This window comes from Phalacrocorax aristotelis, chromosome 5 (genome assembly GCF_949628215.1).
Source record: "Phalacrocorax aristotelis chromosome 5, bGulAri2.1, whole genome shotgun sequence".
NCBI lineage: Eukaryota > Metazoa > Chordata > Aves > Suliformes > Phalacrocoracidae > Phalacrocorax > Phalacrocorax aristotelis.
The window spans coordinates 70,798,508-70,909,688 of NC_134280.1; the positions used below are offsets into that span (position 1 = coordinate 70,798,508).

Genomic DNA, 111,181 nt, shown 5'->3' on the forward strand with positions numbered 1-111,181 from the left:
CCGGCCGGCTTGCCTCTGTAGCTCCGGTTCTGACCCTACCCTACCCATAAGGTATTTAAAGTTGGGGCTCTTCAAGCCCCGATCACGCAGACGTAGGTGGAGGCGTCTGTGGCGGTGCCGAAACGCGGCCGTGCGGGAGGTCGCGGCAGCAGCGTGCGAAGCGTCCGACCGCAGCTCCTCTTTCCACGGCGGGGGGAAGGAATCTGCTCCCAGCACTTACTTGGATGATTTTGCAATGCTTTGACCACCTCATTTCTCATGTTTAAGGAGAGACGCTGCCAGGAAATATGATAATTATTTTGTTTTTCAATAGGGAAGCGGGATGCTGGGAAATGCGTTGTGTATTTACGGTCCCGCGTCCAAGCTCCTTCCCGCTCCCCACCCGCAGTGACAGCCACCTTTGCACGCAGGAAGGTGCTGTGCCGCTCCCTCCGCGGCCTCTGAGCCACCAGAACGCTGAAATATGCTCTCTATCAGCGAGCAAAAGACACTCAAGACTGGCTGTGGAACCGAGCCTTTTACTAGGAAGAAAAGCCATCAGTCCATCATTAATCTTGCCTTCAAAACAACCCGCTGCAGGTATGTAAGCAACCCAGCTCAGGGAGCCTACACAGACCCCAGCTCCTCTTCTGCTTTTCATAAACAACTTAATTATTAAAACCTGATCCAAAGAGGCCTTTACCTTCTACAGCACAGTCAGGCTGACATCAGGCTGGTAAATAAGCAGCTGATTTTTGTCACGGGGTACATTTGTAGTGATGGGACTGTCCAGAGACAGAGGACGAGTCTGCGTTATCTCACCTGCCTTCAGGGTCTTGAGCCCTTCTCAGATTTTTGCTTTCAAGAAAGCAAAAATTAAATACATCTTATGAAAAGAACTGAATCTCCGGCCACCGAAGTTACCGAGATCACGTTTTCGTGCCCGATACTGCCGAGGCTGCCTGTATGTGCGAAACCAGCAGCATGGCAGGTCTACAGCAAGCTGTGACTGTGTTCACCCTTATTTCCCCCTCTCCTTCCTCCCCAGCCTTAACCTAACTTTCCCTTCACAGTGAAACCACTTCCCCCAAGGTCAGCTTTCTCCGACTGTATGTCTGCTTTGCATACAATACTCAGATATCAGCCCAATCAACTTAGCAAACTAAAACAAGGCAGCAAGCCTGTTGCTTGCAACCCTCCCACTTCAGGTTGTCTCTCAGACCAAGCAGGGTCTGTGCAGGTCAGATTTAGCCAGGGAATTTCCAAGGAATTCCAAGTGTCATTGAACCAAGGAAATCTGGACTTAGCAGAAATAAGCCAGGGTGGGAGTCAGAATGACTGTCCCGTTCCTAGGAGGAAGCGATGTTGACATTTCTATTCCAATACTGAGTCAGAAGTTTCCCAGCACATGGGAGAGGTGGTCACAGCTCTGGTATGCTCTTTTTATTGGAAACCAACTACACAATGGGATTTGCCTGCTTCCAAATCCCTCTTTCTGAACAGGCTGCCCTGTCCCAAGCCGTAAGGTCAGTGCTGACCTCCTCTCTGGGACGTCCAAGCTGCTTACAACCATTTTCCCAACCGTGCTCCAAGCCACCACTCCCTCGATCACCAAGTTAACGCTCAAGTATTGCAAAAATGCCGCTTTTAAGTCATTCAGAAACTCCCGATGGCCCAAGAGTCAAGAGATTTGCCCTGAGCGACAGGGTACCTGCGCGTGCATCCCTGACTCGGTGCCGCAGCGTGACACACCTTTGGCCACGCCGAAGACCTGCCCGTGCCACAGGTCTCATCCTGCGCGAGCCCTTTTTCTGCTTCTGGGGTCCTCTTCCCTCCGGAGCCGCAGGCCGTGGGGCAGGGTGCCCCGGCAAATCGGAACTCCCCGTAAGGTGACCCAGTGCACCAGAGGATGCTACAGTTTCACCTTGAGGAGGAAATAAAAGGGAAGAGATTACAGAGAAGCCGGACGCTCTGCAGGCAGCCCGAATTCTGCACCCGGGGAAGACGAAGCGCGCTTGGTGGTGCTCAGGGCGCCTTCTGAGAGGGGGCTGCTTCCGCGCTCGCCGGCCACTGCCACGGCCTCCTCCCACGGTGGGGACATCAGGTCTGCGATGCGCTACTACGCAAGTCGTTTAACGCCGCCAGAACTACTCCTCCCTATGCCGTCAGGCAGCCTAAGCCTTGGGTCCCACTTCATTTATTCCTCTGCACAAAAACTCCCAGTCCGCGCCGCCCAGAAGCGGCACTGAACAGAGCCTGCAAGCCCCTTGGTTACGGATTTTGCGGTGGGGAAGCTGACGAGGGCCTGCAGGATGATGGAGGCTGAGCGCAGAACACTCGCACCGGCTCACACCTGATTATCCACCTTTATTTCAGAACGACTTCACTGGCAGTACATCGCTTGCCACAGAGCGTGGCTGTATGACTTGGGGTGCATTTAAAAACATAAGCAGTAGAGGTTGTATCGACATACAGAGATCTGCAACAGGTGTAACCCAGACAGTGACATAGAAACAACAACCTTGCACCTCACCTTCCCATAACTTCCTACGGCGTCTGGCACAGCCACCGGGCGTACAAGTACGATGTTATGTGCAAGACCCCCGCCGGGCTGCCGGGTTTCACCTATGTATGGATTGGCGTAAAAAGCAAGAGAGCAACACAGGCAGCTTTAAGCAGGGTCCCCTTCTCCTTATTTATAATGCTTTATTTCAGACAGAGCAGCACAGTGAGGAAAAACCTGCTCAATAGCTTCAGTTATTCTTTAGTATTGTAATTTAACCACAGGGAGGTAAGTTTTACAATTAGGACAAGAGTAGCTCCAGGAAAGCGTTCGCTGGCACCCTGGGCTAAGTCCAGAAGAACTCCTCTGGACAGGGGCAGGACAGAGAGCGTCTCTACCAAAACCGTGCCGGGCAAATGAATTTCTTGTCATCCAGGAATGTATACAGGGCAGGTGCCTGCAAGAGATTCACGTTGCACTCTGGGGTTAGTCGGCAAAGTAGGTGCAAATTTTAAAAAGGCTCGATTTCCATGTTGTCCGAAAGGCAGGGAAGCGCCCCCTCCCCTCGCAACCGGGAGGGACGGCTCCTGCTTCCCGGCGCAGCAGGGGCTGACGGGGACTGCACGTTTGCTGCTAAAGAAAGAAAATAAACCCCAAGGAACGTCGATCGGGAAGCGTTTTCGTTACACGGCCTTGCCTTATCTCCACATCAACCTGCAAGCTACGCTGTTAGAATTAAATCATGTCAGTTAGTCACATTCTTCTTATTCACAGAAAGCTGGGAAAAGGGAGCACCAAAAGGAAAAAGGTTCTTTTGATCCTTATGTCACAGATTCCTGGAGATCAGACTGAAAACAGCAAAATACAGCTTTTATCTGCACTTGAAAGGATCTGCGAGTTCTGCCACCGCCTTTCATCGCCATCGTCTTAGAGACACATTAATTGAGTTCCAGCATATACAACAGACCAGAAAAAAACCCGACTTGCTAGACACAAACCTCCACCCCAGCTCTCCAGGCAGGAGCCGTGCTGCCGGAGGAAATCGTTCCTGCCTGAAAACCAGAACAACAGACCTCTCAACTTCACATCCCCCAAGAAAGGGACAAGACCACACACACAAAGGAGACGTGGGAGCGAAACACCAGACCCTGCTCTTTTAAGCCAAAACTGGTCTTTTTTTTTTTTTTTTTTTTAACAAAACACAAAAGCGAAGCCATCACGTGCACAGGAAGATTAAAGCATTTATGGAAGGTCCGAAACAGAATAAATGAGAGTGGAAAGGTTGTACCCGTGTGAAATCGTCTGAGAACAAACACCAAATGAGACGTATTACTGTAATTTAATTACCACCCTTTCCTCCAGGGAAGCAGGTTGTTTTTACTCAAAGACAGAAAAGGTTCTGGTCGCAGCCCCACACGACTGCGCCAAACGCTTCCCCCCCACCCCCCAGAAGAAAACAACTTCAGCTTCTATCAGTAAGAAAAACAGTATTTTTGGCATCAGTTTCTGCGCAGGCTGTTTAGTCTGTAACCCAAAGCTGTGTTTTTACAGCACCCTTTTGTGAGGGCTTTTTAACAGAGGCCGCTTGTCCGGCGGGGTGCTGCTTTCCTCGTGCATCCCTCCCTTAAAGACTTCTCCAACATAAATGGGATGAAACACTCAAACCTAACCCAGCGCAGAATCCCAAGCAGCAGATGAAAGCAACAGCAAACTGGCTTTTTTTTTTTCCCCCCTCAAGGCTACAACCCTTTGTTGTTTTGAAAGACACCCCCAATTTAAAAAAAAAAAAAAATCAAAGGAGAATTTACATCTGTGGGAACAGAGAGTGAAAGTCACGGCCCGAAAATACATGATGCAAAGGCTCCGACAGTTTAGGGTTTGACAAGTTAACAGGTGAAGGCTTGAGGGAGCCACAGGTGAGTCTCCTGCTAGCGTAACTATTTCCTTCTCACACTCCTCCCATCACACCAGCACACAGAACAGCAACCATCACCGACGAACACCACTCTGGGACTTGCTGGCAGGGGAAGGCGACGCAAGTACATGCAACTATGGGACTGTTTTGAGAGCTGTTACCATTTCTCTCCAGAAAAAAACAACACTGCAAATCCTCTGTGAAAGAGCCACGTTGCTGATCGTTGTCTTTGGGGTACCGCTGTTGAGGATTTCCCAGCTGGGCTTAAGCAGCCAAGCAGAAAAGAGATGAAAAACTCGTGCAATTATTTAAAGGCTGCGTGCGTAGGGGAAAATGGTCATCCACTGGGAAATATTCAAAACCAGACAGATTCATAGTATGTAAAAAAGGCAGCTTCATCATTCCCCTGAAGAGCTGAAGGAGCAGCTCACATCAAGTATAAAACTGTCCCACGGTTACGGATCCAGCGCCCCCGCGCCGCGAGGGCAGCTCCGCACAACAAAACCACAGGGCTCACCTTTCGCCTGCCAGGATTCAGTTCTCCGTTTAAAAGTATTGATTTTTATTGTTTCAAGACAATAAAGCCAATTACACACTTGCCTGGATCTCATGAGATGAGTTCAGCACCAACATTTTAGAGAGTTTAATTTGGGGAAGAAATTGAAAAAACAAAGTTAAAAGCACTGAATCTATAAAATAGGAAGGTTTTAAGCTCGAGTTTTCTACACATTTCCCCTCCGGTGTCATTTTTCACAAAGTAAAAACCCCATCAGTTTCATACACATGTGCAAGGGACTAAAAAGGTGCTTCGGAAACGTTTTACTCTTGCACTTTACAGACACTCTACAACACGGCCAGACGTAACGAACGTTAAAAAATAAGCGCCCAGTTAGCTGCCAGCTGAAATCTGAAGGGCTGCCGGGAAAGCCTTGCTGAATGAAGGGCGTTTTGGCTTCACCGCCTGTGTCGGCGAGCAGCACAGGTTACTAGGTCTGTTTGGTACCCAGAGGGAGCGTCAGTCGCCGGCTTCGCCACCCCGCTGCCGCCCAAGGAGCCACAGAGTTACCGGGAAGCATCGCCTTTGCCGCAGAGCGCTCCTGCTCCTGTAACCAGCGTTTCACTGAGAAATAACTCCTTTCCAAACTAAACCATCGCACCTAAACCACAGCAGTGCGGTTTAGAGGGACGCAAGGCGTTTTTAACCTCACGTGAGCGAAGGAAGTCCTAAAGTTTAAAACGTTACTCCTCACTTCTCTCACAAAAGCAACGCCCCTCTAAAGGTTTGCCTTGGGAGGGAAATCTCGGCGGTCCCCTGGAATAACTCCCTGCAGTGCTGGTTCCCCCCAGGGAAAACCAGTAAGGTAGTTCAAGCATAGTCGGAAAGACCCGGCCAGAGTGTGCTTCGGGCACCACCATCAATTTTTTCACAGCAAGGAAGGGCGGGCCGACAACTCGCTTATTAAGTCCCTGTTGTTGTCTTTTTTATTTGTTATTAAGTCACAGTTTCAGCGCCTGTGTGAATGCACGGGCCGAGGGCCGCGAGAACACCCCGCCGGTACCAACCAGCGGCGCGCTGACCGCCCAGCAGCGCCTCGAAATACCACCTCACCTAAACGCCTAGGAAAGGCATGTAATCAGGTATTTCAACCAATTCAATCAATGCATATTATTAAGAAAAAGAGAAAACGGTTAATCTGAAAAAAAAAGTTTTGGCTGAAGCCTTCCTCAGGAATCAGCTGGGAGAGCTCACCGGCAAGCAGGCCCCAAGCTCCGGCTGTCAGGTAGAGTTTGTGATATAAAATATGTACGTGTATATACAAATAATTATATATTTTTATATCACAAAGTATATCTCTCACGTATATAACCACAAATATTTTTATATCACAAATCCTGCCCACACACCCGTTTTTGGGAATTTGGCATTTTTAAGGAGTTTTAAAAACCAAACATATGCAGTGCTCTAAGACAGAAAATAACACAGAATGTCGTATCTGATTAAATCCCACCAAGATCTTTTCCTGGATGCGCCGAGGAGACGGCTGCGTGCTTTTTCCTGTAAACTTGTGCCTTATCCACGCAGTGCAATCGAAGCTGTCAGGATCCCGAAACCCCTTTAACTGGAATTTTACTGTCTGTGTAGCATCACGTGGAATGTGGCTTTATGTATTTATTCTTCCCAGACAGCTTGCATCTCTTCGAGTTCTCTCTCGCTTTCTGCATCCTGGAAACGCAATAAGAACAGATAAATATACAGCCTAATTGAAACAATTAAGAAAGAGAATTTCCCTTTTCTTTTCCAGCCCCATACCAGGTTTTAAGCCTTACATTTTCCCTCCTAATGCCTTTTTCTCTCCCCTCCCCCGTACTCCCTGATGACGCCACTGTCTTTGAAGACTATTTAAGTTTTCCAAGTGTCAAAGAGAGTTTCTCTTAAATTTCCTTTTGAGAGACGAGACCTGACAACCAAAACAGCAGAATTCAAACCTCGGCTCCCTCACTGATTTCAAAGTTTGGATAAATGCCTTTGGTTTTCCTTCTCAACATGATGGAAGTTATTTGATTGATGATGAGAACTAACATTTGCAAAGACTTAACAAGCTACTTAAGCACTGGCTTCCTTACTCGACTCCCACTTTTAATTTCAGAACAGGAGAGAGAATTAACTGTTCATGACTTTTCTGCCTGTGGCTCTCCCGGTCTTTCCTGAAAACCTCTGTGCTTTTCTGATTAAACTCTTATGCCTCTGACACGTATTTCTTGTTCTTCTGGAAAAAAAATCCTCTTTATTTATCAGACAGAGACCATTCTAACTCCGTCTAGAGAGACTTCCAGCCAGCGTCCGGCGAGGATGTGCCTCACCAGGCAGAGTTAGGACGCTTCCTTCTGCAAGAAGGGAATAAATCCTGCTCCACGCCCTGGTTTCCCCAGATCTGGGGGCAGCCAGCGGCCAAGGGGTTTATGCAATACTGGGCAGTGCCCTGCAGGTGGTAGCACAGGCAAGCCAGCTCCCTGCCAGATGGTCTGCCAAGACCTCTCCCGTACTTCTGGTTTGAATCTCAGCACCCTATTTTTGCTACAGCCACCTAAAGACTACTTTTGGCCTTAAAAACAGAGTGGCATGAAAATGCCGTGTACTTCCATAACTCTGCCTTGTAAGTTTACCCCATCGGACTAAGGCTGGCGCTGTAAGAGCTGGAGGACCTTGCTTGCGTTGCTTTGCACTGTCGTGAAAAACGCAAAGCACAAGGGATCGGTATGAAAAGCTGATGCGTTCTTATTCAGTTTTTAACTGGCAGTAACTCGAGGGCACCTGCTGTACGGTTTCTGGTTAACAGAAAAAGTGAGAAGGAAAAGGAAAGTGCAAAAGAGCTGCCAGCTGGGGAGCGCTGCCAGACGGCGGTTTCTAGAACGCAGTACAGTCTGCTCTCCAAAACCCTGTAAAAGTAACAAAAAAGCTGAAATATCCTAGCTACTTCAAAAAAAAAAAATGCTGGGCTGCAGACACAAACATCTGAAGGGCACAGCGCAATCAGCTCCAGCCTTGGGGAGCTCAGGAGGGAGCTAACTCCACACCAAGAGAGTTACATGTTGGCTGCTCCCCTCCAAAGCTACGCAGGTCATCAGGGCGCTCCAGCCCTAGGACAGCCACTCAGCAAAAGTGGCCCCATCTGAATTGGGCTGGCCAGGCACAACAGCACCCAAACGAATAACCCTTCCCCAAAACTGGGGTTCTGGGAAGCGTAGTGCAGTCGCTCCGCAGCTCTGCGGATACCCCAGTTCGTGAGCTGCAGTGCTGAATACGTGCAGGGCATTCAAATGTGCCTAATACCTGACCCTGGAAGTAGCACGGTATTTGCATGGTGCTGTGCTGGCCTTAGCCCCCATCAGGCACTCTCAGCTTCTTAATATTTGTCATTATTTTGCTGAATTGCTTCAGGCATTCGGGTAGCAGGTCCCGGGAGAAGAGAGTCCACGCTAAGGAACAAAACCCTTTAAAACCAAGGCTTACAAGCTGGAACATCTTTTAGAAAACAGTTTTATCTCTGTAACCATTTTATCTCTGCTCATCATCAGCGTGTTCTTACTGAGACCGCTACCTCTTTTGTATTAGCTGGCAGCTCTGAAGCAAGATTCATCCAGAGAAGGGCTGCAGAGCTTTTCCCCAGGTCCCTGTAACACTGTGGAAAAAAAAAAAAAGACATGAGAGGAGTTAAAGGGGAAAGAAAAAGCAGCAAATGTAACTGAGCAACCATGAACCCTGACAACTGAGAGAGCAAGCTGTTTCCACCTCTTAACCATTTGCACTGTGTAGTTCCAGGCTCCTGACATTTCCTGCAGTATCCTTCATTCACACACCATTATAACCACCATCGGACTACGGAATACTGGATTTCCTCTTCTGTTTGTTTTTTCGTGGTTTTGGTGCATTGGGGTTTTTGTTCGTTTTGGGGAAGGAGATTGGTTTTTCAGTTGGAGATTTTAAGGTGTCCCTGTGATTTTCACCTTTTTTGAAGCCCTGTTTTTATTTCCACTTAGCCACTACTCCTCACACTGCTTTCACCACAAAACCTCCATACCGAGGGCCCACCAAGCCTCTACGCCAAGGACCCACCATCTTACGAAGCTAACATTCCCATGGCTGTTAAAAATGAGGTTGAGCAGCAAGCACTGTAACATCTAATATTTACAGGTCTCAGAATAGGTGTGAAATATCCTTCATCATGAACTCTTCTCCAACAGCAGAGAAAGAGCCATCCTTCCCTGTAATAGCAAGGTTTTTGGTGCCTAGAGAGTTACAGAGGCATTCGGGGACTATGAAACAAGCATGGTAAAAGGAACTGGTTGCTAAAAAAACCCCAAACCATCAGCAGTGCAGTTAATCATTGTTGTAATTGCCATAAAAAGCCAACATTCAGTTAGGATAAGGACAACGGTTGAACTCCTGCAGGGCTATTACTTCAAACCCCGAAATGCCACTGCACAGTATGTACATGTGTGTATTTTGTTGATTTTCCTGCACCGTGGGATAGTTCTGGAAGAGAACTACGTGTTCTGCTGCGAGCACTGTCAGACGTCTGCATCTGGTGAATTCACAATAGATGGAGTCACGGACATCCTCGACGCCTCTGAAAACCCTGTGTCCCTGCACATCAGTCAGAAATGTCTGAAGGTGACTACAAAACACAACCCTCGCTGAGGTTTGACCCATCAGAGCATCACCTCCTTCAAAATAATTAGGTACCAACTGCACTTTTTAAATTTTGGGATTAAGGATGTGATTCAGAGTGACAGAGACTGGAATTAGGGGGGAAAAAAACCCCAAGCCAAAATCAAACAGGTACAAGTAGTCCTATTAACCTCTATGTGAGTTTGTGTTTGCAGCCTATTTCTGAAGCTCGGTCTCATCTGCCAGACCCATGGTGAACGATTAGCCTAATAAAAACGTATCAGCCAAGGTAAGATTACACCCAGAGACACCCAAATTTTCACATCAGCTCTGAAAAAATCTATTCAGGGTAAGACTTGCAAGGATTTCCTGCTGCAACTTCACTGGAAGTTAAGTTCAACATCTTCCAATCTTTATACAAGACATTTAGAGGTGATTCTAAATTTCCACAAATGCTGGCTATATTTACAAGCCGAGAGAGACGCAATTAAGAGCACATTCATCACGGTACCGAAGCAGGCAGAAATGAAGGGCTGGCCGATTCATGAATGCGCAGCTGGTTTTACCGGACAGACTCGTGACTAAATAGGCACAGTGAGCTGCAATACGTCAAAGAAAACCCAGCTGATGTGAAGGTTACTACACCTCCCGCTGGGTTTTCCTCCTCTGCTATCACCTTCCTTTTCCTTTAATGAGATGATTATTGTGAAATAAACTCTGCACCTAGGTTCCAGTAATAACGTACTCCAGACTAAGCGGACCCTATGACTTGCATGCTGATCCTGGCCCTGATAAAATTCACATTCTTCAGGACATCACGAATTCAGGAATTTCACAGATAGTGACTACAGCAACTCTTTGCTACACCCGCTCTGGCCAATATTTCTAAAGCTATTTGGGCTTTAAATATTTTTTTAGACTCCATCTGGAGGTTGTAGGAATTAAGCAGCAATTTTAATGTTTAAGAGTTCAAAACAAATTATTCCCTCAATGCAAACAGGATGATCTTCAGAGCACCAGCTCCAGGCACTCATGGTGTGTTCAACCACCGCTCAAGGCTCCCACGTGTATTGGTAAAATAGAGGCACACTTTATATTTACTTTTCCCCATGATACTCTTCCAGTATATGCCACAGAAATCCATGGCGGTGGTGGGATTAAACCTCCAGCCTGGGCCTTACAAGTTCTCAGTGCCGCTTTATATAGAATTTGATCCGTTGAAAAACAAGAAGGATGCTCCACTGGATGACTCAAAGGCAAAATCCTCCCTGAATCTTAACGCCTCTGCACTAGATGATTCGGCCTTTTAGAAATGTTACCTTATAAAATGCTGCTTCTGCACAGAGTAATTTACACATGCACTTTACAGCAAAAGATAGTTTTTTAATACAAATATTTCTTATCCTAGAACCATACGACTGAACTAAAGCAAGCAACAAGTGACTGGTTACCTTGGCAATGTATACTCTTCCTGCTTTGGAAAATCCCGGGCTCAGTTCCTCAACCTACAAAGAACAGAGGGGAGGGTGCAACAGGGAAAAGCAGGCATTAGGATATGCAAAGGACACAGTCAACACCTGTATCAGGCTCACTGCATCTCTTAAAAAATTAAATTAAAAAAAATACAGATGACTAAACTCTACTTTAGTAAATACATAGATCAGTGTAAGAAGTTTTCATAGGCTTTCCTGGCTGGGTTAGTGAAGTCCTCAGGTTCTCATAAAGTGCCTGTGACTCAAACACCTTTCATACTCTCACCTAACGTGAGCGTCATGAAGGAACGGCGAGGTGGTGAAGTCAAGCGCTCGGAAGCTAAGGGAGACTCAGAACCAGCTTGACGAACCCCTCCTGCGCTTGTGCGTGCACTGTTTTTAACCTCCTTGCCTGGGCAGGCTCATCCACTTGCGCTCCTCCCGAATACGCTGGTGCCAAACCTCAGCAATCTTCCCCCAGGTTTTATCTTCTCCTTCCCAGCTACTAATTCCCAGTTTCCTCATCACCCACATTCCCCTGCCTTCTTCCACTCATCTCAGTTACAGTCACCACCCTCCAAGCACCTTTGATCCAGTACGTTCCGACCCCAAACCCTGGGCTTGACCCATACCCCACCTGCATTCGAACCCCACAGCGTGCTCTACCGAGGTGCCTGAGCACAGCACAGACAACATCCCTCCTCTTAACTCTGGTGTCTGGCCTTAGACCTAGTTCCGCTTGTGACTGACCCAGAGCTGCAGTTTGCCGGAAGATTTCCATCCCCCCGAGGGGTGGTGACCGCGGCTGAAAGCCGAAAGGGACTCTGCTGCACACATGGGAAGTGCGCTTGTTCAGGGGATAATTACCTTCCGGAGGGATGCTTTTGTGTCCTTTCAAAAATTCTCCCTGTATTTGACCAAAGCTAAACCTCAGAAAAACACGAGTCCCTGTTTCAAACCACAGCGCCGCTCTGACTTACCAACAAAAGTGGCAGGCTGTTTTTCTCTCTAATGAACAAGAAAAAATCCAGAACAAAACACTTTGCCTCAAACTTATCTCTGAAACGATTTAATGACTTTGGCTGAAAAGACTATTGCCTGGGGCAGATTCCTATCACAAACTTCCCCCTCAAACAACAACATTTTGGCAAAGTTTTAAGAAATTGAAATAAGTATCACGTTCCCTGACGCTTTGCAGAACTGCTGGCCTAATCTATGAGTTATAAAGTGCTAGGGCAATTTGTTTCCATAACACTTCATCAGAGGTGCTTAAGAGTAGTTCTCACAGGCACAGCCAAAGACAGTCCGTTCAACTCATTTGAGCTATAGGCTCAAAAACGCGACTCGGGCCCTGTCTTGAGTTCATTTTCATCAACAGGAGGACAAAACGCAGCCATTCGGAGGGCAGGATTCTGACAACGTAGGAAGTACTCCTAAGAATTTCTTTCTAGAAATACATACGCAACGTGTCCCTGAAATCTTAAAGTAGTTGCCTTCAAAAGTTTGAAATGGAGACATTTGACCAAATCAGACAGCCTTTTAATAAGACATTGTGAGAGAAATTAAAATGACAGCACGTATCTACACAAGCTTTCCCAGGGACGAGCTCAAACAGATCTTACAGACCCTAAAGAGTACGGGCCAAATCCATTTCGTATCACACAGTGAATCACTCCACCACACAGCTTTTAAAGGGAAAACCAAACCCCTTAAATACAATTCTGAACACTTCGGGTCTAGTTTTGACACCTTCAAAATCACGTTCTTCTCTCTGGCTGTTCTATAACAGAGGCTCCAAAATCTTTCCTTTCACCACCTTTTCTTCCGCGGGCTCTAGTCAATGGCGATGTATCATGGAGCACTTGGGGAGTGATGAGTTTAGGCAGAACACAAGTACTCCAATTCTGCACTTGTGACTGCATTTGTCAGGTTAGGGTTCCCTTGCTTATCAGATTTCATTACCCGTAAGAAGTTTTGCAGTGCGTCCTGTACAGTGGCTGTAGGCGGGGCTTCAAACAAAGCAGAAGCAGTCTTTTTTTCCAGCCATCCCAGGTGGGAAACCTGCAGAGACAGTAAGATGAAACTCAGACCCACTAGAGACAAAAGCATTCAGAAAAGGAATTATCCAGTTTCCCGTGGCTGGCTCGTGCACCTGGGAGGAAGCCAAAGCTCTTGGTAGTGTCGGCAGATTCTGGACAAGTATCCAAGTCCAGCTACAGAACTGACCCTGATTTGCTTCTCCTTGTCCTGAGGCAGCTTTTGCAGTTCCGCGCACCAGCTGCCACACGCATAACGCTGAAAGTAAGATTCATCTCTGCAACGGCGTATTACAGTCACGCAACAGCGCGGGTGGTCCCCAGTCCCAAACCACCCTATTGCAGCCACACCAGCTCCTGGCAGCTCCCACCGATGCAGCCGAGCAGATGCACACACGGAGCCCTCCCGCCTCCCGGCTTAAATCTTGTACGCATTCTCACCATAGACACCTCCCCTGAGAGAGGCAGGCTAAAGCCTTCCCACCAACAGATATTCGCATCTGGAGAAATAGGTAGCTGTTGTAATTGTTTCATGAGATCTCATTCTCCTGCTCCCAGCTCCTCTCTCTAGTAACAAACACCCTGAACTTACAGTGGGGGAAAGGACGCATAGGATGTAACTTCTGATAATATCTTTAATACTGTATAATTTTTATAACGCAGAATAGCAGAAGCACTAACATATTTCTACATACATCTGGTTTTGTTTCATGGCTTCAGCAGCTCTACGAGCAGTAAGGCTGAGTAGAAAGTCCATAACAGAATAAAGTGCCAGGGGCTTCCACTAGTCAAGCTCAGTGCTCCTCTAATCACCGGCGTCAGTTATCTCGGCTACAGCCTCTGCAATGTGACTTCGTGTTTGACAGCAGCAAAGCGCTTTCAAATTGTATAAACTGAGAAGTAGATGGTTACAGCAAACTCTTATTTCTTTTTATAGGCACTAAATCTGATTTATGGCATTTGACTCACAGCTTTTCCCCGTCAAGAACTATAAAGCAGCCGGCATGCTGCTTCTAATACCTCCAATACTTCGTGTAGCAAGAGCAGAGGAAACACATGCAAAACATTATACAAATATACTGTGTGCAGCAGCTCTTGCCAGCCCCGAAATGTCCTTGATCACATCCGTATGTGCTTAAAGGATTGGAAGTAGTTTGCTTTTACCGAGCAAAGCATGGGGAACAGTAAGCTACTTTGCAGCTAGTGCTTCTCCTCATCCACTCCTTGCCGCTCCACCTCCCATGCCGCCCACAGTGACTAAAAAACTAAGTCCAGAGCCCCGAACCTGCCTGAGCTCCAATTCAGAGCAGTTCAGAAGTAACACTACTAGCAAGCAGCTTCCCTCTGGGAAAGAGACAAAAACCAGGGGCCAAGCGAAAGGCAGAATACTGGCAATAAATAAATGAAACAGCAACAACCCCAGCAGCTCTTACTCTATTGCACAGAGGCACACCAAGTGCTTTCAAAGCCTTTTGTTGATTCGGGGACAAAAGTATTACAACAGCAAGAGCCAATGACATTGCCAATACAGAACCACACTCTTCGTGCTTTTAAAAGCTTTCGGTAACCTTCCTCTACCTTCTTGCGGCCTTTGATCGGTAGAACAGAGCGACATGCTGGAGGCGGGCTCAGCCAGGTCTGTCCCGAGCCCCAGCTCAGGGTTCCTGCAGTTCCCCCTTGCTACGAGCTTACACAAACTCTTACTAACAACCTGTACCATTTAAAATCTAGCACTTCGAGCGGTAACACCAGTATGAAGGCATACATTTCAGGCTTAACAGGAGGCAGGCAGGAGGGAGATGGACTGCCTAAGACTTCTTGATTAGTTATGGAAACCATCTTAGAAAGCCAAGAGATTCTGAATAGCACCATGTCCTGGCAGGCAACACTTCAATAGTGCTTTTAGAAAAGCATTAAGGTGCTACACGTGCAAGAACACGAGCTTTTACACCATATGAGGTTTCTGAATGCGATGTGTTTACAGCGTGCTACAGCGGCGCGGTTGTCTTGGCACTGTTTCAGGACTGAAATGAAGAGTTTCTAGACCCTGTGCAAGTGCAACTTTTAAGCTTCTTCATGCAACTAGGACATTTCCACACCCGCACTTTCTGATACGAGAGCCGTGCTCAGCAACTAAAGAGTGCCCTCAGTCCTTATGGCTGGTGGTTTGGATCCACCTATCTTTCATTCAAACAGGGAATTAAATTCCAAGGAGGAAGAAAACAGCAGTAAGTAGTAATAAACTGTTTTACCTGGTAACACCACCTGCCCAGAAGGTAGTAAGCCTTTGGATCCTCTGGTTTCAATTCAATCGCTTTATCAATGTGTTCCTATGGAAAACAATCACCAACACACGTTACATTTTTGTTATAAGCACATACAACATCCACAAGAGCAGATGAACAAACATGGAAAGAGGAAAGGAAAAAGTCCACAATTTAAGTGTCAGTGATCAATAAAATGACAGCTACAAAGAGATTCCAGATTTTCCTAAAATGGTTTCAGTGAACATGGAAAATCAGCATTTTATCAGCCTCAGAGACAAGAATTACTACACACAAAAAAATGAAGCTGCCCTTCATTTTATTCTACCACCTTTTCAGAGCTTTGACAGAACCAACTTACTGGTCCTGTCAGTAGCTGACGAGGTAATAATTATACACGGCCTGTTCTGTAGTAACTGTTCCAGGTGCATCCTCTTACCCTGTAACATCCTCGCTGTGGATGAAGGGCAAATAAAGGAATCTGAGGCCGAGTAAATCCTCTCTGAAAAATATCTGCTTTGCATTTATGGGCAGGCACAAGCCCACTCGCAGGCAGTTAGTGAAGAAGAGCTGGTGCTATACCTTATTACAACACGGCAGTTTCACGTTTCAAGTTCTCAGTCTCATCATATACATAACATTTATTTGCAAGATTTTTCTTCTTTTTTCTGAGATTATAGTGTGCAGAAGTGCAAAGCCAGACGAGTCACCCTCACCACACGTCGCTGGAATCTCCTTCCTCAGCCCAAACCGCCCGCTCATAGCTTCTCTTTGAGACCTATCGTTTCCCAAGTAACAGCTGGAGCCAGTTTTCCTCATTTACTCTACAGATGTAAATATTGCTCAGTACTTACGCAGAACCCAGCACGTCCTTTCTACTCACCTTAAAAATATATCCAGTTTGAATACGCTTCTGAATGCTCTCATGCTCCGATAGCTGCCCACAGAGAATAGCGTACCTACACAGAGGAGGCATCTGCATTAAATCAGTCAGTTTTAAATATGCATGTACGTTCTCTTGATATCTTCAGAAGCAAGATTTGTAAGTGCATTAAAACTTCACAACCTACTGGGGAAAACAAGCAATACTGCGCATCTTTTACAGGGAAGAGACATATGCAGCAAAAATTTAGCGCACAAGAAGGTATTAGCTTGAAGGGTGCCGGCAAGTCAACAGGAGAGGTTTGATGCGACACAAGAAATTCATTGCCCTGATGGCTGGAAAGCCTTCCTTCCATCTCAAACAAGAGCAGCACACTTTTACACCCCACATTTCTCCACTCAGCAATGAAACTGTGTCAAAACACAGAGCAATGAGGAGTAAAGGCTACTGCAGCGAGAGCCAGAACTATGAAAAGCTCTAATTAACTAAGGTGCGCAGCCATCTTCCACACGCAACACCCAAGCTATAGCACAGCGGTTGTCTACTTCCAGGGGAAATATTGTGAAAACCTACCTATATCCTGCAGCCCCACACGGCCACCAAACTTGGGAAACAGAATAACACGTTTTCAGTATTGCAAGTGCAAAGTCATTTAGTTTTATCTAGTAAGAGATAATAAATTTTGTCCCTGAGAAGCACAGTACCTGGCAAAATTAAGGCAAGTTAAGGAAGGTTAGTTACCCATGGATTTGCACCCTCCCATCTCACCTCTCCGCACCACAGCACTGCAAACCCGCTCCCTCCCTGCGTTGCTTCCCAAGAAACAATAAATCCTAGAGGTGTGCAAGGGCACTGCTGCTAAAGAGAACACAGCCCTGCTGATTCAGTCTTTGACCTCTGCCATCCCACTTCAGTGAGAGCTGTGGGAATGGAAGGGGCTTCCGCCCTCGCCTCCAAGTGTGGCTCAAAAAACATTAGGTGGAACAGATGGACAAGTGAATAACACAGGTCTTGTTCTTTCAAAAAATAGAGCTGAAAAGAAAGATCAAGCACACCTTCCTTGAGATTTCTTTTACTGCATCCACGCCCCCGTGCTGCTGGATGCTCTGCCTCGTCTCGCCACACGACATCCCAAAGCATCCCTGGTGATGGTTAACCACAACAGATGTTCATGCAGGCATCTGTCAGAAGACTTCTGAATCTCCAAGTACACTTTCTTCAGTGTCACGAAAAAGCCCACAAAACATTTCACACCCCGTTGCTCTTGCCTGAACTGAATCTTCGATGGGTAAGTTACAACACAAAGCAGTTGCGCTTCCCAAATATTTACAGTTTTGTCATTAAATCTCATCCCTTTAACACATTAATTTTCTGGTGAAAAACATCTGGTTCCGTTCTAAAATTCTTATTTTTCATGATAATGGAAAAGACTACCAGATCGATGGCTTAATTGGGTGAAGTCCTTTTGCCCCAGTTGAAAAAGTTCACGGCTGCACTGCCACAACCCGACACTCGCAGGCAACGAAGTGAGTGTTTTTACAATCTCGTCCTGTTTGTTTCACAACAAACATCAGCCTGTGCTAAATATCCCTAACCACAACATGGCTAGGGTTTAGAAATACAAGCCAATAAACGGCTTATTTTCTAAGATGACAAGATAAAATATTCCTATACAATAAATCATGTAGTCTCTAGCCCAGTCTAAGGCGCAGGAACTCGCCAGAATACAGCTCCTGTAACCATGTCGTGTAGGCTCCTGAATACGTGGGCAGGCATTAAATACACTTAGGTCAAGTTTAAGGCTTTGCGACAAAACAGGGAAACACCCTCCCTTTTTAAAATGGAAGCTAAACTGCTGCATAACCTCCCTTCATACCACCCCGCCCTTCCCCAAGGCAAGCCTAAGGAGCCCCTTCAAAGCAGCAATAAATGCGACGGGACGCTACGCTAGGTCAGTCTGATCCCTCCTCCGACAGCCATACAAATGTCAAGTGGTGCGATATACAGCTGTCACGAAACACAAATACCAGATACTTTTTAACAGCCTGGTGAAATGTTACATAAACTAAGCAGTAAATAGTAGTCCCATCTTTGTGTCACGAAATAAAAAAAAGATGTAAGAAATGCCTGGACTGGATTTTCCCTGCAGTCCCGGGAAAAGACGACTCTACCCGACTCAGCCCTTTGCACGAACCTTCCGTCTCAGCTCGTGCCTCGAGGGCCAGGGCCACCCGCCTGCTGGCGCCTTTCATGTGCAAGACACTGGTTCTGAGATTTGAGCCCCTGGAGCTCTTCAGATCCCGACTTCCCTTCCTCACGAGGCAGCGCCAACATGGTTTTTCTGCTTTTCCCTCTTCTGCTTGTTTAGCTTGGCTTGCGGGAGCTATTTACTCTAGCTTGTTTTGTGACATGCCTTGGGATGAACGTCACGAGGGGCACCACCAAGTTGCAGGAGGCTGCCTAGCAGTAATGGGATAGATTAAAAATGATGGGGGGGTGGGGGATAATCTTCTGTAAACAGTATGTGACCTCTGAAGCACTGCTCAGATCAATACCTCAGCAGTTACCGAAACCTTATATTATGATATCGCTTGACTAATTATTAACCAGAACTACTCATTAAGCTGCTGACACTGGTCAAACAGCAAGTTCCCATAGGAATCTCAGCTCAGGAAGGACTTCCTCATTTATTAGAAAATAAACTCTGTGGAAGCAGATACTACCCAATGAGAGACTGCCTGTTCTTCCAGCTTAAATCCCCGAGCTCAGAACACGCAGCTTTGAAGAAACTTCATTTTCGGTGCTGCACTCTGGCTGACTCCCATCAGAGCAGGATTTTTAGCCTCTGAACGCAAAATACAGACCTCCAGCTCCATGGCCAGGGTGGTTTGCCAACCCAAACACACCTCTTATCTCTTTTAACTGTTTCAAAGACTCGCTAGCCGGGTGTGTCGGTGCTCCTTTCTACATAATCAATAGATTAAAAGGAAACGGTGAGGCAAAAGGCAATAAAAGGAGAGGGGAAAGAAGTGGGGAGAAGCAGCTATTTTGCAGCCGACCAAGAAGAGTGAAATAGAGGGTGTTTTGTATTGCCAAAGACAAGTCAAACATGAAAACCTGACCACGGACAACAGCAGGAAGACGTGAAAGTTCTTTTATTGCCATTAAATTTGCTTCATAGGTATTTAACTAACTTTTCATCGCAACACCCAAATTAACGAGCTAGACCATATTCCTATTCCATCAGCATTAGCTGTGAACTGAATATATCAAGGCTAGCCTGTAAAAACTGTTCAGTGCCACACCAGCAGCATTGCCAGTAAATCAAGAGAGGTTTTATCACACAGACGAGGAGATAAAAATCCTTGTCAGAGCTCAACTTTCCGAGCCGGATAAAAGCTAGAAGAATGAAACCCTTTTTAATAAAGTACCTAATCTGGAAAAACAGAGCTCCAAAATATACATCTTGATAACCAATTTAGAAGTTTTGCCAATATTTTATGAGTATTACCAGGTTTTTTGCCTTCCTGGGCACTGAGTAGATACACATTAGTCTCTTGAGGAAGGGAAGGAGACACATAATCAGCAAAAAGCTTTGAAATATCAGAAGCCATCTGAGCTACAGGTGTTATGTGGAAAAAGGTGTCAAAAGAAATATTCGAGAAGGCAGCTCTTGGTTTTGCCTGGCATCCCTCCGACCAAGGTCACTGCACATCAAATCCGCACAGCTTGTTTCACCTGTCCATTATCGGGATGATGAGTTATTCTACCAGAAAGAAACCTGCAATACTTACTAAACCATTATTCTCCCTGGCACACCATTTGATGAAGCCTGAAAATGTTCTGTCACGTGAGAGCAGCTACGCTGGATCGGACCAGAGGCCACCCCGACCCACCATCCTATTGCTGGGGGCACTACTGGAAACAGCTTAAAGTCAGGAACGGCACGCAGCCATCGTTTAGGGGAAGCTGAGATAACAACCTGCTTCTATCAAGGCTTTGACGAGGAACCTGAAGTTCAGTTCACTTTCTTCCAAGTTGAAAAATCCCAGCCTATTTAATGGCGCCTTTAAGGCTTCTTTCACACCATTAATAAGTCTAAGCATCTTCTTGGTAACTTCTCTACCTCTTTATTCCAAAAAGAAACTGCCATGTAGATATACTATAGATGTGTACAGTGAATTACAACGCTTTCTTGGTTCTCGTCTTTCAACCCAGATTTAGCCTTTTGACTCCTGGGAGCGAACACTTTCAAGTAACCGCTTGATTAAGACACAATCTCTCATTTTAAAAGAGCATCACTGTACATGCACCATTAGGAACGCCTTTTACCTGTGCTTATTACATTTGCCATTTTTGCACAGTCATTTGATGCAACGACATCCTTCTGCAACCTTCTGAAGTCAGTTAAAACTGACTCACTGTTAAAACCAGCTCTCACGGCTCTATTTATGAACACGCTTACCAGTACACATCCTGGCACAGGCTCGGTAACCTCCCCCAGCTCAGAAAACTGAGCACAACCTCCCTCGTTTCCCATTTTTTAGCCCGTTATTAAGCCAACGCTGTTTACTCCTGAGAGGTTACCTTCATTCACAGATGTGCACGAGGGAGCTTGCCCAGGACTCCTGAAGCTCCGCGTCCGCAGCGGGCTAGCACCCCCCCCCACGCTGCGAGGCATCTCGCTGCAGGCGGTGCATTTTCTCATGCAGGTGGCATATCCTATTAGTCTCCAACTCATATTTAAAATAGCTTTCAGTGACGGGGCAGGCAGGGAAGCCGGATAAGTTGCTGGTTTCCTGGGTTCTCTCATTACCCTCTAAAAACCAGCATTATGTTTGCCACCTTTCACTGCTTTCGGTGATGCAAATTTATGCCATTAATTCTGTATCACATCTAACATTTCTCAATTTCTGGTAATCTGTTTTTGATACCACTGAAACATTTAGTAGTGATTTTCATTTAACTTGCTAGAGTTTCCTCCCTGTTCTACGTTCCTCTGCTGTACAGACATTTAAAGATGTCTCCTTGTAGTTCTGTCTCCTCTGCTGTTTAAAGGAAATTAAAAGTACCATGATTAAAGGCTTCTTTTATTTTTATTAATGAGGCACTTATTCGCCCTGAAGCTCTAAAACGCTGCCTTTAAACAAGCTTTGAATATCTGCAAGCACTTTACTCCTTTAGCTTTTCTTGCACTCAAGCTCCCTCACAGCCCTTTCATTCTCTTTTGAAGTTATCATTATTCCCCGAAATCTTTCTCATGCTCCTACAAGGACGTTCCATCTCAGGACTATGGTAACAACTATAAAGTGGCTTTGCTGTTCTAACACCTTGAACCAGACCCCATTCATTGTTCGATGCCAAATCAAGACTTGTTTCTCTGCTTTTAATGCTGTGGGACACTGTTATTGTCTTATCATATCATTTATGATGCTTATAAAAAAAAACGAACCCAACAAGAACAGTTGCTACGTTATGTTCCAACACGGCACCAAATCTTGGGGGAGAGCAAGAAGAGAAATCGCCGCCTTCCACTATTACGGACTCTGCCCTAACAGATATTCTGAGCTCTGCCATTTTCTCTCTGAGCCAACTAGCGTGATGCATTTTCTGTTTCAACACGGAATTTAAATTCACGGGGATTCTCTGTTACCTGTTGATATGTTTAACTTACTCATGTTTTTTTAATATGCAACACATCCCCCAGCACAACAATTCTGTGATAGAATTTGCATTCTGGTACTAAGACAAACATAGCAGGTATCTGGGTTTTATCACCTAAATGAGATTATTTCTTAGCCCTGTTCCTCACTATTTGTTATGAGTTTTTCTAGTTCTATCTTTTTAGTTAAAAAAAAGTTATATTTCAGGTATATCAAATAATCCAAAAACCCCACAGATTTTTGCTGCATAATCTGTTCTTGGAGAGGGAGGAATCATTCTTAGCCACAACCACTATGAACTTGTTTAAGTCTTATTTTCTTTCTTAAGAATTTTTACCTTGCTTATAGCAGCACTGCATATTGGTACGATGTACCCACAGCCACATACGCTATTCTCTCCCTCCAACCATCTTAGCAAATTTCCAACTTTCACAACAGCCAGTTGCTCTTAGCTCCACATTCTCCTGGATATTTACTATGGCGCTGTATCCCCATCAAGTAAAAATTCCCCCTCCAGGTTTTCAATTGGATGTATTAATTTTCACTTACTGCTCTAACACTGTAAATAATGGTGCCGTAAATTGCTATAGCTCTTGCATTTCACGCCAGACTCATCTATCAACGGCTACTTCAAGGAGACCTATGCATCCTTTATCTAGCTCAAGGGAGGAGGACCTCCCAGATTTAACTAGCACACACGATTCTCTGGAAATGCAATTGTTTTTTTGCTTTTTAATTACTATTCCTCTCTTCACCCCTGACATTTCCCAGATAGATTGATTTGGGAATACCGTGGAGGCAGATTTCTAGCTTTATATAAGTAAACAGAATAGGATTTGCACAGCTTGGGCTTGAGCCACATGTATTCCCTCAAGAAGAAAACAAAACCCAGCAACTAAGCAAACCACAGCAGCACAGGTCTCTGAGGATGCATCCTGCTAGGATGGGAGAACACAAAACTCAACCCAGAGGGAAGCCCACGGCCTATAGGAGAATCCACCACACTCCAGACAATGACAGCGTCAAGACTAATTACATGAAAACTGAAAATCACCGCCTCGTATGGAAATATGTAACATTTGCGGGGATTGTCTTACACATGTGCCTTGGAAACCAATGAGCCACTTAACAAACAGGCTTTCAGCTGTTCCCATTCACCCTGAAGCCATGCATCAGCAAGGAAAGCCAGCCTACAGAGATGTTTTGTTACCCGGCATGACCAACTGTAAATCCTAAAACACTTGAGATAGCGCTTTCAGTTCCTGGGACTGGTTACACATAACATTTAAACGACTAGTAATTCTTGGGGGACATTTGCAGTTGGCTCCAGTTAAGAAAATACTCCTTGTTTCCTTCTCTAGCTGTCACACTGGCCAGGTAAAACAAGACGGAGAACAGGATCAGTGCCAAGCCAGCAGGAGTTCATGTGCCCCTCTAAGCACCCAGGGACCTGCTAAACACAGGGAAACGAATCAGCCGAGTGCGGGGTGAGAAACTGGATCCAGAAACACCCCTCAGGTCCACAACTCCCCCTTCTTGCAAACAGGAGGTTTTTAAGAGACATATCTATTTGTTCTGCCTGCCTCCTGCTGCCAGAGAAAGACTCCGGAGCTATAGCAGAGGATGATGGCCGTAGCGGATGACAGCTCAAATCCTGCTTGAAGTAAAGGATCCTACTCAGTCTTGAACGTGGAAGTTAAGGAATTTCAGATTTCTTGCCCATTGGCAAATGTTGCACCCAGAAGCAACACGGCTGAACCTTACTGCATACACTGGGCTTCTTCCTGAGCCTGCACGTTTGACGCCTGCAGATTTCCCATTCCAGGAAAATAAGGAGGTATAAACTACAAAGACATAAGGGGACATAAAGTACCGACTGTAGAGACTCCACCTGCATGGAACAGTTCATAAAGTTAAAACGAACTACGACGAAATGTGATTTTAAAATGGAAAAAAGCTATAACAGAATACTGAAGCAATTTTTTGACTCTTATACACTGACAATTTTTCCCTTTGGCTAAAAGCTGCGAGATTAACTGAGGATAACTGTGGCAAAAGATGACAGATTTTGAACGAGACACTGACCTGCGGTCATTAGGACGTCACACTTCTGCAAAAGTAAAGGTGTTGGCACTGGCAAACAGGATGAAGACAAGAACGGCCTCACAAACCCCATTTATTTTCTCCCGAAGTGAAAATGGCAGGTGCACAGATAAGCACATAAGAGGGTAAGCACATAACACCACTTCCCCTGAACACTCTCCCAGCCTCCATCCGGTCAGGTATTGTCTGAATTTTCCTTTCCATGTCCACTTGCTTTCTGAAGCCACACAAGCTTTCAGTGGCCACCACGGCCTGGGGCAAAGCATTCTGCAGCCTAACCACGTGCAGGATAGAAAACGCTTCTTTTGGTTTGCGCCTGGTGCTCAGCAACTTCATCCGATGCCGTCTAGTTCTTGCTTTGGAAGGAAGTGGTCCCACTTCCCCTTCCCGCTCGATGTACAGCTAAGTCACATTCCTCTCAGTTACTTCTCTTCCAGCCTGACAAGTCTCAAACCTATTAACAAACTCCATTTACAAGAGCTGTTGCATGCTGTTGATCATCCCTCGTCACACCCCTCTGACGATGCTGCAGTTTTACGCTACCTTTTAGAGAAGGCAAGGCTAGATTTGCACAGGTTCTAGAGATGCATTCATCATATCCCCATTTCACACAAGTATAACTCCCCTGCTTCCAAGTGAAAAATTAGTCATCGCAGGCCACCCTAAGCTGTAGGTACAAAGATTTCCGAGACTAAATAGTCCACAGCTACTTACCTAAACAAGTTTTTCATCACTTGAACATGATACTAAGACTACTTAAGCACTTACTGGTTGCCACAGACCATCAGCTCTGGTGAAACAACTAATCGGACGGCTTTCTGCATGTTAAATCCCCTTGCTAGGTTTAAAACTACAAAATGCTGAGGAAGTGGACTAGTGTATGGCTTTTTTTTTTTTTAAGACACATACACACACACTCTTTCCTAAGCCACAAACTTGTTCGTGCCCATTGTTTTGTTTGGGTTTTGGGTTTGTTTGTTTTTTTCCCACTACTATAATTATTTCTCACATGTGTGAACTTTTTTCCTCAACACACCGTACCTAATCTAGAGGCCAGTACATTGATTGTAACTGCACGGCCACATCCAAGTATATCCACGTATAACCTAAGTGTACCTACTAGATAACGAGACATTTATTTTAGTTACATAAACTATGTAATGGAACTAAACATAAATGCACTCAGCAGAAAGCCAACAGGCTGCTCTATGGCATACAAAGAAGCAGAACGATTTAAGTGATTTACAAAGTCCTACAGTAGTATTTTGTTCATAGAGGAAGCGTGCGTGTAGGTACACACACGTGTACGTATAGTGGGAAAGGGGAAAAAAAACTCATTTCTTAAATTCCCACAGGCGGGCTCCAAACCTTTTACCTTTAAGTAGCTGTCCTCCATCGTGTGCTTGCACAACTCGGGGGGAAAAGTAACAGAATACCTAGTTCTAGCTGAAGCGATACGGCAACTGGGAGCAAAACTATGCTAAAGGCTCTCTGTAGGCTTCTCGTGACGGCTCTGGATGATGGCTTGGGAACGGCTTCAGCATTACTTGCACAACTGCAGGAGGCCTCATGTGAGCTTGACTCATTAGCCGAATCCACAAGAGCCATGGTTACAGCACTACGAACATTATCCCATTGCCAAGCCATAAAATTCCTGAACGCCGAGACATTTGTGTGAAGGTCTTCCCTACTTTATATGAAAACAACTTTAATTTTTTTCAAATTGAGACAATACTGTTTGGGATTTTATTATTTTTGTCCCTCATTGCACAGTCAGGGTAGATTATGGCTCGTGTCTGCCAAGTAACAAACTTCTCTGCTTTGCTCTAGTGGAACCAAGAGCACACAACCACCAAAGCAACTCGGGGTGACTCTCGTCCCTCTGCAAAAGCAGCCAAAGCCTGCTCCACAAGGAAAGCCTCACCCTTTCCAAGGGCCATCAGCTGCAAAGAGACTCTTATCTGACCAAGATACACTAAGATGAAAGCAAGAGCCCAACATACACAAATGAGTAATTCCTGTATCACCTTAAGGGCTTGAGGCAGAATATCACTTAAACCAGAATCACTCTCAGCTTGGAAGGCAGGGAAGTGCAACCCTCAGAGTGTCAGGATGAACTCAGACGATCACTCAGAACCACTTTCCACGATCAAAAAACACCCCCCAAAACAGCAAAACCTCAGCCTTATGGCATATGGGACGCAGAAGTTTCTAGCAACTTGAATTCCCAGGCTTGCCAGTAAGAGCGACAAGAACAGAATGTCAAAGTGATCTAAATTTCCTGCTTTTAGAGAAATGAAGGAGGACAAAAAAAAAAAGACAGACCGACGTATATTAAGTTTTAGGATCGCTAGCATCCTTCTTGTGAAACTCCTGTAAGCACACAAAGGAAACGTGGCACAGCTGTAGCCAGTGTAAAGCTGATCGGCCGTCACCGAAGGGTGCACAGGGGAGGTTCGTCACTGCAGGTCTGTCCAGTCTGTTTGAAAAGTACCCCTCAGGACGACCATGACTCTTTTGGAGTGAATAAATTACCCGAGTCCCCGTTACTCTAGTTTTCCCATGATTAACTGCTCTTTGAAAGTTATTGGGAACAAATGGACATTGAACGGAGTGGCAAAAAAATCCCCTGACAACAGTGAAGCTATTAAATAACTCCATTCGGTTGGGTAATATTGTAGAGATTAAATTTAAATAGGCTGCAGACTAGCATATGCTAGAAGATTCACCAGTTAATGGCGGGGTGGCTGCAGAGAATCAAATTTAAGGTTACAGTAGATCATAAGCAGCCCAAGGCAATAATACGATGCTGTACTAACAAGCCTCAGCCAAAGTACTGTGTAAAATTTGTGTAATAGATTAAAAAGAAAAAAAAGGATGAGCTGGATAGAGCCCACAAGACAATGGGAACAGGAGGCCTGCAGAGCACCATCACACTAAAAGGTTGTGACAAGTAGGTCTGCTTTCTTTCAAAACATTGGATGAATACAACAACTCTTGTATTCTCTTACAAATAGTCCCTCATGTTAAACTTCTTTTCCCATGTCTAGAGTGGATAGAAGTAAAAACAAAGCTTAGGCTGATATCAGGAAAAGCCATATAGTTCTATATATTATTTTATATATAGATATAATATCCATATAATTGAATACACTGCTTAATAAAACAGGAGAAAGGGGAGAGAAGGGGACAAGACAGGCCCCACCACTAAAGCTTTCCGGGCTCGGGGCAGTTTCGGTACACCAGGTGTGATGCACCACTGCAGGAAGATAAGCGAGATGACTTTCTGGAGGTCCCTCCCAAACCTGTGTCCTTTACTCCTTGAACACTAGAAACCAAACACCAATCTGGATCAGTGCTCTTTTTCATACTTAATTAACGCTCCTATGAATGTATTCAGGTTCCAAGGAGACCTGGCACGTTACGCTAAGTCAGCGTTAGCCAGTGAGGAGTACGCTCAGGCACATGGCTAACACCACGCTGTTGTTAGCGATTTAAGTCAAAATCCGAATGACTGCCACAGAAAAGAAAGGCTAAAATATCCCCTTCCCTACCTCCACCACAATCCTTCCTTCCTTGATCCTAAAGAAGTTAAAATCTTCATTAGCTACCCCAGCTGGGACACAAAATGTGTCTTCAATTTTGTTCAATTTCTGCGCTGGTTTTATCTTCTGAAGATCTCTAGCCTGCCTCGGGAGGTGGTAGGAGAGGGCCACATGCGTTCTCTTTGCAGAACAAAATGTATTCATCCCCAGTGAAGTCTGATGATACAAGTGGTATTTATTGGGTAGAACATACAATTTTTATGGAGTGACCTCATGCTTATTTAACCCTCTGGTTTTACTCAGAGAACTTGCTGTTCCAACTGTCCTCCCCACAGCTACCAGCAAAGAGCCCAGACGTACCAGGGCAAGACATTCAAACTATTAAAAAAAACAAGAAGACTGCAGGAACTACTAGTGCTTTAAAGGAAGGTGTCACCTGCATCAACGCTGATAGGAAGAGCTGCAAAATGAAGCCTTTCGTAGTACACGAGTTGTTTTGCACATTCGTAGCATTATCAACAGTGCTATGGGAGCCTTCTACTGACTTACTCTTACCATCTCTGTTCTCAGAACTTCTCTCTTTTTTATGCCTAACAAACAAAAAACAACACACAGACTGTAAATGTCAAGTTACTTCACTGTTTCCAAGAGGAGGAGGGAATATTGATCCCTGCGGAGATTTCTTTTGTCCCTGCACATACTTTTCAGTACTTTCTCTTCCTTGGCTCCTCTCTGGTGTTTCCACTCTCAGAGCCTCCCTGGCTCGGGACACGGGGATGTTCCAAGGCACCAACACCCCTGATGAAGCAAGGGACCCTCCTGAGTCAGGGGGATGCTATCAGGCGGCTCTAGCTGCATCCTATTTTTCCTCCTCCAAGTTCTGACATACCTTCTAATGCCTATTCCTATTTGCTATAGCTACTCCTGCCCCCAGTCCGTATTGCCCGTAACTTCCCTGCTTAATCCACCTGGGACACAGGAAACACTCAGCTCATAAATCCAGACATAGCTCAAAACTGGCCAGATCTGGGCAGTAATCCATGAAGAGTTAAATCCTGAAATACTGCCAGTTGTTAAAATTAAAGCTATCTCCAAGTCATATCTGAAATGCTGTCACTTCTCAAAAAGCTGGTATCTACCCACGGACAGCCAGATGTACCCACAGAATCTAAACGGGCTGGTGCGCAATTTGGTGGCTACCAAGTGTGCGAGACGCTCCACCAAAGCAACAGACTCTTTCGAAGACAGAGGACATTTTGGAGGCTCATCCAGCCCAGGAACGCATCCTCCTGCCTCTCTATAACATCTATATCATCTCCAAGAGGGCCCAAGCTTATTACTTCTTCTGCAATGACAGCTTTCACAGCAGTCAGCAAATAGCATTTCGTTTCCAATGCGCAATGCTCGAACAAAAGCCGGTAATACAGCACCTGCACAATTCTTCCCAGATGGACCTCAAATCCCTCGCTGCTCTGGTTGTACTTCCAGTGTTTCTTTTAACAACAGGAGTGGAAGCCAAGGCAAACACGCAGCTCACTATCCATTCCTGATCCCCAAAGCTGCTGTTACGTGCCTGCAGTTGCACCGCGAACAGCGCCGCCACACCGACACGGAGGGGTGATTCTTACACAGCCACAATTGTCCCTCTCGCTTCATTTGTGAGGATGTCACATATTCATGTCTAAGCAGCAAAACATACAGGGTTGTGCAACAACCGATGCCTCTTCCACCCATCCCTAAAAGCAAGCAAGAACAGACTTATAACCTTGCTCTGTCCTCCTATTCTTGAGCTGAAATCAGCTAAGGGAGTGATCTATTTAGTTGCACGTAATACCTGTTCAGAGATCTCTTACAATTAAAGCACAGAATGGCTTTGATGCCTGTATCAAAACTAAGAATCAGGTAACTGTAAGACAGGAGCATACAGGCATTAAGAATACGTGGTGTAGTACCAGCCTACAATACACAGACCTATTCTAAAGGTATGAAATACATCAAACGCCCAGCACAACTCCTCACTCGCTTCTGTATTCCTAAGCGGTGCCCACAAGGAACGCCCAGCCAGAGCTCAGTCCCACCGCACAAAGGCTGACTTGTCTGTGCATCCCGGAGCAAACCGCCGTGCTGTTCCGACCAGCTCTGCGGAGATGGCTCTCCTGGGACCAGCTGGCTTCCAAGAGCAAGCCACTACAATAACAGCTTTGTACCAAATCTAACGTCAAGACGACCCAAGAGATGCATGAAAGGACTCTCCTTCATATTTGGGCAGATCCCAGAGCTAGTCCAGACATATTCCCAGACACTTACTGCTTTCTCTATCATTCTTGAGAAACCACTTACTATCCTGCTGCCAAAGCCTTCAAACCAGCCAGCCACAAAACGCTCCAAAGCTGCAGCCAGTCACGCTCCACTCGGTGCTGCCTTCGCCAGCACTCACAAATCCCTTCGTATTAAAAGTTATTTTCTTTCTTTGTTGCTTTAAAATGCCAGTCATTACTGCAACAACTATGAGGCACTGAGAGAGGGGAAAAAAGAGTTTTACCTGCAACGATGATTGTATGTAAAGTTTCTTCCGCCTTGCTTGACAAGCATCACACCTTAAAGCCAATAAAACGGAATGATTTGTGCAACAGAAGAAAACACCGAATGAGCACCGAAAACCAGCACAACTGCATCCTAAGTAATCCATGAGCCTTAAGTGGCAATTGATAACACAGAAAATGACAGTCAATGTGAAAGCACACAGGAAAAAATGCAGCCCTAGCGATACCTACGCAGTCACAGGCTTCACACAGAAGAGACATTAAAAATCACCGGGAATATTTCTATTAAAATGCCTATTGAGTTTGCTGTGGAAAAGAGAGAGACAATGTTGACTCCTGTGTATGGAAATAAGAACAAAAAGAACGGTCAGCTTAGCGTTACACAAATCCATGCTGCTTCCACAACTTGTGTTCCACAGTGAATTCCTGTACTTTTGTCTGAAAAAAGACACGTTAGAAAGAAAATAATATGGGAAAGACAACACGGGTGGTAAGAGAAAACAAAATGATTCCCTATGAAGAGACATAATAAAAGATTGGGATTCTTCAGCAAGGGAAACAGATACTGAAGAGAGAAATACGACAGAATGGAACAGTCATTTACAAAGGAAGCGTGAACAACCATTCTCTGCTCACTTCCCCATAAACCAAGAGGTAGGGCATCAAATCAAACCCAAAGGAAGCTTTCAAACCTCCACTGGCAGTTTCAGAGTAAGCCGTTCGTTTCCGCACAGAGCACGTTTGGTTATGGGATCTGCGCCAGGGGACGGTATGGGAGGGGAAGGGCCCAAGTGGTTAAACAAGGTGACACAAACTCACACAGGCTGGCTCCTCCACGGCCACGAGCTCAGCCCTGCGCGCTCCCGGCCGGCGGCAGGGGCGCCACGCTGCAGGGAAGCGGTCGTTGCCTGCTGTCCTTGGGGTTTTTAATTCGTTTTTATTTTTGATTTTCCCCAAACATCGCTACCACAGACAGCACGGTGAACTAAACTAATTCTGAGCAACGTGCCCACTGCTCGAGTAAAGGGAAGATAACCTATAATGTCTTCTGGAACTATATATATATCCCACATTTTTCACATCTATATATGTATCTTTTCATGTATTAAGCATCATTTCATTAGCAGTAATTTTTTTCTCAGGGTAATATTAATTAGCATAAAGAGACTGCAATTACAACAGCTTGCAACCATCCCATGACCCACGCAGAGCTGGAAAGGGAATCGTTTCCTGTTCTATTCATGGCAGAAAATTATTTCTGTGGCTGATAAAGGTAGTTACATATTCCTTTCCAATAAATCCCATGCCTCCCACACGCTGCTTCGCTATTTCCTCCCTCCAGCTGCCCTTTCTGCAGCTGCTCTCTACAATTACAGGCAAGATGTAGATGTGCAGAAGCCTTACCCCTGTCTGGAAAAGAGACAGGTCTAATAGGACAAGAACTGTGCACTCTTTCACCAAAACTGCCGAGGGAGAGGTGGACACAGGCTGTGACAGAGGCACCGAGAGCTCAAAAGGCTTGAGATTTTCTACCAGAGACACACGTCTAAACATCACATTACAGCCACTGCTTCTGTGCACTATAAGCCCTGAAATAGAGCTAAGTTATCAACGTTAGACCCCAAATTAGAACCTTGCTTTGTAAAACGTCAAACAGCCAAGTATCAAAGTGGCTTACAAACTTCAAGACACAACCTGGTGACTAAAAACCCATTCCTTCAAGATGTTCAACCAGCAGTCAAAGCCAAACACCCCAATCTGCTACAGATTAGTCACACTGTCTGTCCCAGTACTCCGCCTTCATATCAAAGCTTTAACTGAGAATGGCAATTCATTACTGAGAGCTAAATTGCACAGTCGTTTCAAGACGATAAAGGCATTTATTTAGGTGCCAGTAGTCCAAACTGATCCTCTGAGTAAATTTACTCATCTCAGAACAGCACAGATCTTGTTTGCTAAAAAAATTCAGCATCCTGTTTTCCAAGTGATTTCCATTTTTTTAAAAAAATCTCATTTATTCTATCCTACATGTTGTCAGTCCTTCACAATAGCTGCTGATAAGCACTGTTCATCAAGGAATTCACCAGAATACCTTACCTCTACAAATATCTGTACCACTCTACAAACCCTTTGGGAGTCTGTTCCAAAAAGGAGAGCAATCCTTTCAACCCCGTACACGAGCTGCAACCAGCACCTGTCCACTGAGGCTGCTGAAGCCAGCAAGGTAGCCTCCCTCTCGCACACCTCCTTACTGAAACCCTAACCAGCCGCAGCATTGATACGAACAGAGAACACCTTCCTTGGCTAAACTGCGGATCATTCCGTCTTTTATCATGGAAAAAAATATCTTTGTTAAAAAAAAAAGCGCCATATGCTGCTGTCTCAATTCATTTCAAAGCCAGAATGCTTTGCAGAGCGACAAGCAGCATCCGTGAGCAGAATACAGCAGTGCCGGCCAGAAGACACTCTCCAAAAGGCTGTCTGATAAGAATGATGTTTCTCCTCACTCCAGAATTAAGATGAATATGAGAACACTGGCACAGTACTAAGCCCACGCTCCAGGCCTAGCTGACCGAGGCAAATATATCAACGCTGGACGCAAAGCAAGCATCTCTGCGCATTATCAAAATGTCAGTAACAGAAAACAATTAGCCCAAGAATGTTGGAGGAACACAAAGGAAAAACCTCTTTCATATTTAATATGTAGCTCTTAAGACTTTGCCCCCACAGCTGTGCAGCCGGCTGTGAGCTTGGCTTTGAAGGATATACACATTGCTCTATAGGGGCCTGAAAAGGGGCCAAAGGAAACAGAGGACGCAGGGAAGAACAGAGCGCCTCAACATATCGCGCGCCCGAACTCGGGAACTAGCTTTCTGCAAGTTATCTGCGTGAAACGTACTCTCTGGCACCCCACCCTCGCCCAGCAGAGCACAGGGCGCTCCAATACGTGTTTTCCCAGGGTGTGCGCCATCAAAAGCGATGCCAACGGAGTTTGGCTCCTTCCCGTGCCGAGACGCTGCAGCATCCCGCCCGGGCGCACACAGTGGCCCGAGAGCCAGCTGCTGCGCAAATTGTCTTCCACTTCCTGGAAGGGAAACTGCACACTTCCCAAGAAAGCCTCTAAACAAGCTTTCCTCCACTTCACCTTTTGCATGGCGAGAGATGCGCTCAAGCTACAGGCAGCCCAAAGAATACACAGTTTGATAAACTTAGCCTGGTGAACACCCAGCGGAGCTCATTGCACCTCCTTATCTCAAACTCACTTTGCCAGTAGCTTGCTTCTCCGAGCCTCACCTGGAAGGTCATCCTTTACTACCACCACCAAGGTCCATCAGCTCGTTAGGTGCGGGCTCACAAAAGCCTTGATGCAACCTGTTCTTAGCGCCCAAAAGAGTTCTTTATCCTATTTGGGAGCTTTTGCTCAAGAACTCTTCCAGCCATCTCGCCTCAGAGGGAAATTCATAATTAAATTGGCGTAAGCAAAGCAAAGTTTATTACTATACCAAACCTACCGCCCATCAAGCCATTACTTATGGCAATTAACCAAAGCTGTTAAAACGGCTTTTTGCGGAAGGTAACGTCAACATAGTACGCTCCAAGTAAGACCAAATAATTATGTTTTCATTTTTTAAATGCAGCTCAACTCACAACAATCTCCACATCCTTTTCCTATGCTTCTTAAAAGCAAGAAGTAAAAAGTTACATACCATTGATGGCACTCAGCACTTTGATTCCATTTCTGTAAGGCAATTTCTATCTCTTCTTTCCCTGCAAACAAGCGGGCAGAGGTAAGAAATCCATCCACTTTCTTAGTTTCTTCCTCTGAGGTCATTAGAGTGCAATAATAGAACAGCATAAAAGTCATACGTTTGTTAATGTTATAATACATTTGGCTTGACAATGTTTCATAAATAATCTCATACTCTTGCAGTGGTGCGGAACATCCAGGACCAAAGAGACCACACCAATTTATAGTACAGCAGCAAACTGCATTAACCTGCCAACACAGCTTCGCCTCACTTGGAAGTACAGTTATCTGCAATGGAAACATCTCTACACCATGTTAAGAAGAGCTCATTAAAGCTGTCAGTGGTTTTGTTCTGATGCATTTCACAGCCTCAGATCTAGGACCTGCCCCACTTGCCCCTCTCTCCTCCAAGAACAAAAAATTCAGTGCGTTAAAGCAAAAACTCATTTATCTTAATACCACACAGGATACGGATGATAGGTTTGATAAACAAATTTTACACCTTAACTAGCCCTTGGCCTACTTATACTATCTTTCAGAAAGCACAGATGTTAAAACCCCTACCACCACGACACTGCTAGCTTCTCACCTAAAAAACAGACTAGAAGGAGAAAAAAAATCCACCACACCATTTGCAAGCGTAGGGTTTATAAATCTGAAGCATAACGTCAGCTTTGACCAGCCTCCTTTGCCTCAAACACACAACTCCTTACCATCAGATGCGTACGACCTCTTCTCATCTGCGTCTTCTGTGATTTCGCACATGTCGCTATGCGCGCGGGCCAGGCGCCAAAGGAAGTCTGTCTGGTCCGCATACTGCAGTAGGAACATAAATGTTGCGTATCAAGACCCGTTCTGCCGTTGGCAAAGAGCATGAGAAAGAACCACCAAGCGGGGGCACGTACCAGGAGTCGCACAGACCTTTTTTGAAACCTTAGACGGCCCCAACCCTGCAAGAACTGAAGCAAAACCACAAAAGAGCAAACTGGATGGCCAAATTTATAATTAAGCTTACGACGTTACACCACTGCTATGGGTCTAATTGTTGCCGCCTTCCAGCAAGGAACCCCTCCACTTCAGAGGCCATTCTGGGGTCGGTTCTTCAGCAGCCTCCACTAGCCTCAAAACACTGGCAAAAAACCCAGCCCAAACCTCACCGCTTCAACAAAATTCAGAAGCTGCATTCTACTTTTTTCATGATTCAGTTCACATTCAAAGAGTTCCACATCCCGTCTTGTTCTTACATCCAGGACAGTACTGTAGCTACGCTGCTAAATTTGAAGTGGTTGTGTTCTGAAAAACTCAAACTTACTTTAAGAAAAAACAAAAAAAAAAGGTAAAAACTTAAAACACAACCACCTAACAGTCTGGTTTCTTTTGTGGTAGTATTGTGAATAAAAGAAAGTGGGAGAATCACCAGAAAGAAACATGCAAGAGAATTTCGGAAGCCAACGGGCCTGTCATTTCTTCCCAGTGAGAAGGAAAAAACAAAAAGCAAATCTACCTGAAATTAGAACTGATCAAGTTATCCATAATTTCTGTCCTTCCATTCCTCCTGGAAACACAGGAGCCAAAATAGGTTTTGCTGTTTAAAAGGCCGGTAACCCAAAACGCTGTCTTTGCTGGCGATGCAGTACTTCGGTAAACACAAAGAGAGGCCAACAGCGCGACTGCAGCAGGCGCAGGCACACCTGCACGGCTGCTGTAGGTCACAACAGCCCCAGGAAGACACGTTTCAGTGCTGGGTGCGCCCGCTGCCTGCGGCCAGAGGTGTAAGCTAGCTATCTGCGGCAGCTCGGGTTGAACCGTCACTGCCCTCGCTGTGCTCCCACACCACAAGGGCAGTGCCACTGCTCATCGAAGCAGGGGATCAATTCTCATCACCTGATATAAAGAGACACATTCTTTATGGTGGCAAAACACCTGCACCACCCAGATTTTTAATCTCATTAACTAATACACACCGAGTATTGCCTAAGCCTCTGTTCGAGCACGCAACCACCGCACACGTGCGCTGAGCAGCCCCCGGAAAGACCAAGCTTCCCCGAATATAGATTGGGCCATTGCATATGCGCCGAGGTAAACGTTCTCAAAACATCTGCCAAGGTTACTGCACACACACACGGTACTGTTAATTTACACATGTACCGTGTGTTCGCTATGGGAAAGTGATGACATGATGAGACACGGAATTCCAAGACAGAAAGCAACTGGGAACCGGCTGCTGCTGTGGCCCGAACAATTCTGGCCTTCAGCCCGCTCCCAAGCTGCTCCTGAGGAAGGGGACCACTGGAAGCTGGCCCAGTTGTTGTGTAGGGCCTGGTCCCTTCTAAGAGATGCAATTTCCTCTTTCCCAGCTATTTAGCTGGAAACAAATCACTGATGGAAAATACAAAAAGGCAACCTTTACCGCCAGTTTATTATTCAGCAGCAGCTGGAACCCCTCTCTCTTCTCCTGCTCATTTCCGTCGTGCAAGCGGTCAGCCTGCTGCAGTAGCTGACCCAGTCCTTCCTCTAGCGAGGAGTCCAAGATTAAATGCGTTTCATCCTCGTTGACGAGATCCAGAGAATCCCGTCGCACAGTTCTCACTGTTTCACAGCTCACTTCATCTTCCCCTTCTTCACTCTCTCTCTCGGACTCCCGGTCGTAATCAGACTCAGCGTTGGCTGTGGTGTACCTTCGAGGGGGAAAAACCCAAACCACAACACAGAATTAGTTTGAGGAGATGCTGCGCAGCCTATGATGGTTTTATATATATGGTACAGAAAACCCAGCTCTTCTTAACAGAGGAAGAAGAGTACCTTAGTTCATCCTGGAGAACACTGTGCGATGCAAGTGTCTCAAATGACACACCAATTATTATTACTCATGTAACATACACAACCTCAGAAAGCTAAAGAAGGCCCCCCCCAAAAGCGAAGTAGAACTCAGCCACAATCATCCACATCTCACTTGCTTCTCTTAGGCCTTCTAACTTCAGTGTGAGGGAATTAAAAAACTATGAGCAGAGCCAGGACAATTCAGTTAAATGTATGGATTGTAAAAGAGAATCTCAACAAGACGCTCATCCACGTGGAAAATACAACCTGAGGCTTTTAGCCTATTCCAGGAAATTTCAGGCACAATAACTGTTTTGGCAACATTCAGTACCTCCATCATCGTGTCTGAGCGCTGAATATGAAACAGCCTGTTCACACTGACGTGTGGAAGGTGCAGAACAGTAGGAGAGCGATCAAGACTATTTCACATGAGCAGGAAGTCCGGCAAGGAGACAGCAAACGAGCCACAAAAAGACCACGTGTACAAAAACCCAGGCAATAATTAGCTCCTACATTAGTCAAACGGACCAGGATAAAGTGCGGATCAAAGTTTCTGACAATGGCTAAAATTAATCTCCCCAAATCATAAACAGGCACCTAAGCTGGAAGTTTAAAACAGCATTATATGTTGACACCCCACCGCAATGGTATCAGTCTAGTTCCAGAACTAATTTATTTTTAGAGAGGACTCTGTTTGTCCCCCTCACATTTATCTGCAAGCTCTTGACTGAAGAACAACCGCAAGTCAGCCAGTAATTTAAGAATATGCACTTTTATATTTGGATTTTGTTGGTTTATCTGAATAGAAAGCTCTCTTCCTGAAGCAAGCTACTTCAAACCGTACAAACGCTTAATTCTAGGGGATGTCTGTAACTGTTACCCAGTTACACTGTGCCGAAGCCAAGCTTTACAAGTTGTGCTGGAGTTAAAAGTCATTGCAGTCAGTAACTACAGCTGTACTCCCTTTTGCCCTGGCTGAATTTCCCTCCGAGGGAGGGCCGAGCGCTCTGCGTGCGAAGCTGCCTTTGTCTTGAGACAAAGATACGGGACCAAAGTCTGTATCTGAAGAAAGCAGTTACAGTAATTGGGTCACACACAGATAACAAGACACGTTTGGCTATCGAGGCTTCAGTTTTCCAAGAACCATCAATAATGCTCAAGCATTTCCCTCTGGTAGAGAGTAAACAAATTCCCTCACTCACCACAGCCTCCAACTCTCACCCTTAAATTTTAAAAAGCACCGCTTTGTACCGGCACATTTTAGAACCAGCAATTACAGCCAGCCTTATCCCTGCAAAGCCAGGAAAGCAAGCACTACAAGACGTCATGCTGGAGATTACGTAGGCAGCACTAAATTAACGGATAACATAGCGACAGGGTGGTAGGTGACACTGGCACGGCTCCGTTTCAGACTGAGTTCAAAGCTTCATTTCTTGATATTTTCTTACAATTAATGACATGATTAGCTCTCTAGACCAACTCATTGTAGGTACTTAAACACAAACTCCTCAAATTCTCTCATCTCCCCTCCTAACCGACCACGCAGCACGGCTGTGGGCTACGCAGCTGTGATGCTGCCTCACCGCAGCATTCTGCTGGGAGCTGCAAAGATTGCGGTGCTTCAGGCGAAAAACACTTTCCACACTGAAGGCTCCTGAAGCACAATAAGGTCTTCAAAAACAGGCAGTGCTGGATGGCTCCTATACGCTTTTTTTAATTCACCACAAAAATGTGTTTTCTCCAAGACAGCTCATACAAGATGCCGCCCGTTGAAAAAGACAAGTAATACCACATATAACTTCATAAACTCAGAGTTTTCAGAAAGATTAAGGGATTTAGATGTTACCAGCCTGTTTTCTCGAGTTTACGATGATGGAAAGTTCTTAAATGCTTTAGTATGTTGAGGCCTCCGGCTAGCACGCATCCTGAGTGAAAATGAAAACACACTCTCTGGAACAAAAACGCACATGGAAAGAGGAGGCAGAGGAGCCCAGAAGACCAACGCAGCGCCAAAGCAATACGGAGAAATTAAACAGCCCGAGAGCTCTGGGCTCCTGAAAGCTCATGATTATTTTTGACAATTGTGTGTGAAATCCGAGAAGATGCTTGTGTCCGTGTGGTTTACAAAATAAAGCTGAAATGTGAGTTCTCCTTTCTGAGTTTCATTAAAGGAATACAACTGCCAGAAATTAATACAGAGCTGAAATCTATCTGTTGAGAAGTCTCATTCTTCCTCCCAGTGGCTGCTAAAAAGCTTAAATAGTCTTTTCCAAAATTCCCTTTTCCTACCCTGATTTTCTACTAGGAAATTCTTATATTTAGATCTCTAAAAGACAATACTGCATACTAAAGGCAGCTGGTCCTGAACAGACTAATATTATACCTATTTGTATAGGACAAACACCAGAGAGAGAAATTACATGCTGTTGGAAGTCTTTTAAAATCAGGTGAGAGCTGCTTATGCACTAATTCTCCGCACTGGTCATTAAACCTAATTACAGGTTTTACATAAAATGTAAGAATGTCTCCAACCACCACCGGGTTCCTAACAGAGTACAAGGGTCTGCAGTAAAACACATGCCTGTTGCACCCGTTCACTCGAGGTCCCCTAAGGAGGATGCCTTCTCTGAACCTCAGAGTTGTTGTCGGCCTCGGTCATGGCTTAAAATTTTCTGTTGACCAGATGGCAGTTAGGGCTGCTACCCGTTGAAAGAGACCGCCCTTTTCAGCATGCTTTACAAGATATATTGGCACCCCAACGACTCCACGCATCTGTTATTATCTAGATAGCAAGGTCTTGTCTTCAGAATCAACTGTATCGCTTTAAAACTTGTTATGCAGCCTCATTACCTATTACACCATCGCGAATCACCCCCTAATTTTGCTTTCATACAAACACCCACTTGAGAGGAAGGGAGCAGTTCTAGATCCCGAATGAGATCACATCAGCTCTTTCCTGGCTCACCAATTCCAGCTTCTAAAGACACAGTACCAAAGCGACATGGTTCTTTGGCAGGCACAAAGCCTGCTTCCCTGCAGATCCGCGGCCTTTGTTCTAGCCGGCCGCCACAGCAGTGGCTGTTTTGTCCCGTGACTACAAACCCGTGCTACCAAGCGTCAGCCTGCACCGGCTGACTGGCCTCTGAGCTGCCACCAAACAGCGTGTCACGTCCAAATCCCGCCTGCCTCGCTCCGTGCTCTCATCAACTTAGAATTGCAGGATCATTTAGGGTGGAAAAGGCCTTTAAGATCATCAAGTGCAAGCTTCTATCTTGTCCACACTGTGCTCTCCCTAGAAAGGTTGGACTAGATGATCCCTGAGGTCCCTTCCCACCTGGGAGTCTGTGACTCACTCTTTAAATTACGTTGCATTTCAACTCCCCTTGGAAAACGTATAGAGCCAACGCTGCATGTTTTAGACACGCTTACATACCTCAGAAGCTATAGAACTCATCTGATTAAAGCACAGGAGAGAAGCATTTCATCAGAAAGGCAGCAGTCACACGCACGCATGCGCTAGACCTCTTGTTGTCTATCTAATAAGGCAACACCTGCATCTATATTGTCATTTTTACTGATGTTCTTAAACTGCACAGTACTTTTCACCTGTCTTTAAACTTGAAGAACTTAAGCAACACAACTGATCAGTGTGACACACTGAGAAAAATCCGTAAGAAATACCCCAAAGACATTTTACTTAACTGGAATATGTTTACATTTTCTCAAGTTTTCCAGACATTCTAAAATATATTGTTGTATGGAAATTTTATTCATAAACTCTCTCACTCAAGTCCCAGGCTGGACTCCTACTTCCTTTCTTCCTGCAAGGTTCCCTACTCAAATTATTGCTTAAAGAAACCCAACTACCTCAGAACCTATGTATTTCTTTCTTCCCCTCCTTTCTCTAGAAGTCGGAATCACTGCATTTCTCTCACTGGCCCTGGCAGTAGCAGGCTTACTGGAACAAAAGCAGATAAAACCAGGATGACAGACACCTAGTGGGGAGAAAAATCCCTTCCTTTATGTTATAAAGTGCTCAGACGTAAGGAATTGGGCACCACAGCCCCGGTGCTCTCTTACCCTCCTTCACTTTCTCCATCGTCCGTATTGGCTGTTCCTGAGCTGGCTGTGAAATAGATTGAACTGGAGCCTGTGGAATCACTTCTTTCCCTGGGAAATGGAAACCGCCTCCGGCGAGTTACTTTCTGGGTTTCTTCCAGATGGGACCTTTGAGGAAGGCAGAAGGAGAAACAAATACACATTTGACAGTGAAATGCCTGCTACTTCACCTCCCCTCTCCTCTCTAGCACATCCTGTCCAATTCGCTCTGTATCCAGAGAATTCACAAGGTGACTTCTCGCTCTCACTAACAGACACCCCGCTACCACAGAGCGAGCACCACATCCTGCGAGCCCGACCACAGACTCGGTCCAGATTTCTGTGCAATCCACATACAAAAGGATAAACCTATCACACGCATTCCTCCGATTCCCTCAATAAGCAAACACAAAGGAATCCTGAAACATCTTGCGGAGTACAGGACCTTTTATTCTGTATCAAAAGTTACCTCCAGTTGGCAGGAATCAGAGAGAAAAGAGTAATAACAAGAGACAAACACTTAAGAACAAATAACCTTCCCAGTCTAGAATATGAAGGAAGCGTCACTACTTAGTAGTCCATACGGGAAAAACCCAACCCTGGCTAAACATACAATTTTCTTTACGTTAATCTCACTGAAGGTCAAGACATAATGCCAGCAGAAACTAGAGACACACTTCTTCCACTTTTGGATTTTAAATTTAACATAATCGTGGCCACACAGTAAATATGTACAACAGCAGGCAAGGACAGGGAGGGGCCGGCAGGGTCGATACCTGACTTCACTAACGATCTCTGCAGCTAAGTGCTGCAGGCTGTTTCGCAGCTCCTCCACTTCCTTTCTTAGCTCCGAAATGTTTCGTAACACGAAGTCAAGGCGCTCCAGCACGTCCAGCTGCTCGCCCTGAGTTAGGAGAGGTGTGTACATGGCCCCATCTCCCGCCTCTGCAGGAACCAGCACTCTGGGCACGACTGAAAGAAAACAAGAGGAGAAAACAGTCATCAGATGCAAATGGGAAAGGATTTCACATGGGACATCTCATCACAATTTTGTTTTCAGTGGGTGGAGGATACAAGGCTTGGTCTTGAGTGTTGCTGCCTGACCTGGCCTGAGGTTTTCCGTTCTGCAGCTGGTCTGCCGCTCCCTTCTCCGACACCAGCGTCCAGCCATTCTTAACAGATTTGCAATAGCAATTAGGGGAAATAAAGCTCTTTAACTACACGTCTGTAAAAAACCCCTTGTAAAGATTGTTTTAAAATGAGCAAAATCCATACTGAATATCACAAAGACTACTGTAGCTAAGGAAACTGCCGTTCTGAAGTCCTTAACTGCAAATTAATTTAATTCCTATTCTATACACTTCTTTATTAACATTGCACTGAAAGACTACGCTCGGCTTTTCTCCTGAATTGTGATTGCCCCGGGAGACCACCAGCCAGGAGAGCATCCGGCTTACAACATACCATGAGACAATGAACGAGGACAGCGGAAGCTGATTTTGGCCAAAAGAGACCTATTCTTTAAAAAAAACCAAACCACACCACAACCCCCCGCCCCCCCCCCAAGTGTTATTCAAGGAAAAAAATACCCTACAGAAACCCAAAGGGGAGAGAACATACTTTAAACAGCAGTTCAGTCATCCAAACACACCCTTGCCTTGGATTAACTCTCTACAACCTTTACCACTCTGTCTGACCCCGAAATCTTCTTGCAGGTACAGGGCGATCTGCCAGAATGCAAGAAGAGATGTAATCTGTGTTTTTTAAATATGTTTTCTTGAGAGCTCATACAATAAATTAACATACTACCAGTTAAGTCAATTATTTAGGGAAGAATACTCTTTTTCTATTAACAACAAAAAAAGAGAACCACTCAGAAAAGCAGCCAGATTTGCAGAAATGAAAGGCTTATCTTCCAGAGTACCCTGTCTGTGTAAACTCAGAGATAAAAATCTCAGTTCTCTTAAACAAAGACCCACTGCAATCTTCTCCCTACTCTTCCTTAGCTCCTCAGAAATCGCACCATCTCGAGAAGGGGCTGCACAGAACCACCACAGCACGCTGTTTTCTGGCACCTGCCCTGCTCCAGCAGCGTCGCTCCCGCAGGGCGGACACCCCGTGCTCCCCTGGCTCTGCCGGGACCTGCCGTGTCAGGGCAAAGCCCTGTGACACTGGACGCACCGATTCCTCCCGAGACACACGTTCCACAACCAGGGCCGGGCATTTACCGTGGCGGCGGGTACCAACCAGCCTGCCACAGCCGCCTGGGGAAGCCGCTCGGGTGCATTCGCTCTCCCGTTACCGCTGCGGGGCCCACACGGTACGTGCTGCAGGGGAATAGGAAGGCACAGGTACCTCACACCTGGTTCTGCAACACCTCTGATTAAAACGCTGCTCAGACTCCTCCCGCCCCAACACAGCGGCACAGACACGCCTTCCGAAACCCCAATGAAGTGTCAGGGTGATGCTTTATTCAAGGGAAAGTCCTTCCCCAGACGTAATTTCAGTTTTTAAACCTGGCCTACTGACCCACCCCCGCCACCGAAGGGAGGCAGCCGGTGCTTGCTCAGCCCTCGGTGCCGCCGGTCTCACGTTAAACCCCCAGCAATGGCTAGAGAGGAACACGCTTTTGCTTTCTGCCCCCGCAGTTCTGCACAGCCTCGGATAAAGAACAAAAAGCTCCGGTTTCCGAAGTAGCATCTTTAGAAGCTCGAGATTCCGACCCCACGGGAGGCGGGTGGCGAGCGGGTAAGCTTAAGGGCTTGGAGGTAGCTCTCAGAGGCGCGCCACGAAGGCAAGCCTCGAACCGGAGGCGCCCCAGGCTCTGCCGGCTGAAGGCAGGCTTTTTAAAGCCCGGGTTAAAGCGCGGCTCAGGAGCCCCGACCCGCGGGACGCCCCCAGCCCCGGAGGGAGGGAGGGAGGAAGGGAGGGAGGCCGGCGGGGGCCGCTCCCCGCCCGGCCGCGGGCCCTACCGGTGCTAGGCCGCGCCGCTGCCCGCCGCCGCCGCCGCCGCCACAGCAGGCCCAGGCCGGCGCCCGCCGCCGCGCCCAGCGCCAGCCCCAGCCCCAGCGCCAGCCCCAGCCGCCCGGGCCCGGGCCGCGCCATGGCCGCCCGCGGCCGGAGCCCTCGTGAGCCACCCGCCCGTACGTCTGTCCGTCCGGCGGCGCGCGGGGGTGACGTGAGGACAGAGGCGCCCTATGGCGCGCGGGTGCGTCATCGCCGCGCGCCGCAGGGCCGTGCCCCCGTGACGTCACGAAGCCGACCTCCTAATCACACCTGCCCTTGCGCCTTATTGCGCCTGCGCCGCCGCCCGCTGCCGCGGCTAATGACAGCTGCGCCTACCCCTACACCTAGACCTACACCTACACCTGCACCTGCACCTGCGCCTACCCCTACACCTACACCTACACCTACACCTGCACCTGCGCCTACCCCTACACCTACACCTACACCTGCACCTGCACCTGCGCCTACCCCTACACCTACACCTACACCTGCACCTGCACCTGCGCCTACCCCTACCCCTACACCTGCACCTGCACCTGCACCTGCGCCTACCCCTACACCTACACCTACACCTGCACCTGCACCTGCGCCTACCCCTACACCTACACCTACACCTGCACCTGCACCTGCGCCTACCCCTACCCCTACACCTGCACCTGCACCTGCACCTGCGCCTACCCCTACACCTACACCTACACCTGCACCTGCACCTGCGCCTACCCCTACACCTACACCTACACCTGCACCTGCACCTGCGCCTACCCCTACCCCTACACCTGCACCTGCACCTGCACCTGCGCCTACCCCTACACCTACACCTACACCTGCACCTGCACCTGCGCCTACCCCTACCCCTACACCTGCACCTGCACCTGCACCTGCGCCTACCCCTACACCTACACCTGCACCTGCACCTGCACCTGCGCCTACCCCTACACCTACACCTACACCTGCACCTGCACCTGCGCCTACCCCTACACCTACACCTACACCTGCACCTGCACCTGCGCCTACCCCTACACCTACACCTACACCTGCACCTGCACCTGCACCTGCACCTGCGCCTACCCCTACACCTACACCTACACCTGCACCTGCACCTGCGCCTACCCCTACACCTAGACCTACACCTGCACCTGCGCCTACCCCTACACCTACACCTACACCTACACCTGCACCTGCACCTGCGCCTACCCCTACCCCTACACCTGCACCTGCACCTGCACCTGCGCCTACCCCTACACCTACACCTACACCTGCACCTGCACCTGCGCCTACCCCTACACCTACACCTACACCTGCACCTGCACCTGCACCTGCACCTGCGCCTACCCCTACACCTACACCTACACCTGCACCTGCACCTGCGCCTACCCCTACACCTAGACCTACACCTGCACCTGCGCCTACCCCTACACCTAGACCTACACCTACACCTGCACCTGCGCCTACCCCTACACCTACACCTAGACCTACACCTATACATGCATGTGCACCCACACCTATGCCTACAGCTGCACCTATACCTATAACCTATGTCTACACCTGCATCTGCACCTATACCTATGCCTACAACTGCACCTACGCCTACACCTATGCCTGCACGTGCATCTATAATGCACCCACCACTGCACCTGCAGTTGCCCCTCCACCTGTACCTGCACCTACACCTACATGTATACCTTCACCTGGACCTAAATGCGCACCTACACCTGCACCCACCCCACGCTATCCCAGTCCCTACTGCTCCACATCCATCACCCCGACGCAACCACTAGCGCTGTGCCCTGGCCTCCCGAACCACCCCTGTGTCACCACCGCCCCACAAAACCACCACAGCACCCACCATGCCGGCACAGCGGCCAGCACAGCCGGCGCACCGCTGCGGCACCGCGGTTCCGCCTGGCGCTGAGACCGGGGGGCACTGGGCTTTAGTTCTGGTGGTAGCGGGAGAAACACCGCAACTGCCGCTGGCTCTTTACCCGCTGTCACCTTGTGAGCTGTCCCCGTCCTCTCCGACTGACGAGCAACAGCCATGGGGCCATGGCTGCAGTGACAAGCCCGTGACGTGGCCGTGGAGGGAGCAGGCTGAATTTCTTTGGGCGGTTATGATGTACAGCCCTACCACTGAGGGCAGCGCCAGCTCCTGCTCCTGCGGATATTAAAGATGGTATCTGAGCGACACCACAGCTGGCCCCGTCGTTGTTCTTCCCCGCTGCGCTTAATGAAAGTAATAAACCCAAGCTTTTTGAAAGAAATAATTTCCAGAAAGACAAGGTGCTTTCTTCTTCCTGTTTAACCCCTTTATAGCAGCAGCAAACAGCCGCGCTGGGTGGGTCTGAACCGCCGTCGGATTTGGTTATTATCCTCTTGCCCCCAAAGGCATCAGCCCCACAGACAGACCCCCAACCTGCGCCGGCGTCCTTGTTGTGGTTCAGCTGTTCTGTGAGGGCAGCGGGGATCGCTGCCGGGGTAACGTGGTGGTAACACCCCATCCCACTGCCTCATGAGAGGTTTTGCTGGGGTTGTAGGCAGGGGGTCAACCACAGACCGTGGATGAAATCGCTGGCTGGGGGAGGACGGGGCTGGTCAGCGGCTGTGGACAACAGCAATCCCGGTCTGAAATCCTTCACGCCCACCATCAGACCTCCGTGTGCAGCACTGGGGCGCGGTGGGGCTCTGGGTAAAATAAACACGTGGAGACTGATTTAAGCTATTTTCTTTTCTCTAAATGCGTTGCTTTTCCCCGAATAACCTTGTGGTCCGGTTTTACAAAGACACCTCAGGCCCATTTGCTCCGGTGGCTCCGCAGCAGCCGTGCCCGATGGGCTGCTGAGGCCAGCGTTGCCTAGCCTCACATCCGACGCAAGAACCAACCCTCCTCAAGAAGCAAAAAGGAGTTGGGGAGGTTTTTATCTTCAGCTCTGTGGGGGAAAGCCTTTATTTCTCCCATGTGGCATCAAAATGTGGTACGAAAATCACTGCTTCCTCATAAAAACGAGCCCACGGCTTCATGCCCCAGAGCAGGAGCAAAGCCCACAGCTTGCAAAGAGCTAACGCCGTGTATCGGCCACCTCTTCGGTGACTGGGGACACTCGAGAGCAAAGGCAACGGCTTCTGCACGTGTCGAGTTGCCGTCCAAGCTCTGGGAACAGCAACCCCTTTAATGTGGCGAGGGCTGCTCAGCCCCCGAGCAGAGTTGCTTGCAGGGGACTTGGCCCGTCCGCCAGCGAGCTCTGGGACTGGAAACGTGCCCCGAAGGACGGTGCCCGGCTCCGGGAGCAGCGATGGGGCCGTGGAAAGCGGGGAAGGTCCACACCTCCCTCTTGGCTGGCTGGGGCTTGACAGCTGCTGGGAGTAAGGGGCAAATGCACAAAAAGGAGGAGTTCAGGAAAGCCCAAAGCTCCCGAGTGATGTAGCAGGGGGGAAAACGGTTATTTTAGCGAGTGAACCATTCACAGGACTCGTCGTGGTGCCAGGGATGTAAAGAGCGCCAGTTCTTGGGTTGAGATTGTGGTATTTTAGGTGGAAATAGACCCTGTGTGAGGCGAAGAAGGCAGGAATGGCCAAATAACCAGCCCAAGCCTTTGGGGTTTGAATTTCTCCATTCCGCAGCAAATGCAGCGAACGTGTGGGGCAGTTCCGTCTCCAGGGCAATCCTCCAAACCCGTGGTCTGTAAGAAATTGCTTCTACCAGGATTATTGAAAGTAGAAATGCCACCTTCCGGAACAGCCAAAGGAAAACCAGTGATTCCTTTACCACCCTCTGCAGCGTATTAATTACTAGCTAAAAAGATGGATTAAACGTCTTTTATTACTGCGTCCCAGGTACGGAGCTTCTCAGCAGCAGCCTCAGCTAACAGACGGTACCATTTAATCACCTCTGTAATAGGCCCGCGCGGGGATTTCTCCCTGCGGTTGGCCGCAGCCGTCAGCGGTTGGCTCATCCTCCGCAGCGCCATTCACCTTCGAGAAGCAAACCCACAGCTCAGGTTCGGGGGGTGCTCGCCCGAAGGCGCTGCCCTCCGCCCAACCAGGAGTATTCTGGGCAGGAGATTCAACTGGGTGCTGCAGAAAGAAGAGGGCGTGAATTAAAAAGCCGCTGCTGTCAGAAGAGGGAAGATAAAGCTCTTTATATGGCCCCTGCCTCCCGTAAGCGTGGGTAACGGGATGGTGATTTCTGGCACAGCCAAATAACGTTTTGCTGTCTTTTATCTGAATTTCTGGGGGAGATTCAAAGCCGGCCGCTCCCACAAACCCCTGTTTCTCTCCGTGTCCGACGAGGGCCATGAGCAGACTGCCCGGAGCCAGTGCCAAAGGGTAATGAGATGCTTTTGGATGATGGATGGTACCGCTGAGATATATTGCACTGTATTTTATAGCTCGCTCTCACGCCACTGCAGGGCTGAGCGCCCTGGCTGCCTCCCAGATTTCAGTATCTCATCAGAAAATTCAATACTGAAATAGCTTTCATTTTCCTCTCTGATTTCCCGGCACTCCCCAGGAAAGAGCGGTGTAGGGGCCAGAGCGACCAGCGAGAGCGAGAGCTGGGCAGGCTGCCACGCGGTGAGCACCCTGGCTGCCTTTTGCTTTAATTCGTGGACAGACCGAAGGGTCTGGGTTTCATATCTGTACTATTTTCTGCAGCCAGGGGGAGGGTAACCACAGGCCCACGGTCGCAGTGAGACCGCCCGGCTGAGGTCCCTGGATTTTGGGACTCCTGTGGAAATCAAACACAACCCAGGTGAAATGCACAGGAGGCAGCGTTTCCTTTTCATTAGCTGGGCAACAGAGGCAATAACATGTTAATTTGTCACGCTAGAAGCCAAACGCAGGTTTACACTGGAAAATAAGAGTGATTCGGACTGTTCTGGCAGTGGGGATTTGGGTAAGGCCTCCTTAGAATGGAAATGGCCTAAATGAGCTGATGTTTAACCCGTGGCGTGAGGTGTCCCACATACAGCTCAAAATGAATATATTTGAATATTTGGGGCACATTTTAGGCAGCTGATAGCATCAACCGCTGTTGGTTATATTCTTTTATCATGCCAAACCCAACAAACACGTTAATAATAATGTTAATGATAAGGGTTAGACAGGTTTGGCTTTGTCGGAGTTTCCTTTACCCTAGCGAGCAGAAATGTTAATTTTCTCCCTCGCTCCCCATTGGAGTTAACCAGTAACTCGGGTCACGCAGGAGGGACGCAGCATAGCGCAGCCCAGGCTCTCTGGCCGGGAACAGCCGCCTTCCGCTTTCTCCTGCACTCATTTCTTTCTGAAGTTTATTAGCAAGATGAGGAATTTATTATGGCTCGTTAATAGTTTCGGGCGAGCTGCACGGAGAGGTCTCTGTTCAAGATTTGAGCCCAGGGAAATGTTATTTGCTATTTATGGAAATATGATTTGCTTTATACGTGGTTTTCAGACTGGTAGGGTGGGTGTGGAGGGGGCAATCACTCCATCGGCATCTACAGAGGACGCACCTCTGCCTGACCTGGTCTCAGGAAACGAGCTTCTCAAATTTGGAAGGGATTCAAACCCCCATGTTTCCACATACAAGCGCAAGAGCTGGTAGAAAAATGATTTTTTTTCCCAGTGTGCTGGTTATGCCAAACACCCTGCTTCGGGGGATTGCTCGGAAGGGACCCTTGGGCAGCACCTGGGATGCTCTGCAGGGTCCCGGCTCCGGGTCCATCACCTCCCAGGCCTCATTTCCCGGTCCTTTATCTCCCCGTCGTTCATTTCCCCATCCTTCGCCTCCCTGCCCATCGTTTCCCTGTTCACCGGCTCCTGGCCCTTCGTCTCCGTGTCTATCGTCTCCCTGTCTGTCTTCTCCTTGTTCAGCACCTCCCTGTCTGTTGTCTCCCTGTCCGTCACCTCCCGCCCGCCACCTCCCGTGGGATAACACTGTCCCCCGTGGGATGACGATGCCCCCCCTCGGCCCCACGGCGGGCGGGGCTGGGTGCCCCGTCGGGGCCGCCCCCCGGCTGCCGCTGAAACACCCCCCAAGTCCCTCGGAGCCTCCGGGGGCCCCCCCCTCCAGGGCCCGGGGCGGGCGGGACGCGGCTGCCGGGGGACGCGGGGGCGGGGCGGGGGCGGGCGGGGGCGGGCGGGGGCTGGGGGCCGCCCCCGGGCACGGCCCCCCCCCCCGAGCGGCGGCAGCGGGAGCGGAGACATGCCGTACCTGCTCATCAGCACCCAGATCCGCATGGTGAGTCCGCCCCGCCGCCCCCCGGCCCCCCGAGCCGGGCAGCGGGCGCTGCCGGGGGTGGGGGGCGCGGGCGGGGGGCGCAGCCGCCCCCAGGACGGGCCGGGACCGGCGGGGACAGCGGGACGCATCGGTTGCACCGGGCACCGCTGCCTCCGGCCGCCCTTGCTGCTGTCCCGGGCCGGGCTGCACCTGCTGGGGCGGGGGTGGGGAGGGTCTGGGGGCGATGCCCCGCAGATTTGGGGTCCCCCGGCACGGCCCTGCTGCAGCCGGCGCCCGATGCGAGGTGTCCGGCACGACCGTGCTGGCACAACCGCCCTCGCACCTCCCGGCCCCCCAACCCTTCGGCACTGCGCAGGCAGCAGGCGTCGGGGGCGAGGGGAGCCCCTTCCCCCCAGAACCCTCCCCTCGCGGACAGCGAGAGACAAAGCGAGGGAAACTTCTTGTAGGGTCCCAGGAATGTCAAAGAAACTCATCTCTAGCCACGCATCCTCGCCGTAGGTTTTCCCTCCTCCCCGAATAGCCGTTTCACGGTGGAAAACGCCGCCGGGGCCAAAGGGCAGGGCATTGCTGGCAGCGGGGCTCTTGCAGCAGCCCAGGCGGCAGCAGGGACCTCTGCCCGAGGCCTGGGCTGAGACCGCAGCCTGTTATTCTCCTATAAAGGCATAAAGGAAATGTTACTTCCTAACGATTGCAGCATCTGTGGTCCACGGAGCAGGCGCTGCTGACCTGCCGTCAGCCGGCACGTCCTGCCAGGGCTGCAAGAGCAGAGCAGTGTGTTTGCCTGGGCTTTTTTTTCCTTTTCCCAGCTCGAAGGGGAACTATGTGCCTGACAGGCAAACTGTGACGTTGTGGTTTTGCGATAGGAAGGGGGTAATGCTGGAGAAAGCAAACCAACGCGCTGGCAGGAGGTTGGTGAAAGGCGCTGCTGCCGTCGTTGAAGATGTCCCGTTACACGCCTTGAGCCAAGCGAGCAGCGAATCGAGGAGGACGCGTGGGGATGCTGCGGCACCCACGCACCTGTCTGCAGTGATATTTGGTGTTGTAGAAGTTGACTGAGTGATTATGGGCCGAGGTACAGAAAGCGCCGCGTGGCTGGGGTTCGTGGCCCTTTAGGGAAAGGCAGGAAGCAGGGCGGGCTGGATTATCGTAGCTCAGCACGATTCCCCCCCCGGAGACTTTGCAAACTCTGCTCTTTAGCAGGGCAAAGCAAACATTTCCAACCTGAAACGTGGCACTGAGCCGTGGCTGGAAACAGCCCGTCCTGCTCCAGCAGGGGGTGGTTGACTTTGCTGCTTTTCCCTGGCAGCAGCCGGGGCAGGGACAAGTTACCCCATCCCGTGGCACGTCTTCCCGGGGGTCACGGTGCTGGGCTGCGGCAGGGGGGCTGCACAGGGAGCAGCGAGCTGAGAAGGTGCTTCCTCTGCTCCAGTTTCTGTTCCCTCCAGCCCTCCGGGCGGCAGAGCATGCTGCACGCTTGCACAGCTCGCTGAAATGTTCGATCAGAGGCGCTGTGGAAATGTTTCTAGTTGGGATCTGATGGAGGCTCATGGTTTACGCACAGTTTGCCAGCACCAGTTTGTAGATAGATGCTGTCAGGGAGGGATTTCACCCTCCCCGCTTTCCCCCAACCAGCTATCTCAGCCCTCCCAGCCAAGCAGAGACTCCCTGCTTTCCCCGCTGTCAGACTGTCCGGCCGCTTCGTTGCTACGCTCACCGTGGGTCAAGGTGCGCAGTCTCCCATCCTGCGGCGCTCGCTCCCGGGACCGAGGGCTCCACACCGCAACGGCGGAGCACGCGGCCCACAAACCTCCACGTGCGGCCTCTGCTCGAGGCTCGGGGACCCTTGTCCTGGCCCGGGGCTTTGCTTTCTCTGGGGGGTGATAGAGAAGAGAGGGGTCAAAAAGGGTCTGGGTGATAGTTAATATATTTCTGAGATTATTTAGGGTTGAGCATCCCTTTGCATATTATAAAGTGTTGATAATAGTGTGATGTAGGGGCCAGTGGATGGGGGACGTCCCTCGGGAGAAGAGTTTCCACTTGCAAACTTTTCCTAAGTAGCGTAAGAGGAGGCTGGAAAGGAAACAATTGCTCCACCTATTCAAATCAGTTAAACTCGCTATTTTCAGGGATAGTACGAGGGTGCAGGGGTAGGTTTTGGAGCATGGGGCATCTCCGCATCCCGATCAGTGCAGAGCGAGGTGGGTGGGTTGTGGGGCCCACGACGGGGGTGTATGTGGTGTCTCTCCCTGTCACCAGCCTCGTAGCTACGGGCGGTGTTCAAGGCTGTGTTTTCTGGCTCTTCCAGCCTCGGTGTGGTGGGGCACTGGGTGCTGCCCCCCCCCGGCTGCTCCCTGGCTGTGCTGGGGGTGGGTTGGGAGGGGGTGACCGTTGCGGATGTCACGTCGGCGCTGTCATTGTCTGCCGTGCCCTGGAAAACCTCCAGCCCAGGAATATCTCATAAAATAACGCTTTTGGAGCAGCGTGCAGCAATGTCCCCGTCCCCCCATATGACGTGTGGGAAGTCTACCTGATGGCTCCGGTGGTGAGATGACTCACGTCTCCGACTGCCTCCCCTCAGCTCCTCTGGTCTCCTGTCGCTTCCAAGGGAGCGTGACTGCCCCTCGTCATCCCATGGGCGCTCATCTGCTCCAACCACTCCGCGGCACCTCCCACCCCAATCTCCTCACCCTTCCCGGCTAGTGGAGCCATTCCCAAAGCTGTCTTCTACCAGTCCCTGACCAGCTGGGGATGCTCATTTCACGGTGAAACACACAGATTTGCTGGTTTTGCACGACGAGGCTGTGAGCAGCACCTCGTTGCTGTCCTACAGACTTCCCAGTGGCGGATCCCGGAGGACCAGAGCCACCGTGAGCTCAGCCAGCAGGTGGCCCTCCAGGAGCAAAGCCACCGAGGTCCTCTGCTGGGACCGGCCGGTGGCTGACAATAATTCCCTTGCCAGTAAAGCTCCTCCTGGAGCTGCCCCGGGGAGCGGGGAGGGGGTCGGCCGCGCTGCCGCTCACAGCTCACCGCTCTGCTGCCTTTCCCTGCAGGAGGTTGGCCCCACCATGGTGGGGGACGAGCATTCGGATCCCAGCCTGATGAGCTACCTGGGGGCCACGAAGAGGAACATGCTGGGGAACCACTTGTAAGTCCTCCTCTGCGACGTTTCAGGCCCTCCCTCCCCCCTCCGTGTTTTCCTGAGGAAACTGGGAACGAGTTCACTCCTTGTATCTCCATGGCACCTTCCAGCTGCACACTTAATCCTGGGACTAGTTTGATGCTGGAAGGGCACACACATGTCCTTGCCCCTGCCTGTTAATGCTCACCTAAGGAAATGCTGCCTGATATTTCAGTTAGTTCTTTCTTTTTTCCCTTGCTCTGACCCCATTTTAGCACCTCACCCACCTCCTCCCCCCTCCTTACCCTTTATACGCTTGGGATGCTCTGGCTGTTACCCGACACATGCCCTGGCTGAAACAAAACAGGCACAGTGAGCATTTGAACCTTTCTGCATAACTTTCTCTGCCTTTATCCCACCCTTATTCCTTAAACACAAACCTCCTGTGTCTTGTTATCATTCCCAGCCCTGAGATGCTCAGAAGCAGCTGGCTCCAGCCCCTCCTCTCACAGCCTTGCTCTGACTGTGGCCTTTTTTAGTGCCAAGCTTCCCAACACGCTCAGCCGCAGCCTGTCCCGTCCCGTCCCGTCCCGCTCTCTAGTGCAGTTTGAGGTTTCTCCCTGTCACCGAGCATCCGAGCCAGCCTCTCGCAACAGCTCCTGAAGCTTTTCCTTGGGCTGCTGAGCCCCAGGGTTGGAGCTGCTTCCCTGACCCCAACCCATTAGCCTGCGTGTTCCCAAACTGTATATATTTGGCGCTTCTCCACATCCCCGTCTCTCTCTGCCCACACCGAGTTTGACACCAGCCTTCATCAAAGTGGAGACGTTACCAGCATGTTCTTTACATCTTGGCCCACTTCTTTTTCCTTTTTTTTCCCCACTTGATATCTCACATCTTGTTTTGTTCCAGGGGGGAAAAAAAAACCCCAAACCCCACAAAGCAAAACAAAGCCCCAAATGGGAATTGAAACAACAGAGAGGAGCGGTTAGGTTTCTGCCGAAGCTTGCCCACTCGCGCCATGGCGCAGAGGAGGAGTAGGAGGAGAACCAGGCGTGAAACAGAAGGGGCCTCTCGGTCCCAGTATGTTCTCAAACTTCCATCGTCGGAGCTGGGAAAACCCACCCACGCGGTACCAGCCTGGCAAACGTCAAGGTCTGGGTCCTCAACTCCTGCAGCGTTAAAAACCTGAACAGGGTGGGAGACTGTGAAGAAAGGGATGAAAAAAACCCCACTGAAAGCCCCCTGTTAAAGAGAAACCCTTCCAAAGGCAGACTCAGGCCACTGCCAGCTCCCCCCGCCTGCGGGAAGGCTCATCTCAGGCCTCCCGTCACTCATCTCCCCGCCGAACCGCGCCGGGTGGGTTTGCCGGGCTGAGCCGTCCCCACGCTGCTATTCCCAAGGCTGTGGGTGGCCGGGAGATTGGCAGCAGCGTCAGCTTCATGCTGCTGCCTGCCGAGCGAGCGCGGGAGCGGGCGGGAGTTATGCAATGAGGGAAGGGAGACCCGGGTGGGGGGGGCGGAAAAGAGGAGGCTTCGAGAAGGAAGCAGCGCTGCTGGCTCCTGAGAGATGGGGCAAGGATCCCTGGGATTCGGGTGGAAAAGGAAGGCAAAGAGAGATAAAACGCCTCCGTGGTGGCAGCCGGGGAGGAGATGCGGCGTTATAAGGAACCAGGGTCCCACGCTTTGCTTGTTTGGGAGAAAGGACCCGAGCTGTCTGTGCAATCTCACTGGTGGATTCACCACCCTTCTTCCCTCCCTGTGGCCTGGAACATTTCGAGCTCCCTCTTGCCCCACCTTCGGTATGGCTTGTGCTCCGCTGCATCCCCGCGGCGCGTCTTCCCCATTTGTGCTTGAGCAACAGGGGGTGGAGAAAACAACCTGGCTGGAATGTGGCTGCTGACACCCCCGAGAGGCACGGCAGCATGCCAGCGGGGTGAGCCCTGGGCGCCGCTCTGCCGAAAACCCCAGCCAGGGACGAGCGCTCCGGCGCTTGCACCGCGGCCGAGCAGGGCTTTCCATCCATCCGACTGCAAGGCATTGCTAGCAGTAAACCCAGCTATGGGACGCCCTTCCTGCAGCACCGTGGGCCCCAAAACCTTAAACGTGACCTCGGAGGGAGCCTGAAAGAAAGGGTCTAAGCGGTAGGGACCTGCTGGGGCACTGTAATATGCAGGTGAAGTACTTAATTGCCTCTAATGAGAGAGAGCACCGCTCCTGTTACGTAGCTCTGCACTAGCTACTGCACGTGGCGCACAGGCATGCACTGTCCCTCGCCCATCTGATGTGCACAGGCAGGGCCCCGGGGGCGTCTGGGCTTTAGCAGGGGGGAGCTGGGCTCTGCCCCAGCCTGCGTGGGGCCGAGGACCAAAAGCCGGACTCCTGGCTGCTGCAGAGGAGGGGATTCTTCTGGGCCCACCCAGGTGGACGTGCACGCGGGGATGACTGCTGGGCACCAGCCCCGGCTTCTCCTGTAATTATAAAGGCCGTCGGCACTGTTTGGTCTTACACGGAAACTGAAGCCTCTCTGTCAAATCTGGGGAGTTGAGGTCTGAGGCACCTGCTAATACTTTAATTTAGCTGTTCCCTGGGGCACAGGCAAACCCCATCCTCTAGGAAGATAAAAGGACAGCTGGGCAGGTATCACTAGGAGGTTGTCTGCTGCGTCGCGTGCGGAGGACGCTCCTGCCCAGCTCAGTCCCATCCCCGTGCACGCTCATCCGGGCCCTCTGGCTTTGGCTCACCTGGGAGGCAGGGCAGTTGGGGTCACACACTGAGCGACGTGCAAGTGCAGAATCCAATCTTGGGTGACTTTGCTGGTCCCTGCTGGCATTTAGGTGTGAGGAAAGGCTTTGCAAATGTTCCCGGCCACTCCATCCCGATTCAGACCGGTTGCACACGGAGACGGCGGCGTGTTTGACAGGCACTGCGTGTAATCTTTTGTTCCACGCAATACAGAGCTGTGTTTAAAGCCCTGGGCAACTCAGCTTTCCTGCTGCTTTTAGTTCAGCAACTCGGTTTTTTTAGGTTGCTACAAATAACAAACAATCCCTGCCTCGGCTCCTTCCTCTGCATAAAGGGAATAATGTTTACCAACCCCAACATGTGAATCTGAAGGGTACGAATGTGGCAAGCCTCCTGGAGAAAGCATTAAGTTCAAAGACACTTATAATAATACACATTATCTTTACACCACATCTATAATTATAGCAAAGTATAGTCTGTCTTGAGACACCGAAAAAAAGCTTTCACATCTTGGTGGTGTTTCGTGCTTTAAAAGCACTCACCACTCCATTAATGTTTTGCAACCTTAGCAAGAGCAACTTTGGAAATGCTTTGCGATTTTTTTTTTATTGTTATTAGTATGAAAATCAGGAAAGTCTTTGTTAAGGTGCCCAAACAAGATCACCAATGATCCTGTAGCCCGTCATTATCAGCTTATCTGGCACAGTGAGTCATCTGAGAGCTAAACTATCATGAAGCTTATCCCATCTGCTTGAACAAATACTGCATCCAAAAAGACTGCGTTAAAGGAACAGAAAGGCTGCCAAATCCAGCGCTGAAGGTTACGCTTGCCATCTCAGCTCTGCGCCTTCCCCACCTAATTCAGCCCTTTTCGTGCCCGTACTCCGCAGTCACCCTGCTTGCTTTGCGGTGGGAGCAGCCTCACAGCCCTCAAAGCCTGCGGAGAAGCAGCCTCAGGGATGGACAGCTTCTGCTCCACATGCACAGAGCCAGCAGAAACCGCGCAGGAATAAAAGCTGGACAAAGATCCCCAGCGTCAGTCCCCAGACAGGCACTGCACGCAACTGCACGGAGTTGCCGGGGCAGAGAGGAACCTGTGCTCCCCTTATTTGGCAGCTCTGCTGAGGACTGATGACTCTGGTTTTTCAAAAGCTTGGTACTTGGCTGAAGGCAGCCGTTTTTTCCACCCCACAAAATTCACGCACAGGCTCTCAAAACCACCCAGTTTACAGACACGCTCTGACATAGGTAAAACATTGGTGTCTCATTCCTTAGAAACACCTGAATCATTCTTCCCTGCCTTGCAGAGATTATCCACTTTCTCCATGAATTCCCAGCTGCAAATACTTGTCAACCCTCTCTGCTGCAGCTTCAGCCCAGTTAACCGAGCAGCACGTGGCCTCGGACAACCAGTCCCCAAACCAGGTTTCAATTTAACACGACCTTTCCCCTTTGGACAGGCTTCTTCCTTGGTTCGGTAGCCATGGGCTTTGGCCTTCCCCCTCCGATTAACCAAGACGTTGCATCGCACAGAGAGCACGCCAGATGTGGTCGTTGCAGCCTCTTGTATTGGTTTAGCAGTGATGCAGAGTCACTTCCACAAGGAAATTCTCGTCTCTTCCTTCTCCACCTCATTTTATTTTTCTCTCTCCTGCTTGCAGCTGGGAGTACTACGTGAACGACGCACCGCGGATAGTCTTGAACAAGCTGGAGACCTGCGGGTACCGGGTGGTGAGCATGACAGGCGTGGGCCAGACACTGGTGTGGTGCCTCCACAAGGAATAGCGAGGAAGGCTCCTGCGTTCCACCTGGACGAGACCCTGCTGGGAATCATCTCGCACAGGACCCACAGCAACCTTTTCCCCCGTAATTCCTTTCTGTCCCAGACTGCAGGCACTCGGGCGTGGGGGGGAGGAACGGTACAGAGGCAAAACCTGACCCAATGGAAACCTGCCATCCCTGCCCTTTCACAAGGCCAGGGGGAGGAAGGTATGCCCAGTCCAGGTAAAATCAGGCATAGGGAACAGATGGCTGACTCTCTGCCTTATTCCGAATCTGGCAAATACCATCTCTTTACGTTTTAATCATCTATTTAGCATGCATTGGAGGAAGCTCAAGTAACAGCCTTGTCTGCCTGTTCCTCAGGGCCACCCCAGAGAGGTACGTGCTGAGCCGTGAGTTCAGGGCATGCCTTCTCCCTGGCCGTGGGGGCAGGCCAAGCACAGGTGGCAGACTAGCTCGTCCCTGAAACGTAAGCGGGAACTGCAAAGCCTACACAGTCCTTCCTTCAGCAAGGCTGGCTCCTCTCCCAAACGGGACTGTGGCTAGCAGCATCACGAGGCCTTCAGCCCCAAGTGTGCCATCGGAGCGTAACACGTTCCTGCGATAGCCTTAGAGCAGCACAGGAAGCTCTTGTGAACGTTCTGGGTATGGGCTCTGTAATCTTAGCAGCAGCAGCTGCAATGCTGGATTGTTTGGGACAGTATCAATCCTGCTGTAGGGGTAACACCAATAAAACATTTATCCAAAGAGACCAACATCTTTCCGTGGGTTGTTTTAAACAGTTACCAAAGCTTTCAGGATCCACAGCTCCTGAACAAGCTTTCAGGAATTAAAAGAAGCTCCAAGCTATGGTGTTCTGACCTCTCACACCCTATCCTCTGGGACGGGGCAGCTGCTCTGAGTACACAGACTGACAGGTTAATGCACTTACTTCGAAGCTTATGCAGCTATTTTTCCCCCCATTCTGAAAAAGAATAAGGGCTGCAGTCACTGAGAGTTTGTATTCCTACACCAGTTTAAAAAAAAGGAGGTTTATTGACTTAATTTAAGAAACAGCTTTGGAAATGAAGAATGATGGGGTGGGGAGAATCCATACTCTCATGTTAGGTGTGAGACTCTTCCTCATCTTCCCGCTTGAGCTGTTCAATGAGCTGCTGCCTCTCTGCTGCTTGGCGCATCCGCATCATCACCAGGCTCTCGTAATCCCGCTCTGATACCGCTGACGCCTAGGAGCGGAAAACAAACACAGCCCGTCAGGGACAGGGTACACCCCAGCCCCCCTCCATAAACCACACTCACAAGACGCACGCCTGAGTCAGGAACGTGGCTCATAGCAGTGTGACCCCACAGAAAGCAGGTAAGGTGCAAAAGCTGCCTGCCCACAGAAAATAGCCTGCTTCCTAACAGCGTTACCGACGAGACAGAGCGGGCCAGACAGGGAGCCTCAATTACCCTCTTGCTGCTCATGCTGAGGCTGGATGGGGAAGCACGGCTCGCCTCGCTGCAGCTGGTTGATTTGGATGACAAGCTTGCTCTGCAAGTGCAACGCTGGTGCACAAAGTGCAGCGTGCACCTCAGCCGTTAGAAAGGCTAATGCCTTAAAAAATACCAAACCTTCCTGAGGCGTAGTCACGGAAGTGGCTGCAGAAAAAAAAACCCAGCAGGTACGTTCCCAAACCTGACACAAGACTGTTTCAGCTCTCAAAAGCTCTTGGAGCCTTTCTGCTGTGTGTGGTAGCAGCTGTCACGTCAGCTACACGGTGATTGCAGACTCTACCTAATAAATGTAGGCAGCAGATGACAGCTGCTACCGCAGAGCAAAGTGGTGGTTTTGGCACTCTGCTTTCAAAAAGCGTTTAACATTAGTAGGTGGCCTTACTATTTCGGATGTATTCGAAGCACTGCAGTGCTTGGAAACATCCATCTCATTTGCTTGACAGTTCAGGTAGAAATAAAAGCATTTTGACAGAAGGTGAATGGAAAAAAAAATCTCACATTCATTTTTCTAGGAACTAGATTTAGTGGTGATTTAAGGACATCTTAAATACAAAATAGAAGGGATGAAGAGGCAATAGGATAGCTAAATAAGATTCTGCATGAAAATGGGGCAAGTGCAAATTTGTTGTCATGTGCCGGCAGAGCGGCTCCTCCAGCTGCAGTGTCTAGCTGCGAGGCCAAAACAGAAGCCCACAATAGAGGATAAGCTTAGACTGGGAAGTGAAGGGACTATAACGCCATAAATGGTATCTGCATGAATGAAATAACCTTTCAGTACCGCGCAGCACAGGCTTTCACAGCGTCCGAGAAAGCACCAGACTGTATCAGCCTTCAGTGGCAGAACTAGGCTCCTTCAAAGTTCCTGTCCACAAACCACAGATACCTACTGTCATTTGCCTGGCTGAACGAACTAGCCTACATGAGACTCATGCAGATGAATCACCCGTACAAACCTGAATTACTACCTCACACTCTGGATTTAAATTTAAAACAGACAAGAGATTATTTCCGGCCTCATCTGGGAGCCCTGCTGATACACCAAGCCATCGGACGCGACAGAAGGGAGAGCACCAGGAGAAGCAGCAGTCTGATTCAAGATGGGCTGCAAGTCAACATGCACATTGACAGCGCTCAAGCAATCCGGGCGCCTCTAAGGGAGCTTGCTTTCTCCTCAGGCAGAGTGTGGGCCGATGCTTTGCCACTCTACACACCTACTTCCTGCAATCCTGGCAATTACCAATAGTGTAAAACCCAGTTTCTGACGTGGCTGACTCAGCAAGGGCTTGGCTCAAAACAAATACATACGCACAAGGAACTGCAGCCTGGGAAGCAGTGACAGGAGGCACATGAAGAGAAGGAGGCATTGTGGATTTTTAGCATTCCAGGTCCAACCTGGCTGAGTCGTCCCTGGACTTGCTTCTTCCACCCTCCCAGCATACCGGTGAATGTGGTGGTCACGGTTCTCCAAGTGCTTCAGCGGTTTCTCCTCTCCGCCTCCTGGACTCAGGTGCTGCTCCAACACAGCGTAAGTCTATTTTGCATTCAATTTTCCTAAGTTGTGTCTTTTACATCTGCGTTTTGTTGCTTTTTAAATTTCCGTTTGACTGTATTTCTTCGGTTTCCTTCAGTGTGACTGAGTCACCGTCTCCCTAACCACCCACTGAGATTTTTATACTGTGCCCTTCACCAGGAAGGTGCCTCGTTACCATGGCACCAAAGTGCCCTTCTGTTCTAGATGCTAGATTAAATCTGTTCTCATGGTGACTGTGTGCCGTTCCTATTCTTCATCAGCCTGTTTCTGCAGCACAGATTTAATAAGCTCAGACATCGCCATTCCTTCTCCACTGAAGGAGACTCCTTAATGTCTAAGACAGGCCAACACAGGGACGTAGTGTGAAGTTTGCATTTCCTGCAATACCAGCCTCTCTGTTTTCCTTCCAGCTACGGGAACAGGGAAGGAAGAGGTTGTTCCTGTTGTGTGGCTTGCTGCTGATCCTGCAACTTAAGTCCAACACCCAACCGTGAAGAGTCAGCAGTTCCTTCCTTCTCGTTGCCTTTCATCAGCATGGATACTTGGCGGAGAGGGTCCCTTAAGTCCACAACGTTCTTCAGACGGTTCTCCCTCAGGAGACACAAAAAGCTGGGCAACCAAGTCATCATCTTGAATCAGAACAGCCACACTCTGGACAGCGATGGACAGTGCCAGAAGAGGGAATGCTTGAGGGATCTGAAGGACAAGTCTGATTACCTGTCATGTCAGAGCGAGCAAAACCTAGCCAAGGCACAAGCACCTCCCAAGCCTCCCCGGCTGTACCTGGACAGTTCTAGCTGCCCTAACATCATTGATCACACAGATTCTCACTCTGACATCTCCTTTTCTGGTGCTACTCATCAATACCACAAAGCCACGCAAACTCAGTTCCACAAGGACCAGGCTACAGACTGCGGGACCTCAGAATTCCCAGGTCCCCAGAATGGCACCACTCTTTCTGACCTGCCTGATCCCTTCCTGTCCTTCAAAGTGGATTTGGGGCTATCACTTCTCGAGGATGTTCTGCAGACCCTCAGGAAACAGAATCCAAGAGATTACACCATCTGAAGGTATTTATCATTTAACATACCACATTTACTTACTGCTGCTGCCAGTTTCTCTAGTCCTAGCGGGATGAAGGTTACTGCAGCACTCCTGTTGTGCGTGGCCTGTTTTGTTGTTCTCGCCTTACCCACCACAGACTGTCCTTGTCCTTGCCAAGCAGTCCTTTGGAGCAGAGCTCACGGGCTCCGTGCTCAGATGAGAGCACTGTCTGCCGCAACCTCGTGGGCAAGTTTCCATTCTCCACGCTGGGGATTCCCCACTCTTGACTGAGCATCTCCTCCTCATGGAAGAATGGCATTGTTTGGCAAAAGACTTGTTATTTTGGGGATGTGGCTGTGACACTGCAGAACACGGACAGAAGGGGATATGACATACATCACTTGTGGATAAGCAGGCAGCTTGCTAGGAGGCAGTAGCATTGCATCTCAAAGCCATAGCTACGGCAAGGGTCAAGAGAGAGACACTGGTGTTTCTTCTCCCACCACGTTCAGATGCGAGAAATCAAAGCTGTTCCTCCTTTTTTTTCCTGTGGGTGTCTTTTCCCCTAACTCAAGTGCAGTTGGCACTCCCAGCCTGGAAACAGGTAAGCATCCATGTAGGCTCGTAATACAGCAACAGCAGTTTATTTGTCATACTAGCAGGAGAAGAAATGTCTCTAGATACTGCTACCTGAAGCATGCGCTGATATATCAGCTGTACAGATATGGAAGAATAAATGTATCTGTGACTGGAAGCGTCTTGTTGCCTCATTTCATTGGTAGCAAGCCAGCCAAAGCCCAGGCACCAAGAGCACAGGTCCTGTATCTGTAGTGACCCAGACCTATCCTCTCTGGCGCCGCAGGCTTTTATGAGGGTGGGGAAGCAGTGTGGCTCTGCTCTTCTGGGCCGGGAGAAGGCTAGAGCTATTGGTACTTTACCTTCCCCCGAGCAGAGGGCACACGGCTCAGGTCAAGACCCAGCGCTGAAGTGAACAGTTCTTCACCCTGTGAGCTGGACAGTGGGAAAAGCTGTGCCAGGCTGAGAACATTTTAGGCAGTATCAGGGCAAAGTATTAAAAGGACAATGCAGAAACTTACTGGGTCACCAATTCTTACCTTTTTCATAGTTGGATTAGATACTAGGGCTCTTTTTAAAAAATAGATAAAACCTCCACACACCCAGAAAACCATAAGCTTTGGAAACCGGCTACAGCAAAGTGCACGGAGACATTTCAGAGGAGGCACAGACGGCTCAACCTACTAGATTCACATCAGGCGGTAAAGTCAGATAATATAAAACAAGCTATGAAACCTCAAAGGAGCTTAGAAAAGATGCAAGAGTGCCAGAAGGCTTTTCTCAGCACTTTAATATGCCTGAATGAATGGCCCAAAATGAATGAGGAGCACTCCCAGGGAGATCCCACTACTAACGGTGCAAGGAAGACCTTCCCAGAGCAAGTGCTTCACGCTGTTGTAGTGGCAAGGTATGCCCTTCACAGCACTGTACAGCTGTTGTGTGCTTTGAACCATTCAGAGCTGCAGCAATCAGTCGTTGCTCTCAAATAGCCTAGAGTAACACTACCCAATCCACAGCTTTTGTAATTCAGGCGTTGCTCGCCTGTTGGGCTCCCGCAGCTCTCCAGGAACTGCTGCACAACATGCACCCGTTGCTGTAGAAGAAAACAAGTCAACCAAGACTGTGAAGGCAAAGTTATCTTGCAACTTACTGCCTCCTCACAGCACCACTTTTCAACTATCAGCCTTGCTTTCACCTGGGAACTGCTTCCAGCGTCCCCCGCTCTCGTTAGCGTGCGGCTCTCCTTTATGTGAAGGCTCTGGGGCACAGCTCCTGGCTGACTACCCCAGGCAGGGAGCAGGCACAGCTCTGAAGCGGACGAGTAGCGACTGCGTTGCCATGAGAACGCTGCAGGTCTTTGGCTGCTTTCTGAAGCAGAGCAGGGAAGGAGCTGCATTTGCACAGAGTGGGAGCAAACATGGGTGTGGATCCAGACTAAAATAGGAGCAACCCAGAGGGAGCAGCAAATAGGAAGCGAGGGCAGCTTAAGTCAGAATGAGGTCAGTGCAGCTTGAAAGCAAGAATGCGGACCCTGATGGCTGGGAAGCCAGACTGGGTATGAAAGGATAAGGCAGGGAGTAGGCTGAGGCAGTGGGAAAAGATATCTGAAAGGGCTCATTTTACATAGTCTAGCGTTGAAGAGCTGAGGACAAAGAATAAATCAACTGGAAGCAGTACAGCCAAGAGAAGCTATTACCACTTTACACATTTTGGAAGCATCCTAGTGGAAGCAGCAACAGGGTTTGGGGAGGGTCTGGAGCAGGAACTAGAAAAAGTGGGTACCAGAACAGCGTGCCAATCTTAGCTGGGACAGCAAGGCTGCAATGTAATCAAAGAAATTGCAGCTCCTTGCACATAAAAGCAGAAGGAAGGACAGACAAGCATCAGGAGTGCAATTCTTGGGAAAGGATGCAAGTGACTGGCCATAACTCCTCACTATTTTGAGAGCTAATATGGGACTGACGAGGCAGTGCTGGGCAGAAGTGAGTCACCACCTCCACACAGCACGAACACCATTTGCTGCTTTAGCCTGCTCTCCCTTGCTGCTCCACCAAGCTAATCCTTCACAGCAGGCAGACACTGCAGGTCCACACTAACAAGCTTTGGTCATGGAAACAAGCCAAGATAAACCCAGTCAAAAGCCAAGGCTTTTGAACCCATGGAGGCAAGAATCCACTACCAATTGCACCAGCAACGCTCTTGGGTATGAATGAGCTCTTCAGAGCCAGTTCTCATTCTCTACTAGTGAGAGATACTCAAATAAACTGGATTGGATTCTGCTTTTTTCCCCCCAGTTTGCATTTTAACACTCTGGCCACCTCTGTGAATCTGCTGCATCTGCAGGACTCTCACTGGTTCTACACTGTGCAGATCTGCCTGGCTCCTGGGCTACGATGCTACAACTGCCTTTGCCTGAGGTTTCTGGGAAGCCATGCTGCTCAGGCCAGGCTGCTCAGGCAAGAAACGCGCCTCCCAAGCGCAAACATACAGCCCTAAACAAAGCTAGGATAACAACATGGCATTCTGATGTATAAATGCACCCACTGTAACATACTTAAAAAGTCAGGAGAAGGAATGTACTGAGCAATCTCAAGCTGCTAAAATATTTAGGTAGAGAACACACATAAGGCTGATTGAGACACAGACTAAGGGCACCTGTAGAGCAGGAGGCAGGAATCCTCTCAGCAACTAGACCTTTTTGATCTTTATACCACAGGGAAGGAGGAGCAGGGAATAAGTGTCACAGGAAGTTTGAACTGGAACTCAGATAACCAGCAAAGGATCTCGGGTCCCTTCACAGCCAAGGAATTACTAACTAGCTCAGAAGACATGCAGAGCACAAGGTAAATCCTGTGCTGTAGAGCTAAGTGTAATGTAACATGCTTCATAAGAAGGGGACACAGCTCCCACTCCAGAGGGCCAACAGAAGCAAGGGGTAATGGAGAGCCAGGAATGTACTGCAACATGTCCTCAGATTGGTTTCTACGTTTTAGCCACCAGATGTTATTTCCTCGCACGTGTTGTGTGATTGGAATACATTTGCTATTCAAGAGCAACAGCTTCAGAGGGATTATCTGGTGAAATAAACCGGAAGCAGCTGAGAGTAACAAACATCTCACACCCAAAGTAACCACACGGGTAAAGAGGACCCAAACCAGACAATAAGGTCTCTACAAAGGTATTTAATTTGATACTGCTTTCTCTTCCCTCCTGCAGACCCTAAGAATATAGGTTTCCTTTCAGCAGTGAAATTTCACCCTCTTGTGAATGCAGTGAGTAACCAAGCCTCTCTAAAAAAAGCCTTCTAGGAGACCCATTTTCAACCAGCTATCAGCCAGAGGATTCCCACAAAGTATATTAGAAAAAAATCCAGAAGAATGGCACTAGAGGCTTTGGGCTGAGCAAGGAACATCCTTGTTTTTCAGTTGGAAGACAGAGTGAGATTGTACAAAAATCCAGTCATCCAAATAGCTTGTGCTCTCACTGTGCTGCTACTGAGCCAAAAGGTCCTTTAGAAAAGCCACTGCTTCAGCACAAAGAGGCTCACCAGAAAGGCAGGCCTTTCATTAAGAGCTTCTGTTCAGCTCTTCTGGGAATCAGCATATCTTACCATAAATGCAAAGCACACTGTTAAATTTAGGTTGCTATAGAAACAGATTTAAATAACAGCAGCCTATGTCTCCTTACCTGTGAAGTCCTGGGCTGACTAGTGCTATCAGAAAGGACAGTGCTCGGATTGTTCCGGGGCTGGCCCTCCAGCCAGGTAATCTTTAGAGGATTATTTATCAGGCCAACTTCATTCTTCACAGCCATCTCCTACCAATGAAAATATTATTTCGTCACTGTCTGAATTTCAGACCCCACTCCCTCACAGGTCACTAAAAATCATGAGAGTTTTTCCACCTCAGCCTGGCATCTAGGGTACAAACAACAAAGATTTCACAGCTGCCCTACATGAGAAGCACCCTTTAAGGTCCATATCGGCACCAAGCATAGATAGAACACATCACTGCCAGTACTCTTGCTAAACAGGTCACAGACAATTCAGGGTATTTTTAATATTTATGTATATGAGTGAAAGAACAGGCGATAAGGAATAGACACTCTTGTACAGTGTAAGATTAAGTTGATGGAACTACTAAAATTAAGGGCAACTGATGATTTCTGTTTCACAGCCACATGAATTATTATAACTCATAGTGAGTCAAGACATTTTGATTTCTTCTAAACTGCAAATGCCTGATATAACCTCTAAAACTCGTTAAGCCCATCTCCACAATGGGTAGTTCACCTTCAGTGAGAGCTGATTAAATGGCTCAGCGTCTGCTTTATAAAGCAGTGTCTCTGCTCAGCCTTTTACATGCACAGCCTGCTTGTTCATGTGCATGGTCTGCTTCGGGTTTATGCCTCCAGCTTTACCACTCCCTTCATGCATCTGTACCTTTAGACTCTCATTACCCTTCTCCACTGCCTTAATGACATTAATGACAAGGCAGCGTCTCTAGGCCATCAGCCTGCTAACCCTCCCCTTCTGCAACACTCTTGCCCACTCTCCACGACACACATCTGGGGGCTCCGCCAGACTTACAGCAGCCTTAACTGTAGCAAATTCCACGACTGCACTCCCAGTCTTCCTACTTGAGATCAACAAATTGAGCACATCACCATACTGTTAAAACAAAGGAAGAAAGAAGAGTTAATTACAGACCCAGATGTCAAATTCATCTGTGGAATGAAGGCAGCAAACCCATGTGTTTTCAGAGACATGAGGCTTGAGCCATCACCCTTTCTGCCTTGCATGATGCTTCCAGTGATCCCAACCTGTCATGATTTCTGTCCCCCCAGGAAATAGTTCTGGGGAGACATGGAACTAGAACCTTTGCTTCCAGCAAGCCCTAGTGCAAGAGGGCTGCTCAGCTCAGTCAGAGCTACAGGAGAGACTTGCACAAAGGGAAAATAAAGACCACATGCTGGGAGTAATCAGATCACAGGCTTGTCTATTCCTGTCTCTGAACTTCCCACAGCAGCTAATGCATAGTGCTTGGAGGGAAGGCAAAAGTGCACCACAACCACACAGCCAGTCTAACTTTTATACAGGCCACGAACCACTCAGTGGGAAGAGTCTGCAGTTGCTCTGTTCCAGCCAGAGTCCCTGCTGGGAACAAGACAGAGGTGCTAGCTGAGGAACAGTTCACAGCGACTGGATCTCTCAGAATAGCATGAGTGAGAAAGCTGGACAACAGAGGGGAAAAAAATGAGCCACTCCGGTTTACATGTAGCTTCCCAGAATTTACTATCCTTTCTTATACCAGTGAGAACAGGGGAAGATCAAGTAGTAGGAAAGAGTCAGACAGGACCTTTTGTAGGATCTGCAACAGAACATCTTCCGAGTATCCCCCTCTTGTCTCATCATCTTTACTGCATTTCCATTTAAGCTGGGGAATAAACATGACAAGTTAACCTTGTCCATTTGAAAATGTTGCCCCATTCCATGCAGCTCCTGCCACCTGCACATTAACTACATTTGCTATTTACAGCTACGATCCAGAATTGCTGAGACAGTGATTTCAACATCGGAATGTGCAAAGGGAACGAATTATTTGGGGAACAGGGACAAACAATGCTTACTGAAATAAAAAAAGACAACACTTCAAAAGCAAACTAGTGGCTGTATCAGGGTAATAAGCAGATGTTTCCCCATGCCTAAATGCAGAGAAAACTCAATTTCAGGCTCAAAAATCTGGAACGGGCAGTAGGGAAAAGGGTGAGGTAGGAAGGGTATTTGAAAGGCAGTGACAGGAGTTGTTCACACGCATGATACACATTAGATAGAGGAGCTTCACCTCCACGGTACCACGGGACATGCCGCTTCAGCAGAGCTGAAGTCTCCCTTCTGTTTCCCAGAGCTGCATAGCGTTCTGCCAGTTTTCACCAAACCCCAGCTTTATAAGGACGTCTTACCTTGAGCTTGGGAGTTATTCTGCCTTCTGCTCCATTTCCTTCTTGCTTGCCTAAAGAGGGGAAAGGAAAAAAAGATTGAAAGGCCATGAGTGAAAACCCCTTGGCTAAAGAGCATTTAGCACAAAATTCACCCTGAGAACGTACAGATGGCAACAGCAAACACTTCTGGATTTCCACTAGGCCGGTTCAGACCCAAAAGGCTTGTGCAACACTACCATCAGGAACTGTAGCACAGACCGAATATTGGATGTCAGCATTTTTCCCTTCTACGATGCCCAGACTTGACACAATCAAGGCTAGAAACAGCTCAGTAAAAACACAAGCAGGAGACCTGTTAGATTCTGCAACATTTTTCCCTGCAAGAGGGTCCTGTCGGTGGGAACAAGTGTGGAAGAATTAAGGGCAGGCAAAAAATTAGGATAGCATAGCCTAAGAATCTAATCTGGCCTTGCAACTAAGTACTTTCTAGTGATGTGCTCTTGCTGCAAGGATCTCAGCGTGTTTTATGCTACGCAAATGCTCAGCCTCCTTCCCAATTCCGACAGGTGAAATTACGTTAGGAAAGGCTAGGGTGAGCTGACTGACTTACAGTCATACAGGAAAACCCTGGTGGCCCCAAAAAGAGTTTCTGCATCTGGATCCCTGGTGGGTTTTTTTAAACTCTTCCATCAGTGTTTTTGCTGTGGGAAAGCGACAGATGCTACACTATAGCCTCTGCCAGAACGAAAGGGGTAGGAAGCAAGAGGAACTAAATCCTGCCGTTGAACTGACCGCCTCAACAGCACTCTAATTAGTTCGCAAAAGAACAGACCTTTCTGAAACATAAAACTGTATTTTAAGCCCACACAGACAGAGAATATGAAGCAAGGCAATTCATTACAGAAACGTGTGGATGGGAGCGAGGTTCAGGAATACCAAAGGATGAGGTTCTGCGACCTCTGAGACTCTGGAAAAGTTTCACCCCCCCCTGCACGAAGGAGACTAACTACAGCTACTGAACAGCCCGTGAGAATTAGAGGGGGGCAACTTCAGGCATGATAACTCCCTATTGTTGTACGGCAGCACAGAGTACTGATGTTCTCCAGTTCAGTGCGGTGCTCGTCTCCCGACAGATTTGTTGCTGGTCTTTGTACCAACCTGGGATGAAGCCTGGGTACGCCCAAGGAACATGAGAAATCCAGTTCCAGGAAGGAAAGCCTCAGCAATCATAGACTATACAAAACTCTATTCTCCACGCCAAGTCTCTTTTGGGCGATAGGTACTCAGACCTTTCAGAGGGACACAGACGTAGTTTTTTGGTTTTTTTTTCTTTTTTTCCAAACTTGAACCACTCCCTACTTTGCACCTGCAACACTGACGGCTTTCACTGACGGATGAGCAAGACTTCAGGCTCCCTCCAGCACAACTGTGGGGCTCCACATCAGGCGACCTAGATTCAGTGCTTTACAATACTTATTGAAAAGGAGCGGCAATGTGCACAAGAGCAGCACGATGCCACGTAGAAGAAAGCAACCCCACAGAAGTACTACTCTTGACTGATCCCCGCACAAGTAGGATCCTGTCTACGGCACCGTGCCCCAGTCAGAAGGCTGCACCTGTGCGTGAGCTCTGTCTGCAGAAGAGTTGGAGTCCCGCGTGCATGTAGTTTGGCCGAGGGCTCCAGTCCCATCTGCTCTCACCTTGGACATGCTGCTCTCTTTCAAGCCGGATCTGTTCTTGAACGAGCCTCTGCTGCTCCTGAAGCTGACGGGAGCCTTCTTCACGCAGGCGTATTATCTACGGCAGAGGTAAGACAGCACAGGTATCTCAGGGCACAGTTCCACAGCTGGTCCACGCCACCTAAAGACCACCAAGGAGAGCTTTTGCCTTATGCCCATCTCCTGGGGCAACCTCCTGCCACTTCCCCTGTGACGGCTCCAGCGCTCGTAAAATTGGAGCCCTCGCGTTCCTAGTGACACAGGCCCCGTCAGCCAGCGTAAAACCAATGAGCTGTTGATACCGCCTGCTACGCAAAAGGGCAAGGGCAGGCAAAACATAAACCCCGAGACTGACACATTTGCCAGACTGGATCCCTTCTACAGGCCACTCTTTCACAGACCCCGTTAATCCAAAAGGACTGCTATACGTCCATTTACTGCCTCGCATCACATGGTTTTCGTAACGACTGTAACGACTTTCAGCAATTCTTCTCAAAAGAAGCAGAGAAATCTACGGATTTATCATTACTTCTTGTTCTAATGTTCTCGTTATCCTGATCTCCTCCTCTTCACTCTCGCGGGCCTGGGCTTCTCGTTCTCTGGCTTCAAGGTCTGCAGAAATAAAATGAAAACAATCCAATGAGAATTTTCACTGCTGACCAGAGGCGGATGGAAAGATCACAAACTTGGCTGCACCCACACCAGTTTCAAAGTGAAGTCCTGATACCTCTGCCGCCTCTCCTCTGCCCAGGCACATCAAAGTATCAGCTGTCTTAATAGTCAAATCTCCTAATTCCTTCCCAGGGCAGAACCATCCCCAGCTATGACTCTGGCAAGAGATTTCAGATGGCTGCTATACTGTACTGGGCATAAAGAAACCACAGCCATCCCAAATGCACAACAGATTAATCAGCGGTGAATTCCTGCGGTAGGAGAAATGCAAACTCCCAGCTAACGACCACTTCAAGCCAAGAGACAATGAAGTTTTGACTTTATTACCAAGCTTCACTTTCTTTCGCTTCTCATCAAGTTTTTCTGTCCTTTCCGCAGCTTTCTTCTTAGCCTTTCTCACTTTGTCATACGCCGCCTGTCAAAGGACCAACACAATAGTGTGAAGCTATACAAAGAAGAGATAAAACGGAAAGCAGTGAATAAAGGCGAGATCAGATATTGAAACACTACGCAGAGGTGAAGCATTTCCTGCTTCTCACTTGCATTCCTCCTAGAAGTGTTGGAAGTTAACACAAATACCCTGAAAACATGAGAAGGGGCCCAAGGATCTCCAGATGGGGCCCAAAAGGGTGAGGAAGTGCAGCAGTAACTTCAAAGTGCATTGGAGAGAAAGTCTGACCCCTCTTCAGAGGTGGGAAGAATATTTTGGTTTCCTGAACATGCCAAAAGTAGCTTTAGAAGCTTAGAGCTAAGTTTTACATTAAAAAGGTCTATTTTATACGAAAGACTTGTTCACAAGACAGATATTTGACTCACATGAAGGTATTAGGTCAAAGGGCATCAGAACTCATCAGCAGCAATAACACATCAGTATTAATTTTGCACTAGAGACTTAAGAACTGGGGTACACTGGCAATTTCACTGCCACCTGTTTCAACAGTTGATAATCTGTTCATCAACCCACACAGAACCCTTCTATAGTAGGTAAAACATAACCCGGCACAAATTCTCAAATATTCCTTTTAGAATAGTTGTTAAGGAAAGCACTGCTCTTGTTTAATAAACTAGAAAAGTTGATCTTTTTCCTTCCTGCACAGGAAGGGTTTGCTAAACACTTTTTTCCCTTTAAAATGTAGAAGCCCAAAAGTGCTTGAATGCCAAAAGCTTAATCGCCCCTTGGAGGGGAGGTTACAAGCTTTGCCAGTGTTTGAAAAGAGGAGAGTTATTTCATGGTTTTAAACCCTATCCTCTAAAATTTTAAAACGCCTTCTCTCCTGAGCTTTTCTGGATAGAGTTACTTGCTCATTTTTATTTTGTTTTTACGCCTTCCCTTCTTCCCTTCACACGCCTAGATTACTTTCAGGCCTTGAGCAGCAGGCACTCAACCACTTCCTCACAGCAAGAGGAGAGTCCAAGCTAGACCTGGCAGCCTGCAAAGCTTGTGCAGCAAAAGGGCAGAGATCACGACTATGATTCAGCTTTTCAGTTTACAAGTCTCTTGTGCCCCATGGAAAGAAAGGCTCTGAGCCTTTGCAATCACATCTAGGTATTATTTGTCAGAACTTGGCTTCAAGGCAACTGCAAATGCACCGTTGCCACGGGAATTTAACGCCTCCCTGAATCAATGCTGCTTTTCGCCTGTTTTTTGACACGGGGTAGGCCCCGGTCTGACGCATCATTAAAGACACTCTCTCACCCGTGCAGCAAATGGCCAGAGCTACTCCCAGCACATCGAATCAGAAAAAGAACGTTTGCCCAAGTTCTTAGCTGGCACCTACTATTTCATGTCACGGACAACTACAGGGAACCACAGACGAGACCGGCGTTCCTGAACTCCCAACCAGAGCAGAGAGCAGGACAGACAGGAAGAGTTTCCAGCACTTCTCCAGCACGCTTGCAGAGAGTACCACCGCGCAAGCCCAGCATCACCAAGGGACGCATCCTTACCCTTGCTGTTGCATCTGTTAGCACGGCTAAGGCCTGAGACAGCCGGTGGAAGACTTCCGCTGGGAATTAGAAGAAAAGAGGGTGAGATGCACAACACCGTGCTACTGGCCTGCAGGTGAACCAGAAAAGACAACCCCCTGCGGAAGAGACCTGCAGAACACCAGAAAGAAGAATCATCTTTCCAAAGCATTTGTAAGCCAGCCTGTAGCCAGGATCGCCTCAACTCAAAGGACAACTTTTGTCACATAAACTTCAGTGCCAACTAAGAAACAAAAGCTGGGGCCGTTTCGTTTTAACAGAAATCTTGAAAACGTGACTTCTACAGAACCTGTCTACAGAAGCGTGCTCCTCAACCTGCAGACAGCCTGAAATACAGCTACAAACAAGTCCTCCCTTCCACATCAACAGCTTTTCAGCCCGAGGCTCAAACTTTGCGTTTGACATTTTTGCATGCTGACCCTCTTCCTGGAAGGTTACACATAGGAGCAGGAGGCCTCCCCACACGCTTCAAACCGCTTTCTCAAGCTTCTGCAGATAAAGCCCCCTGCTCTCCCCTCACTCCTGCTCAAATCTACTTCTTGCTCCTGGTGGAAAAGTTCTCTGTGCCACAGGTACAAATCTGCAATCTGTGTAGCCCATCAAACTGGGAAACGCAAGACACAGAACAATGCTTATTTGGAGGTGTCCCGATGAACAGCGTCCTCCTGGTTGCCGCTGCTCTTCACTGCCACCCTGTAGCTACAAAACTTCAAGACAGAAGCTGCGGAAGCCAGACCTTGCTAACAATTTAGGCACGCTCGGTTCCAGAGAACCAGGGCCTCAGGCAAAAAACAGGCATTGCCCATAGGTAATATCATTTCTGAGACTGCTGTTGAAGTTTCGACTGCGAGGGGTAGGAATTAAAGTAACGACCAGCCAGTAAACACTGGGTCAGCACGGCCAAAGGTCTGGGATTCAGGTACCGCGTGGGAAGATCCTGACAGGTGCAAATGTAATTCCAGCACTGACTTAACTTAGCTCATGTTTCTAACCCCAACGTGTATGCATTCAACCCTAAAAAGCAGAGCTCTAATAGTGAGGAAAATAACTCTTAGTCCTGCGTACATATACTTCACATAACATATACCCAGGCGTTCCCTTAATTACGGACAAAGCCAGACCCGCAGTTCAGCAGAGCCTCTTCCAGGAGCCTGCACGTGTGAAAACAAACATGAGGAGTTGTTTGTGTCTGCACAGCCCCAACTTACCCGCTCTGGGATCGTCCGGGTTCTTATCTGGGTGACAAGTCAGGGCCTTCTGCCGGTACGCTTTCTTAACCTGAAAGAGCCAGAACTGAGATTTACTGGTTGGTGCTCTTCAGCCTGTGTCGAGAAAAGCAATTTGGAAAAAAAACCCCAACCAAAACACTGCACAAACAAAAAATTACTATTCAGAGGGTTTCTTTGGGTGTTGCTTTTGCTTAACTTAAACACCCCTCTCTGTCAGAAGCAGAAGGCTGTGGTCGAACCAGCATTCATTTGCACGATTAGATGCCCCCCGAGGCCTGACAGAAAATAAAGACCATTTTTGAAGTGCTAATTACCATTACCAGCTCCATTACCACCCCCACCCCACCCCGAAAGGTAACCAAGCCTGTCCCAATAGCAAGAGGCCTCCAAGAAAGCTCAGTTTTCAACCTAAATGCAGCAACCTCTCCTCTTCAGTCAGCGTACTGCAGGGACGGGCATTTGAACCCAGGACACTCAGTGGGCAGGCAGCCATATTTTGAATGAGCCTGAGCTTTTCAAAGCCAGAAGTTTTACTTCCAGGTGCCTTGTACCACAGCAGTCAAACCTCACCATCGCCAAAGCCAAGTCTGGTTCCCCGAGGCAGTTTTCTAGCCAGAGGGGCACGGCGCTCTTTGCGGCTCTAGCTCTGGGACGGAGAAAGTCCCATTTACCGTGCAACAGCTCAGCTTGGCAAGGTGAAGGACTGTTTAGTGTCTTTTACGCTTCAAAGAAAGACGGACAGCTTTCTGAGCTAAGTCACTTGCAACAGCCAGAGCTCCCTCTGTCAGGGACACGGCTGCATGCAAGAAAGGAAAGGAAGAAAAGCTGCTCTGTTCCACTGCCAAGCCGTCCTCGGCTAAAACGAGGGGAACAAGCGCTGGCCCGGCACCCCCGGGTGGACCAAGCTCCCGGAAGGGAAATGGGCAGCTACAGCCTCACAGGCCTAACCCCACCTCCGGCCCAAGCAAGACTCCCCTTGAGAAGGCTAACTCTCCTCCCCAGGCAGCGGTCACAACTAGCACAGGAACCATTCCACCTGGCAAGTTCAGAGACGGCTTCTCTAAACGGGGAGGTCAAATTGCTTTCACAGCCTTGGTCCCACTCGTTCACCTCCTCCGGCCACGCTGCTCTGCATACAAAGGCCCTTTGGGTTGCTTCAGGTCTTCCACATCAAGGACTGCCACGCTAAGGGACACCTGTCCCGTTTTGGGTTGCTCCGTAACATCCAGTTTGTACCTTTCTCATCCTTCTCCCCCAGCGAGCAGCCCAGCAGCGAAGCTGAGGTCACCTGAAGTCTTTCATCTCAGTCCTGTGCACTACCTTTGGCCTGTCCCCCGTCCTGTGCTCCGTACGCGCAGGATTGCCAGGCAGCCTCAGACAATTGCTGGTTATGCCCAGACTGTAGCTTGCAAGCGTTACCCTGCTGCGCTGCCGCCGATCTTTACTGATACAGACAAAAAAAGAGGGGAAACCCTAAGGAGGAAAAGAAAAGTTTTCCTTTCAAGTTTAACTTTGCTCCCTTACCGGCAGCTTTCCTCAGAGCCTTACTTCCCTTGCAGGGTCGCTTTCCCAGCTCAGGCGCTCAAATTACCTTTAGCCGTGACTTACCGATTACACGACAGGAAAAAAACGGAAACGCCTAACTCCAGCGCCACGGAACCAGCAAGATGGCTTATGGGGACCTACCGTACCCAGACCAACCGCTAACAACTGGATTTTTGGGAAACACAGGAGGAGCTTTCCTTCCCCAGGCACATAAGCAAACGAAGCTCAGCTCAGCGACCGGAGAGCAGCAACCGCCGCCCAGGCCCAGGCCCGAGCCTCCCCGCCGCCCCGTGAGCGCCCCCGGCCCGCGGCCCTCACCTCCTTCTCCGACGCCTTCTCGCCGACCCCCAACAGCCCGTACAAGTCCAGCTGCAGCGGGGCCTCCCCGCCCGCCATCTCGGCGCCGCCGCGCCCGCGCCGCCCGCCGGGAAATGGAGTCTCCCCGCGCCGCCGCGCCCCCTCCCGCCCCGGCGGCTCGACGACATCTCCCAGGATGCACCGCGCTCCCCGCCGCCGCGGCCGCTCCCGGCGGGCACAGCGCAGCGCGCGCGGCGCTGGCGCTCGGCTTTTCTGGCGGCCGCTGGAGGCGGGGCGGGGCGGGGCGGGGCGGGGCCACAACTCCCGTCGGGCCTTGCGCCGCGGCGGCCGGGGCGCGGGGCGCCGGCTTTACCTCAGGGCGGGAGCGGCGGGCGCTTCTGAGGTTTGGGTCGGCGTTCGAAGGGAAAAAGCTCCAGAGCAAACCGTAACGACGCAGCGGCCTCGAGGCAGTGTCCCTCAGGCAGCCCTTTCCCGAGGGGGCCGCTCCCTACGGCCGCGCTATGGGGTGCTGTGAGCCCCACTGCAGACCCTCCCCCAAAACACCCCCAACGTGGGCCTGCTCAGCCCAAGGCACAGCTCCTGGGGAAACCCCTCCCATCCGTCCTATTTGGCGGTCTCTTCAAGACACCTCCATTGTCTCCACAGCTTCGAATAAAGTAGGGGACACGCTAGAAAAAGCCCCATCCGTTTAATCCAATACGCAGGGGAAGGAGCTCTCCCCAAACTTTATTCGGATCCCCCAGCAGGAGTTGCGTGCTGGGGACTGAAGGCTAAGCGCCTTCCTACCGCTGACCTCGATCAGCAGCAACAAATAACTGCTGGGGGAGACGGGCAAGAAAACTGAGTCCACATGAATCCAGCAAGGTGGATATCTGAGAGAGGCCTTCTGACCCGGCAGCGTCACACAACCAAAGAAGCCGTGCTCTGCTACCGGGCAGAGGCTTGGCAATGCTCTCAGCCAGCGCAGGCTAAAGTCTAGGCAGCAAGTGAGTGCCTGCGTTCTCTTAGAAGACCACCGAGGTAATCAGAAATGAGATTATTCACTCAAAATGGATTCCAGTTTATTGTGGGAACGTTTACACCTTCTCTACTGCATACTGACTTAAATGGACCTGCGATAGACAGGCAGCAGGCTTTCACCCAGTGCAAAAAATACGTAATTGGAAATTGCATTCGAGACAGCCACCTTGTACGTATGCCCCTTGCCTTCTGGCGCCACTGATGGGAATGCGAGCGCTACCTTAAAAGCCTGAGCCGCGGGGCTGGGGGGGACAGCGGGGCGCCCAGGGACTCTCCTGTGCTGGGGCCAGGCCGCTCCAAGGGGCCCAGCCCTGCCCTGGGGATGCACCCAGGCACCCCGGCTGGGGGCGAGCAGGACGGCCCCAGCAGCCGGGCCCAGGACGACGAGGCCCAGGAGGCGGCTGCTGTCGCTCACGGCCAGAATCCGTTACAGACACACTCGGTCTTGCAGGGTGGTGGCCTGTGCATTACAGGGACGCTGGAATGAGATCACAGCCCTGGGGGTGGGGACACCTCTGCGAAGACGCGGCCCCGCATCACACCAGGACACTGCTCGCCCCCAACGCGGGCACCAGCTCCGTACCGCAGCCGCCCAGGGCAGGGGCCCACGGCTTCGCGCACGCTGCTGCGCACCGGATGGGGCTCCACTGCGGAGAGGCCACGAACCGCTGGCCTGCCTCCCCGATTCCTGCCTGCACGTCTCCAAGAGGTCAGCCACTGTCCTGCCCGAAGAAGGGCAGAGGTTGCACCATAACTTTAAGAAACAAGAAAAAACAAGGAGCTTTTGGAACAACGTAATTTCCTTTAACTTTTGGTCGCCCTGAAGTGGTCAGGTAGCTGGACCGGATGATCCCTGTAGGTCCCTGCCAACCGCTCTCTTCTCTTCTCTTCTCTTCCATTCCCTTCTCTACTAGATCAGCCTCGTGAATAAGAGCATAGAGGAAAACTATGCGAGGTTCAGAGCCTGTGTGCCACCGAGGCGTGTAAGCTCCATCGAGCACCAGGTCTCCGTGCCTTTCCTCATAGGAGAGGCGCTCCCGTCCCTTCACCATGCTTGGGGCCCTCGTTGGACTCTCTCCGGTATGTCCACATCCCCCCTGCACTGGGGAGCCCAGCGATGGACACAGTACGCTTACCAAAGGGGGCTTTTTGTCCCCCCAACACCGGGCTTCTGCCCTCTCGCCGTGGTTCCCAAAAGCTCTGTGATGTCACCAGAGAGTCACCTTGACTCCCGCGACATCGCTCACTTTAAGGCGTGGGGCAGCCCTGAAGGGGCCACAGTGCTGTTCTCGAGCCTTGGGGACAGACGTCTGCAGGTGGAGGGACAAAGGACCCCCATCCCGCGAGTTCCCTGCCCAGGGCGCAGACAGGATCTGCTGGACGGGGACGACAGCAGGACCCGGGGCGCTGATCCCGACCTGCCGCACCCCCACCCTTCTCCTGCCCTTGCGGAGAGGCCACGAACCGCCGGCCTGCCTTCCCAGTTCCTGCCTGCACGTTTCCGAGAGGTCAGTCACCGCCCTGCCCGAAGAAGGGCAGAGATTTGACCACAAGTTAGAGAAACAAGAAAAAGCAGAGAAGCCTTTGGTGCAACGTAATTTACTTTAAATTTTGGTCGCCCTGAAGCGGTCAGGCAGCTGGACCGGATGATCCTTGTAGCTCTCTGCCAACTGCACTTATCGTACCTACCCCTTCGCCTTCTCTTTTCCCTTCCCCTACCCTTTTGCTTTCCCTTTCCCCTTCCCCTACCCTTTCCCCCTCCCCTTCCCCTTTCCCTTCTTTTCTGAATCACTCACGTAAATAACAGCATAGGGGAAAAACTATAGGAAGGTCAGAGCCTGTGTGCCACCAAGGCGTGTAAGCTCCATCGAGCACCAGGTCTCCGTGCCTTTCCTCATAGGAGAGGCGCTCCCGTCCCTTCACCATGCTTGGGGCCCTCATTGGACTCTCTCCGGTATGTCCACATCCCCCCTGCACTGGGGAGCCCAGCGATGGACACAGTACGCTTACCAAAGGGGGCTTTTTGTCCCCCCAACACCGGGCTTCTGCCCTCTCGCCGTGGTTCCCAAAAGCTCTGTGATGTCACCAGAGAGTCACCTTGACTCCCGCGACATCGCTCACTTTAAGGCGTGGGGCAGCCCTGAAGGGGCCACAGTGCTGTTCTCGAGCCTTGGGGACAGACGTCTGCAGGTGGGGGGACAAAGGACCCCCATCCCGCGAGTTCCCTGCCCAGGGCGCAGACAGGATCTGCTGGACAGGGACGACAGCAGGACCCGGGGCGCTGATCCCGACCTGCCGCACCCCCACCCTTCTCCTGCCCTTGCGGAGAGGCCACGAACCGCTGGCCTGCCTTCCCAGTTCCTGCCTGCACGTCTCCGAGAGGTCAGTCACCACCCTGCCCGGAGAGCAGGAGCACACTGAGATGCCCCTGGTGTCACTCATCTGCTCCGGGACGGTCCCTGCCGCTTGTGGCACCACAAGCACAGCCCCGAGGCAGAGCAGGCAGGCACCTCTTCAGCGCTCGTCTTCATCAGCTTTGCTGCTTCCAGGGCAGGTCGTGAGCTTTCTCTCTCTGTCGTTTGCAGCACGAGATGGCATCGGAGGAGGAGAACTTGGCAGAGCAGGGCACCTCTTCCCCTGCTCCCAGCACCAGCCAGGTGCCCCAGGCCGCGCCGCTGGGTGCCTCTGAGGAGCCATTCTGCACTATCTGCCAGGACACCATCACCAATGAAGCCTCCGTGAGCTGGTGCGGGCACCAATTCTGTTTTCCCTGCATTTGGGAGTGGACCCGCAGACAAGCCGTGTGCCCAAACTGCCGGCAGCCTGTTCACCACATCTTCCACAAGTTGGGAGCCAACAACCACGAGGTGCACATCATCGCACCCGACAACAGACGAAGGCAAGGCCGCCGCTCTGCAGAAAGCGGGCGGCAGCGTTCCTCAGGCCGCCAGCATGGCAGCTCTGCCAGAAGGGAGCACGGCGGTGGCCACGCCAGGGCCCCAGAGAGGAGCCGAGGCAGGTCCCCGAGGCGGCACCACCGTGACCACCGACGGCACCAGCGCGACTCCTCAGGAAGCAGGAGGCGGTGGCAGAGCAGGGCTTCGGACGCTGCTCACGACTAGGGCTGAGCTCCAAGGCCCAAGCGGAACGTCCCGGCCTCCTCGTCAGGAGCGAGCACCGCCAGCAGGCACGCAGGCATTCCTCCAGGGACCGGCACGCAACCGGAGCTGATCCTGCTGCAGGTCCCGCAGCGCCAGGGCACAACCTCAGCAATCACCGGCCCACCGCAGCAGGCAGCCGTGGCCCAGCAGGGACAGGGAGCGTCCCCGGCCCTGGGAGAGGCAACGGAGCAGGTCCCCCAGGCGAGGCCAGGAGGCCCACAGGAGGCACCCGGGCCCCACACACGACTCCTCTGCATGGCGGAGGCAGTGGAAAAGCAGGGATCCTGACGACGGCCGAGCTTCAAAGGCCTCAATGGCGGGACGTCCCAGCCTCTGCAGGGAGGACCCGATCCCCGCACAGGTCCCGCAGCACTGGGGGCTGACCCCACTGGGAGCGGGAAAGGAGGAAGGATTGAGAAGAGGGTTCAGGTCTAATGCCCTGAACAGGAGTCCCAGCCTATGCCAGGAGAAGAGAGTGCAGCCAGCGCAGAGGCCAGGACTCCCCCGGAGAAGGGCGTGCAGCACGGGGCCGAGGCGGGCGGAAGCCCCGCAGCCCTGCCGGCGCAGAGCTGCTGGCACACCCGACCAACAAGGGAAACGCAACACTCGCCCTCTGACCATCGCCTGCCGAGGCAGCGCAGCCCTCCCGGGGACACGCAAGGCCCTCGAGCGGTGCCTGTGGTGCTGCCGAGGGGCACCTGGACGGACGGTGGCGGTGGGTCAGTTGCCACCTGGGTTGGCTCTGACTCGGGCAGCGGCACCCAGCAGGATGGAGCCAGCCCCGCTGCTCCTGCTGAGGAACCAAATCCACGCAGAAAGTTCTCCTGGCGTCTCCTCTTGTGGCAAATCAGAGACTGGAAAGGGACCTCCGGAGACCATCTCGTCCCAGCCGCTGCTCGAGCAGGGGCAGCCAGAGCAGGCTGCCCAGAGCTGCACCCGGTCAGGCTTTGACAATCTCGAGGGATGGAGCCTGCAGAACCCTGCTGGGCAACCTGTTCCAGGGCTTGCCCTCCCTCCAAATAAACACGTTCTCTACCACAGCTAGCGAGAGCTTCCTTTGTTTCACCCTGTGCCCATTGTGTCCGGTCCCGTCACTGGGTACCGCTGAGAAGGGACTGGAGTCCCCACGAGCCTGGGCTGAGCGCAGGAGCAGAGGGACCCGTGCCAGGGAGTGCAGGGTGCAACGGCAGCAGATGGGGAAGGCTGAGCAGACGAGCTGAGGTTCTCTGTCGGTTCTCTTCATGCTTGGGGCCTTGAGGCCTCCTGGCTTTGTGTCTGCCGAGGGGAGCAGCGCAAGGGAAACTCCTCCACAAAGCCCTTCCTCCCCAGAGCCCCGCATGGCACACAGCCCTTAACGGAACTGCAGCACCAGTGCCTTCTTCAAGCCAGGAAAGGAGAGGAGAGGAAGGGAAGACACGCTTCTGGGGAAAGTCCGAAGCATAAAAATGAAAATGACCCGGTGTTTGAGGATCACGAAAAAGAAAAGGAGCCTTGGGTGTACCGTGCCGAGAGTAACCAGTATTTCCAAGTGGCAGGGGAAAGCGCTCCAGTGTTCGCCGTAGCCCTGCTGGTTAGGGCCAAAGGTGTGGTGTTTTGTGGGAAACCCAAGACACAGGCACCGACCTTCAGGTAGTTTCTCCTCAAGTCCCTTATTCGCCAGGCCGATCCTGGCCTTGGACTCTGCACAGTCTCGTTCACTGGACCCACGTGGGCCGCCTGCCCTGAGACAAGATTGTTGTGCCATTTCTACCAAGGGCCAGTTTCTCTGCAGGGATTCTGGACGAAGCCTTTGGAGACGGGTCTCTTGGGCGCTCGTCCCTGCAGAGACATACGTTTGGTGACTGTGCTGCTTTTGCCTGGGATACTTTTCTTTATTACAGCTATCCGGGGCTGTGTTTTGGACTTGTGCAGAAAGCAGGGTTGATAACCCAGGGACGGTTTCCTTCCTGCTGAGCAGGGCTTACACTGAGTCAAGGCCTTTTCTGCTTCTCACCCCACCCCACCAGCGGGTGGGGCTGTGGGCGCACAAGCAGCTGGGCCGGCACGCGGCCGGGACAGTGACCCCAGCTGAACCGAGGCACGTCCCACACCACATGGCGTCATGCTCAGCATATAGAGCTGGGGGAACAAGAAGGAAGGGGGGAACGTTCAGAGCGATGGCACTGTCATCCCAAGTGACCAGGCCTTTCCCGGCCACGGGCACCTTCAGGGCTGAACAGGCGCCGCTGCCACGCCTGAGCCTGAGGGAGCAGGCGGGCCCCGGCTCTGCGGGGGCTCCTCCATCTGGGGTCAGGTCAATGTTGTTCAGGCTCTCGGGGGGGCTGAGGCTCTCAGAGGAACCAGAGAAGCCGCAGCTGCGGCAGGGCCGGCAGCCCCTCTCCCCCAGCTCCTGCCACGCGGCCTGACAGCTGCCAGGGTCCTGTGCGGCCGGGGAGCCCACCCCCCCAGTGAGACCCTGGGCCTGTCCCGCGCCGACAGCACCAGTCCCTGCAGCTCCTGGGCACCCTCGCTGCAGTGGGTGCAGCTGGGGCCTGCCCCCTGCTCGCCACCTAAAACAGGGAGTGGTGCCTGAGCCGCGGGGCAAACTAGTGGCTGTATCAGGTGAATAAGCAGATGTTTCCCCATGCCTAATGCAGAGAAAACTCAATTTCAGGCTCAAAAATCTGGACCGGGCAGTAGGGAAAAGGGTGAGGTAGGAAGGGTATTTGAAAGGCAGTGACAGGAGTTGTTCACACGCATGATACACATTAGATAGAGGAGCTTCACCTCCACGGTACCACGGGACATGCCGCTTCAGCAGAGCTGAAGTCTCCCTTCTGTTTCCCAGAGCTGCATAGTGTTCCATCAAACCCCGGCTTTATAAGGACGTCTTACCTTGAGCTTGGGAGTTATTCTGCCTTCTGCTCCATTTCCTTCTTGCTTGCCTAAAGAGGGGAAAGGAAAAAAAGATTGAAAGGCCATGAGTGAAAACCCCTTGGCTAAAGAGCATTTAGCACAAAATTCACCCTGAGAACGTACAGATGGCAACAGCAAACACTTCTGGATTTCCACTAGGCCGGTTCAGACCCAAAAGGCTTGTGCAACACTACCATCAGGAACTGTAGCACAGACTGAATATTGGATGTCAGCATTTTTCCCTTCTACGATGCCCAGACTTGACACAATCAAGGCTAGAAACAGCTCAGTAAAAACACAAGCAGGAGACCTGTTAGATTCTGCAACATTTTTCCCTGCAAGAGGTCGTGTCGGTGGGAACAAGCGTGGAAAAATTAAGGGCAGGCAAAAAATTAGGATAGCATAGCCTAAGAATCTAATCTGGCCTTGCAACTAAGTACTTTCTAGTGATGTGCTCTTGCTGCAAGGATCTCAGCGTGTTTTATGCTACGCAAATGCTCAGCCTCCTTCCCAATTCCGATAGGTGAAATTACGTTAGGAAAGGCTAGGGTGAGCTGACTGACTTACAGTCATACAGGAAAACCCTGGTGGCCCCAAAAAGAGTTTCTGCATCTGGATCCCTGGTGGGTTTTTTTAAACTCTTCCATCAGTGTTTTTGCTGTGGGAAAGCGACAGATGCTACACTATAGCCTCTGCCAGAACGAAAGGGGTAGGAAGCAAGAGGAACTAAATCCTGCTGTTGAACTGACCGCCTCAACAGCACTCTAATTAGTTCGCAAAAGAACAGACCTTTCTGAAACATAAAACTGTATTTTAAGCCCACACAGACAGAGAATATGAAACAAGGCAATTCATTATAGAAACGTGTGGATGGGAGCGAGGTTCAGGAATACCAAAGGATGAGGTTCTGCGACCTCTGAGACTCTGGAAAAGTTTCACCCCCCCCTGCACGAAGGAGACTAACTACAGCTACTGAACAGCCCGTGAGAATTAGAGGGGGGCAACTTCAGGCATGATAACTCCCTATTGTTGTACGGCAGCACAGAGTACTGATCTTCTCCAGTTCAGTGGGGAACTCTCCACTTCAGTCAGCGTACTGCAGGGACGGGCATTTGAACCCAGGACACTCAGTGGGCAGGCAGCCATATTTTGAATGAGCCTGAGCTTTTCAAAGCCAGAAGTTTTACTTCCAGGTGCCTTGTACCACAGCAGTCAAACCTCACCATCGCCAAAGCCAAGTCTGGTTCCCCGAGGCAGTTTTCTAGCCAGAGGGGCACGGCGCTCTTTGCGGCTCTAGCTCTGGGACGGAGAAAGTCCCATTTACCGTGCAACAGCTCAGCTTGGCAAGGTGAAGGACTGTTTAGTGTCTTTTACGCTTCAAAGAAAGACGGACAGCTTTCTGAGCTAAGTCACTTGCAACAGCCAGAGCTCCCTCTGTCAGGGACACGGCTGCATGCAAGAAAGGAAAGGAAGAAAAGCTGCTCTGTTCCACTGCCAAGCCGTCCTCGGCTAAAACGAGGGGAACAAGCGCTGGCCCGGCACCCCCGGGTGGACCAAGCTCCCGGAAGGGAAATGGGCAGCTACAGCCTCACAGGCCTAACCCCACCTCCGGCCCAAGCAAGACTCCCCTTGAGAAGGCTAACTCTCCTCCCCAGGCAGCGGTCACAACTAGCACAGGAACCATTCCACCTGGCAAGTTCAGAGACGGCTTCTCTAAACGGGGAGGTCAAATTGCTTTCACAGCCTTGGTCCCACTCGTTCACCTCCTCCGGCCACGCTGCTCTGCATACAAAGGCCCTTTGGGTTGCTTCAGGTCTTCCACATCAAGGACTGCCACGCTAAGGGACACCTGTCCCGTTTTGGGTTGCTCCGTAACATCCAGTTTGTACCTTTCTCATCCTTCTCCCCCAGCGAGCAGCCCAGCAGCGAAGCTGAGGTCACCTGAAGTCTTTCATCTCAGTCCTGTGCACTACCTTTGGCCTGTCCCCCGTCCTGTGCTCCGTACGCGCAGGATTGCCAGGCAGCCTCAGACAATTGCTGGTTATGCCCAGACTGTAGCTTGCAAGCGTTACCCTGCTGCGCTGCCGCCGATCTTTACTGATACAGACAAAAAAAGAGGGGAAACCCTAAGGAGGAAAAGAAAAGTTTTCCTTTCAAGTTTAACTTTGCTCCCTTACCGGCAGCTTTCCTCAGAGCCTTACTTCCCTTGCAGGGTCGCTTTCCCAGCTCAGGCGCTCAAATTACCTTTAGCCGTGACTTACCGATTACACGACAGGAAAAAAACGGAAACGCCTAACTCCAGCGCCACGGAACCAGCAAGATGGCTTATGGGGACCTACCGTACCCAGACCAACCGCTAACAACTGGATTTTTGGGAAACACAGGAGGAGCTTTCCTTCCCCAGGCACATAAGCAAACGAAGCTCAGCTCAGCGACCGGAGAGCAGCAACCGCCGCCCAGGCCCAGGCCCGAGCCTCCCCGCCGCCCCGTGAGCGCCCCCGGCCCGCGGCCCTCACCTCCTTCTCCGACGCCTTCTCGCCGACCCCCAACAGCCCGTACAAGTCCAGCTGCAGCGGGGCCTCCCCGCCCGCCGCCTCCGCGCCCGCGCCGCCCGCCGGGAAATGGAGTCTCCCCGCGCCGCCGCGCCCCCTCCCGCCCCGGCGGCTCGACGACATCTCCCAGGATGCACCGCGCTCCCCGCCGCCGCGGCCGCTCCCGGCGGGCACAGCGCAGCGCGCGCGGCGCTGGCGCTCGGCTTTTCTGGCGGCCGCTGGAGGCGGGGCGGGGCGGGGCGGGGCCACAACTCCCGTCGGGCCTTGCGCCGCGGCGGCCGGGGCGCGGGGCGCCGGCTTTACCTCAGGGCGGGAGCGGCGGGCGCTTCTGAGGTTTGGGTCGGCGTTCGAAGGGAAAAAGCTCCAGAGCAAACCGTAACGACGCAGCGGCCTCGAGGCAGTGTCCCTCAGGCAGCCCTTTCCCGAGGGGGCCGCTCCCTACGGCCGCGCTATGGGGTGCTGTGAGCCCCACTGCAGACCCTCCCCCAAAACACCCCCAACGTGGGCCTGCTCAGCCCAAGGCACAGCTCCTGGGGAAACCCCTCCCATCCGTCCTATTTGGCGGTCTCTTCAAGACACCTCCATTGTCTCCACAGCTTCGAATAAAGTAGGGGACACGCTAGAAAAAGCCCCATCCGTTTAATCCAATACGCAGGGGAAGGAGCTCTCCCCAAACTTTATTCGGATCCCCCAGCAGGAGTTGCGTGCTGGGGACTGAAGGCTAAGCGCCTTCCTACCGCTGACCTCGATCAGCAGCAACAAATAACTGCTGGGGGAGACGGGCAAGAAAACTGAGTCCACATGAATCCAGCAAGGTGGATATCTGAGAGAGGCCTTCTGACCCGGCAGCGTCACACAACCAAAGAAGCCGTGCTCTGCTACCGGGCAGAGGCTTGGCAATGCTCTCAGCCAGCGCAGGCTAAAGTCTAGGCAGCAAGTGAGTGCCTGCGTTCTCTTAGAAGACCACCGAGGTAATCAGAAATGAGATTATTCACTCAAAATGGATTCCAGTTTATTGTGGGAACGTTTACACCTTCTCTACTGCATACTGACTTAAATGGACCTGCGATAGACAGGCAGCAGGCTTTCACCCAGTGCAAAAAATACGTAATTGGAAATTGCATTCGAGACAGCCACCTTGTACGTATGCCCCTTGCCTTCTGGCGCCACTGATGGGAATGCGAGCGCTACCTTAAAAGCCTGAGCCGCGGGGCTGGGGGGGACAGCGGGGCGCCCAGGGACTCTCCTGTGCTGGGGCCAGGCCGCTCCAAGGGGCCCAGCCCTGCCCTGGGGATGCACCCAGGCACCCCGGCTGGGGGCGAGCAGGACGGCCCCAGCAGCCGGGCCCAGGACGACGAGGCCCAGGAGGCGGCTGCTGTCGCTCACGGCCAGAATCCGTTACAGACACACTCGGTCTTGCAGGGTGGTGGCCTGTGCATTACAGGGACGCTGGAATGAGATCACAGCCCTGGGGGTGGGGACACCTCTGCGAAGACGCGGCCCCGCATCACACCAGGACACTGCTCGCCCCCAACGCGGGCACCAGCTCCGTACCGCAGCCGCCCAGGGCAGGGGCCCACGGCTTCGCGCACGCTGCTGCGCACCAGATGGGGCTCTACTGCGGAGAGGCCACGAACCGCTGGCCTGCCTCCCCGATTCCTGGCTGCACGTCTCCGAGAGGTCAGCCACTGTCCTGCCCGAAGAAGGGCAGAGGTTGCACCATAACTTTAAGAAACAAGAAAAAACAAGGAGCTTTCGGAACAACGTAATTTCCTTTAACTTTTGGTCGCCCTCAAGTGGTCAGGTAGCTGGACCGGATGATCCCTGTAGGTCCCTGCCAACCGCTCTCTTCTCTTCTCTTCCATTCCCTTCTCTACTAGATCAGCCTCGTGAATAAGAGCATAGAGGAAAACTATGCGAGGTTCAGAGCCTGTGTGCCACCGAGGCGTGTAAGCTCCATCGAGCACCAGGTCTCCGTGCCTTTCCTCATAGGAGAGGCACTCCCGTCCCTTCACCATGCTTGGGGCCCTCGTTGGACTCTCTCCGGTATGTCCACATCCCCCCTGCACTGGGGAGCCCAGCGATGGACACAGCACGCTTACCAAAGGGGGCTTTTTGTCCCCCCAACACCGGGCTTCTGCCCTCTCGCCGTGGTTCCCAAAAGCTCTGTGATGTCACCAGAGAGTCACCTTGACTCCCGCGACATCGCTCACTTTAAGGCGTGGGGCAGCCCTGAAGGGGCCACAGTGCTGTTCTCGAGCCTTGGGGACAGACGTCTGCAGGTGGGGGGACAAAGGACCCCCATCCCGTGAGTTCCCTGCCCAGGGCGCAGACAGGATCTGCTGGACAGGGACGACAGCAGGACCCGGGGCGCTGATCCCGACCTGCCGCACCCCCACCCTTCTCCTGCCCTTGCGGAGAGACCACGAACCGCTGGCCTGCCTTCCCAGTTCCTGCCTGCACGTCTCCGAGAGGTCAGTCACCGCCCTGCCCGAAGAAGGGCAGAGATTTGACCACAAGTTAGAGAAACAAGAAAAAGCAGAGAAGCCTTTGGTGCAACGTAATTTACTTTAAATTTTGGTCGCCCTGAAGCGGTCAGGCAGCTGGACTGGATGATCCTTGTAGCTCTCTGCCAACTGCACTTATCGTACCTACCCCTTCGCCTTCTCTTTTCCCTTCCCCTACCCTTTTGCTTTCCCTTTCCCCTTCCCCTTTCCCTTCTTTTCTGAATCACTCACGTAAATAACAGCATAGGGGAAAAACTATAGGAAGGTCAGAGCCTGTGTGCCACCGAGGCGTGTAAGCTCCATCGAGCACCCGGTCTCCGTGCCTTTCCTCATAGGAGAGGCGCTCCCGTCCCTTCACCATGCTTGGGGCCCTCGTTGGACTCTCTCCGGTATGTCCACATCCCCCCTGCACTGGGGAGCCCAGCGATGGACACAGCACGCTTACCAAAGGGGGCTTTTTGTCCCCCCAACACCGGGCTTCTGCCCTCTCGCCGTGGTTCCCAAAAGCTCTGTGATGTCACCAGAGAGTCACCTTGACTCCCGCGACATCGCTCACTTTAAGGCGTGGGGCAGCCCTGAAGGGGCCACAGTGCTGTTCTCGAGCCTTGGGGACAGACGTCTGCAGGTGGGGGGACAAAGGACCCCCATCCCGCAAGTTCCCTGCCCAGGGCGCAGACAGGATCTGCTGGACAGGGACGACAGCAGGACCCGGGGCGCTGATCCCGACCTGCCGCACCCCCACCCTTCTCCTGCCCTTGCGGAGAGGCCACGAACCGCCGGCCTGCCTTCCCAGTTCCTGCCTGCACGTCTCCGAGAGGTCAGTCACCGCCCTGCCCGAAGAAGGGCAGAGGTTTGACCACAAGTTAGAGAAACAAGAAAAAGCAGAGAAGCCTTTGGTGCAACATAATTTACTTTAAATTTTGGTCGCCCTGAAGCGGTCAGGCAGCTGGACCGGATGATCCTTGTAGCTCTCTGCCAACTGCACTTATCGTACCTACCCCTTCGCCTTCTCTTTCCCCTTCCCCTACCCTTTCCCCCTCCCCTTCCCCTTTCCCTTCTTTTCTGAATCACTCACGTAAATAACAGCATAGGGGAAAAACTATAGGAAGGTCAGAGCCTGTGTGCCACCGAGGCGTGTAAGCTCCATCGAGCACCCGGTCTCCGTGCCTTTCCTCATAGGAGAGGCGCTCCCGTCCCTTCACCATGCTTGGGGCCCTCGTTGGACTCTCTCCGGTATGTCCACATCCCCCCTGCACTGGGGAGCCCAGCAATGGACACAGCACGCTTACCAAAGGGGGCTTTTTGTCCCCCCAACACCGGGCTTCTGCCCTCTCGCCGTGGTTCCCAAAAGCTCTGTGATGTCACCAGAGAGTCACCTTGACTCCCGCGACATCGCTCACTTTAAGGCGTGGGGCAGCCCTGAAGGGGCCACAGTGCTGTTCTCGAGCCTTGGGGACAGACGTCTGCAGGTGGGGGGACAAAGGACCCCCATCCCGCGAGTTCCCTGCCCAGGGCGCAGACAGGATCTGCTGGACGGGGACGACAGCAGGACCCGGGGCGCTGATCCCGACCTGCCGCACCCCCACCCTTCTCCTGCCCTTGCGGAGAGACCACGAACCGCCGGCCTGCCTTCCCAGTTCCTGCCTGCACGTTTCCGAGAGGTCAGTCACCGCCCTGCCCGAAGAAGGGCAGAGATTTGACCACAAGTTAGAGAAACAAGAAAAAGCAGAGAAGCCTTTGGTGCAACGTAATTTACTTTAAATTTTGGTCGCCCTGAAGCGGTCAGGCAGCTGGACTGGATGATCCTTGTAGCTCTCTGCCAACTGCACTTATCGTACCTACCCCTTCGCCTTCTCTTTTCCCTTCCCCTACCCTTTTGCTTTCCCTTTCCCCTTCCCCTTTCCCTTCTTTTCTGAATCACTCACGTAAATAACAGCATAGGGGAAAAACTATAGGAAGGTCAGAGCCTGTGTGCCACCGAGGCGTGTAAGCTCCATCGAGCACCCGGTCTCCGTGCCTTTCCTCATAGGAGAGGCGCTCCCGTCCCTTCACCATGCTTGGGGCCCTCGTTGGACTCTCTCCGGTATGTCCACATCCCCCCTGCACTGGGGAGCCCAGCGATGGACACAGTACGCTTACCAAAGGGGGCTTTTTGTCCCCCCAACACCGGGCTTCTGCCCTCTCGCCGTGGTTCCCAAAAGCTCTGTGATGTCACCAGAGAGTCACCTTGACTCCCGCGACATCGCTCACTTTAAGGCGTGGGGCAGCCCTGAAGGGGCCACAGTGCTGTTCTCGAGCCTTGGGGACAGACGTCTGCAGGTGGGGGGACAAAGGACCCCCATCCCGCGAGTTCCCTGCCCAGGGCGCAGACAGGATCTGCTGGACGGGAACGACAGCAGGACCCGGGGCGCTGATCCCGACCTGCCGCACCCCCACCCTTCTCCTGCCCTTGCGGAGAGGCCACGAACCGCCGGCCTGCCTTCCCAGTTCCTGCCTGCACGTCTCCGAGAGGTCAGTCACCGCCCTGCCCGAAGAGCAGGAGCACACTGAGATGCCCCTGGTGTCACTCATCTGCTCCGGGACGGTCCCTGCCGCTTGTGGCACCACAAGCACAGCCCCGAGGCAGAGCAGGCAGGCACCTCTTCAGCGCTCGTCTTCATCAGCTTTGCTGCTTCCAGGGCAGGTCGTGAGCTTTCTCTCTCTGTCGTTTGCAGCACGAGATGGCATCGGAGGAGGAGAACTTGGCAGAGCAGGGCACCTCTTCCCCTGCTCCCAGCACCAGCCAGGTGCCCCAGGCCGCGCCGCTGGGTGCCTCTGAGGAGCCATTCTGCACGATCTGCCAGGACACCATCACCAATGAAGCCTCCGTGAGCTGGTGCGGGCACCAATTCTGTTTTCCCTGCATTTGGGAGTGGACCCGCAGACAAGCCGTGTGCCCAAACTGCCGGCAGCCTGTTCACCGCTTCCACAAGTTGGGAGCCAACAACCACGAGGTGCACATCATCGCACCCGACAACAGACGAAGGCAAGGCCGCCGCTCTGCAGAAAGCAGGCGGCAGCGTTCCTCAGGCCGCCAGCATGGCAGCTCTGCCAGAAGAGAGCACGGCGGTGGCCACGCCAGGGCCCCAGAGAGGAGCCGAGGCAGGTCCCCGAGGCGGCACCACCGTGACCACCGACGGCACCAGCACGACTCCTCAGGAAGCAGGAGGCGGTGGCAGAGCAGGGCTTCGGACGCTGCTCACGACTAGGGCTGAGCTCCAAGGCCCAAGCGGAACGTCCCGGCCTCCTCGTCAGGAGCGAGCACCGCCAGCAGGCACGCAGGCATTCCTCCAGGGACCGGCACGCAACGCGGAGCAGATCCTGCCGCAGGTCCCGCAGCGCCAGGGCACAACCTCGGCAATCACCGGCCCACCGCAGCAGGCAGCCGTGGCCCAGCAGGGACAGGGAGCGTCCCCGGCCCTGGGAGAGGCAACGGAGCAGGTCCCCCAGGCGAGGCCAGGGGGCCCATAGGAGGCACCCGGGCCCCACACACGACTCCTCTGCATGGCGGAGGCAGTGGAAAAGCAGGGATCCTGACGACGGCCGAGCTTCAAAGGCCTCAATGGCGGGACGTCCCAGCCTCTGCAGGGAGGACCCGATCCCCGCACAGGTCCCGCAGCACTGGGGGCTGACCCCACTGGGAGCGGGAAAGAAGGAGGGATTGAGAAGAGGGTTCAGGTCTAATGCCCTGAACAGGAGTCCCAGCCTATGCCAGGAGAAGGGAGTGCAGCCAGCGCAGAGGCCAGGACTCCCCCGGAGAAGGGCGTGCAGCACGGGGCCGAGGCGGGCGGAAGCCCCGCAGCCCTGCCGGCGCAGAGCTGCTGGCACACCCGACCAACAAGGGAAACGCAACACTCGCCCTCTGACCATCGCCTGCCGAGGCAGCGCAGCCCTCCCGGGGACACGCAAGGCCCTCGAGCGGTGCCTGTGGTGCTGCCGAGGGGCACCTGGACGGACGGTGGCGGTGGGTCAGTCGCCACCTGGGTTGGCTCTGACTCTGGCAGCGGCAGCCGGCAGGATGGAGCCAGCCCCGCTGCTCCTGCTGAGGAACGAAATCCACGCAGAAAGTTCTCCTGGCGTCTCCTCTTGTGGCAAATCAGAGACTGGAAAGGGACCTCCGGAGACCATCTCGTCCCAGCAGCTGCTCGAGCAGGGGCAGCCAGAGCAGGCTGCCCAGGGCTGCACCCGGTCAGGCTTTGACAATCTCGAGGGATGGAGCCTGCAGAACCCTGCTGGGCAACCTGTTCCAGGGCTTGCCCTCCCTCCAAATAAACACGTTCTCTACCACAGCTAGCGAGAGCTTCCCTTGTTTCAGCTTGTGCTTTCTTATGCATCTGAGCAACCTTCGTGGGTGTTTTGAAATGGCCTAGGCTCCTGGTTGTGCCTTGGTATCCTCATCCAGCCCCTCGTTTTCCTCTCGGTGCTGCCCATTGGCCTTGCTGTGTACCTCTGTGGACCAGGGAAGGAGCTCGGGTCTCACCACATCCCCTCCTCATCTCTTCACCCCTCCCTTCTCTAGGCTTTCACATCTGAAACCCATTTATTCCTATTGCGTTGTTTTTCCTCTACTTATTTTCAGGGGAATATTGGTGGCAGAAGCTGTTACCCCTTAAATCTCAGTTTTTCAGCAGAGCTGTGGCTTGGTACAGCAGCAGTTTCCACATACCCCCAGCGTGCTTCATTGCTAGAGGCTGGATGTGCCCGAACGTGGCAATACTGCTGGAAGCACTGCATGCAGGCTCAATCTTGCCCCAGCTATCACCTCGTCCCTGCTCCCAAATGCCAGCCTTTGAAATCACCCCATCAACGTACACGTTCATGTCCCATTAATCCATAACTTGCACTATCCCAGTAGCTATTAATCTCCTTAAGGTCATAGTCAGCACGTGGGACATCGCTCCAGCAGAAGACATATCCATAGGCAGAACAGAAGGCAGCCAGTCACACTGGATGCCCCTTGTACTGCCAGAAATAACTGGAAAAACCCATAAAATTCAACAAATCGTGAAAAGCACTAGCTGGGGCACGCAGGGGTTTGGTGCTGAGATCCACAGTTCTTATGTCAAGGTGGGCAATCATCCTGTCTGCCCACATCATGCTCTGTTAGAGCCACTCCTTTCCTTTATCAAGTTTAGGTTAGTCAAATCAATTTTTCTTCCACAGAAACCTGCTTCCAATAGACCCAGAATTCACACAATTTTCTAATTACCCTTGAAGTCAGGCTCTTGCTACCAGAGCCTCTCCTGGGAGAGCAGACACGCAGCATCAGATGAGAGAAACAGGGAGCACTTAGCACATGTGATGTCCATGCACACGAACAGAGCTATCATAGTTAGTTTCCCCTGTATATACTTTTTTCTTTAAATGCAAAACATCCCATCTGGTGTAAGCTGAGAGTTGTTTATCTCCTCTTATGGAAAACCCACTCTCTGGACAAGGCAGCATCTTTGAGCGTGGTGCCAGGGGCCTGGAAATGCTGGAGGTGCCCACCTAAACCCAGAGACACACACACACTTCTCTCTCCACCCTATCCCCCGACAAGGAAAACCCTGGGAAGATATAGGCCAACATTCTGCGTGGATGGATGTTTGTGCCAAAGCTGTATTTCCACTATTTTAGAATAACACCGATTGAGAAAAGAGTCAAACAATTTCCGCTGCAATTTAAAAAAAAAAAAAAGAAAAAGAAAAAAGGGTGTTGGAAAAGTGCAAATGGGCTGACATAGTCTCACGGAAGAGCGAGCACATTTGGCCAGCGCTGCTCTGTAAGAGGTCAACTGTCTGAAAGCTGCAGCAGTCTGTGAATTTAAGAGGTCTTTACAAAAACTGGCACCTCCGCAAGGCTGGCAGAGTAGTTCCTGAGGACGGTGCCTCCGTCGAACACGTGGGCAGTGTTGGTGTCCATCCACAGGTGTCCTTCTCCAGGCAGGTAGATATCTCTCCACATTTGGCCTTTTTCTGTTACTGGGGCAACCAGGACCTGCAGTGAAAGAGAGAAAGGGGAAAAAAAAAAAAAAAAAAAAAAAGAAGTTTAGCACATGACGGATCCATCCATGCAAGCAGCAGAGGCCAAAGGTGGTGAGCACAGGGTGTCCCGAATTGCAGTGAGAAAGGTGATGCAGTGGCCTTCATTTTCCCAGGGCTGGGATCATCCCTGCCTGCAGTAGCCCTAAAGTCCATCCAGCTCATGTTTTGGAAGACATGAACAAAAAAAACGCATCAGAAGTCTGCGTTTCCTGCAAAACAAAGCTCGTGCTTTTAAGTTGAGCAAGGCAGGGGGGATGCAGGCAGAGCAGGAGCACAGGCTGGCCAGCAAGTCCCAGGGGCTGCAGGTGGGTTCAGGCTCACATGAAGCAGCTTCTGAGGAGGTTTTACAGGATTACAATGGGAATTGGTGGCGCAGAGTCAGGGTGAGCGGCATCCCCGTGCCACAGAAGGGATTTGTGGCAGAGTTAGGAATTTCCCTTTCCTCCCATGACCCTGTGCTTGGGAGGGTCTGGTTCAGGCAGGCTCTGATACAACTTCTTCAGCGAAGTCAAATATAATCTGATATAAAGCCAAGCAGAAACTTGTATTTCAATTGGAAATGCACATGTTATAGGGGTGGGAGAAGAGCTTTAGCTCCAGGCTGCTAAAAAGGAGGATTTCAAAAGCCCTCTGCCTGGGGCTGCTCTCCAGGATACTTAACCCTCCCTTCTCAGCTTTCCTCTCCTGCACTTAGGAGAAAGATCTGTGTTTCAGCCTCTCATGCTAATTAAGTGTAGCAGGTTACATAAGCCCCAGGAAAAGCTGGTGTTCAAAATATGCAACATGATATGTACAGCCTCAAGCAACACATTCACATTTATCATTCTATGGACTCAAGGTTTCTTTGGAGTTTCAAGGGACATAGCTGCCCAGTGCCCTCACATTAAAATCTCAGCCAGTGGCCTTGGCATACAGGTAATTGCATTTGAAAAAGCATATAAAAATAAAAGCACTAAAAATGTTGTTCTTGCGTCAAACCAGTGAGTCCCATTCAGACACGAGGCGTAAGAAGTGTGCTCTGCTTGCTCCTCCCCAATGACTTAGTCAAGGTAATCCAGTCTCAAAAAAAAAAAAGGCTAAAACTCTGTCTTCCTTGCTTTATGGGAAAAGCACTTTTCAACATTCTGAGAATATTTACTCCTGACAAAGGTGCTCATTTCAGAAACTGAAAGAGGTCTTCAGGGCCCTAAATAAGAGTTTTGCAAGAAAAGCAGATCTTTTCAGAAAAGAAAAAAACCCCAAACCTACACAGAATCAGCTGCTTTGGCTTCAATTTAAATCTACTTGAACACCGAGGCTTTGATTTGTATTTGCACAGAACTGGGTTCACATGATGATGAAGGAAGAGGGGATGATAGGAAAAAAGTTAACACTCTAGAAAGGCCATTAAAGGAGGAAAAAAGGCTAAGTAGTGTACACTGATATTAGATTTATGGATCAGTCCCTCTTAAACCCCATTTTTGGAGGTCCCAGTCAATAGCAAAGAGCAAGTGCTGGGGACTCATCCCTGCAGCCCTTAGGGATGCTCCTCGAGCTGCACACCAGCATCATCCCAGGGAGACATCGTGGTGTCTGGCACACTTTGGGGGACGTTGTTGGACCCTCCTGCCCTTTGGAATACATTTGGCAGCCAGAGCTGGCTTCCCTGCCTCTTGCAGCGTCAAGCAGCAGCGCTGTGTCACAGCCACAAAACAGCACGCGCCAATATTACTTTTGCCAAATCAGTGCAACTTGTCTCTTTGCTATTACATTTCAACATGCTTTGCTGGAAGGATTCGAGAGCGGTCAGCTCCAATTCCCCTTCCCAGTAGTGGAAATTTGCTCATGAGTAATGCTGGAATATGGCTGTGGGGTGTTAAATCCATTTTCAAGACCTCTAGTCAAGGATCAAAGCCTCCTCAACCGCTGCAGTCCCACACCACATCTCAAAACCACCCACACAAACCCAAAGCTGTTGCTGTCCCATCTGCTCGAAGGGGGCAGAGAGATACTGGCATCCCTTCGTAGCCAGAAAAAATCTGACATAAAAACCATTTATTGAGCGCTCTTCCTAATTTGACAGATGTGTCGTCCCACCAGATTCAGCATGAATGTACTGCTGCCAGGAGATGTGGATTAATGAGATCTGGAAGTAATAAGCGTACAAATCGCAGACTGAAAATCAGGTTTCCAAGCAGGGCTGTCCTCCCAGCACAGTTACCCCCCAAAAAAGCCTAAGGTGCAGCTCAGGAGCTAAAGGCTTCAGCAGTAGCACAAAGCCATGCTCATCAGCACCCTGCAGCAGCTGCTTGCACTGAGGGATGATGTTCAAAAGGTTTATCCCTGTGTCCTAACACTTATTCTTGCCTCAGACCTTACTGGGACAGAATCATCCTGTGTATTTTCCAGTAATTTATTATTAATGATGCTCCAAATTGCACCAATGCCATTTCTGGAGTGCATTTTATTCTCCTAGCTTCCAAAAACCCAGCTTGGAAGCAAAAACATCCCCATCTAGGCTCTCCTGCCACAACCTCAGGCTCTGGGGACCGGGCGGGGGGGGGTAGGGGGGTGGGGCAGGAGTGAAAACCAAAGTCAGACAAGATTTTTGCCAGCCTCCCATCACGCTTTATCAGAAATGCTTGGCCCTGACAAGCCTATGGAGCAGACACCACATTTTTCCTGCATTTTAGGAGCTCTCAGCCAAGCCGTAACTCCACACCTCCTAGGAGATAGGGCTGACGCTGCTCCGACCTTCCCACCAAAGGCCACGAGTTTGCCCTATTTTACTGGGACTCTCACGGAGACCACATTTCTGCCTTGGCCAATTCAATTGCATCAGGGATTCTTCAGTTCAAGTGATTTGGGGGGAAAGAACTGTGTTTTAGCTTCCGTGCAGTTATAGCCAGTTACCACTGTTACTGCCCAGACCTGTGCTCTGCAGCACGCTGGGACAGCAGAAACGCCTCGGCTCCCTCCAACCTCTGCGTTCACACAACACCGATCTAACTCTTATTTGTGCCAAGGATTTGTATTTTAAAAACATCCCACCTGATCATTTGAGCTCTCTACTTTTTAAGAAGCAGCAGAAAGACATTTTAGCAGTCTTCTGCAATGAAAGTTTCCTTAAAGAAAAACAACAAGCAAAATTATAAATTTAAATTGCAGAATTTGTGGTAAGAACCCCAAGCTTGGAAATCAGGTATTGCAATTTCTGCTCGAGGCTGCAGGCAGAGCCTGTAAATATAACTGCAGCATAAGCTGGTTTTTATTAAAACAAGAAAAACTACTGAACTTTTTGGAGTTTGGATTTTTTTTTTTAGGGAGACCGTGTCCCCATCATTAGCAGCATCCCCGTGTAAAGGCAGCCCAGCACGCTGCAAGATGAATGCAGTAGTATGAACAGAGGATTATGCTTTTAATGAAGAAAAAAACCCCAACCCTGTAGGAACTGCTGAAATCTTGAGCTGCTGATATCCTGCACCAAGGCAAAGCAGGAGGGACAAAGATTAAGTGATGCCACCACACAAAATAGAAGTTCTCCTTATAAAAATGGGAGGATGAGGCACAGTTTTCTTTAAGAAAGGTCTTTTTCTGAAGACCTGGATTGCCTTTCCAAGACCTTTTTTATTCAAAGCGGCCATAAATCACATTATGTGTCATGCCTTCTATGTGCTAAACAAACATTTCACAAGCTGTGATGGGATGAGAGAGGTGCGTTTTCAGGGAGGGAGATGGGAGAAACTCCCCCCTACACAAGCCACAACCAAGGTGTGAAAACACCAGACTTGCAAGGAATACTTACAGCATAAAACCACTGAAATCTGAACAATTGGGGAAAAAAGAAAACTGCAGGGAAGCAGATGCCAGCCACGTTTAAATCTCTACTAGGAAAACGGATAAAAAACATCAATCTGTGTTAAACACGCCACAGATGTCTTGATAACGTTCACCTAACTTGTGACAGCCTTATAAATTTGATGGCCTCCATTCAAAACTCTCACAGGGGCTGAATATATCCTCACTGTAGCTGCCAGTGGGGTAAGATATAGCTTCAAATGAGTAAACCCCATAGGCAATATATTGGTCAGCAAACTCAACTGGGACATCGATGTAAGCCTGAATTTGGGCCCCAGGGTCTGTGCTTACTGATGCTCCCCATCTGTTCTGGGTTGCATTTGATTAGGATTGAGGAAAAACCCCAAAGCGTGGCTAGAGGAGCCCCCTGAGAGGACCAGGAGGCTGCATGTGGTGCTGCTCCTTGGTCGTGATGGGCTGTAGCTCCAAGTAATGGGATTGACGGCCTGAAAAGAGGGGGAAAAAGAGCAATGCTGACCATCAGGAGGTGTCTTCCAACAGAAAGAAAAAAAAAACGAAAGAAAAAGTCTTGTTGACTCTTCATTTTGCATAAATTGCAGATCCACAGGAGCCAACAGGGTCCATCAGCCCTTTGGGTCACCCAACCTCTGCATGAGCGCTGCATTCAGGTGGGGTGCAAAGAGGCGGAAGGGCGAGCGCAGGGGGCACCTTCCTTGCCCCCCATTACCCTTGGAGGGCATGCAGTCCCTGCGCTGCCTACCTCATCTCCAATGAGAAATTCATCCTCTATGGTGAAAGCGGTTGGATCCGTGGGACTGAGCCACCACGCCGGCCGGAAGATGGGGTACCCCAAACTAAGCCATTCCTCGCTGTACTTTATGAGGAGTGGCACAACAAAGTCCCGGTGCCTCTGTATGCATTGCCGGGTGAGATTCAGGACCTGCAGGGTGGGGGAAGAAAGAGAAACCTGTGACAAGTCCTTCATCCAATAAACAGGAAAGCAAGCAGGAAAAGAAAGAAAAAAAAATATATATATTCCCTTGGCAAGAGAATTGTAATGTCCTAATCAAGTTATGGCAGCTAACAAGGTGCAAATGGGGTTGATACAGTGGATTTATTCCCATTTAGATGGGAAAGCTGGGGACAGCAGCTGGCAGGTGATATCTGCCGGGGTGTTGATGTCTTTAGCCAAAACAACGAACTCTTTTGCTGCTGGCGAAGAGATTTAATGGCATTTCCCCCCCCGTGCCCATGATTTTAGGAATCGCTCTCCCCTTTTATTGCCCTAAAGGTGACATCCTTGGGAAAACGCCTCCAACTGTTTAAAAAGATCTTGAAGGTGAATCTGCAGGCTTCGCTCTGCTCTAGATATTAACTACCTGATCAAAGTGTAATTAAACAACTCCAGCAGCAAAAGGGAGGGAGAGAGACACGTGACGACTGCTGTCATTTCTACAGGCGCTGCGATACCGGCCCCGTGGCTGCACGTAGCACGTGAACTCACATTGATTCAGCAGCACAAATACTGCTGAGAGCGTACAGCGATCTGGTTGCTGGGGCAGAGAGCAGGGTTTTGTGGGTAGCAAGAACAAGACAGTGATTTTTAGCCTCAGCTTTCCCCAGTAGGGGTTTTAATGGCTTTTGGGGGTGTTTGTCGTGTAAGGGACACCGCATCCTGCTCTGCAGGGCATGGGGGTACGTACCCAGGTGTCGCAGCAGAGCCAGGGCGGCGTGCTGAAGGCCATCACGGGGAGAAACGTCATGATCTGCAGCCACCGCACGTACAGCTCCGGGTCCCCTGGGGTGTCACTGGCCAGGCTCCCTCCTGCCGGGGACAAGGAGCTGAGTGAGGCTGCTCAGGGCATCTCATCAGGGGGTGACTCCCAAACAACCTGCTCTCCATGTGGGCAGGACATGTTACCCCATCGCAAAGGGGGCTGACTTCTCCTCACCCATGCTTTCCTTCCTTCAGCACCATCAGCAAATGTCAATCAGACATCCATCTCTGGCCATTTTAGGACCAGACATGCTGGGGGTGATGTCTCAGGAGTTTCTACATTTTAGCAGAACATTGTAAAAAGGGATTTCTCTCCTGCAAAGAAAAATGTTGGGAAAATGCTGGACTTCCCTGCCACTTTGATGTGCAAAGTGCAGGAAAAAACTCCTGTAGTTTGGATCCCTTCAAGTTCATGGTGAAAAAGTGGTGGAGAAGCAGAGGATTGCTAACCAACTGATCAGAAGCATGTAGCGGAAGGTTCCCCTCAAACACCAGAGGGGCTTGGGAAGGACAGGAGAGGATGGGATGGGACAGGGAAAGGGATGCAAAGCCCTTGGGGCTGGAGCATCTCTAGGAGTCACGCTCCGAAAATCCAGTGCAGCACCCCCGCAGTGCCAAGGGCTCACCCAAACCATCCACAAAGCCCCATTTCCTCCGGGGGCTTTTCACACGCCGAGTGGCCCCTGCGCACTGCTGCAGCTCCCAGGGCCCGGCGACACGAGCCGATGGACCACGCGCGCCACAACACGCTCCATGCGGGGGATCTGCTCCGGCGCCTGGCCGAAATAAGCCAATGGGTTCAACCTTTGAGGAGGGAACTGGCATGCTGTGGTTGCCTAGGCCTTGTTTTCTAAGGAAAACTGGCTAAAAATAGAGATAAAATTGAAAGATGCTCAACAACCCCCTTTTTCAGGGCTGTCTCTGCAGCTCCGCTCTCCGGGTCTGATACTTCACATGCAGCCTCTGCGTGTTTGGGGCAGGTTTTAAACACAAATAACCCAGTCACCTCCAAGAAGAGGGGAAAACCAAGCTGCTTGGCCCTGGTTAAATAATTGTTTCTTGACTTTCAATGTTTTTATTTAAGGATTTCTCAAGCTATTGTGCTTTGGAGCAGAAAAACAAACGAGGAGCAGGGCTGCTGGTGGTTTAAGAACATCTATTTCCCAGCCAGGAGCCTGGGCATGCAGCTCCCTGGCTCCAGGCTCCCTCCTTGCATTTGCCGGGTGGGTTTTAGCTCAAGCAGAGCTGTGAGAGGTGGCAGGCTGCCCTCCGCCTGTGGGTAAGGAGCTCTGCGAAGGGCATCCCCAGAGACCTGCTTCTGGGACTGCCTATTAAAATTTACAGCATGTTTTTTTGTTTTTAATTCCTCAGCCGATTCCCTAGTAACATTCAACCCAATCAAGTCAGCGCAGCCAAAAATTGGGTACCGGCAACAAAGGGCTTCAAGGATTTGTAGAGCACACCTAAGTGAGATGGTGCAAACACACCTCTTGTGCTCCTCTCGCCTGAACAACTGCTGTAAGAACCTCTGCAGAAAAGCCAGAAATAGCGGGGGAGTGGAAACAGAAAAGAAATTATTACCTACTGCATCGGGGATGAAGAAGTTGTAGCCCAAGAGGCTGTAGTGCAGCACAGAGGGAATAACACCCTTCAGCCCCGCGTGGCTCCAGTCCGAGCGCAGCGGGCTCATCTGGACGAAGAGCGGTAGATGACTGGATCTGGGCGAAACGAGCACAAACCCAATGGTTTTAGATGGTTCACAGAAGCCAAAGCTCTCCGATGCCTGGCTGTCTTGGCAGCTGCTGTGGTCAGATATGGGCTTCTCCAACGGCTTGGCATCTCCATTGGAGGGAAATCGGGGCTCCCCGGTACCGCTCCCACCCACTGCACTGAGTTTGGCAGCCCCAGTCCTCCTCCTCCTCCTCCCCAAATCCCCTGTTCAAAGCTTCCTCCCTACTTGATCTCACGAGGACCGCAATTTGGTGGCCCTCCTTGATGACAGCACAGCCACGCTCTGGGTTGTAGCCATCTTCCTGCTACTCCTCATACAGCAACACTGACCTGGGGGGGGAAGAGTGCTCACAAAAAACATACCCGTGGCACCAGTGGGGGTATCCCAACAGCACCCTGAGCCCCGGGTCCAGGCAGTTCCCCAAACCCAAAGCATGAAGCTCCTTGCCACACAGATGGCCCAGGGGACATGTCCTGCAGGAAGGATTTATCTTCCTGGCTTTCATTCGTGCTCATCTGTTTCACACTGAGCGGCTGTCATTTCTGACAGCAGTTTTACCTCTCTGCCAGAGGGAAACATTATTTCCCCCCCCTATTTTTTTTTTCTAGTAGCATTTGTACACCTTGGGTTTATTGGCAGGGCAGGGGTTCATGTTGTCAAGCAGCCTGCTATGTGAGTCAATGTTTCTGGTGGCCAGAAAGGGTCAAATCTGGATCTTCATGACGAGGTTTGGCTTGAAAAATGGTCTGGAGCTCATGTAGCTAAGGGAGGGGTTTCGGTCTGAGTCTGCTTGCTCCTAGAGTTTCGTTTCCTCCTCAACCTCCCACCCATTTGCTGACTCCCCAAAAGGATGCTCTCATCTCAGGAGGTGGTAAGGCTGATGCAATGGCTTATCAAACACTTCTGGTATGGAAACTGCCCACCAGGAAAGGTATGATCCTGGACAGACTGAAAAATGGTTAGAAAAGGGGCTATTTCCAGCACTCTGGTTTTCTAGACGGCTGAGTAAGAGCCCATCACCACCTCAGCATGTGAAACTTTGCTTTTTCATTGAAAATGAACTGCTTTGAAGTTGCCTTCTCATGCAGTTTACCATCAATGCCTCATCCACAACATGAAATAAGTCATTTGGCAAACAGCCTGCGTATCCATTTGCATCTGCCAAACATAAAAATAGTGGGGGAAAAAAATAATAGTAGTAGTTTTCAGTGCCTTTAACCAAGGGTCTTGAGGCATGTTACAACTGCTAATTAATAAATTAACCCTGTCGTGGGCTATGCAAGCATGAAAAGTGAGAAAACTGCAGTCATTTGACACCACAAGCAATTAGCAACACAGGGATTTAGCCAAGACTCCAGGGTTTGCCCTCTCCCTCCTGCAGAAGAGGCAGCGACCTGAAGCTCGAATGGCCAAAAAATGACAAGATGCATTTTTATGGCATCTGGCATTAAGGCATTTAAGCATTTTTGTCCTTTAAGACAAAAAAACACAAACCCCAAAACAATTAAAATGCTCTGAAAGAGAGAGGAAGAGGAGATAAGAGAGCAATCCCTCCCTACATATTGCCCTAGACCACCTCTACGCTGCTTCCTTGGGTGCTGAGCGGCATCTCGGCATCCCAAGGGCGTATTTAAAGCATCACCTCAACCATCTCCCAGGCAGCTCACACAGCCGTCGGGCTCCAGCAAAGCATCATCTCCTTGGTACCCACCTGGCACCAGCGCTGATGACAGTGGCATTGCCCAGCGTCGCCAGCGCCTCCGCCAGCGCCCCAGTGTACCGGTCACCCGCCAGCTCGGCAGGAGGTGGGACAGCTTGCTCCAGGAAGGCATTGCCCTCGGCGCCCTCGAAGACGATGTACGCGGCCCCCAGCGCCTGCCGCAGGTGCCGGGCACGTGCCAGGTACCAGCCCAGCGCCGCCTCGCTGCTGACGTTCAGGCGGGCACAGAGCCGCCCCTTCCACGTGGTCAGCAGTGGGACCTGCAGCAGAGGACGAAAAGGTCTGTCGGAGCCATAAAACATCGCACCAGCCCCGGAGCCCACGGCCAGAGGATGCCTGCTCAGCTCCCGCCCAGCCCCACCAGTTTGCACCATCGCAGTGCAACACAAAGGTGTAAACCCTCCCTCGACACCCCCCCCCCCCCCCCCCCCCCAAAATCCCTGAGTTGATGGCAATCTGGCATATCATTAAAATGACTGCAAAAAAGGGAACTGGGAGGATTTTCTGAACACTGGTGACTTTTAAAAACATCTTTTTGAAGTAGAAATTTGAAAGCTGCTTCCTTGTGAAACAGGAGAAAAGCTGCTCCCCCAGGCATCAGTTTGCACCCGTAGGGTTTGTCCCAAACACAGAAGGATCCGGTTGTCCCCCTCTGTGGGTGTTTATTCAGCTTTAAGTTTTAATTATGTGGAGCAGCAGGGGCTGGAGGAGGGTCTCGTACCGAGCAGCCCCCGAGCCGGGGCTGCAGGCTCAGCCAGTAGCTCGCCGCCTCGCTGTCCCGCAGCGAACGCAGGAAGAGCGGGGAGGCGATGCTGGTGTACGGGGACAGCGTGATGGAGAGCTGCAGCGGTTTTATCAGGGAAGGGTCCCAGGTACGGGCCGAGTCGTGCCTCTTCGTCCGCTCCGAGGACACGTGGTCCTGCAGGGAGGGAAAGGCAGAAAGGCTCAGAGCCACAGAGCACCGGCTGCTCCGTGTCACCACCCGCATGGGGTGAAACCCCAAACCCAGCATCCCTTGGCAGGGAGGGGAGGCTCACAACCCCCACACCCCACAAAACGGGAGCTTCTGCATTTCACCGGTAGGGATTTAACGGTGCTGAGAGCCGGGCCGATGGCAGCTCTCCACCCGCCTTTCGAGCCCGAGGGCCGGCAGGACGGGACGTACCGCGGCGGCGAGGATGGCGGTGCAGCGCTCCCCCAGGGCCAGGACCCCCTCCTGAAGGTGATGCCGCTTCAACCTCTTGACCAGCGACCTCAAACCTCGTTTTATTTTGGCAGCCGAACCCACCGGGCCATAATACCGCCAGATCGGAGACCTGCGTGGTGGAAAGAGCCAGCGGGGTTTGCACCTCATGCTGGCACGGGGTGCTCGGGGCAGTGACTGGGACGAGGGCTTGGAGGGCACGCCTGTAGCTGGGAGGGAAGCAGCATCTTACCCCAGGAGGGCCGTATCTGGCAGTGCCCGCGCCTGCCCCGCGAGCTGGCTGCCCACGTGCCGGTGGGCGGCCGCGACGTCGGGGCTGATGCAGAGGAGGTAGCGCAGGGGCACCGCGGCTCTCCCCGCCGGCGTTCCCAGGCAGAAATGCCTGTTGCTCTCCAGTGAGAGCAAGAGGGGCACATCGGGTACCACCGTCACCGTCACTCCTTTGGGGAGAGAAGAGGAAAGTGGTGTCTCAGCAAGCGCCTGGCTCCTCTCGGTCCTCACACTGGTGGCCACAGGGACAGGGATGTGCAGGGCAGAGCCTAACTGGTACCAGGACCTCCCGGATTCATCCCAGCCACAGATCTGGCCACGCAAGCAGATCCCCACTGTCTGCTTCCACTATTCCCTTTTAACCTCCAAAATGCCTTTCAAGGGGTGGATTTGCTCCATTTTTTGCCTTTTTGCTCTGCATTTAGCTCAGGCAGCAGCTTCAGCTTCATCAATGCAGGGCAGCTGCAGATCAGCTGATTAATTTGGGGGACTATCTGAACTTTGGTGTTCTGCGGAATAATCCAAACATCCACCCAAAAATGACAGCAGCGTCTAAACTCATAGCTACATCCAGCATCCCGTAGCAGCATCAGGCACCTGTGAGCTTGGGGTGAAGCCACTTGAGTGGAGCTGGGGGATGTGGCGATGGACACAAACCTCAGCTATTAAAAAAAAAAAACAAAAAAACCCAAAAAAACCCAAACAAAAAAACTCCACAAAACAATGAAAAGGACACACTAAGAGCATGGAATTTCCCTGGGGTGACTTAGGCCAATCCCATCCTCTTGGGTACTGGCTTGTAAATGCAGCTTAGCTGCGCTGAGGTTTAATATCATGGCCTTTTCCACAGGGATGAGGCAGTGTGGGATCCGTCCCTTGTGTCCTGCTGCCAGTTGTCCCTACATTTGTAGGATATTTTAACCTCTGAGACACCTACCCTGCTCTTAACTAGTTACTTTATAGATGAGAAGAGGGATGGAGAAACCCAGGGATTAATAGCAATAGGACATTGGAGAGGGAAGGGTGCGATTACCTGTTGAACCTAAAAAGTATCTCTCCAAAACAGGCCCGTAGCCAGCAGGGTTTTTGCTGAAGTCGCCACTAACGAAGGGCTGCGCGTGGCTTTCGGCGCCGTTGAGCGGCCAGCGCTGGGCGCGGATGCTCGCCCCTCCGTACCAGGAGACGTTGGCCATGGAGAAGCAATCCTGCAGCCAAGAGAGCATCATCAGATGGCAAGAAATGCCTCGGGGTGAGGATGAACATGTGAACGGTTGCATTTGGAGAGGCAAAACCCCTTCACGTTATCACAACGTTGTCGGAGCAGTCACGGGACAGGTCTTTTCCCAGGAAGAAAAACCCCAACCCCATGAGATTTAGGTGTTTCATGCAAAAAGCAGTGAGCGCTCACTCTTTGCTTTCTGCATCTGACCTGGTAGAAGATACTCAGGTTTAAGTTTTCCCTCCACAAGAGCTGGGCTTCCAGGTAAAGAAAAGAAATGCTGAAGTTCTGTCTGACCATTCAACCATTCTCAGCCTGCGGTTTGTTAAAGTTATCAAATGATGTAAGTGCAGGAAGAGGAAAAAATTGTAGCACAAGTCAGTAGTGCAAGTTATGCGCTTTGTTTACCTTGAAGAAAACAAAAAAAAAAAATCTTAATCTGAGTAAAATTAAATTGCTCTGAAGCAGCCTGGAGATCCAGAGGTAACTCCCACGCATGTCACCCCACCTCGGAGCACCCACCCAGGTACCTTTCTGCACCCAGCCACAATTACCAAAAATTAACGGGTTTTTGAGTCGCTGGTGAAAAAGTGCTGGAAACTAAGCAAAGAGGCTTCGCAGGTGTGCGTTGCTGCAGGACAAGCGTGACAGCGGAGGGGGAAATGTCAAGGCAGCGGCTTTAAAATGCAGCAAGAGTGCTTTCACCAGCCCAGCCTGGAAAAAATCTGTTTGGTTTGTTTTTTAAAAAAAAAAAAAAAAAAAAGAAAAAATCTCTCCTAAGTACTTCCTGCAGTGTTTCTGGGGTAAATTTACAACCTGAATTTGCACCTGCGTGCACACGGGGAGATTTTAACCCTGTCGTGAGCACTCATCTCAATAGCACTGCAGTGTCCCTGGGCTAATTTGTGGGGTTTCTGCTCTCCCCCAAGGCAAAGCCTCCCTCTTCCCTGAGGGCTGGTAACAAAAAGTACTTCCCTCAGCGAGACTAAATCAGTTCGGGTGTTTGGGGCACTTCTCATAGTGCTGATGGGTCAGCGGGGCAATGAGCTGCTGGCCCCCGGGGGACATCCCCGTCCTCGAGCCGCCTCCTTTCAGAAACCATCAGTTTTAGCTTCAAAGCCCGTAAAGCTTTCCCCTTTCTGCCAAAGCGGGGGATCAGCAGGGCTTAGCATCCCGTGTGACTTCGCACGCGGGGCCGGGCTTCCCCAAACGCCTGGGAACCTGGGGCAGGCAGAGGGGGCCCGGCGGCCCCCAGCTCGGCACAGCACACCCCTGCTCACCCCGACCCGACCCCAAGGCTCGGGCAGCGCCCCCGGGGACCGAGCTTGTTTCTGCCACAGGGGCAGAGAGAGGTTAAGCCTCACTGAGGGGTGGGGAGAGGAGACGTAAATTATTAAAGTGGAAACCCTGGAGGCTCAGAGTGGCTGTACCCAGGTGCCAGCTGAACTAGTCAACCAGCAGGAAAGGAGGGGGGAAGCCTATTCTTAACTCTTAAGTTTCCCTGGATCATTTCCCAGCAGTTTGGTTTTGGCTTTGTTTTGGGTTGTTGGGGGTTTTTTGTTTGTTTTGTTTTTCTTTGTTTTGTGTTTTGTTTTTTAAAGCAGGGAAAACACATTCTTCCCTGCTCATCCTCTCGACCGCCCCAAATTGTTGTCAGCAAAGGCAAACCAGCCCCACACACGGTGGTTGTGTTCAGGCAACACCTTCCACCTGCCCAAAACAATGTCAACAGGTGATTTGCAGCTAAAGGGGAAAAATTCCCCATCCCCACGGGATCCCATCCCGCTCCCTCGCCTCTCCCAAGGCCTGTCCACAATAGGACAACGTGGTCTGATGTGGTTTTTCCTTCCCCTCCCCAAGGCTCATTTTCAGAGTCTGCTTTTATTTAACGAAGGGAGAAAACTGGGAAGGATACAACAAAAAAAAAAAAGGCCCCATAAATTTTTGCAGCAGCGGACAGGGATTAATCCCATCCCGAGAGAGCTGCACATTGTGTCTGTGGTTGGAAGAGACCTTTCTGAGCTCCTCACGTTTCTCGCCAACATTGTGATCTTAAGCGGTTATTTATTCAGTCTCTATATAAACATGGTTCTCCCGCCCTGGGGTTACCAATGCGGCACCAGGAGGTGGCCGCCACAGCCCCCCAGTGTTTTGGGGGCTCAACATCAGGGCACAAGGCTTCCAAAGGGATTTTTCCTCCTCTGGGACCCTCCAGCTCATGGAGGCTATGGAAAGTGGAGTGCCCCCAACCATGCTGCGATCCCATAACCATGCTGGGAAATTGTGCGTTCAGACCAGATCTTCCCCGCTTTGGCTCATTTCACCCCAAACGCCACGGTTCAGAGAAGGGCACGGGGGTCCCCGTTACCTTCAGCATCACGTCGGGGCGCAGCGGGGTCCAGCGGACGCCGTAGCACTCGGTGGCGGGGGCTGGTGGGGGCTCGAGGGAGAGCCGGAGCTCCGCGTCCTCCTCCCAGGCATAGCAGAACTGCCCGCCGTCGTGCCAGCAGCGGTCCCGCGGTGGAGGTGGCTCTGTGGCTGGCACTCCGCCCACCGCGATCACCGCCACCGTCCGCCCCGCCGGCAGCGCCCGCAGGAGCAGGGCACCGCTCCGGCGCTCCCACAGCATCCCGCCGGCATGGCCCCGCAGCACCCACTCCTCGGGTGACTGCTCCAGCGCCTGCCAGGAGATGATGCCGATGGTCATGGCGAAGAAGACAGCCACGCCGAGGCAGCCGACGGCTCCTTTCCAGGGCTCCGTCATCTCCCTGAAGCCCGAGGTCCAAGCGGCGTCGCGGATTTGGCTGGTGGGGCGAGTGAGTGGCATGGTGCTGATCGCAGGGGATGCTCCAGGTCCTCTGTCTCTCCCCTCCTGTAGCAGCACAAGAAAGAAAACCCTCTTCTTGGACTGCTCCAAAAGAATATTAATTAAAAAAACAAACCACAAAACAAAAACCACATTTAAAAAAAATGAAGCCCCAACTCTTCTCTCTGCAGTGACCCAAAGGCGAGAGGAATCCCTTTCGCAGCCTCCCTCTGCTGCCGGCAGACCCCGCTGCCGGGCTCGGCGCTGGCAGCTCAACCCCTTGGCGCGGCCGGCGGCATCCGCTCAGCGACGCCGCCCGGGGCCGCGGGGAAGCCCACGCGTGGCCGAAAGCCGCGGGAGGGGAGACGGGGCAGCAGCCGGCGGGAAGCGAGGCCGCGCTCGAGCCTCCGCACAGCTTTGGGATTTCGCTTCACGAAGCGGCGGAGCTTTGCTTCTCGGTTTGCAAAGCAGCGGCACATAGCCTGGGGGCGCAGAAAAAATATAGCAGGGCTGGTTAGAGGAAGGGGGGGAAGGGAAGCAACACCGGTTTTCCATCCCCCTTCCCTCTTGCCTGTACAAGTGTTTGATTAATGCCCACAGCAGGGAGAAAAGTTACCTGCGGGCAGGGTCCGGTGGCGCTGGCTGAGCCCTCGCTCGCGGAACGGGCGCCCGGTGCCCCGGCCGGGCAAGGGGCCACCTCCTGGGGTGGGAGCGGCTTCCCCCCGCCGCCAGCCCCCCGTCCCGGGCGGCCCCGACCGCTGCCTCCTCCTGCCAGCCCGCCCGGCTGCTAGGCTGCCTTCTGGGGCCAACCGCGCGTCGGGGACGGGTGCCACCTCTCCCCGGCTCCGCCACCCACCCCTCGCGTCCCCCGCCACCACCTCCCGGCAAAGGCGTAGCCGCATGCTCTTACCTGAAGGCAGATTAAAAGATGCTTTAGCAGCCCCCAAAAGCGGTCGTCGATGGCTGAGCACTCAAGCCTCAATTATTATTCCGCTGTCGGCTTGGGCAGCAGGCTTTTCTCCTCTTTCCCCAGGGTAGTTTTTCCTCCAGGACACTTCTGAGACCTTTATAGCCGAGGCAACTCGATCCAACCAAACTCAAGAGCGTTATCTAAGACGAGACACAGCACGCTCCCTCCCACCCTGCTCCCCTGCAGGCTGCGCATATCCTCAGGTTGTTACATTAGAAACAGAGACAGAAAATAATGAGGGAAAAAAAGGTATTTATTTACACAGGAATAATTTAAAAGGGACTTTTTACAAGGTTTTGAGATGGCTCTGGTTGAGCCCTTACTACACACCTGCAAATCCACACGAGACAGCCGTGGCAGCACTAAGCCTCCCCATACTGCTGCTTTGGCATTTTTGGTTAGTATTATTATTACTACTATTAATGTATTTTGGAGGATTTTCTCCCTGTCTCTACCACTCATTAAGTGAGCTGCTGGGGCTTCCCGTGGGTCACCCCGGGAGCTGCTTGCACCCAGGAGCAGAGCACCCTTGCCGGGGCAAGCAGCCTTCTGGGACCGCTGCAATCCCCACCAGTGCAGAAAACTGGAAATCAGGGATTTACATGCCTTTTTCTATGCCCCACGCACTCATCCCACCAGCCCTCCCCCTGCCTGCGGCTGATCAGGGAAGACCTGGATTTTACAAGCAATATTACAAGCTGCTGGCTGCCAAGCTATTAAAAAAAAATTTGAGATTTCAAAGAGTTTCCTCATTCTGCATCCAGGTGAAACCCTGACAACCCCAGGATTAATTTTGCATGTCAGCTGGGGCAATATCCAGTATGAGATGGGGGCAAAAATGGGTCAGTTTCGTTGGGACAAGCATCTCCCAGCCACTGGCAGCAGCTCCAGAGCAGGGAGAAAAGGTCGGATCCAGGATAAGGAGAAAGGATGAGACAGGATTCACCGAAAGCTTGGAGATGAGACAGGGGACAATGTCACCCACCCAAAAGGGACAGGGGATCACCGCTTTCCAGCTGCCAGGTTGGAGGAGATTATAGCAAAGCTATAGGTGATGGAGACAGGCTTGGGCGCAAAGTGCTAAAGAAAGAGATCACAACGCTCACGGGACCCTGCAAAAAAAGCTATCAAGGTTACAGACCAAAAGCTAGTTAAAATAAAGGGGGAAACATTAAAAAAGAAAGAAGAAGGGGTGCTTCTTCCACCAAAGAAGTTATGGGCAAGGTCGCAGGACTCGCACGGCTCAACACACCCCACAACCTGGAAAAGGGCAACAAGCAGAAGTTGATAAAATCTCACGGTGATTCCAAGCTGTTCAGCTACGAGTTATTAGGGTGGGATTTGCCACTCTTTTTATGAGGATTTATAAATCTGTTGGCCCCAGTGAGAGCACAGTTTGGCTAATAACCATGCAGAAACAGGCAGAGGAGATCACAAAAATTATCTTTGGGATGGGGCTGTGGCCCCTGGTGCGCCAGGAGGGTTTAATCCTCCAGGGCAGGGTAGAGGGGGATGGATGGGGATGCAGCAGTAGCCCTGAAAAGTCCAGAAAAGCTGCACAGAGATCTGTAATTCCCTGCTTCTCACCCCAAAACTGGCCGGGTGGGGGGACCGATGGGGTTATTTGGCAGCAGCAGCTCAAGGCAAAGCTCTGTCACGCGGCGCACGATTAAATCGCGGCTGCAGGAGGGCAGAGGGGCTGCGAATCGCTCCGGGCTGGGATTAGAGAAACCCAGGGATGCCGAGTCTGGCGGTTGCTACCAGCACGGCGGTGCCGATGCGATGGGCTGAGGGGGGGCTGCACCCGGGCGGGGTCCCAGGGAAAGGGA

The 111,181-nt window shown here is 51.0% G+C and overlaps 5 protein-coding genes and 2 long non-coding RNA genes across 15 annotated transcripts; 2 read left to right on the top strand and 5 right to left on the bottom strand.

The window, feature by feature from the left end:
- Positions 1-4,915: 4,915 nt before the first annotated feature.
- On the bottom strand, positions 4,916-43,897 carry RMDN3 (regulator of microtubule dynamics 3). 4 transcript variants are annotated; one of them, XM_075095291.1, is made up of 12 exons: positions 43,715-43,897; positions 41,519-41,714; positions 40,725-40,871; positions 36,235-36,502; positions 34,538-34,640; positions 33,784-33,844; positions 16,223-16,298; positions 15,328-15,405; positions 13,002-13,100; positions 11,019-11,072; positions 8,498-8,578; positions 4,916-6,621 (listed from the first exon to the last, which is right to left on the bottom strand). In XM_075095291.1, the coding sequence occupies exons 1-12, from the start codon at positions 43,845-43,847 to the stop codon at positions 6,568-6,570; spliced, it is 1,350 nt and encodes a 449-aa protein (XP_074951392.1). In that variant the 5' UTR covers positions 43,848-43,897; the 3' UTR covers positions 4,916-6,567. The 4 variants fall into 4 exon arrangements, with proteins under 4 accessions (XP_074951392.1, XP_074951394.1, XP_074951396.1 ...); XM_075095293.1 differs by lacking the exon at positions 43,715-43,897 and adding an exon at positions 42,924-43,120; XM_075095295.1 differs by lacking the exon at positions 43,715-43,897 and adding an exon at positions 42,818-42,902.
- Positions 43,898-47,544: 3,647 nt separating this feature from the next.
- LOC142058131 (uncharacterized) lies at positions 47,545-53,014 on the bottom strand. Of its 2 annotated transcripts, XR_012660862.1 has the most exons (4): positions 52,647-53,014; positions 51,674-51,829; positions 51,181-51,467; positions 47,545-50,611 (listed from the first exon to the last, which is right to left on the bottom strand). It is a non-coding gene; the product is annotated as an uncharacterized LOC142058131 (long non-coding RNA). The 2 variants fall into 2 exon arrangements; XR_012660861.1 differs by having other exon boundaries at positions 47,545-51,467.
- On the top strand, positions 49,844-58,351 carry GCHFR (GTP cyclohydrolase I feedback regulator). Its single transcript, XM_075095300.1, has 3 exons — positions 49,844-49,959; positions 53,010-53,104; positions 57,480-58,351. The coding sequence occupies exons 1-3, from the start codon at positions 49,924-49,926 to the stop codon at positions 57,601-57,603; spliced, it is 255 nt and encodes an 84-aa protein (XP_074951401.1). The 5' UTR covers positions 49,844-49,923; the 3' UTR covers positions 57,604-58,351.
- Positions 58,352-58,613: 262 nt separating this feature from the next.
- Positions 58,614-75,832, bottom strand: DNAJC17 (DnaJ heat shock protein family (Hsp40) member C17). 5 transcript variants are annotated; one of them, XR_012660859.1, is made up of 12 exons: positions 75,657-75,830; positions 73,773-73,842; positions 72,526-72,584; positions 70,906-70,993; positions 70,436-70,518; positions 69,889-69,985; positions 68,210-68,259; positions 67,606-67,683; positions 66,837-66,917; positions 65,936-66,064; positions 62,611-62,683; positions 58,614-58,826 (listed from the first exon to the last, which is right to left on the bottom strand). XR_012660859.1 is itself a non-coding variant. In XM_075095297.1 (11 exons), exons 1-11 carry the CDS (start codon positions 75,732-75,734, stop codon positions 58,704-58,706), a joined length of 936 nt encoding a protein of 311 aa, XP_074951398.1. In that variant the 5' UTR covers positions 75,735-75,829; the 3' UTR covers positions 58,614-58,703. The 5 variants fall into 5 exon arrangements, 3 of the variants coding, with proteins under 3 accessions (XP_074951398.1, XP_074951397.1, XP_074951399.1); XR_012660858.1 differs by lacking the exon at positions 70,906-70,993 and having other exon boundaries at positions 72,526-72,675; positions 75,657-75,832; XM_075095297.1 differs by lacking the exon at positions 62,611-62,683 and having other exon boundaries at positions 75,657-75,829.
- C5H15orf62 (chromosome 5 C15orf62 homolog) lies at positions 58,822-62,419 on the top strand. Its single transcript, XM_075095299.1, has 2 exons — positions 58,822-60,622; positions 61,039-62,419. The coding sequence occupies exon 2, from the start codon at positions 61,163-61,165 to the stop codon at positions 61,694-61,696; it is 534 nt and encodes a 177-aa protein (XP_074951400.1). The 5' UTR covers positions 58,822-60,622; positions 61,039-61,162; the 3' UTR covers positions 61,697-62,419.
- An 868-nt stretch (positions 75,833-76,700) lies between the features above and the next one.
- On the bottom strand, positions 76,701-85,241 carry LOC142058130 (uncharacterized). Its single transcript, XR_012660860.1, has 3 exons — positions 84,910-85,241; positions 82,712-82,761; positions 76,701-81,655 (listed from the first exon to the last, which is right to left on the bottom strand). It is a non-coding gene; the product is annotated as an uncharacterized LOC142058130 (long non-coding RNA).
- Positions 85,242-93,408: 8,167 nt separating this feature from the next.
- LOC142057147 (SITS-binding protein-like) lies at positions 93,409-108,529 on the bottom strand. Its single transcript, XM_075092613.1, has 10 exons — positions 107,945-108,529; positions 105,391-105,562; positions 104,320-104,527; positions 104,049-104,199; positions 103,605-103,802; positions 102,875-103,143; positions 101,013-101,149; positions 99,358-99,479; positions 98,415-98,594; positions 93,409-93,809 (listed from the first exon to the last, which is right to left on the bottom strand). Exons 1-10 carry the CDS (start codon positions 108,401-108,403, stop codon positions 93,636-93,638), a joined length of 2,070 nt encoding a protein of 689 aa, XP_074948714.1. The 5' UTR covers positions 108,404-108,529; the 3' UTR covers positions 93,409-93,635.
- Positions 108,530-111,181: the final 2,652 nt, after the last annotated feature.

Bases quoted from the DNA above. Each gene is read 5' to 3' on its own strand.
- GCHFR (XM_075095300.1), top strand. From the start codon at position 49,924: ATGCCGTACCTGCTCATCAGCACCCAGATCCGCATG. The intron at 49,960-53,009 runs GTGAGTCCGCCC...CTTTCCCTGCAG, and splicing joins TCAGCACCCAGATCCGCATG to GAGGTTGGCCCCACCATGGT. The intron at 53,105-57,479 runs GTAAGTCCTCCT...TCCTGCTTGCAG, and splicing joins AACATGCTGGGGAACCACTT to CTGGGAGTACTACGTGAACG.
- DNAJC17 (XM_075095296.1), bottom strand. From the start codon at position 75,734: ATGGCGGGCGGGGAGGCCCCGCTGCAGCTGGACTTGTACGGGCTGTTG. The intron at 73,843-75,656 runs GTGAGGGCCGCG...TGGCTCTTTCAG, and splicing joins AGAAGGCGTCGGAGAAGGAG to GTTAAGAAAGCGTACCGGCA. The intron at 70,519-72,525 runs GTAAGGATGCGT...TTATTTCTGCAG, and splicing joins TAACAGATGCAACAGCAAGG to ACCTTGAAGCCAGAGAACGA.
- RMDN3 (XM_075095291.1), bottom strand. From the start codon at position 43,847: ATGGCGCGGCCCGGGCCCGGGCGGCTGGGGCTGGCGCTGGGGCTGGGG. The intron at 13,101-15,327 runs GTAAAACAGTTT...CTGTCTCTGCAG, and splicing joins TGGGCAGGTGGTGTTACCAG to GTTTCCCACCTGGGATGGCT. The intron at 8,579-11,018 runs GTAACCAGTCAC...TTTTTTCCACAG, and splicing joins GAAGAGTATACATTGCCAAG to TGTTACAGGGACCTGGGGAA.
- C5H15orf62 (XM_075095299.1), top strand. From the start codon at position 61,163: ATGGATACTTGGCGGAGAGGGTCCCTTAAGTCCACAACGTTCTTCAGA.
- LOC142057147 (XM_075092613.1), bottom strand. From the start codon at position 108,403: ATGCCACTCACTCGCCCCACCAGCCAAATCCGCGACGCCGCTTGGACC. The intron at 99,480-101,012 runs GTAATAATTTCT...TGTCCCCGGCAG, and splicing joins CTTCATCCCCGATGCAGTAG to GAGGGAGCCTGGCCAGTGAC. The intron at 98,595-99,357 runs GTACGTACCCCC...CCCACCCTGCAG, and splicing joins GGCTCTGCTGCGACACCTGG to GTCCTGAATCTCACCCGGCA.